We start from the raw sequence: 121,896 nt of genomic DNA, 5'->3' as shown, positions 1-121,896 counted from the left end.
CCCTACTGTCCCCCAGGACAGATTGATCTTGTCTCTCCCGTGCCCCCGGCCTGACCACAGCTCCCCGCTGCCCATGGGATCAAGTTTGAGACATTCAACTGGGCACCTGAGATCCTGACGCCTCTGGAGCTACCACTGTACTTTCTCATGTTGGCACCCCTGTCGGCAGCTGGGGCCGGAGCTGACCCTGATATGGGGGAAGGGACCACTGGGAGACAGAAGGCAGCTTTCCAGCGGAATCTTTATTCAAAAGGTTATTCTGTCCCCTCCCCAGCACCAAGGCAGGGAGGGGGTGTGTGTGTGTGTGTGAGTGTGCATGTGTGTGGGCTTGAGGCTGCATCCTGGCCTGGCCCTCCTTGCCTGAAAACAGGGGCATGAAAGACCCTCTCCACAGCCTCTCCAAAGATCCCCAATGTGCCCCAAGGACGTGCCTGCAGCAGCAAAACAGTGACGTCAACCCAGTCCATCCCCCAACCTTCGCCTGGTCCTTTTGTCTGCTCTAGCCAGGAGGCTGGGAGGGGGTGCGGGGCGGGGAGGTTTGGGGAGGAGGAGGGTGTATGCCGAGAGTCTGGACCTTGGAGTGGGGCTCAAGTCGGGTGGGCTGGCAGGAGAGTTTGTCTAGCACCTGAGCCGGAAATTCCCGAGCTGAGCTGGACCCGGCCAGAGGGCAGCCACTGCCCTGGGCCAGTTGGGAATGATGGGGTTGAAGACTGGCGGAAAGAGGCTCCAGCGTGGCCCCCCTTGTATTGGAGGCACAGAACCCTACTTGCCCAGAAAGCATGTTTGTCCCTGCTGGAGCACGGAGGCTGGTCCTCCACCGTGAACCCACCAGCCTGAGGGCGGCCCCACTGTCGGGGGGCTCTCTTCCGAGCGGGGCCCGGAAACCCGCTGACCAGCAGAGCCGCCCTCTGCCTGCGTCGTCCACAGGCACGGGTGGGGACGGTGCTGAGTCCCCAGCAACTGTCGCTGACCCGCCCGCCACCCGCCAGTGCACCCCTGGGAGGCTCTGTCCGCTTTCCCAGCTGGTTCTTGCCCTCTGAGAGGCGGTCATCATCTGCCCTCTCGATCTGTCCTTGGCTCTGGGCCCTCTGAAGCTTTCTGGGGGGACCCTGTGTGACCGGCTGCTCCTAACGCCATCCCAGGCAGCTCCTCAGCTGAGACCCCCCAGGCCCTGGGGGTCCACCCTCCCTGACAACAGATGTGAGCGCAGCTGCCCCCGGGGACATGGTGGAACACGAAATTTCAGGACAGGGAAGAGTTGATGTGACACTCCTTTATTAAAACCTAAGGACATCTTTATAAAAACTACTGTATATAAAGACAAAAGCAGTGCAACAGCGGTCCGTGTAAAACACATTATTGTTATTACATTATATTTTATTATTATTAGGAATATTATTGGTTTTTGGTTTTCCCGGTTATCAACTCTCAGAGAGACCCCATGCCTGTGCATGTGAAACGGGGGTTTACAGGAGAGAGACCAGTCTGTCTGTGCCCTTGTCTAGCTGGGGGGAAGGGGGTCCCGCCTGGTCAGGGGGACTGGGCCCCTCACCCTCGCAGTCCCCTCTTAGTTACTGCCCATCACCTAGACTCTTAACTGGTTAGCTGACCGTGACATAGCCCACTAGCTTTAACCCAGAAGATGGGGAAGAGACAGGAAGGAACTGAAGTGAGAACCTGAGGTGAGGTTCCAAGAAGAGATTCTCTCGGGGTCACCAGTTTGGGTCCAGTTGTGGCCACGCCGGATGCCCGCAGAGGCCACGGTATCTGCAACTTTTGGTCACATGCGTGGTGACCCTCCAGGGGGTTCTCTGGCTTCGATGGGATCCTGCACATTTCAGAAAGCAGTTTAGGGCAATTCACAGGGCAGCTCACTACACCAACCCAGGGGCGGCTGTTCACAGCGCCGTTTATAGAAATGGGGCCCCCTGGAGGCGGGCACTGCAGCAGCCCTGAATTTCCGTCTGTCAAGGGCACATGGGTCAGGCTTTGATGGGAAGATAGGAGTTTTAGGTACAGTGTAACTGAAAGTCAAAGCCGCTGACTCGCCAAGCATCTATCTAGCACCAACTATCTGGCGGCATCTTGGACTGGAGGCTTGGAGGCGGGGCAAAGGGGGGGAAACAATGTCACCTCCAAGGTCACTTATTCTCCCTGTGGATTTGAGCATTCCTAACCATCAGGCACAGCACGTCAGCCTCTCCCTCGGACACAGCGGGTTCCCCCGACTTCTCCATCTGCAGCAGGAAATGTTCCCAGAGGGGCGCTGGGTAAGTTTTTGTTGAACAGATGAATGAATGCATGTATGAGCAAAATGGATTTTCTAGAATCTTCTGTCTCACCTGACTGCTTAACTCAACTCTTGAGTTTTCAGGCCACGGGCCCCAAAGCTGCCTACGATCGCTTAAGTACCATCTGGTGTTGTGTTTATGCCCTCAGCAGGAGCTGGGCAGCTTAGAATCAGTCACACGGTGTGGTGTGGATTTTCCAGAGGGGACAGGACATCACCCCAGCCTGGTGGTGAGTTCTGGGGCTGCAGGTGGCAGTGACCAGGGTGTCATCCAGTCACTGGGTGGGTGGCTGCCCTGCTGACCTTTCAGAAGGCCACTGAGAACAGGCAGACACTACTCCCCCAAAGTTGCCGCAGAGAAGGGGGCCCACCCAGATGTCTCTGCAATGACACGGCTGCCCCTCAACATTGACAAGCAATGCCGCCAGCATCTCTGCTTGAGGCTGTAGGGTCAACTGGGGTCACTGCCGAATCTGCAAATTCACCTCTCAGGACCACCTAGGGCAAGACTCCTCCTACTGGTGGGGGCCAATCAGCCAAGCTGAAGAAATGAAAATAAACCAATAAACAATTTTTAAAAGCCTGAGACTCTGGGAAACTTGTCTTCTTTCATGGCATGACCTCCAGTAGACACACTAAATGGGGTGTCAGAGGAGCCAGGAGACAGGGCTTGAGCAGGGATTGTGGTCTGGAGAGATAGCCAAGGGCTGGGACCCCAGCCTGGTGTGGGCAGGGGTCTGGGCATCTGCTGGGTGCAGGGAGATGGTGCCAGTTCTGGCCACACCCATAATCTCGGTGGAATGGCCTCAAGGGAGCCAGGAAGCTTTTCTTAAGAAGACTGCCAACCCCACTCTTGGTCATGTTTTCCCTGATACCCCCAAGTCCTTTCCAGCCCGGGGGCTGAACTTGCCTGGAGGTTTTGGATGAAGAAGGGAAATGCCACCACCCCAGGAACACTAGCTGCCTACCTGCTGTTTCGCTATAAAGCATCAGAGAGACAGGCTCTACCTGCAGATTCATGTGTGTGTGTGTGTGTGTGTGTGCACGTGTGTGTGTGTGTGTGTGTGTGTTTTCAATTAAGGCCTGTTTCCTATAGGTCCCGGCCAGCATCAGATGTTGGGCTGGCATCTGGCAGTCCCGGGCCCTCCTGTATAGCAGGCTGCTCCTCGAGCTGCAGGGGGATCTCTGAGGTTCAGGCAAGGGCAGAGAGACCCACAGATGCTACCAGGTATTGGTTCTGCGTAGAGATTCCAAAACGCACTATTACACTGAACACAGACAAGAAGGAAAGCATAAAACTGCTCGTGATAACACACAGTTCCCAGTGGGAAAAAGTCCTTATGAATACAAGGGGTTAAGGACAGATTCCTCAGCGGATATATTGCCATTCTTCTTTCTCTTCTTTTTTGCTTTTCTTTCCATGGTATTATTATTATTGTTGTTGTTATTTTTGCAAAGTACGTGGTAATAGCCAGAAGCTCACAGTAAAAAGTAAAAGTAGGCAGCTTGAAAAAACAGGTTTGGGAGTCACTAAAAAACACTAAGTCTGTAAATCTCTACTTGAACCTGTCACTACCCTGAGCATCATCTCAGGGGTCTTCTACTTACTGGCACATCTATCTGCCATGGTAGGATGGGACAGGTTTTTGCCAGGCCCATCTCCTGGGGGCTTTGAGGACCTCTGGACACTGGGAGGGACTGAACTGCATGCCTGCCTTTCAGATGGGCATTCACACCACCCACATGGCCCTCACCCCTTGATCACTCCAGCCACGGCCCCCACCCCACACACTGGACAGGTGAACCTCAGAGAGGTGAAGTGACTTGCCCAAGACTGCCCAGTGGAGAAGGGGCAGGGCTGTGGGTCCCCACGCTCTGTCCTCTGCATCCCAGGCTGCCCCGTTGCTTCGCTAAGTCTGTGATGGCTGCTGAGCTGCATGGTGAGGGGCCACCTGCTTACAACAGAGTGTTCGGATCCCTCACCGGCTGCAACCGTAAACACCCAAGGGGTCATCAGTCCCTTCTGGAGAGACCTTTGTGGGGCCAGGAGCAGCGTCCTGCAAGTTCTCCGGCTGGGCGACACAATCAGGGGACCGTAGCCCTTGCTGGTCTCCGTGACCGTGGCCCTGGGCCCAGCGTTCGTGGCAGGCAGGCAGGGCCACCAGCTCCCTCTTGGCAGAGGAAGGGTCTCCGTGTGAACAGCTGCATGAGCTCCACCTGGAACCTCAGGAAGCTGGAGATGCAAGCCCCTTAAATACCTGGGCCAACCCCTTCCTTTTAGAGATGGGGCAACGGACAGTAGAGAAGGAACAGGACTTGCCCGAGGTCACCCTGATCTTCCTACAGAGCTGATGTCAGAGTCTGGGCCTGTGCCCAACCCCCTCCCCCAGGCTGGGGTTTCTCTGACTCCCAGGGCTCTGTCCATGGGATGCAGGTGTGGGCTGATCCAGCTGTGCCGAATGGCTGCTGAGCAACCCTCTGTGGCAACAGCTGCTCCGCTTGGACAAGTCTCTGGGGCAGGTCCAGGGATGACTCAGCATCCAGGGTGAAGGAAGCAGTGCCGATCCCTAAGCAAGACCCCAGACAGAGATTCTCCTGTCTGGTGTGTCCTACACCAAACGGTATCCCTGGGTTCTGGCAGCACTGTCTGAGGAGATCAGACTCAAGCCATAGGTCTGGGTCTTCCTCAGCTTGCCCTTGTGACCTTGAGCCAGCCACCTGACACATCTGAGTCTTAGTATCCTAATCCATGGAATGGGAGGAGTCCCTTCTCCACGGGGCTGATGAGCCAGGCTGGATGCGGAATGCTTGATGCCCTTAAAATGTCCTTCTGCTTTATCAGAGGGTGGGTGTTATGTCCGCCCAGCTTCAGGTGTCTCTCAGTGAACCACAGTGTCTGGGCTCTCACTTGCCTCTCTTCCCACCTTTCTTCTGCATCCCTGCCAACCTGACTTTCTTTTGGTTCCTTGAGATTGTCAAGCCAATTGCTGCCTCGGGGTCTTTGCACTAGCTGTTCCCTCTGCCTGGAAAGCTCTCCTATCCTCAATGTCCATGCTGGCTCTTGCTTATCACTCAGGTCTGGGCTGAATCTGCTCAGCAAGGCCTTCGCAGACTGGTCTAACTTAACAGGACCCTCATGAACGTGGTTTTGATTGAATTCTTGGCTTAGGGCTCACTGCTATTACTACCTTCCTATTCACTGGTCATTTCTTCCCTGTCCTCTCCCCCAGCTAGGACACCAGTACCACGAGGCTGCCTGCTCTCTGCCACATCTGATGGATAGAGGGTCCATTGGAGACACTGGGTCTAGCTGAGTAAAGGTACTTGAGCAAAGGAGCAGGGACCCACCCAGCTGGTTGCTGGGGGAGATTCTGGCATCGCTAATACCAGTGGAATGAGGGTGTCTACGCTGCCAGGGTGGCCTTCAGGGATTTATGTGATCATTTCCCAGATCATGCTCTTCTATGCGTGCGCCCAGGGGCAGTGGGGTGGATGGCAGTGGTGGTGAGCTCAGTGGACAGATATTATGAACATCCAGGTTTGCATGGAAGTCTTGCCTTAAATGGGAAGGGCTTCTAGAACTTTCCTTCCTCAGTTTCCAGAGTGCTCATCACTCTGTCCAGCAAAGATCTGTGTGTCTGTTTCTTCCCTCTGGGGGCAAGGAGGAGGCCTCTCTGACTCATCTCCTTTCCAGATTGCTGCCCAGCAAGGGGCCTGGTATACAGTAGGTGCTTAAACAGAATGTGCCGTAAGAGGGTCCTGGGGCAGCAGTGGTGGAAAGCTTGGGACAATGGCCCATCCACAGAGAAGTCACTGGGGAGATGTTCCAGGGACTGTACTGGGGGCCCTGGGCTGGGGAGCTTTGACTTTGGGTTCTTAGACCTCTGAGGTCAAGCCGAGCACTGGTCTCCTCCTGGCTGAGACCCAGGCCATTTCTGCAGGGCGTTCATCCTACTCACTTCCCAAGTGATGAGAGTGGGTGTGTGTGAAGATAGTCAATCTACTGCCTGCCCCATAGATGGCCTGAGATGTGTCTCTCATTATCGCTGTCATGATGGGGAAAAACTTCCATATGAACGCATCCCCACTGGCGTTTCTGCATCCCAACCACCCCAGGAGGATGTGCCGCACAGCACACCCAGTGGGGCTTCACCCCATGCTTGCCAACTCCATCTGGCTCACAGCTGCCGGCAGGAGCTGGCCGGGACTCCCACCACAAGGGGACCCAGGCCCACCAGAGAACTTGGGGGACCCCGATAAAACCAATCGAACAAAAAGACACCCCTAATCATACACACGCACACACACTCACGCACACTCACATTCAAAATTCTGACACGGATAGGCCCACAGGCCACGACTGGAGGGAGCAAGGGGAAGGGAACCACGGGTGGGATGCACAGGCCTGAATCCTTCTGCTTGACCTGGCCTGAGCAGCCATGTCGGTCATCCTGAGTCCGCAATGGTGCCACCTCTCAGAAGCCACCAGCCCAAAGTGGGACTATTGCTCGAAGACGGGTGGCTCAGAAGCCCCTTCTTGCACCCTGGCCTCCCACCGCTGTTTGCTCCTAGTCTTAGAAGTCCAAGGAAGGGGGTTCGGGCACAGGTAGCATTTTCTCCTCCACCACCGCCACGGCCGTCTTGGCTCTCCCTGGCGTCTTGAAGTTGTTCTTCTTGGAGGCTGAGCCAGGTGCTTTGGGTCTCACCTCCCCCATCCTGAGGCACGGCAAAACGGTTTTCTAGGAAAGCAGAAGGGAACAAAATATCACATGGTGTCTGCTCCATGGGGACATTTCTGTCTGACCTCAGTGACAGGAGAAGCCAGGTTTTTCTCTGCACACATGCCATCTTTGTCTCCTAGACACTGAGGATTGTTTGACTTTAAGGCTGGAAGCAAGGAAAGCAAGTCTGCCATCACTATGGTTCCATACAGCACTACTGCCTCTGAGTGAGGGAAGTTGCTCAGTCGTGTCTGACTCTTTGCGACCCCATGGACTGTAGCCTCCAGGCTCCTCTGTCCATAGAATTTTCCTGGCAAGGATACTGGAGTAGGTTGCCATTTCCTTCTCCAGGGCATCTTCCCCATCTAGCAATTGAACCCAGGTCTCCCACACTGCAGGCAGACTCTTTACCATCTGAGTCACCAGGGAAGCCTCTGACCTAAGCAATAAGATAAAAAAAAGCATAAAGAGTCGAGAATGAAACAGAAAAATCCTAATTACTATTATCAGCAAATCATATACATAAAAAACCCAAGAGAATCAACAAGCTAACTATTAGAACACAGGGTGCAGATATAAAGATACAACTTTCAGTCTGTAAGACATCAGATCAACTTACAAAAACCAACAGTGTTTTTCTGCCTCAGTGACCACCAGGGTTATTATAATGTCTTGGTTTATGACAGACCCAGTTAATACTCATAATTTTCAATACTGTTCCCCTTTCACCCTCAAAAGTACTCTACTTTGGATATTAAACCATATGGTCACCCTTGTTATAACAAATAGAAGATATTAAGAACAGATCCCGATAACACCCATAATAAAAATAAAAGAAAACACTATGAATCTTGGAGTCACACCACTGAATATGACCATATCATACAAAGCCATGGAGAGGAAACCAGAACGCTGCTGGCACATGGATGGGTCAACAGATCATGGGATAAGATCAGGAGTGTAAACATCAGCCCATGGGGGCACTTACAGCTTTGACTGGCAGAGTTGAATTGCCATTGTCCTTTCTCTCATGGAGATCACCTCCAAGTAAGGATAACGAGGAACAAAAACACAAACTCCGTCTGTGGTAGACACAGTAAACCCCCAGTCCTATATCCATGTATAGGAGCAATGACCCAGTCACAAATATTCACCTTCCCACACTCCCTTGCAGACAAAGGTGGTCACATGACCCACTCTGGCCAATGCCATGTAAGCTGTAGTCTATTGGGAAGGCAACATGGATTCAGAGAAGAGCATGAGAATGAAAGACCTTCACTAATGTGGGCGGAGTGGAAAGGGAAGCAGGGAGAAACCTGGTTCTGGTGACAGTCCCAGACGGTCTACCGTCACACCACTATAACTGGGTTTCTGCTACGTGCATCTGATTGGACAGCAAGGAGATCAAACCAGTCCATCCTAAAGGAAATCAACCCTGAATATTCACTGGAAGGACTGATACTGAAGCTGAAGCTCTATTACTTTGGCCACTTAATGTGAAGGACTGACTCATTGGGAAAGACCCTGACGCTGGGGAAGATTGACAGCAGGAGGAGAAGAGGGCGACAGAGGATGAGATGGTTAGATAGCATCATCAACTCAATAGACATGAGTTTGAGCAAAATCCAGGAGATACTGAAGGACAGGGAAGCCTGGCGAGCTGCAGTTCATGGGGTCACAAAGTGTCGGATATAACTTAGCAAGTGAACAACAGATAAACCATTTTCAATCAAGCTCTAGTGTGTGTTCCAGGGTCAAGGGTGTGGAGTTGATGGAAGGGCTCTGACTGAGCCAGTAAAGCCCATGTTTCCAGAGTGAGTGATGCTCGGAAGGGCAGAGCCAACACCCCAGTATGCGTTACTGGGCTCTGGGTGAGAAAGTCTGTGGAGTTGTCTCTTCTACTTCACAAAACTGAGCCAGGGCCCCCATCACCTGCTTTATCTTTCTCCCTAGACTTTATCTCAATCCAGCACACCAGATATTTTACTTACTGGTCTAGCTTATCATTTGTCTCTCCCAACTAGATAATAAGCTACATGAGGGTCATGGCAGTGCTGTTCTGTGTTCATTTTTGTATTGCCAGGATCTGGAACAGTAACTGGCACACTTTGCTGAATGAATGAATGAATGAAGAAAGAATTTAAGGCCCAGATGAACCAGATTTTAAATATAAAGTCAGCAGAAAAACGTTTAAAACACATTTTTTAAATTGTAGCTCGCATGAGCCCTTCTTGCATAAATTAATAGAGGATACTCATAGGATTTCACAGGCTAGCAAGGTAACGCTCAAAATCCTTCAAGCTAGGCTTCGATAGTATGTGAACCAAGAACTTCCAGATGTACAAGCTGGGTTTAGAAAAGGCAGAAGAACCAAAGATCAAATTGCCAACATCCGTTGGATCATAGAAAAAGCAAGGGAATTCCAGAAAAACATCTACTGCTTCATTGACTACGCCAAAGCCTTTGACTGTATGGATCACAACAATCTGTGGAAAATTCTTAAAAATATGGGACTACCAGACCACCTTACTTGCCTCCTGAGAAATCTGTATGCAGGTCAAGAAGCAACAGTTAGAACTGAACATGGAACAACAAACTGGTTCAAAATTGGAAAGGGCGTAGGTTAAGGCTGTATATTGTCACCCTGCTTAAATAACTTTGATGCAGAGTACATCAAGCAAAATGCCAGGCTGGATGAAGCTCAAACTGGAATCAAGACTGCCATGAGAAATATCATTAACTTCAAATATGCAGATAACACCACCCTAATGACAGAAAGGGAAGAGGAACTAAAGAGCCTCTTGATAAAGTTGAAAGAGGAGAGTGAAAAAGCTGGCTTAAAACTCAACACTCAAAAGATTAAGATCATGGCATCTTGTCCCATCACTTCATGGCAAATAGATGGGGAAACAATGGAAACAGTGACAGACTTTATTTTCTTGGGCTTCAAAATCATTGTGGATGGTGACTGCAGCCACGAAATTAAAAGATGCTTGCTCCTTGCAGGAAAAGCTATGACAAACATAGACAGCATGTTAAAAAAAGCAGAGACATCACTTTGCCGACAAAGGTCCATATAGTCAAAGCTATGGTTTTTCCAGTAGTCATGTACAGATGTGAGAAAGAAAGTGAAGTCGCTCAGTCATGTCCGACTCTTTTCGACCCCATGGACTGTAACCTACCAGGCTCCTCTGTCCATGGGATTCTCCAGGCAAGAATATTAGAGTGGGTTGCCATTTCCTTCTCCAGGGGATCTCCCTGACCCAGGGACTGAACCTGGGTCTCCCACATTGCAGGTAGATTCTTTACCATCTGAGCCATCAGGGAAGCCTGATGTGAGGGTGGACCATAAAGAAGGCTGAGCACTGAAGAATTGATGCTTTTGAACTGTGGTGTTGGAGAAGACTCTCAAGAGTCCCTTGGACTGCAAGGAGATCCAACCAGTCCATCCTAAAGGGAATCAACACTGAATATTCATTGGAAGGACTGATGCTGAAACTGAAGCTCCAATACTTTGGCCACCTGATGTGAAGAGCCCCTGATGCTGGGAAAGGTTGAGGGTAGGAGGAGAAGGGAGCGACAGAGGATGAGATGGTTGGATGGCATCACCGACTCAATGGACATGAGTTTGAGCAAGCTCCAGGAGATAATGAAGGACAGGGAAGCCTTGTGTAATGCAGTCCATGGGGTTGAAAAGAGCTGGACACGACTGAGCGACTGAACAACAATGCTTAGGATAACCAAGAGTAAGCAGAGTAACTCTGGCAAGAGGACTGGCAAGGACAATCTAATTAGCTGTAGGACCATGTCTGAAACTAATGTATTGTGACTGTTATAAAAAAAGAACAAAAGAGATAACAGAGAACTGATATAAACTATAGGAGGGAGGGTGGAGGGCAGGAGGAGGGAGGTAATACATGTAAATTGTCTTCTGTGTTTATAGCTAGAAGTCCAGAAAATCATTTAGAGATGGAAATAATATTAGAGGTACAAAGGCAAATGGAAAAACTAATATAATCAGCTAAAATCATTTGATGGAAGAGGGAGAAGGAGAGGGGAAAGTAGAAATATTCTAATTTGGGCATCACTCATAGTAGGGAGAAAATAAACATTGTCTAAAGAAATGGAGGATTAAGGGTATCATATGACAGCATAATTATGAAGATAACTATGGGATGAAAAACACAGTCTTCCAAATTGTCAGAAGACATATACACAAAAAATAAAACAAAGAAAACAGAGAGCATATGGTGAAAATTGACAACCCCCACAAAAGCTATAAAAGCAGAAAGCATATCATAACTATGATGACAGAACTAAGACTAAATGTAGCTGCCGTATTAGTAAATGTTAATGAGCCACACACACTTGCTAAGAAAAAAAGACTGAGGCTGGATCACAAACAAAATTCACTGCAGGTAGAATGATTCGGAAAGGTTTCCTATAATAGGATGGGTAGATGATGAAAAGGTTTGGGAGACGGATGGTTGTGATGGTTGTACAACAGTGTGAATGTACTCAATGCCTGTGAAAAGTACAGCGCTTAAAATGGTAAATTTTCTTGTGTGTTTTTCCATAATTATACAAAAATGAGTGGGCAGAAACAAAACAAACGCAAACCAAGAATGACCACTGGATTCCCAGAGCACCTTTGGCCCCTCTTGCTCTCTCACATCCACAACCAGTCTATCAGTAAAGCCTGCGTGTGCAGCCATCAACCTCGCCCTTCCTGCCTCCTCCGTCGCTCCTGCTGTGGCCTCCTCACGAGTCCAGCCCTTCTGTCTTCCCTCCATACAGCAGCCAGAGGGATCCTGTGAAAATCTACAGCATGTCGTGTCATGGCACTCCCTTGCTCAAAACCCTCACTGGCTCCCATCTCACTCAGAGTAGAAGCCAAAGACTTTCTCCTCTGTCCTCTCTGATCACACCACTTGACTTCCCTCTTCTGTTCGCTCTGCTGCAGCCCTGAAGGCTCATTCTACGTGTCAACCTGACTGTGCCATGGGGTTGTTGCTGTTGATCAGTCGCTCAGTTGGGTCTGACTCTTTGCGACCCCATGGACTGCAGCAAGTCAGGCTTCCCTGTCCTTCACTATCTCCCGGAGCTTGCTCAAATTCATGTCCATTGAGTGGGTGATGCCATCCAACCATCTCATCGTCTGTTGCCCCCTTCTCCTCCTGCCCTCAATCTTTGCCAGCATCAGGGTCTTTTCCAGTGAGTTGGCTCTTCCCATCAGGTGGTCAGAGTACTGGAGCTTCAGTTTCAGCATCAGTCCTTCCAGTGAATTTTCAGGGTTGATTTACTTTAGGATTGACTGGCTTGAACTCCTTGCTGTCCACGGGACTCTCAAGAGTCTTCTCCAGCACCACAGTTCGAAAGAATCAGTTCTTCAGTGCTCAGCCTTCTTTATGGTCCAACTCTCACATCCGTATATGACTACTGGAAAAACCATAGCTTTGACTGGGCTATCCCATCACTTCATGGCAAATAGATGGGGAAACAGTGGAAACAGTGGCCAACTTCATTTTGGGGGGGGGGTGCTCCAAAATCACTGCAGACGGTGATTGCAGCAATGAAATTAAAAGACGCTTACTCCTTGGAAGAAAAGTTATGACCAACCTAGACAGCATATTAAAAAGCAGAGACATTACTTTGTCAACAAAGGACCATCTTGTCAAGGCTATCATTTTTCCAGTAGTCATGTATGGATATGAGAGTTGGACTATAAAGAAAGCTGAGTGCTGAAGAATTGATGCTTTTGAACTGTGGTGTTGGAGAAGACTCTTGAGAGTCCCTTGGACTGCAAGGAGATCCAACCAGTCCATCCTAAAGGAGATCAGTCATGGGTGTTCATTGGAAAGACTGATGCTGAAGCTGAAACTCCAATCCCTTGGCCACCTGATGCAAAGAGCTGACTCATTGGAAAAGACCCTGATGCTGGGAGGGATTGGGGGCAGGAGGAGAAGGGGACGACAGAGGATGAGATGGTTGGATGGCATCACCAACTCGGTGGACATGGGTTTGGGTAAACTCTGGGATTCGGTGATGGACAGGGAGGCCTGGTGTGCTGTGGTTCATGGGGTCGCAAAGAGTCGGACACAACTGAGCGACTGAACTGAACTGACTGGATTATGGGGATGGTGCCCAGATATTTGATCAAACACAGTCCTGTGTGTGTCTGTGAAAGTGTTTCTGGATGAACGTCCCCTTTGAATCTGTAGACTGAGTCAAGTGTATCACCCTCCCCAAGGCAGGTAAGCCTCTTACAATCTCCTGAAGGTCAAAGAACAGCCAGGGGAAGGGAGGGTTCCCTTTCTGCCTGCCCGTTTTTGAGCCGGTCATCAGTCTTTTCCTGCCATCAGACTTGGGACTGGCATTTGCACCACTGGCTCTTGTGGTTCTCAGGCCTTGCAGACGTGGACCATACCGGGCCATCAGCTCTGCTGGCTCTCCAGCTTGCCACCTACAGATCTTGGAACTTTTGCATCTCCAAATCTGCAGAAGCCAATTCCTTAGAGTAAATCTCTTTATATATATATATATATATCTATGTAGATCTTATATATTTTATCTATATTATAGAGATATCTGTTTATATAGAGCTATCTATCTATATCTAGATTTATATATAGAAAACTACATCTGCATCTTCACTCTATCTATATCTATCCTGTTGGTTGCATTTCTCCAAGAACTTAGACAAATATAGCACCAATATAGCATCTCTTCTCCCAGATAAACACATGGCTATCGGTGCTTTTAAACTGTGGTGTTGGAAAAGACTCTTGAGAGTCCCTTGGACTGCAAGGAGATCAAACCAGTCAATCGTAAGGGAAATCAATCCTGAATATTCATTGGAAGGGCTGTCGCAGAAGCTGAAGCTCCAGTACTTTGGCTATCTGATGCAAAGAACTGACTCATTGGAAAAGACTCCGATGCTGGGAAAGATTGAGAGCAAAAGAAGAAGGGGGCAGCAGAGGGTGAGACGGCTGGACGGCATCACCGACTCCACGGACATGAGCTTGAGTAAACTCCAGGAGTTGGTGATGGACGGGGACGCCTGGTGTGCTGCAGTCCATGGGGTCACAAACAGTCAGATGCAACCTAGCAACCGAAAAATAATATTCCCTTATGTTCTTCAAGTCACCCATTACTGAGACCCTCTCTGACCACCCCATCAAAAGCTGGACTCCACAATCAACTCTCTCCCTGTTCCCATGGGGTTTTTCTCCCTAGCACTTATCACCATCTGACACTCCATGTATTTTATGGCTGCATTTTAAATCATCTTTAGGATTATATATATATATATATATATATATACATATATATGACTTTTCAGTGGCTCCGGCCCACTACCCTACCCCCGAGGACCAACAACACTTGGTACAGAGCAGGTATTCCATAAAGATAGAGGGGACAGACAAATAACAAAAGAAAGAGGGGGCCTACCCACTCAACTCTGTCCAACAAAGTCAGAAAACTCTGATGAGATGGGTGAATTTCCAAGAAAATAGAAATTACCCAAAGAATCTCAGAAGAGAGAATCTAAACAAACCAATTGCCAAGAAGAAAGAAACTGTCCAATCGCAAAACCAAAGTTTAAAATGAGAGACATGCAAATGAAAGCCATAATGGGAAAGCATTCCAGAGCATAGACCAAAGGAAACTTCCACATTCCTCCACTCAAGGAAGTCCCGCAAAGATCAAAAAGGTTGAGACAGCACCATGTGTTTGCTAGTTGGGGGGTGGGGGCGGGGAGCCCTTGCTTTCCGTGCTGGTGGGAAGGACACCATCAGTTCACTTCTGGAAAGCAGCTTGGCACATACCAAAGTCACAGATGCACATGCCCTCTGAACCAGTAATTCCACTTAACCATCATCCAACAAACACGCCCACAAGGGCAAAATTCTTACAAGCTCATTTACTGCGGCAGTGTGGGTAAAAGTCGAAGATTAGGATCAAAGACTTGTCCATCATTCGAGAACTGGTTCAAAAACAAGGGCTTCCCATGCAAGGGAGACCAAAGCAGGACGATGGCGTCCGGCAGCCCCTGCTGGTGGCCTCTTCTGCCAGGCCTGGGCTGGGTGCTGGGGTACAGACCTGCCGGGCATAGGCCCAGGCCTCCAGGACTCAGAGCTAGCGGGGAGCCACACTGGGACCCCCAGAACAAAAGCAACAGATCCATATCAAGTCCGTGGCGCAGAGTGCCTGGGGGCGTGGCCCGGGTGGGGGCGTGGCCCGGGTGGGGCGTGGCCTGGATGGGGGCGGGGACTCAGGGGAAAACTCACCGCGGGAAGCTGGGGAGGGCAGTCCAGGAAAGGGAGCTGCCTTAGCAGAAGCCAAGCAGAGGGTCGCAGCAGGTGACATGGCGGCGTGAGTCTGGGATCAGCTCATGCGTGACCCCAGGGCTCGGGGGCGCAGACAAGATCCTTCTTAATTCCAGGCAAAGCTAGCGTCAGGGCTGCCGTGTTGGGGGATTTCTCCTGGACTGGGCACTGTCCCAGCACTTTCCCCGCCTCATCTCACTTTGCTCTCCCAACAACCCTAGAAAGTGGGACTTTTACTTCCCCCATTTACAGATGAGGAAACCGAGACAGAGGTAGGTATCGCAATTTTCCCAGAGTCACCTATGGAGCTCTTTTTGGAGCCAGGAGTCCAGCTTGCGCTGCCAGCTGCTGGGCTGCATGGTCATCCCGCCTGGATGGGCTGGGTACGGGAGGCTGGGCTGGGCAGCAGGTCTGAAGAGAGAGGTGTGGGGCCTGGGACCTGGGTGGGGATGAGGAGGGTCTCCAGCTGGCAACTGCAAAGGTACTGAGGACATAAGACGGAGCACCTGGCAATTTGAATAAAAATGAACACTTCCAGAAGGCTGAGACTCCGGAATAATAACGGCTCCGGGTAAATCCGGGTAAAAGCAGAGGAGTCAGAAGTGCAACAGGACTAATTGCCAGGTGAGCTGCAGATAATGCACCCTCAGCACTGATAACAGCTCCCCCGGAGACCAGGAGCCAGGAGCCGGGGACTGAAGTTTTCAGCTCAATTTCTAGTGGCTTCTCACAGTACCTTGAGAGGTTACCATACTCACACTGTTACCACATCTCAAAGAAGAGAACAGCGCAGGACCACTGCAGGGGTAAGACGGCAGTCCCCCACCCCCGACCCCAGCGCAGCGCTCTTAGCAGCAAAAGGTGTGGTCATGGGGGGCTGCATGGAGGAGGTGTGCTCGTGGAATGATGATAGAAACTGAAACGCAAGCATGGAGAAAAAGCAATGTAAAACTACAGGGGATTGCCCTCCACGCCCCTGAAATAAAGGGCTAAGATAACAAAGATGTGAGGAGGTGGGGCAGGAGGAACTCTCACCCACGACCCGGGGAGGGCAAAGAGGTTCAGCTGCTTTGGGAAACTGAGAGACCACATGTGCTGAGTCTGAACACACCCCTCGTCCCATGAAGCTGCATATGCCCCTGTGTAGGCACAGCTCAAGCCCCCAAAGAGGTCCCTGTCCTAATCCCCAGAAGCTGGGAATGTGGGTGGCCGTGTGATGGGGAGACTGGTTACCCAAGTGGGCCCGGGGTCATCCCGAGGGTCTTTGAAGAGGGGGGTGCAGGAGGGTCAGAGTCAGAGGAGGTGTGAGGATGGAAGTAGAGGTCACAGTGATGCCACCAGAGGAAGGGTCTACGAGCTGTGGAACATAGGCTGCCCCCGGGAACAGATTCTGCCTGGAGCCTCCAAGGGACAAGCTCTACCAACACCTAGACATCAGGTATTCATAAGGCTCCTTGGAAACCTCTGCCCATCAGAACTATAGGAGGATACATTTGTGCTGTTCTAAGCCACTAAGTTTATGGTCACTGTTTACAGCAGCCATCAGACACTCCTAAGCACCTGGGAGAACTGTGTCTACCTGTTCACCAAAGCATGTGGCCATGGATGTTCAGAGCAGCCTTATGGATAATCACCCCAAAGTGGAAACAACCCAGATGTCCTCAACAAGAAAAGGGATAAACAGAAGCTGGTATGCCCATATAGTGGAGTACTATACAGCAGTGAAAAAGAACAGCCTCTTGATATGTGCAACATCATGGAGGAATTCATTTCATAGAAAAAAATGTGTGAGAGATGCTGACCCTAGGGTCCACACCATCCAGTTCCAGCCCAGGGAGAGCCTATAGTTGGGCAAAATGATTTAGGGGCTGAATGTCAGAGAAGTGGTATTCAGGGGTCAGGAGGAAGCCTTCTGCATGTTAGAATGTTCACCATCTCAGACTGAAGTTCACCAAACTGTACTGTTAAGATGGGCACTTCACGTACTTTAACTGGGAAAGAGTGAACAACCTCCGGAAATGAATTTCTGGTCTCAGCTTGCACAACCTAGTGACAGGGAGCTCACTACCCAGTGAGCAGAGAAGCTCTGCTGTGAAGGAAGGCTGCCTGGGAAGAGGTTCCTCCTTTCCCGACCCCACGACCTGCCTCTGACCTCCTCCTCTGCTGCCAGCTTGGCCTCGGGATCCCTCCCTCCAGTCCTGCAGACACAGCCAGGCTCCACGACCCCCAGAATGATCAGGCTTCTCTGGGTCAGTGCTTCCTTTCATCCTTCCCTGCTTCCGGCAAGAGCTGTCAGGAGCAAGGCAGGGCCCAGGCCCCGGGGGTCCCTGCAGACCCTTGGCGAGTGTCCGTGTTCACCCCCACCACCAGCCAGCAGTCCCCTGCCTCCAGGGGCTTCAGTTTACTGTTCTGCTAAGTGAGGACTTTGCCAAGGTCACAGGAGGCAGAGTGTAAAAAAGTGCCGCACACAGTGAGCACTCAGGGCATGGCTGTCTTAAGTGGGGAGAAAAGGTATTCCAAAAGGGGGTTTAGAGACCCTCTAGGCCATTTTTATTTTGCCTTTAGCAAGACATCTTGTTGGTCCTCTAGATGGTGAAGATGGGCAGCTCTGGGTCACTGGGTCTCCTGGAAAAACAAGAGACCATCAAACACGGGTCTTGTTTGTGGACAAATTAGAATGATTTGGGGTCTTACAAAGCACTGCTTCATTTTGAAGTATCTAACGTGAAACCTCACTTCCTTCCCCAAAGGGAGAAGCCTGCTGTCACCCTGGGATCATAAGAGGCCTGGCGGATGGGGGTGGTGATGGCGTGTTTGGAGGAGCCCGCTGACTGTATCTCTGCATCAGGCATGGGGCATCTTAGGAGCAACGAGCAGAGGGCGGGGCCTGGGTCCTGGCATTTGAGGCCGGGTCCCCACAGCCCTTCCACCAGACCCTGCTCCTACAGGATCACCCCCCTTCAGGCCCCGGGTCCCTTCTGCCTGGGGACTGCTCCTCCCACACTTCCTTGCTGGCATCCCTGGTTCCTTTCCCCACACTCCATCCTCACCCCAGGTGACCTCCCGCCCCTCCACGGCATGATTCTGTGATAGGCCCCTCGGCCAAATCCAAGCTGGGGTTCAGCCCATGTTCCCCACCCCTGCCCCCCACCCCAAGCTCCTCCCTGACTTGTCTGCCTCATCACCCCACTCCAGCATCACAGGCACCTCAGACTCCAGATGGCTGATCCCCGAAGCCAGGCCTGGGTCCCCATCTCAGGAAGTCCCACCAGCATCACCCCAGTGGCTCAGGTCAGAGTCTGGGGCACGGTCTTTGGAGCCTCTCGTTTCCCCACCACCCCCTCCCCAATCCACAGCCGATCCTGTGGGCTGTCTGACCCCACCTCCTCTGCTCCGGCCACAGCCCAGTCTGTGAGCTAGTGCCGGCCTCTGCTGGACTCCTTGCCAGGGCCCTGACCTCTCCTGGAGGGCTCCCCCCACCCCTGGATCAGGAAGCCTCCTTCTCACCATGGCCCTGCATCTCAGACCCCCCATGTCTCCCACCCCTCCCCTCCTGTGCTCCCCTTCTCTCTGCACACTCCCGCACCCTGATTTTGCTTCTGATGCATGAATAGACTGCATCTGTCTACCGCAGTGCCTTTGTACAGGCCACTCCCAGTGACTGGAACATCCCCCGATCCCACCTCCATCTCCTCCAAGCTCAGCAGCTCACTCCTTTCATCCTATGGGACTCAGCTGCCCAGAGAAGCAGGAGCCAGATCACAGAGGGCCATGGAGGCTGAGCCGAGGGCCTGTTCATATCCTGCAGGTCAAGGGAGCCTCAGAAAGGCTTATGGCCGAGGAGGGCTGCCTGCGTGCCTCTGCAGACGTGGGGCTGGAGACCGCTCTGGCAGGGGGCGTAGAGGAGGGATCCGTGGGAAACAGTGCCCGGTTCTGGGGGCATCATTGCTCAAGCCTCTCACCCATCATTTCACCCTCCTGCCTTGTGGCATTTCTCAGGAAGCTCGGGGTCTTTAAACCTCTGCATCCTAAAGGTGAATTTTTAATGCTGCTTTAGTAAATATTTGATGCCGTTGCTTTCCCGGGCGCTCTGCATTCTACATTAAATGCCACAAAGTGCTCCGGACGCGGTCCTTTTCATCCACGGCTCTGTCCACAGCGCCCCCTCCTCCCGCCCCACAAAAGGAAAGCCTCTCTCCCTGGGCTTCCTGCTATGAATTTTTCAAAGCTCTTTCCACATCTGTCCCTGTCCCCATCTGCGTCTCCGTTAGCCAGGTAGAAGGTCAGGGAGGTTTTAAGTTGAAAGGCACTGCGGAAGCATTCTGTCCCTTCCCTCGATTGACATGGTGGGGACAGTAAGGCTTGGGGAGGGACGGGGCTGCCCAAGGTTAACCAGCAGTCCGCGGTGTGCTGGGGGGACGAGCCGCTGTGACTCCCAGCCCAGGGCTCTGCTCTGGGCCCTGGGATCCCCAGCAGGACTCGGACTGTCCTTGCTCTTGCCTAGTCCACTGGGCACAGAGGGGACAAGAGACCACGGGGTCCTGCCTGTGATGGGAGCGGGAAACAGGGACAGAAGTCCTCCAGGGGCTGGAGGAGAGCAACCTGAGTAAGGTTTTGAGGGTTAAGTAGGAGCCCATGGGGAGCTGGGAAGGGAAGCCAGGGAGGCCAGGCTTGGGTGAGGGTCTCACGGGGTCTGAGACAGGGGTCTGATTCATTCTGTGCCCGTAGCCTGGCCCGGGGCTCAGGGTTTGGTCCACTCTTTTATAAATCCCTGGGAAATGAAGGGGCCTCCTCGGAGCATTTGCACCTTTCCCCAGGCTGTCCGTGGCTCCTGGCCCCTGGCCCTGGCACCACTCACACCTCTGTGCTCCCGCAGGCTGGGTGCTGACCTGCCTCGTTTCTGTCTTCCTTCACCCCTGGCTGCTCAGATGCCCTGGCCCCTCCTCCATGCCCCTTGCCCATGGCTCTTGGGTCAGGACCAAGGCAGCAGGAGGGGGCAGAGGGGGCAGAGATGAGTGTGCACACTACACACACATCTACACACACACACACACACACATGCACACACACAATACACACACACGCACACCACGCCCAAACCACACCCCTGCACTTCACACGCACACATACCCACACACGCTATACGCTATGCATGTACCCAGCACACACACCTGCCTGGCAGCAGGGCCCTGGGCATAGCGGCACCACAGGACTAAGCCCCGGCTCTGGGTCAGGCTCCTAAGAGGCACCCCCTCCTTCCTCTTGGTGCCCCGTTTTCACAGACAAGCAAACAGGCTTGGAGGAGTGAGTGATTTACCCACGGTCACAGGGCCCATGGATCTTGTTGGCCGGACCCAAAGCCCTCACTCGCACACCTCGCTGAGCTGCATCCTGGGCCCAGACAGACTGGGTCTAGTTTACTCTGGAAGTGCATTTTCAGGGATTTTTTCCCCCAAACCCTCCCTGAGGTATATTCGCCCCGAGGCTGAATACCTTGATCTTCCAGGAAGCACAAACGGAGGGGCAGGATCGATTTCCCGCCCAGAACCGGCCAGTGTTCCCTGCAGGCAGGACTAAACCCATTTCATCTTTCCACCCCCAGCACTCAGCAGCGACCATGACCTAGTGCCGACCTTGGATAAAGCGCTGCTTGAATAAATCAGGGAGTTCAGGGTGCCTGCTGCAGACTCTCTCAGAGAAGGAAGGGCAGATGGAACCGGAGGGTTTGCAAAGGGATGCCCGAGAGGTCTCCTCGGGGACTAACAGCCAGATGTGTGGCCAGAGGTCCGGCCAGGCTCTCTGTCTTCTCGCCCCACCCACTCCCTTATTCTCTGCACCTGGAAGGACCAGGATCCGGGAAGGGTGGATGAATCTCCCCCCAGAACCACCTTGTTTCTTATCCTGGCTACTGCTGCCGGGATGTCTCCGGGAATGCCAGGACCCTGCCTTCACCTAAGAAAACGTCTGCTTCTCCATAGTAAGGGGCACAGACCACTGGGGCAGGCAGACCCTCGGAGGTGCCAGCATCTGAGCCGTAATGTACAGCGGTGAGCTGGTAAACATTTAACAACCAGTCCTGCAGGGGAAAAGAAGCCCTGGTTTGTAGCATTTACTGCCCATTTCTATGGTGTAAACATAAACACTGCCAACATGATGTTGCTGAGTGCAGAGCCCTGGAGGGGTGGGCGGTGGTCACCATCCTGCCTGTTTCCACCACATAGATAAGCAGACCTCAAGAGCATAAGAAGGAGCAGATGCAGCAAAACAATCAGGAAGTGAAGAGTTCGAGTATCTATTACCTTTGCATTTAATAAGATCTACTGAATTGGAAGTTTCTATCGCTGAATCTTTATAGTGGCTGTGTTTAACAACAGGCTCCGGAAATGTCTCTAGATTTAACTGCCAGTTCTGTTGAGCTTCCCTTGTGGCTCAGCTGGTAAAGAACCCACCTGCAATGCGGGAGACCTGGGTTCGATCCCTGGGTTGGGAAGATCCCCTGGAGAAGGGAAAGGCTCCCCACTCCAGTATTCTGGCCTGGAGAATTCCATGGACCATATAGTCCATGGGGTCACAAAGAGTTGGACACGACTGAGTGACATTCACTTTCACTTTCTGTTGAGGTGGCCCCCCCCCCACAACTCTTGGATGTGTTTATGGGTTTGTTTTACATGTATCAGGAAAAATGTAACTTAAAAAAAAATTGAAGTATAGTTTTACTTATATAGTATAGATTTACTGTTGGTGATGTTGTATTGATTTACTGTTAGGTTGTGTTGGTTTCTGGTGTATAGCAAAGTGTTTCAGTTATATGTATATAAACATATATGATGTTTCTCATATTCTTTTCCATTGTGGCTTATTACAGGATATTGAATATAGCTCCCCGCGCTCTGTAGCAGGACATTATTGCTTGTTTTATACATACTAGTGTGTATCTGCTAATCTCAGCTTCTAATTTACCCCTCCCCACACCTTTTCCTTTTGGTGACTGTAAGTTTGTTTTCTGTGTCTGTGAGTCCGCTTCTGTTTTGTAAATAAGTTCATTGTATCACGTTTTAGATTCCACATATAAGTGATGAAAGTGAAAGTCGCTCAGTCATGTCCGAATCTTCTTGACTCCATGGGCTATACGGTCCATGGAGTTCTCCAGGCCAGACTACTGGAGTGGGGAGCCTTTGCCTTCTCCAGGGGATCTTCCCGATCCAGGGATCGAACCCAGGTCTCCCGCATTGCAGGTGGATTCTTTACCAGCTGAGCCATAAGGGAAGCCCAAGAATACTGGAGTGGGTAGCCTATCCCTTCTCCAGAGGATCTTTCTGACCCAGGAATCAAATTGGGGTCTGCTGCATTGCAGGTGAATTCTTTATTAACTGAACTACCAGGGAAGGGATATCATGTGCCATTTGTCTTTGTCTGATACTTCACTTAGTATGATAAGACCCATCTCTCGGTCCATCCATGTTGCTGCAAATGGCACTATTTCATTCTTTTTTATGTCTAAGTAGCATTCCATCGTATATATGTACCACGTTTTCTTTATCCATTCATTTGTTGATAGACACAGGTTGTTTCCATGTCTTGACTATTGTAAACAGTGCTGTTATGAACATTGGGGTGCATGTATCTTTTTAAATTAGAGTTTTAGTCTTTTCTGGATATATGCCCAGGAGCAGAATTGCTGGATTGTATGATAGTTCTAATTTTATGTTTTTAAGGAACCTCCATACTGTACTCCAGAGTGGCTGCACCAATTTACATTCCCTCCCATCGCATAGGAGAGTTTCCTGGGGAAAAAAGTAACCCTTAAACCAAAGATATGAGTGCTTAGAGCAAGTCTGGGTTTTCTTTAAAAAAAAAAGGCTTGATTTAAGATCAAATTAAAATGTAGTAAGTAAATAATAGTACAAGGGAGAGAGGTTCACAGGCAAGAGGAACACCCAGGAGCTGAAGTTTAGGAAACAAATGTTGTTGATGGAAATGGCTTCAATTATTTCCTATTTTGGGGTCACAGTAAAATATGTGGGCACCCCACAGGAGAGGAGGCTTCCCAGGTGGCCCTAGTGGTCAAGAATCCTCCACAATGCAGGAGACGTAAGAGACATGGGTTTGATGCCTGGGTCAGGAAGATCCCCTGGAGAAGGGCATGGCAACCCACTCCAGTATTCTTGCCTGGAGAATCCTATGGATAGCAGAGGCTGGCAGGCTACAGTCCACAGGGTCTCAAAGAGTCGGACATGACTGAAGTGACTTAGCACACACATACACCACAGGAGACGAAATACAATTAATTAACAGATGAAAGGCAAGGTGTTCGGCCCCATTAATAAAACAATTTTAAAAAAGGCAAACCTCAGGCTGGAGTGGGGGCTGCACCCTCGGAAGCTGCGGGTGGGTGACCGTCCGTTTGGGAATGAGGCTGATACTAATACAAAGAGCCATAAACCTGTCACACCCCTAGACTCAATAATCCGCTGGCCTGGAATCTACGCAGAGGACATACTTCAAAAAAGGGAAAACCATAGACACATAAAAGAGTTTGTTGCCATTCCTAACTTGCCAGAGTATATTCCTTCCCCTTGCAATGTTTTCGTCATAGTAAAAAAAAAATTGTTAAGTTGTGTAAATGCCTTGCTGTGGGGAAATGGCTGATTTAATGCCAGCATGTGGAATCTGAACTACTGGGGAGCTGCTACAATGATATTTAGAAAAATTAAGTCAAACCCGCAGGGTAACAGCTAATTTAATGTTAGGTGAAGAAAATTAGAATGCAGAGCTGTGAGTACAGTCATCCCCCCATAACCATGGAGGGGGGTACATCCCAAGACCCCTGTGGGTACTTGAAACCACAGAGAGAACCAAACCCTATGTAGACCATGTTTTCTTGCATACATATGTGCCTATGATAAAGTTTAATTTACAAACTAGGCACAATTTAAGGTTAACAATAACAACTAATATTAAAACAGAACAATTATAACAATACACTGTACTAAGTTATGTGAGTGGGGTCTCTCTCTCTCTCTCTCAAAGTGTCTCATCGTACAAATTTAATGCCTTTTCCATCTATAGTAAGCAGTTAGGAGCCCCTGTGGCCGTTACTTTTGCAGTTTGAGACATGACAGCAAAACTAGCAAAAATTTCTTTTTTCTTTTTCACAATTTCCCGGGTAGAAGATTCATTCTTATCATAGATCTTAGCAAGATCTTAGCTGTTTTTTCTTTCCTCATTGAGAACTTCTGTCCTTTCACTAAAAGGAACCACGTACGGCTTCCCTTTGGCACAGCCAACCCACCAGCATCACTGTTGTTGCTCCGAGAGCCCATTATTAAGTACGTGAGGGTCACTTGAACGCGAGCCCTGTGATAACCAAGAGGGCTAAGTGACGGATGGGCGGAGCACCCCGCACAAAGGGGTTTCACATGCAGGGCGGGATGGCGTGAGATTTGATCACACTACTCAGAATGGTGTGCAAATGAAAACTTATGAATTGTTCATTTCTGGAATTTTCCAGTTAATGTTTTTTAAACCAAGGTTAACCACAGGCAACTGAAACTGGGTAAAGTGAAATTTTGGATAAGGGGGCCTACTGTACATCATTCTTGGAAGCGTGTAAAAGCACGTGCATAAGAAAGCAGAAAATGCAAAACACCTGTGTACATGTGTGTGTGTGGCGAGGGGGGTGGGATTCTGTGGCTTTTCTTCTCTACTTTCATCCTAGCACTAATAACACACCAGTAATTACAATGAGACAGGCCAGGCCCTGTTCTAATCCTCACAGTCACCCAGCAGGGTCAGTCTCCTGAGGCTCAGAGAAGTGAGATAATTTGCCTGAGTTCCCCCACTGGCAAGTGGAGGCACAGTCTGAACCCAGCTCTGACTCCAAGACCACGCAGCTGGGCTCTCTGCAAGTTTGCTGGCAGTGGCCGTGAGATTCTTAAGGCAACATTTTCTATAAACCAGCCTGCGCTGCTTTGCTGCTGTGTAGCCAGGACCTCCTCGGATGAGGCAGGGTGCCTAGGGGAAGGAGGCAGGTGGTGAGCAGCCAGGTGGAGGCGTGGGGGCTCCTGGCTGCTTCAGCCCCTCTTTGGGTCTCCAGAAAGATTCTGGGGCTGAAAGAGACCCTCACAATGGTGCAAGGGCAAGCAGGAAGACCCCAAAACCAAACCAAGCCAAACCAACCATGCAATCCGACCACATGCACGCGGCAGCCTTGACGGAGCTGGTGCAGAACCCATATGGTTTCCAGTCGATACTGCGTCCAGGCCAGAGAGGGCTTGGTGGGCTGGTGCCTGGAGCCCCTGACCTCATACCCTTTGAGGGACACTCGAGGTCCTGCCCCAGGGGTGAGTAAGGCCTGACTTGCACAGGGAACCCATCATCGGGTTCAGCACGGGGCTGGGAACTTCGTGAGCACCATCTTAGGGTGCTGCTCCCACAGTGTGAGAGGTACCGGTGAGACCCCGCTTCCCAGTCCAGGGAAGCCCACTGCTCATGCACGAGCAGGGGACTTTGGAGTCAGCTAGACCTGGGCGTGAACGCCGGCTCAGGCACTGTGCAGCTCTGGGGAAACTGCTGACTCTCTCTGAGCCTCAGTTTCCTCCTCTGTGCATGGAGCCCAAGGTGCCCAGCTTCGCTCACCGGTTCCTCAATAGATGGGAGCTGCTGTGGTTAACAATAATGGCGCCATTCACTCATCCCATTTACCACGTGCCTACTGTGTGTGCCCGGCTCCGGGCAGACAAAGATGCAGTCACTCAGCACTTGGTTGTTGAGCACCTACTTCTGGGTGCTGGGGGCATGGCCGGGCACAGGGCAGACCAATCCCATCTCCCTCAGGATTCCTTACAGCAAAGGATACAGCAGACAAGAAATCAGCTCAACAGAGGTGGTGAGCTCCACGTAGAAACCCAAAGAGAAAAGAGGGGAAGTGAGGGGGGTGGTGGTGGGGGGCTGTTGCTATTTATAAACCTTGGCCAGGGAAGGCATCTTGGAGCAGGTGACATCCAAGCAGGTGTCTGGTGGAAGGAAGGGAGCGAGCCCCACAGGTGTCTGGGAGGAGAGCTCTTCAGGCAGAGGGAGCAGCAGGTGCAAAGGCCCTGGGGTGGGGGTAGGCTTGGCCAGCTCAGGAACCAGGAGGCCAGTGTGGCTGGGGCAACTGGGAGAGGAGGGCAGAGGGACTGGGGAGAGGGGGTCTCAGTCAAGTGTGTGGCCAGTGGGAGGCTGCTGGATTCACACCCTAGTGAGAGAGGTGTCGGTGGGTGTTGAGTCATGTTTGAAAAGGATCTCTCTGCTGCTGCTGGGTGTTCGGGGCGGGTGGGAGGCAGAGGAGAGAAGCAGAGAGGTTTAGGAGGTGAGAAGACGGACTGGAACGGCTGGTCTGGGGAGAAGGGCGTGGAGGGAGGGTTCTGGGCTCGAGCAGGTATACGGTTGACGACAGGACATGTGAAGTGGGACAGGAGGGCGCGCTCCGGCTGGCTCCGAGATTCTGTCCCAAGGAGACAGCAGGAGGGGGCAGGGGTCCTCGGGTGTGCTTGTCCGCCGTGTCTACTGAACATCCAGGTGAGTCTGGAGTCAGGGGAGATGGGAGACGGGGGTGGAGACGGAGCCAGGGGTCTGGTGCAGTTGGACAAGACCAGAAACATGGAGCTGGTGGATTTCCTGGGGTGATGAAGATGGGGAGAAGGGGGTCAAAGAAGAGCCCTCCGGCGTCTAAGGTTGGGGAGATGAGGACGGAGCAGTGAAGTGGACCGAGGTGCAGCCAGTGAGGGCCTGGGAGCCACGAGACACGGTGCCGAGGACCTGGGGCCCCCATGGGCTCCCTGCTTTCCCTCAGCATTCTCCCTCCTCCAGCACGCAGCCAAGCTGCTCTCTCTGCCCTTTCTCTACTTCCAGAAAACTCCTACTTATTCACTGAAACGCTTTCCCATGCTGATTGCTCTCTGGTACTCGGCCAAGAGGGCTGTGGACCCTCGGGACAGCTGACTGCTATCTTCAACATCCTAGAAAGCCTGCCACACCCTGATGAGATGCTGGGGAGAGATGGAAAACATGTGCACAGCCATTTCTATATGTCAGGCTCTTCCCATGTCTTGTTTAGGCAGATAGCACCCTAGCAAGGCTGATTTCAGCACCTGCTTTCCAGGTGAGGGCACTTTGGCTGAGTGACCTGCTGGAGGTCCTCCAGCCATCAAGAAATGGGGGAGCAAGATTTGAAACCAGGTCTGTTAAGCCTCCAGGTCTGCCCCTCACCACGCTGCTTCCTGCCTATGAAGAACCAGCAGGCGGCTGGCTTTGGAGCGGTGAGCACTCCATCACCAGGGGACCCGTGTCTGGGCAGGGATGAGGAGGGGTTTCTGGAAACCCTCTCATCCTGGAGGCTGAGGGAGGCGGGGCACGAGCAGAGCAATGCTCTGAGAGGGGAAGAGAAGCATCGCTGGGCGGGAGGTCAGAAGCCCCCAGGTGGCCCAAGAAACGGAAGCAGGTCAAGGAGCAATGGACCACCGCCTCTCGAGGCATGACAAACGCAGCCATTAAAGCAGCGCTTATGAAAACTTCTCAATAATGCAGGCAGCGCTCCGTGACATAAAGCTGAGCTAAAAACCCAAGACACACAGTCTTATGTGTGAAGGCAGCAACCATAAAAGTGAAACAAGTCACTGACGACCCGTGAGGGCCGGAGGGGGACGGGGCTGCGTTAGGTGGGGAGCCCCTTGGCCTGCTCCTCGCCTGCTCTCCATCGGGCAGGGGCGACTTTACGATGGAAAATTTGGCATGAAAAGAAAGGAAACTGTCACGGTGACTTGGTGGAGGGCTGAGGCAGAGGAAACAGCTTACACAGGGAAGTGATAACCAAGACCAGAAAGAAGGGGCCTGGCTCCCCGCAGCCCCGCCTCCCCAGGCATCTCATCAACCCCACTCCCCATGACCCTGAGCCTTGGGGCGGGGGCGGGGGCGGGGAGGGGGCCAGACATGCGGGAACTGCCCAGGTCACGGGATTCAAGAGGGCAGCCGTGGATTCGAAATCTGGGTTGCCCGTGGCTTTCCCTCCAAACCACTTCATCCACCTGCTTCCCTTTTGCCCCAGTATCACAGTTTACTCGCTGGTGTGAGTGGGGAAAATCCCCCAGCAGAGCCCCAGGTCTCTTTGGATGTGGCTTGCTCCTTTCTTCTGGACCCCAGGGGCTCGGGTGTCTTGAGAACCCAGCTATTTCTTTCGAGGGTTGGGTTGGGGCTCTCTGCTCCGGGAAAGAGCAGAAGGAGAAGGCTGTGAACCCCAGAAGACTCTCTGGGGGGCATTTCTGGCCTCTTGTGGAATATTGTCAGTGAAGGGGGTTTCACCAGAAAAAGAATCTGCTCATCTGATTATTCTAACAGAGAAAAGATCTCTGATACATGCTGTGTGCTGGGACAGCTGCTTCCTTTGCAGGCTCTGCGGGCCTGACCCCTCACTGCAGCCTGTGCACATTGTCTTTCCTACAAGAATACCCTCCCTGCTGTATTTTTATTTTTGCCTAACTCCTACTCGTCCTTAAAGGCCATTTCGGCCATCACCTCCTCCAGGAAGCTCTCCCTGATGCCCAGGATGGGCAGATGTCTCCTCTGGGCTCCCTCCAATCAGATCTGATCACTCATTGCCACTGTCTGCATCTGAGTCAGTTTCACTGTGTGTCCAGGTGCCTGACCCAGGACAGGAGTGCGGGCGATCAGCTCCCATCCCTGCCCCTCTCTGGGCCAGAACTGGATGCCACATACCCCCTCTTCCTCCCTGTCCCTTCCCCTGCCCTCCGTCCTGCCCTGGCTGGACTCTGCCGCAAGGAGCCGGTTCCTGCCCAAGGCTCCAGGGGGATGCGGAGGCCCTCAGGCTCTGTCTCCTGACTCCAACCTGCTCCTCCCATCCAGCTCCCTGGACAAAGGGACCAGGCTGGAGACCTGGCCCTGACAGCGTGGAGCAGATGGCCTGGGTTCAAACGCTGAGTCTGTGATGACAAGCTAGGTGACCTTGGACCAATTACCTAAACTCTCTGTGCCTTGGTTTTCTTGTCCTTAAGATGAGGATTTATTTGAGAGCTAGGAGTGAGGCACGGAATCAGGCAGACAAAACCCTTACTCACTCTTACGTTCTAGCAGGGTTGGGGCAGGAACACGGGGCGCCCGACATGCGCGCCGGAGCAGCGCCCTCTACACCTGCACTCCTTTTATTTTACATTCGCTCCCCAGCACCAGACCCGAGTGTTCCCTCTTAGCCCCCACCCCCACGCTGATTTTCTCCACGGAGAAGTCCGGTTCTCTGCCCTCCCCAGGGTAAGGAGGGACAGGCCAGCTGCTGAGGGGAGAGGGAGTGCTCCCTAGGAATGGCATCCGTGCTCCCTGCAGTCCTACTGTGTGCCGAGCTCTGGGTTGGGCCCTTCCGTGTGCCCGCCTTCACCTCTCATCATCACTGTTCAGAGCATGTACGGAGACTCAGAGAGGGCCAGCAACGCATCCGAGGACACACAGCAAGTGAGGCCTCCGGGCTGGGCTTTCCGTCACCACCACCCCCCTCCCTCAGGTATCCCCCCCTCCCAGTCGTCGAGCCATGCTGATGAGCAAACACTCTCCTGGACTTTCACCAACAGCCGTGTGAACAGATGAAAACCGGGAGAGCTGGCAGAGGGTGGTTTCCCGTGTCAACCAGGCTGGGTAGGGGGAAGGCAGGGCCCAGCCAGGAAGGACGGGATCAGAGCGGACAGGGCCGGAGTGTCCTGACCCAGCTGGAAGCCCCGAGCACTGAAACTCCAGCCCGACTCTGAATCCACTGCCTTCTGAATCCCAGTCACGGAGGCCTCCTTGGTGTCTGATGTGACGCCAAGGAAAGAGGATATCTCGTCCTCTCCCTTTGTCTCCTAATTTTCTGGAATTTCTCGCCATTGGCTGGTATCCCTGCAGAAACCACACACCAGAGACTCTGGTCGCAGAGCCGGGAAGAAAGCAATGGTTGCACTCTTCCCAGGGTGGGGGGCGGCTCCGGAGTCGGGCGAACTCCAGGGACCCCACAGGGGAGGCAAGGATGAGTTCTGCAATGGGCTGGGTGGGTTCTAGGTGAGGGAGGGGGGAGGCAGAAGGAGGCTGTGAGATCGACAGGGGTTGCGGCGGTTGGCTCATGACTGGACTTGTTCTGGGAGACTTTGGACTAGAGAGACCCTGGCTGAGGTCCGTGGACTTACTAGTGTGGCTGCAGGTCACTTAGCCTCTCTGGGCCTGTGTTTGCTCATCTGTAAAAGGGGATGAAAAAGCTACACAGCTCAGTTCTCAGGGCGGAAGTTATCAGGGAAATAATGATAGGCGTGGGTCTAAACAGCAGGTGTCACCAAGGTTTCCAGGGTTCAACTTGCTCCCCTGTGTCTTAGAGAGAAGAGGGCAGAGCCTTAGGCTTTAGAGAGAGTGAGGTAGGCTGGGGAGGGTCTTGGGGGCCAGAATAGGAGCTGAAGCCCCTTACCTGGCGGGGATGGGGAGGTGGGATGAACCAGAGGGAACCAGGCAGAGACTGTGGGGCGGGGCGGGGATCCTGGAGGGCAGTCAGAACATCATCGGGTCCCAAGACCTCACTGTGAGGTCAGGCTGCGATTGTCCCCATTTTACAGATGAGGAAAACGAGGCTCAGACAGGTCCAGAGGAGTCAAGCTGGGATTCAAAGCCAGGAGCGTCTGGCCGCGATCCCCAGTGACAACGACTCACAGGAATACGGCGATACAGCAGCAGGGGGATAACACTGAAGAAAAACAGCGTGCCACGTGCACAAGGGAGAGGTGTGAGTCACCTGCTCGTGCCTGACTCTTGGCGACCCCGTGGACTGCAGCCCACCAGGCCCCTCTGTTCATGGGATTCTCCAGGCGAGGACAGTGGAGTTCCTTCTCCAGGGGTACGTGATGAGCAAATATCGGGGGCACCGTGTCACCACTTTTCAGAAGGAAATGAGCCAGGGGAGACTGAGCCTGCAGGGGATCTCAGCAGGAGACGTTGCAGTCTGAGGTTGTTATCTTGTAAATGAAGGGAAAGCTGGCTTCTTCCTGAAATGAACCGAAGGCAGCTGCCCTTGATCCCCTCGGACTGTCCCCAGTCCCGATCCAGGCCAAAAGCTCCACAACTCAGGGGCCGTGGGGTCCCTGCTCTGGACAACGGTGATGAGAGGTGGCCTTGGCTGCCCCAAGGCCATCCTGAGAGGTGAAACAGGGGGTGAGGATACGGCATTTCCGGTGAAGGAGATGGAGGCAGTGTGCGTCCGCCGGGACCTCAGAGGCACGTGATGCTCTGAGATGTGCGGCCCCTGATGCTCAGCCTCTGAAACTGCTTTTTAAGGGGCGACCTGGGGCCACTTCAGCCCGCGCACGGCTGGAGGACTTTCTGATGAAGAGGCTCCTCCCCACTCCCGCGGAAGAGGCCACCCCTCTAGAGGCTCTGCGAGCCCCCAGCAGAGAGGCCACTGGCCCTGGGCTGGGGCCTGCTCAGTATCCCCTTTCCTGGCTGACCTGGGCAGGTCAACGAACTCCTTCTGGCCCCCCACCCCCCAGCTTCTGTATCTGAAAATGGGGCTCAACACCCCTACAAGACAAGTGGCGTGTGGCTGGCCCATTCGGGGTGAAGACTGCTTCTGCCCTCCCTGTCAATCCTGGCAGGGCAGGACCCATACCGTGTTTCTTTACCCAAACGTGAAATGACCTCGAGAATCACCAGCACTTGGGGATCAGGCACCAGGCTGAGTCCTGTACCAGGATCGGCCCGTTTACTTCTCAGGGTGATTACGACCCCTGCCTGGCATTTACGCGGGGACACCGAGGCACTGGCCAGTGGAGCGGCCTGCCTGAGGTCGCAGGGCCCACATGTGGCACAGGTGGGCCTTGAATCCAAGCCATCTGACTCCTGCCCCAAGAGATGAGCTGCTTCCAGCAACGCCAACAGAGATGATGACACTAACATAATCCACTTACGAAGGATGATGGCTTTATGATTGACAGGTGCCAACCCCACTGATGGAGCCGGTGACGGGTGTCTGGGACGCAGTCAGCACTCAGCAGTGGCTACTTCCTTCTCTCTCCTGTCTCTGATCTGGTTCCCGTCTGTGTTTCTGTGTCCTGATCACCTGACACGGAGTTGATGCCTGCTAGCCGTCTGCAGGAGGGTGGGGGGCAGTGCCCACGGCCTCCTCCGTGGGTTTCTGAGCATTCACGGAGCCCTGCCCCACACAGGACTCGGCTGGGGCACCGAGGGTCAACTCAGTCCACTGCTGGGCGTCCAGGCCCAGCCCTCCTCCCAGCCACCGGACCGGGCATCGGCAGCCCCCTTGGGCCTCCCCTCCGGGGTGCCTATGATAAGCCTCCTGCTTCAGTCTCCCCTGGAGTTGTCCAGAGCTGCATCTTGACTCCAGAGTCCTCCATCCCCAAATAAGGGCCAGATCAGGCATGTGAGGCCCCCAGAAGAGGGATGAACCTCATGATGGAGACTCTGGGAACCAAAGAAGACCCCCTTCCTCCCCGGCCCCTCTTGCAAGAGGAAAACCTCTGGTCCTGCTTCCCATGTGGGGAGAAGCTGGGCTGTGGGCCAGGAATGGAGGTGCCTCTAGGAGCTGGAGAAGCTGGGATCACCCATGTAGTACAGGACTGGGAAGGGGGAAGGGAGAGAGAGAGGCCATGAAGAGTTCTGGAGGTGAACGTTGAAAGAGAGAGAACGAGACAGACTGAGGGAGCAGCTGACGGGCTCCGTGCTTGAGGAGACGCGTCTCCGCGATGCCCCGGGGAAGCACTCACAACGGCTGGAACGTGGGTGTTTGGAAGACGCAGGTGACAATTCGGAGTAAAGCGGCACAGACTCAAGCTCTTGTTCCAGGAGAAACACTGATGACAGCACCCCGCCCCACTCTCCAGCCACCCCTGACCCCCGGGCTGACAGCAGCCGTTAGCACGCCACAGCCCTCCCCTGCCTGGCCCCCACCCACCGCTGCCCACAAGGAGAGGCTCGTTGACCTCGGCCAGCTCAGCCCCGCAGCGCGGCTGCGCCCTCCTCCCGGCTGTATCCTCCCTGCCGGGATGGCTGCTCTCAACTTGGCCTTCGTTTGCCCCGCTTGCGTCTGCGTCCCCAGCTCCCGCACGGAGTCAGGGAGGGAAGGGGCTGTTTGGGGAACTTTAGCCAAACCGAGACAGGTCCACACCGGGAGGGGGCAGGGATTCCTGGTGGCCCAGAGGGCGGGGAGCCGCCGGCCAGCAGCAGGAGGGCAGGGGCTGGAGCCAGACTGCTCACCTGCCTGCCGCCCCCATCACGCATTCACCCTGCTGACTGGGGACCTTGGGACGGGTGCCCGTGTCGTGGGCACTGAGCCCATGGGATCCTGGTGAGGATGAAAGGAGGCGAACAGTGCTCAGAACACAGCAAGGCCTCAGTAGACGTTGCTGGAGCCAAGGGCGCCCACTCCTTGAACCAAGGAGGCCCAGCAACATGAAGGTCTGCTCCGCTCTCCAAGTCCATCCCTTCTCCCCTCGGCTGGCAAACCACCAGCCCAAGCAGGAAGCCCCGGTCACACACAGAGTGTGGAGGGCAGAACGGGAGGCGGGCAGCACCCCGGGGACCCCCTGCCCCTCGTTAGGTCTTTGCAGGTTCCTGACGCTTGTTCTCGAAGGAAGGCTCAAGTAGTGATGGAAACTCCGTTCTGAGTCTGACTGTGTGACCCAGGAGGGCACACAGAGGCCCTGAGCTGCAAAATGAAACGTCTCCCCCTGCAGACAGCAGACCCTGTGGGCCGTGACCTCAGCCTCTCCTACAGTTGCCGTGAACTCAGACATCATGGACCACCCCCCAAAGCTTGCACGCTCTTTCCCCTCCACGGCCGGTTGCCTCGAACCTTATCTGGATTGCATGGAACAGCGCCTGGCACACAGGAGGCACGTGATGTGTACCATGTGGAAAGGGGGAGACCTTGGAGACAGGCAAGGGTTAACAGCCAGGGAGAGATTGAGCACTGTTAGGACCAGATGCAGCAACTCAGAAATGGACCAACACGGTCCCTTATGGTCCCTTATGCAGGGAAGCCATCCCAGGTCCTGCAGAGCGTGTGTGTGTGTGCTAAGTCACTTCAGTCGCGCCCGACTCTCTGTGACCCTGTGGACTGTAGCCTGTCAGGGTCCTCTGTCTGTGGGACTCTCCAGGCAAGGATACTGGAGTGGGTTGCCTGCAGGCAGGATGGCCTCTCCCCAGAAGGACGGGCTCACATCATGGTCTTGTCAAGTTTACGGGGAGGGATAGAGGGATGGGGCAGAAGTACCTTCATCTGCACAGCAGATTCTCAGCTCTCAGAACACTTGGCTCCTGGGAATGACATTTTCCAGTGGTTCTCAAACTGTCATGCCTACAGGCATCACCTCCAGAGATTTCTGATCAGGAGGCTCTGGCTGAGACCCAGGCATTTATTTTGACAAACACCCCATGTGGGTCTGCAGTGAGAGACCCACATTTCAGGAAACCCCACCTTTGGGGTTGAGCCAACAGCTGTTTCATGGTCTGTAGCTTTGGGTGGGCTTGTGCGTCCCCTCCCCGCCCCTCAAAGTGAAGAGCAGCCCCTTCTCCACCCATCACCTCCACATCACCATGAGCCTGGCTCGGGTACCCTGCCCAGAGGACCCACCCAGCCCACATTTGTCCAACTGAGCTGAGCAAGCCTGCCTCTTTGTCTCCTGTGTGACAGATGGGGCAATTACTCGATCAATAAGCACAAGCTGATTTAAGTGTATCTTATTAATTATTTAAGTCATCCATTATTGAAAAGGTCACAATCTGTTAGCTACTTAAGCGATCATGAACTAGCTGGGCTGCGTCTCCAACAAAGAAGCGGCAACAGGTCACTGAGCACCTACTATGCGCCAGGCATTTTGTTTGATCCTCAGGACAACCCTGGGGTGGCGGGAGGTGGAGATGGGCAGTGTACGTCCTTACACTCTGCTCCTTCACAAGGATGGGCAGGTTAAGAGGGTGAAGGGGCTTGCCTAAAGTTACAGAGCTGATAACTGGCAGACCTGGGGCTGGGTTGCCTGTCAAGCTCATGGACTTGGCAGGGATCACCGTGTTGTAGGTTTCTGCACCGGGATCTTCCAGGTTGACTCAGTCCTGTTATGTCCTGGGATGACATACCCCATGCCCTGTATGCCCATGGCTGCAGCTCTGCCCCCGCAGAGGACCTGAGCCCCACACCGGACCCTGAACTTGAGCATCTCTGCTCAGCCTGGCTCCTCCAGGGGCTGGTGCCTCTCGTTGGTGCTGGCCGGCCGCACAGTGGGGTCCTGCTCCAAAATGCACACACGTCCCCTCCCCTTCCCCTCCAGCCCTGCACTGCCCAGGGACCCCCAGGTTAGGTTATTCCCCATCCCCCACCAGACTGGAGACAAATAGATGTGAGAATTGCAGTGACCATGAACGTGCTCCCGGGGCAGGATAATGGGGGGTCTGCTGGGGTAGCCACCCTATAAAGCCAACCAAGGTCCCAAGTCCCTTGCTGACTTTCTTCCCTTCCCCTGAGCCATCACTGAGCAGCCTGATTGCATCACCCTCAGATGCCTTTCTGTGACTCAGCATACATGCACGATGGAACCCAGTAATATGCTTATTATCAAACTTGATGCTGGAAAAAAAGCTTCTCCCTCAGTCCCTAGCAGATCAATTTGTGTCCTCTGACCAGATTGTGAAAACTTGGAAAGCCATCCAATTTCCCCTTTTGCCTTGGCAGCCAGGAAACTCGCAACTCCATTTCACGCTCAGCGCCAACAGCTCTCGCACCAGAATCTGAGTAAAACAAACTTGCATGCTTTGTTCCTAAGCTCCATTTCAACCTTTCCAAATAGGCACGTTATCACCAGAAGCCACTTCAAACTTTTCTTGGCGAATAAACAAATAGTCCAGTAATCGACGAGCCAGACCCAGCAGCAATAACGATCTGGCATTTTCCAAGCTCGCCAAAGACAAGTGATGGTGGCCACTCACCAGGCGGACGAGCTCTGGAAGGTCATCAGCGGCGGGCTGTGGCTGTCTCTCCGCAGCGTGTGTGCGGCCTGGGGGGCTTGCGGCAGGGGGCCCGGGGGAGGCTGCGGCTGCCGGGCTGGCTGCCCTGGCCGGGGGGCCCGGGCAGGGCTCCCCCACCGCCGGGGGTCCTGTTTCATCCACCGTCCGTGGATGCCCCACCGCGCCAGGTAAACCTTGCAGATGTCGTAGTTCATCGCCGAGTAATACAAAAGATCCAGAACCAGCAGCATCAACACGAAGAAGCCGTAGATCCACACGCCCAGCAAGGCGGTGTAGTTGCTGCGGACGAACAGAGAGAGGCTGAGAGACGCCGGGACCACCGCCCCGCGGGGCGCTGCAGCTAAGCCGCGAGTCGATTAGAAGACGTGGTACGGAGGCTGCTTTGGGGGTCTCAGAGAGGGTGGTGGGTCCCCTCTGGGGGGACAAGGAATCTTGGCTCCCTCTTCTCATGCCCACCCCCCACCACTGCCTCTCCTCCACCTGCCCTGCTGGCTGCCTCCCAGATCCCACTGCCCTGGGCCCTGTCCCACCCAAGCACCCCCTCCAAGACCCCACATCCTTGGGTAGAAACCCCAGTGGGGGAGCCCCACACTGTTAGAGCCTCTGGAAGGAATTCTCAGCTGGACTTCTGGGGCTCTCATGGTGTGGGAGCCCCTACTTTCAGCCTCCTTCTCTCACCCAATTTGGGTGCTATGCCCAGACTGGCCAACTGTCTCCTGCAGGTGGCCCCCGCTTGCCCACCCTCCTAGCCCTTGCTGAAGCTGTTCCCACCACCTAGGAGGCTCTCAGCAGCCCCTCTCTCACCACCCCCTGCCTCTCCCTCCAGCTCTTCCCATCTTTCCGAGCCCAGGGCAAATGTAGGAAGTCCATTGTCTTAGGATGCACTGACCGAAGCTCCTGCCTCGAAGCATCCGCCTGGGGCCACTGAGCACCCTGTTCGAAGTTACGCGGAATCCAGCCAGGCATCCCCACCCCAGGGCCAGCTCCGCCCCAGCCTGCTCCATCGCACCCCCCCACCCCTCTCTCAGAAGCCCAGGAATCAGGGCGTGGGCTCAGCTGCCCTCCCCCTGCCCCATGCAGCAGACACCGGTCCATCTGCCCCACCAGCCACGTGCCTTTCCAGCCCACCCCGTGGCCGCACCCTGACTCAGTGCCCCCCATCAGGCACTTCAGACTGCACAGCCAGGAGTCTCAGGGCCCCTGACATCAGTTCTCTTATTCTTCACCCGGCACTTCCACGCTGAGGTCTAGTCTGTCCTCCAGAAGCAGAGATGATGGGGGTTCTGAGCCGTAGATGCCCCTCCGTGAAGGGGCGCTGGCTTCCTGCCACGGTGTCTCTACCCTCGAGGAGCTTGCGGGGACACTGGGCCTTCACAGGGGCTGTACCTTCTGCCCAGACAACCCTTTCAATGCCTCCAGCCCCTTTCTTCCTCCCCTGCTTGACTCCAACCATGGCCTCTTGGAGATTGCCTCCCCCAGGAAGCCTCTCAGATACACTGCTCCTTCTTCCCAGCTGGGTCAGGCCTTCCCTCTGGCCTGAGTGCCCTTCAGACCCTCGCCCACCACCCAGGGCCATGCTAGTCAGGTCCACGTGTTTCCTCCCGCCCAGGCCAGGGTCTGAGTCTCCCCCGGGTGCCCAGGTGGTGGGGGAGGCTGCTTCCTGGCCTCACCATGGCAGCTGGGGTGGCTGAGCTCCAAACAGTGCCCGCCCGGGACTGCGGCTGTTTAAAGGGACCGACTTATTAATCACTCAAATGCCTCCTCCATCTGCTGCCTGCTGCGGGCATCTGTGCAGGTGGGCGTACGCAGGCGGGTGGCGGAGAGGAGGCACTCCCAGGAGGCAGAGCCGGCGTCCAGCCCCGCTGCCCCACATTCCACGGGGAGAGACGCACCCCGGCTCCCAGCAGACAGGCTCCCTGGGTGTCCTGAGTCCCCCACAGCAGGGCCCCCTAGATGCTGTCTGAGGCTGGGGAGCACGCTCCTGGAGCCCAGAGGCCCAGTTCTGGCCTCTTCTCGCCCTGGCTTTGCTGTGAGGCCTGGGAGGACACGGGTGTGTCTCTGGTTCTGGAGGAGGCGGAGTGGAGCTCCTCCCAGTCTCGGCTTCCAGATTCTGGATCTTTCCCTCTTGGTTCACCCGTGCTCAGCCTCGGCCGCTGCAGTGAGACGGGGGCTGCTCCCCTCCGAGTCCTCCAGCCCCTCCCCGGGCTGGGCCCCGGTGCTGACTTTCACTCACACACACACACACACACACACACACACACACACACGCATGCGCGCCCTCTGCCTGGAACGCCTTCCCTCCCCACACGTGGGGCGGAGGGCTCCTCGAGGGGAGGCGCTGTGTGTCCTGAGCACCGCGCGGGCAGCAGGCACGGGCAGGTGCCTGGGGCTTCCGGGCTGCTTGAGGAATGAGTAACCCCACAACTCTGCATCAGAGCACCTTGGATCCTTCCGTGGTCCCACCTCCAGCCACCACCTCCCTGAGGCCTGCAGCTGTCCCAGGGGCTTGTTCTTTCTAAGGTGTGAATGGCTGAGCGGCAGTCTTCCCCACCACACCCCCCAGCTGCCTGATTTCAAGGGGAAGCCACCTCCGCCTGGAGACATGTGGATGTGCATTGCTGCCAGGAAGCAGGGGCTGGCAGTGTGGTCCGGCAAGCTGAGACAGGAGTCCGCGTGGACGTGGGGAGGACCTGGCTCCAGCCCCCGGCACCCACGCTTTCCCCAGCACCCCTCTGCACCGTCCCCTGGAGCCCCCACAGGGTTGCTCGAAGCGCCAGGCTCTTCCTGGGTGGTTCCCATGGCAGCAGCCGCGGGGGCTGGGGAGGGGGGTGGAAGGAAGAGGTAGGGCCAGCTGTGGGCAGATGCTGCCCCACAGACAGGGAGTCCACGACGCCCGCGGGGGCTGGGAGCGGGACCACGGCTAGGCCTAAACCACCAGGGCTAGGAAACAACAACAGCAATCAGAGCAGCAGCTGGTGGGCATCACTCTAAACACGTTACACATCCTAGTCCGTCCGACCCTCATGGCGTACAAGGGAGGAACCCCTGCTGCCGTCATCCTCAGCCCAGAGATGCAAACGGAGGCTCAGAGGAATTAAAAGAGTGTCTGAGATCTCACAGCCATGAAGCGGCAGAGCCAGGATTTAAGCCCAGCCGTCCAGCTCCAGAGCACACATCCCTAACCACTGTACCACACTGCCTAAGTAGGGCAGGTGGCAGCCACGTTCTCCGGGCAGACAAGCTCCCCTCAGGCTTGTATCCACGCTGCTTCTCTGCCTGGAACTTGCCCCCTACCTCCTGTGCATGCAGCCGGCCCCACCTCCCTGTCTTCTTCCTGCAGCTATCACCTCCTTCAGGAAGTCTTCCTTGATGTCCTGTGTTAAGTCCAATCCCTCTCCTTGGGCCCCCCAGACCACTGGGTTTCCCAGAACACACTCTGCTGTCTTTGCTGTCTTGTAGGACTATTTGCTTCCGGAGATCAGATCTCCTTGAGGCTAAGGTCAGGGTCTAACTTATCTTTGTGTGCCCAGCGCTCAGCCTGGGGCTGCTTCAGACATTCCTTACGCTAACACACATTGAGCCCTCATAGCAAGCTGTGACAATGGCAGCTTTGATATTCATGAACCTCTTCACTAGATTTCACCTTCTCTATACATATTCTCTAGTGCGTGCATGCGTGCTAAGTCGCTTCACGCCTGTCGGTCTCTGAGACTCTACGGACTGTAGCCTGCCAGACTCCTCTCTCCATGGGATTCTCCAGGTTGCCACGCTCTCCTCCAGGGGATCTTCCCAATCCGGGGCTCGAACCCTCGTCTCCAGCATCTCCTGCACTGGCTAAGGCAGGTTCTTTGCTGCTAGCGCCACCTGGGAAGCCCATATTCTCTAGTAGTTAATAGTAATACTAGCAATCACCACACCCTGTGTTTCTGAATCTTTGCAACAATACTGTGAGTTAGGAGTCGGTCTCCGCATTTTACAGATGAGGAAATGAGGCCGAGAGAGGCAAAGTCATCGCCAAAGCCTGCACAGCTGGGGAGGGGCCGTGCTGGGATTTAGACACAGGGCCATGTGACCTCAAAGTGTGCGGAATTGGGGGGAAATCCCAAGGTCGAGTCTAAGACAGAAGTCCAGGCAGGAATTCCCCGCATCCGCTTGGCCCACGAGTCCTGGCTCACCCTCCACCGGGAACTGAGGACAGGGTCCATCCTCCCCCTCAAGAGCATCCTGCATCTCATCGTGTCATCGCCATGGCAAGCGCAGGTGCTGCTGGGCTACAGGCCTCCGCAGCCAGCTCAGTCTAACCGGCCTGGGGCATTGGGGTGACAGCGTGGTCTCACGGCCCCCCTCCAGTTCAGAGAAAGGAGAGGGGCATGGGAAGGAGGTGCCACCCGTGTTGACTCCCTCTTACCTGCAAGGGAGGCCACCCTAGAGGTGGCAGCTGGCAGAGAAACCTGGGTCATGGACACTGTCCCCAGGCAGCTCCCTGGCCTCTCCATGGTTGGCTGGCTGTGAGCATTCTGTTTTTTTTAAATTTAATTTAAAAATGCAATCTGGAAATTAATTTCATCCAGATGCAGAGGCCTTTGTTGAGCATGTGTTGTGTGTGTGTGTGTGTGTGTGTTATAAAGGTCAGAAGATAAAACAGAGGCTGTTTTATGAAGCAAGATAAGAAGCCAGCCAAAACCATAGATACCAATTTTTCAGTATCTTTTAGGATATTTACTGATTCAAATTCTTTTGGTGCTTTTCAAGCAATAAACCAAGCCTTCTCTGATGGAGAAATCTCACTGAATACCTTCCCGGATAGGAGCAGATATGTCAGCCAGCTGAGGCCAGGTGGTGGTCCCATCACCACCCATGGGCAGCCCCAGGTGAGGATGGAGGAGGTATGTGCCTGAGGCCATCGTGTCTGCATGGCTGGAGCACCTCTGGGTTTGGGGAAAGGAAAGCTTTTGGAGGAAAGATGTTTCACTGCAGCCAAGGGAAAACTGACAACCCATCACTTCCCATGGTGAGGCCTTGAGGATTCTGCTGTCTTCTGAGAATTCCCGTCCCAGGCTCCCTCCTCTAGCAGCCCATCTGCCTCATGAAGGAATACCCATGCGCTGCACAAGGACTCCAGTCCATGACCGGCTGCCAGAGGGACGACCTCTGCCCTCAGAGAGCACTGATCACTGACTGCACATGCCCCGTCCCACCCCACGCCCTGAACAGATGCTGCTGTTGCTTGTCCAGGGCCCTGGGTGGTCACTGCTGCTAGCGCCCTGCCCAGAACCTGGCATGGGAGGGTGTGCACACACTCCTGAACACCGGGGCCGCTGCCCGAGTGGCTAGAAGTGGCATCTCCCTGAGGTGGTGGGCTTGGCGAGGTTGCTTGCCTCGCTCTGCCTGCTTTTCTGCCAGGCAGCCAGGACCAAAACAGACCGTTCTGTTCCTCCAAAAAAACACAAGTAAATAAGTCATCAGAAGCACTCTCCTTTTGCCTGCCACCAGCCCCACCTCCCGGCTGATTCACTGGGTGGGGCGGGCGAGTGTCATGTGGCCCTTGCATCTTCATAAAGCCCTAATGGGGGTCACAGCTGCACTGGTCCATCTGGATGGGTATTAACCTTCATCTGGCCTCTGGGCTGAGGTCTGGCACACTCCCCAGCATCAGACAAGCCCTGGTTTTCTAGAAGCACCCAAGGGCGGCAGAGCCCACTGGTGGAACAAGGGCCCTGGCATCCCTTGGCCTCAACTGTGGCTGCAACAGGTGACATGACCAGCCTGGGCCCAGCCCCTTTTTCCTTCCTCTTAGAGTAGCTGTGAGGACTAACGAGACAACACAGGTGTCCTGCCCAGAGGGATCAGAGCCCCAAAGGGCAGGACGGTCCTAAAAGCGGACTTTACCTGGCTCCCCTCACACACCTGGAACATTTGGGACCTCTCGGCCAGGCAGGCCTGTCCCACCCCGTTCACCACTGCCCTATCCTCCCACTCCCACTGGCCCACCTTCCAGTTGTCCCCTCTCTGACACAAGCTCTGGCTGGACACAAGGCCCTGGGCCAGCTCCCTGGGCTCAGGCCTTCTCCCCAAGGTCCCTCAGCTCAGATGGCTAAGCAGGAGTCCCGCCAAGGCCTCTTATCCGAGCTCTGATCGGCTATCTACTGGGTGACCCCGGCCCCTTCCCTCTGCGGGGCCCCCGTCTTGTCCAGGTCACCATCGAGGCTTCTGCAATGTCCTAGGTCCTTGTCCCCGCACCATCCATGAGTACAAACCCAACTTGAAGCCCTCAGGGCCCCGTGCTTCCCTCAAGAGGAAGCCCAAACACCATCCCCTCTGCCCCAGCCCAGGGCCCCCCCGCCCACCATGCCAGCCCCTGCTGCCTCTCTGCACTCTTCGCCTGGCATTTCATACTCAGGCTGCAGGGAACTCTGCCCAGAAATGCTCCTTCCTCTGGATTGTGTGACTCCTACCTCCTCCTACACTTCTGGATGCGGGAGACCAAGCACCACGCCTCCCTCGTGAGGCCCAGGAGAGCCGAACACCCTGGCTGAGGAGTGCAGCCCAGCTCTTCTGGGCTTCTCTCCACATCTGTGGGAAGGGAGGTGACAGGAAGCTCGGCGGAGTGACGAGGAGGCATTCCTCCAGAGCGGTGCCCTCAACCAGGAGAGTCCCGCCTCCTGTGCTCCGCGTTATCAGGAGACGCGGTTGGGGATCACAGCCCATCAGTGGGGAGGGGGTGCTCCCCGCCTCAGTGAGGGGTGGCTAGTGTCTCACAATGCACAGAGCGACCCCCAAAAGGAGGATGAGGCCCACGTGTCCACGGGGTCGTGGCGGGGGTCCCTGCTCTGGGGCTCGCCATCGACGGAAGTCTCGGATTTACTAAAGCAACTCTAGATCCAGGTCAGCTCTAGGCTCCACCCCCACTGGCTGCCTCAGTCAGGCAAGTTATCCAGCCTCTCCACGCCTCAGCTTCCTGCACATCAAGGGGAATAAGGGTGGACTTCCAGGTGACTTCAGAAGGTTGACAAAGAGCCGGCCCCATGCTGCCTGCTCCAAAAATGCTTGCTGAGGTTCCAGAATGAAAACCAAGCTAAATGTCCTCAATGTGGCCATGCTTCCCCAGGGAAGGGCTTTGTTTTGTGGTTCGACACTTTATTATCAGCAGCCGGGACCCACCGTGCTGAGACAGTGGAGAATTCCATGTGCATCCTGTGTGAACATGCAGACCACAGAAACCTGCGGGTTCAAAACGAGGATCCCAGACGCCAGTCGTCAGAGCCTTGGAGAAGTCTGGCCACCCTGCCAAGCCTCTATCTTCTGTCTGGCTTTCAGCCGGCAACTGCAACACTTAGGGGTCCTAACCTCAGTCCTGGCACCGCCCTCCTGGCTTAGGAAATTAGTTGTTGGTCTTATAAAAAGGCTTGGGTCAAGTTCCAGGCTTGATTCCAGCCCTCGTGATAGAAGAGGCTTGCTGAACTACTTCACACAGAATTATTCTAAGGTCTGAGCAGATGGCAAGATATTCAAGGGAAGCACCCATGCATCTGAGGAAGGCAGGCTAGGGAGCTGGCCTTGGTGGGAGGAGGAGAGATTTAGATGATAGTCAAGGAATTTGCATCTCCTGCCTGATCAGAGGGAAGAGGCAGCTTTCCCCAAGTGAGCATGGCATGGTGGCAAAACATCCAAGCCCCAGCATCAGAGACTGAGGCTCAGAACTTCCCCACCACCACCCCTCCCAGGGGTGATACTGATCCCACAGTAGTCACTCAACAAACCCACTCTTTCCAAGTAGATTTTTTTTCTTACCATGAAAAAAATATATCTATCCCAGGAGTCATCCTCAGCCTTACTGGGAAAATATCTGAAACATCCCCATTAAAGTCAGGAGGGAGATCAGACTGCCTGACAATGCTAAAGATGGTTTTAGAGGTACTAGCCAACATGATTGGACAAGAAAAAGGAGTGAGGCACAAAAATTGGAAAGAAGGAGATGAAATCATCACTATTTGCAAACAGCATAATTGGACATGTAAGAGGGTCAACTGAAAAAGTATTACAGTAAGGAGGCGGAGTAAAAAAATTTATATTTAGAAATCATTAGGTTTTAGCATTTAAACAAGAGTTGGTCAGAAGATTTAGTAGAAGAAAGTGAAAGTGACTCAGTTGTGTCCCACTCTTTGTGGCCCCATGGACTATCCAGTCCATAGAATTCTCCCGGCCAGAATACTGGAGTGGGTAGCTGTTCCCTCCTCCAGGGGGATTGAATTCAGTTCTCCTGCATTGCAGGTGGATTCTTTACCAGCTGAGCTACCAGTAGAAAAAAAGACCTCATTATAAAATAGCAGCATGAAAAGAAATAAATACAAATAAATGAAAAGATATGTACAATATCTATATGAAGAAAACTCTAAAACACTATGAAAGAAAAACTGAACAAATGGAAAGGCACCCTGTATTCTTGGAAAGGGATATTCAACATCATGAAAAGTCCATTCTCCTTGAATTAATCTATAAATCCAACACAATCTCCATAAAAAAATACTAACTAGATTTTTTTTTTTTGGCAGAGAGACTAGAAAAGCTAATTATAAAGTTTCTATGACAAAAAATCTGGGGGAATAGACTAAGAAGACATTAAAACATGTCAAAAGCAACAGTAGTTAACACAGTGAGGTACTAGCAAACATAAACAGACCAATGAAAGCCACCATAATCTATCCACTCACATTTAGTATATTATAGTATACAGTAAGTTGGCATTTCACATCAGTGAGGAGAAGACTGACAATTCAATAATTCCTGTTAGGATAACTGTCTACCCATTTAGGAAAAAAGTAAAGCTAGATTCCTAATAAACATCCACATGAACTACTTGCATGCAAATTAAAAAAAAGAAACCTTACATTCAAATAAATTCCTGACAGATCAAAGACCTGAAGAAAGAAAATAAAAGAAAATAAACATACAAGAAGTAAAAGAAAACATGGGGGGATTTTTTTTTTATGATCTCAGAGTAGGAAAAGCCTGTCTCAATATGATATAAACCCCACTAGACATAAAAGACAAAAATATGGGTACAATTTGACTGTATAACAATTAAAAACTAAGCATGAAGAAAAAAGCAGCACAAACTCAAAGACACACTGAGAAAATATTTGAAATGCATCCCATTTCCTTCATATATAAAGAGTTCCTACGATCAAACAGGAAAAAGGCTGAAAATTAAATAGGTAAAGGCAGAGGGCATAAACAGCTAGCTCACAATGGCTCTTTAAAACGTGAAACATGCTCATTCGTAATAAGATAAATAAGTAGGTACTGTCTGGATACCAGGTGCCTTTACTTAGCATATTCTCACTGCTTTTCTACCAGCAAACTCCTCCTCTCTCTCTACATTCAGATCCCGTCCATCAGGGCCCTGGTCTCACGTGCTCTAATCACCTTAGGGAAAGGGGCTGCATGGGAATAATTTCTGAGTCAGGAACGTCTACCAATGTTTGTTGAACAAATAATGAGTGAAAAAGGAACTTGGGTCTCAATGGGTTCCAGCTCCAAGCACCGAAAATCTTCCACATTCTTGACCTCATTTCACTTTCCCATCAGCCCTGAGTGGTAGGTATCATGTCGTGTGCCCATTTCTCAGATGAGAAAGCTAAAGTCCAGAGGGCAGAACAGCCCAGAAAACCTGTCACCTGAAGACTTGCATAAACTCCTTCCAGCCCACCCATCCTCACACTGATTACTCGACAGCTGGCTGGGAGGCTGGGTGTTCTGGCAGCACCCTGGCCTGACTGGGGCCCAAGGCAGCAGGACTGGGGCCCCAGCGTGGTACTTACTTGTGCATGTAGCCCTCGGAGCCGGCCGTGAGGTTCGCCTGCATCACCGCCTGGAACTCTGTCTCGTTGCAGCAGTATTTGAAAACCGTGTTGTTATGGTGACAGCAGAGGATGAAGGTTTTGTTGTCCGAGAGCCGGGGGCAGTGGAAGCCGAAGTGGTAGCGGCCTTTGTGGTCCGTGTACGGCTCACAGACCCGGAAATGCGCGGACAAGACTGGAAAACAGTCACCAGGCTTGGTGGGGGTCCCTCACCAGGCCCAGCTGGCCCAAGACACCCGTCAGTCCGTGAGGATCGTGGGCAGAGCCTGGTTGGCCTATTTTAGGGTCTTGCTGCCTCTTCCCGTGCCAGGAGGCCTCTGTGGCCCAGTGTGAGCCTCGCCTCTTCCAGGAAGCCTGCTCCTGTCATCCCCTGGGCTACCATCCTGCTTATACTGAGTCACTCAGACCAGGAGCTCCTTGCAGGCAGGGCTGATCTTAGCCTCAAGGGGATCCTCTCTAAGGCTTTTGCATACAGCAGGAACCCAGTTAAGAAACAACACAAACTGAGCACCTACTATGTGCTTCACCAGTTCTATCGGATTTAATCCACTTGGCCATCTTAAGAGGCAGGTCTGGGATCCCACTTTACAGAGTGGGTAACTGAGGCTCAGAGGCCAACAGTGACCTGTCTGAGCCGGCTAGAGGTGGTAGAGGGGGAATCCAATCCAGGCCTGCCTGGATCCAAGGTCCAGGACCCTCTCCACTCCTCCGCCACTGGGCGGACTTGGTGGTGGGCTCGCCACCAAGTCCAGGCTGGCCTGGGTGGTGAGTGACAGGTGTGCAAGAACCAGGTCCTGCTTGTGGAGAAAGCAGCATCCCCTTGTGTCTCAGTCTCAACTAAACTGACGGCCTAGAACTAGAAGCCCCCAGGGGGCTGCCTCAAGGGCCCCAGCTCTTATCATAAATAATTCAGCCCCCAGACCATTGAATTTAAACACAATTTCTACCTCTTCATCTTTCAACACATAAAAGACCATCAAGGACTCCATCAACAATCGGTGACAAAGCTTCCCTGCCCTCCGACCCTCATTCCCCTGACTCAAGGCCAGAGATCGGTGTTCAGCCACTGGTGACGCCGTCTAAGCCCAGGACAGTATTTACTAGTCGTGCCGATGGTGATTAACAGGAGTGAAAGCCTGAACAAATATAACAATGGAAAAAAACCTGGAGCCCGCTGTCTCCAGCTTAATTAGTATCTTCATAAAAGGGACTGCTGTATCTAATTTGTATCGCTCAAAAGGGGCTTCGTAGGCTGAATACATTTCTCCAACCACAAAGGCTCCGGTTCTGCAGAAGCGCCTCAGTTAGTTGAAAGCTCTGTCTCTGCTGAGAGGTTATTAGACTCCAGCCCACACAGCTCCTAGTGCCCGGGGCTGGCGTGGGGATCCCAGTGGGGCGGTGCTGGCGGTGGATGGGCGGGTCTCATGTACTGGGGCGCCAAGGCTGGTTTGGGTGGCTTCGTGAAATTCCGGGCCCCTTCCTCAAAGTACAGCACCCTCCTCTGTGGGGATGGGCAGGACCACTGCAAGAGAAGGGTCCCAGCCTTTCAGGAGTCAGGGGAGCTCTCCAGAACCCCTTCTGAGCCTTAGAAAAAAAGAAGACCGTCTTAAGGACACAGAGGTCACTAAGGAAGCCTTTGGTGAATTCACCATCTCACTTGATCTCGTACATTCCCGGGTACAGAGGAGAAAACTGAGGCTGAGCGCATCGGTCTCGAGGTGTGGTCCCTGACCTGCCACGTCCTCATCCCCCAGGGACTCGTTACAGACGCAGCGCCTCGAGCCCCGCATTCTGAGACAGAAAGCAGGGGGTGGAGAGGTGGGGGCAGTGACAGTCTGAGTCTTAGCAAGACCCGCAGGGGATGCAAAGAGACTTGGTTTGGGACCCACTGGCCTGGAGCGACAACCCACCAGAGGCTGGAGGCGAGGGGCGGAGACAGGAGGTGAATCCTAGCCACTGTTCTGGGCTGTGTTCTGGTCAATGAAAAAGCCCCATCTTCTGGGGGAGTCGGCTCACACTCAGCTTAGCTCACAGGGGCTGGGTGTGTCAGCAACTCCTGGTGGGGAGTCAGGAAGACCGGCTGGGGCCCTGAGGCTAGGCTGAGAGGCTACGGTTGCAGGACCCAGGGAGGGAAGGGGCACAGCTGGGAAGGGGCCTTTGAGCCGAGTTTTGGAGGAGCCGGAAGTGCCGCTGTGGAGGTGGGGAGGGGATACAGACAGGTCCCCAGAGGCTCACCCTGGCCACCCCTGGCGCCACCTGCTTTGACCATCTGACAGAGGCCAAAAGGCCACTGCTGCCCCCTGAGGAAGAATGAGGGAGCCCGAGGCGCCCTGGGCCCAGAGCTGGGACAGAGGTCTGACCCCTGGAATGCGCAGGACCACCTGAGCCATCAGGGCCTCTCTGCACCTCTTTGCCTCCGGTGATGGAAGACCAGCACCTCCCGGGGACTGGGGGCCCCAAGGAGCACCCATGAGCAGCACACAGGGCCCGCTTAGAGCAGGGAGGGGGTAAGCAGCAGAGTGGGCCGTAAAGGACTGTGCTTCTGGCCTCAGGCACGGGCGCAGCAGGGCCCTGGGGCCCGAGGGTGGAGGGATGGTGGTCAGGAGGCCTGCGCATCCTGAGTCACCAGGAAAACAGGCCCAAGCAGAGAGGGAACACCATGGGGACAGCCACTCTGTCGGGGACTGGGGTCTCAAGGCCCCCAAGAGGGGACCATGATTCCCCCTATTTGCAAAGTTCAGGGTATGCAGGGCCATCACTTAACAGCCAGGTGACTGCGTTCTCTGACTGTGTGGCCTGGGGCTGGTCTCTTTCCTGGCCTGAGCCTCAGTTTCCTCTGTAAATGGGTGAGGAGTCCCTCTCCTCCAGGGGACAAGAAGAACTAACCCTCAGGAAAGCCACCGCGGGGAAGGAGTTCTGTGCACGGTGGTCACCCCCAGACCCCGGGCCTTGGTCCAGCTTGGGCTCTGCCATCCCTGGGCCCTTCATGGCCTCCTTCTGAGCCACAATGGCCAGCAAAGGGGCAAGGGACCTGAGGCTGCAGGCTGGCATCCACAACCCTGTCAGAGCAAGAGGCGAGCAGGGGTTATGTGCACACGTGCCTGAGAAAGAGAGACAGAGACAAGGACGGAGGGGGAGGGACAGGATGGGGGAGAGGCGCACAGACAGAGGGAGAAACGCAGAGCCGGCGGGCGCCTTGCTGAGAGCAGGGCCAGCCCTGACGGCAGGAGGCGGGTGCCCCTTCTCCAGGTGGCCAGCGTCCCCTGCAGCAACTGAAGGGCACGGTTCACGTTCACCTTGGTGAAGGGGCGCGTGAGAGCCACCCTGCTGGGATCGGGGAGGGGCGGGCCTCCGGAGACTGGTCGGGTGCTGGGAGCCGGGGACCTGGCATGATGCTGTCTGGGTTGGAATCCAGCCCCTACACCAGCTGTGCTGTCTCAGGCTGGCCAGTCCCCTCTCCAAGCCTCAGTCTCCACCTCTGCTCAATGGGGTGACTACAACATTGCCTGACTTTGACTTGTCAGGCTTGGGGGAGAACTCACTGCACATAAGGGCTTCTCCTAGGGCTTGATGGCAGCCAGCGATACCCCCACAGTGTCCTCGAGAATCTTCCAGGGAGTGCCCCGAGACAGGCACACATGGGGCCTTGCGAACGTTAGCTCCTCACGAACGTTAGCTCCTCACAAGGGTGACTTCCGTCAGCACCCATAACTCTGGCTGGGCTAGCAGTGACCCTGGGAAGGACCGGCCTGTCCCTGCCCCCACCGCCCACCTCCCGCCGAGCATCCTGGGGGTCCTACCTGCGGAAATCAGCAACGAGAGGACGGCGAGCACGTTCAGGGGCTGCTGGCCACAACTGGTCATCGTTTGGCTTGCATCGATCCGTCGAGCGCTGCCTGTAGAAGGAGAGCCGGGAGAGGCCAGCTGCAGGCCGTCCCGCCTGCGGAGCGGACCACTGGCTCTGCTGCCCGCGGCGGGGCCAGCAGGCGTGGGCAGAGACGCGAGTGTGCCGGGAGCAGGGGCCAGGACACGGATGGTGGCAATGCCGCCATCCAATTTCCTTTCCGGGATGGATGAGTTCCCCAGCTAGTCAGCTGTTGCCTCCCTTTCTTTTCACGGCAAAACCAGACTTCATCAAAGGGGTGCGGATGGCTCAGGTGGTGGAAATAACTAGCAGGCTGAGGGTGGTGGGCACGGGAATGAGAATGGGGGTGAGCGAGGGGACTAGGGGTGATCTCATGCACCTGCAAGGGGCTGGCAGGACCCAGGTCTCCCTCCTGTGTCCTAATGGGGACCTCCCTTCACCGCCCCCGCTCTGACCCCCTCCCCGCCTCCACCCTCCCCACTGCAAGCATGCATCCAGCCAGCACCTTCCAGGCATTAGGGACCCAGCAAAGAGCCAAACACACTCGAGATGGAACGCCATAGAAGCTGCTCTTGTCCCAGCTTGCGTTCCAGCAAGCAGATCTGACAGGGCACAGACAAATGGATGAGGAGTCCAAAGGCTACGAGCCCCCTGGGGTCACACCCCAAACACCCAAAGCAGAGACTCAGACAGATATGTGTCCACCCACGTCCACAGCAGCACAGTTCAGAATAATGAAAGGAAGGGACAACCTGAGCGCCCATCGATGGGTGATGGGTAAATGCCACGTGGCATGTACTAACCATGGAATATTACCCAGCCTTCAAAAGGGAGGAAACGCTGCCCCAGGCGACAACACAGATGAGCCTTGAGGACATTCCACTCAGTGAAACAAACCAGACGCAAAAAGACAAACACTGCAAGTGCATCTGCAAGCGGCTGGCAGGACCCAGGTCTCCCTGCTGTGTCCTACTGGTGACTTCCCTTCACAGCCCCTGCCCTGACCCTGTCAAAAAAGACAAATACCGAGGTCCCTAAAGGAGTCAAGTTCATAGAGACAGGAAGTAGGATGGTGGGGTGGGGGTCTGGGGGAGGCAGAGAGAGTGTTCCTTGGGGACAGAGTTCCCATTTGGGACGATGACAGAGTTCTGGAGGTGGGTGGTGGGGGTGGAGGAAGTGTTGCAGACCGAGGGAGCAGCAGGTGCAAAGGCCCTGAGGTGGGAGCCCCAGGGAGCCAGGGGAGGACGCGGGAGGGGCGGGTACCTGCAAGCCCCCTAAGGCAGGCCTTGGCCTTCCGTGGCTACTTTACATCAGACTGTTGAGGCCTCAGGATAAACCTGAGGGACAGGTTCCCTGACTATCATCACCCTCGGCGCTCCCCAGGGGTCTGAGAGCTCAAGCTGGGGAGGAGGCCCAAGTGTCCCCTGTGTAGTCGGCGTGGACTCCTAGAGCCCCGCCGGGGTTGTAGCTGCATGTGGCTGGGGATGGGTTTGCTGAGCACCTACTATGTGCCAGCCTCTGGGCCAAGCGAGGTCCTGTGCGCCACCCTCTGCCCTCACCGCTCTCCTGATCAGGGAGCGCTCAGGGACCCAGCATGGGCCCAGGGCAGCTCTGAATCCTGAGTGGAGGCAGGAAGCTGCCGGGAGGGGGGGGTGGGGGGCAACCCAGAGGCTGGACGTGTCGGAGCAGGAGAGGGGGTCAGATTCCCCACCAAACACGGGGCACTCCCGGGCAGGTCCCTGCCCCTGCTCTGCGGCCCCTCCTCGGGCGTCTCATCTGCAGCAGGGGCGGGAGGAAGGCACCAGCAGGTCAGGGTGGCTCTGAAGTGTGGTGAGCTAGAATAGGAAGAGGGTGGCGGGGCCGTGGGCCGGAGCCGGAACGCCTGAACAGGGTGCTTACTCACGGTGACTCGGCGCCAGCCCCTGGGGAGGGCCCCCGCCCACCCAGGCCTCTCTGCTCCCCCCCACCATGAGCAGCCCGACCCCCACGGGCATCCAGCTTCTTAATTGCTCCGAGTCTGGGCCTCCTCCCCGCCTCCCTCAGGGCACTCCTGGGAGGATGAAGGAGATTAAAGCATTTGAAAGTGCTTAGGAAGAATTTCGTACTGGGGAGACCTAGGGATCAGCCCCGGAAAAGGTCCCGTGAGGGGGTGGGGAGTGACAAGTCCTGAGCCCCCATTCTGCAGATGGGAAAGCTGAGGGTCCCTGAGGGCCAAGACGGGCCTCCAGACTCTGGGCTCCTGTAGGGTGGGGCGGCCCACATTTTGAACCGGGGCTGCAATCTGAGAGCTGGTGGGTTCACTGAACAAATGCTAGGGTGGGGGTCTGCCTCCGCCACGGGCCCAGCCCTCCCTCCTGCTGCTCCTACTCCCTACAAAGCCCTGCGCCTATGGAGGGGGGCTGTCACTCACACCTGGGGTGCCCTCCTCTCTTTCCTGTGAGACCAAATCCTGCACTGCCTTAGAAGCTGGTCTAATGCCACCTCCTCCAGGAAGCCTGCCTCGATTCCATCAGCTGGAGGCAGCTTGTCCCTCCATTGAGGCTTATCATATTCCATCCATATTCCATTCCGTGTTCATTCAATGATTCATTCATGTATTCTCTCGACATCCACTCACTGACTCCCCAACTCTGGGCCAAGGCCTGGGCTGGGTTCTAGGGACTCAGGGTGTGCTGGATGAGGGCGCCCACCAGCTCTACCTTATGGGATTGGTCCTCACACCCTATTCTATCAGACTGTGAAAGTCCCGGGTCAGGGCTTGGCATAGCCTGGGTGACAGCCCCCCGCCTGGCTGACTCCGGCTCTTGGCTTCTTGGGGGCACTGAAGCAACAGTGGCCTCAGGGCCCGCCATGGGTGTGAGGGTCCCGCCCAGCACAGGTGTCCCCACCACGGGGGTGCGCTGTGCCTGCCGCATCCATCCCGCCGTCCAACGGAGGGAGCCCGCCTGTGATCTGCTCAGCCCCCTCCCCCCATTCATGTCTCCAATCCCCCCCACGTCCCCCCACGTGGCCGCCTAAGGATGAGTCAATGGGTGACGGACACCACGGCCCTGCTGGTAGGACAAGGGTTGGGGTGGGGGCTGCCCACCTCCCCAGGCCCACCTCCCCCTCCATCCTGGGCAGCTCAGGTGCCAGCACCAAAGGCTGAATTCGTGGTGGAAAGAAAACCCTGCAGAGAGTCACTGGGATCTTACATAAAAATTCCATTTGTCACAACCTGAGACAGCAAAGCTCGAAGCCAGCCAGTGTCTCTGTTCCCGGCCGGGCCGGAACAGAGCGGCTTTGGAAACTCCATGGATGTCAGCCCCGTGGGGTTCCCACGAGAGGGCCAGCCCAGAGGGCACGCCATCTGCTCACCCACATTTACCTCGGCCCCTCCCCGGAGCCTGCAGAGGGGGATCTGGGTGTGTCAGGCTGTCAGGTGCCAGCACCTGGGACCCCCCCCACTGGTGAGATTTGGGGGCAGCCCCCCAGAAGAGGCAGGAGTTGGGACTGACAGAGTGAGCAACCCCGCTCCCGCCCCGCAGGGCTGGCCCTGCTTCTGGGGCTGCGCCCTGGGGCTGGCTCAAACCAGCCGGCTACTCCATGAAAGTATGCTGGCCTTTTGCCATGTTTTCTCAGATGATCCCCGACAGCCCGATCAAGCAGCTATCAAACGCCCATCTGGTAAAGGACACCAAGGCTCAGAGAGGTGAAGCGACTTGCCTGTGGTCACACAGCCGCTCTGCGGCTCCTCCAGGAAGCAAGCCCAGTCTGCAAGCAGACGGTCCCTCCAGGCACTTAGGATTTCCAGGGCCTCCGGAGACCCACAACCCCCAGAAGGCACATCTACTACAGACACATTCAGTTTATCATGGTGGTTTAGTCGCTCAGTTGTGTCCGACTCTTGTGACCCCGTGAACTGTAGCCCGCCAGGCTCCTCTGTCCATGGGATTTCCCAGGCAAGAATACTGGAGTGGGCTACCATTTCCTTCTCCAGGGGATCTTCCAGACCCAGGGATTGAACCCGGGTCTCCTGCACTGCAGGCAGATTCTTTACCAACTGAGCTACGAGAGAAGCCCTAATTGATCGTCCCGGGTTCTATTCCTCTGAGAACCAGTAAACTGTCCACTGTGGGAGCTGGTGGCCGATGGTAAAAGCTCCCATCACGGGGAGAACGTTCTGGGTGAGCGGGACTCCCCGAGCGGATGGCCTCCGGAAGCACGCGTCAGGCGCGCATCCCCGCGTCTGCCCCTCGGGTCAGCCGGGGACTGCTGTTCCCAGATCCGAGGAGTATTTTTAAACACTGAATTTGGCAAGGCCTGAGAAGGAAGGAAGGAGGGCATGTGAAGAGAAGCAGAGCTGGCGAAGATGGATTAAACCCCACCAGCAACAACAACAGATCGGTTCTCGAGTCAGCCAGGCCAGGCAGGGCTGGGGACAGGCGCAGCGGTGGGGAGGAGCGCTGGGCCCTGGGCGCTGGGCGGGGGGCTGCTGCCCCAAACCCCCGCCCCCCAGGACCCCATATGCCTGGCAGCCACTGGCCCAACACCTAGAGTTTCCTCATCCTCTCTCAGCTTCTCCCAGACCCCTGCTCAGCCTACCACGAGCTCCCCTGGGTGTGGCCAAGGGCATCAGTTCTTGCCTGCACCGGGTCAAGGGCAGCAGGGCTCGGAGGGCGGGCCTTGCACTTGGGCCACACTGCCTGGCTCCACCTTTTGTAACCACACCCTGTGTGTCCTGGGACAAGTCTCCTTGGCCCTAAAGGGAGGATAAAAATAGTAGCTAATTCACAGAGTCCTTGGGATGATTGGACGAAGTGACGCATCCGAGGGCCTGGAAACAGGGCTTGGAGCTCAAAAGTGTCCGTGGGGAGGGCCGCTCCTCGCCGGCTGCCAGCTGCCTCTGCCCCAGCCTCGCCCACCAGGTTGGGTCCTGCGGGCCCAGGGCCAGCTTCCTGAAGTGCCCATTCGACCACCCGCCCACCTCCTCGGGTTCAAGTCCGTGCTCTGGGGCCTGGGTGGTCTGGCCCTTGCTGCCGCGTCTTACTCTCTGCTTCCCTGGGGTTCAGCCCTCCAGGATCTGCATCTCCTCTGGGCCTTTGCACACTCTGTTCCCCGTGCTGGGGGACACCCTTCCGCTCTCCTGCAGGTGGGCAGCCTGGAACCAGCTTTTGAAGTTCAGCAGGGGGTACCCATCTCTCAGTGAAGCTTCCCTCCCTCTAATTCTCTCACTCTCCCGGGTGGGCTCCAGAGGCTGGCACGGTTGAGAGCATGCTGCCTGCTTGGTTTGTCCTGACTTGAGAGCAAACTGATTGGAGAAAAACAAGTGGCAGGTGGTGGGTGGGGAACCCAGACCCCTCGCCGAGGGGGTGCCTGGCCTCTATAGACCCGGCTACCTGAGCCCTGTATTTATTTCACAGCATCGAGGACGAAGAAGGGCCTGTGACTAGTTACACACCTGTCACCCAAACATGTCCCACCTTGACCCATCCCTGCAGGGCTGCAGCTCTGCGGGTGAGGACAGGTCCCACGCCAGCCTCCTGGGTGCCAGGCACAGGTGACAGAGGTATAGGAGTGAGGCCCTCTGCTCAGGCTGGCCCTTCCCCCAGCTCACATGTCCACATCGGACCTACCACACGGTCAGGCTCAAATGCCACCTGGTCCAGGAAGCCGCCTCAGTGGCTCACCCTCTCAACCCCTACGGTCCAGGGAATGGGTCCTCTTTTGCACACCCAGTGCAACAGGCCTCTGCTGGGGCCAAACCCAGGGCTGGGTGGGGGTGGGGCTCAGCCACAGACAAGAAGGACCAGGTCTGGCTGCCGCAGGACGACACGGGGACTGTGGAGGACAGTCAGGAAGCAAGTGATCCCATGATGAGCTAGTAGCTAAGCCTGGGTGTTCTTCTTCTTATTAACAATAGTATGAGCTCTGTGAATTAGTAATGAAACAAGGGCAGAGCCCTCTGGGGGCTCACAAACAGTCCTGCAGGCAGAACAGGTGCCCACAAGACGGGTATCGGTATTTTAACCCTGGACACAGCGGCCGGGCGCCCGCCCTGGGCCGGGAGGCGAGGACTCTGACAAGCTCACTTACTTCTTGACGCCCTGAGGGCTGCTCCCCTGCCCTTCCTGGGGTGCGGATGGAGGGGCGGGCGGGGCAGAGCCAGGATTCAGAGCCCGCGCTCTGCTGTGCCCAGTCCACGTGGGCAGGTGGGTGTGTCACACACTCCAGGCAGCACACGTGTGCACACACGGGCACAGGCGTGCACCCCTCCCTGCCACCACCCCGACACCGGGGACCGGCACATGCAGTATCGGTGGTGAGTTTACCCCCCAGCAAGTCCTCAAGTGTCCAGGCCCTTCCGTAACCCTGAGTTTGTGAACCTTTGTGTTAAGGACAATGCCCACTTCGAGGTTATGAAATCTCAGTCCAAACGTGCAGTCCAGGAATAGATGCCAGTGTGAAGCGAGATCTGAGCATGTCCTCCTGACCCTGGGGGCCTGTGGAGGGTGGGCGGGAAGCCAGGAAGTGGGTCGGACATGGGCCAGACAGCGACATGCTCGCGGGCAGCCGGACTCCGGGCTGCACGGCCAGCAGTCACGGCCACGGCCTGTGGAGGGTCCCCATCCCCATCTTCTCAACCTCACGTGGGCCCTGAGGGCCACATTGTGCCCACCTCGATGGCCTGCACCCTCTCCGTGAATCAGTCAAGCACACGGGGCCTCCCAGCACCCCTGTTCCTAAAACCCACTCCCTTCAAAGTCAGAGAGTTGCCTTTCAAAATGCAAATCCCATTGCACTACCCCTGATTAAAACCTTCCAGGGAGGGCCTTCCCTGGGGGTCCAGCGGTTAAGACTTCACCTTCCCTGGTGGCTCAGCTGGTAAAGAATCCATCTGCAATGCAGGAGACCTGGGTTCAGTCCCTGGGTTGGGAAGATCCCTTGGAGAAGGGAAAGGCTACCCACTCCAGTGTTCTGGCCCAGAGAATTCCATGATCTGTATAGTCCACGGGGTCGCAAAGAGTCGGACACTACTGAGCAACTTTCACTCACTCCCAGTGCAAGGGCTGCGGTTTGATCCCTGGTCAGGGAACTAAATCCCACATGCTGCAACTAAGACCCAGCGCAGCTGAATAAAACACATACACACAGACACACACAAAACACAAAAAACCTTCCAAGCGCCTCCCACAGCACTGGAGTGAAGGCCAGATTCCTACCAGGGCCCTGAACCCTCCCTGGCCAGGAGGCCCACCTTCCAGCCACACCAGCCACCCTGCAGCCCCTTCACCACGGCTCCCACCCCATCCTGTGCCCACCCCTCACCTGGCAGATTCAGATGAATCCCCCGGAGCCTGTGTCCTCCAAGAGGTGTCCCCCCAACCCAGGCACAAGGTCGGGAACCCTGCTGTGTGTGCTCACAGCCTGTCTACCTCTCCGCATACAGTTGGTGGTTTATAGTTGCATGCTGGGTACAGTGGCTCTGACTGAGCCATGCCTGTCTGCTCCCCTAGACTGCAAACTGTAAACTGGATAAGGGCTAGGACCCAGGACTGGCGGCATCATTTGCAGGGCCCAATGTGAAATGAAAAATGCAGAGAACTGTCTTCATTCAAGAATCACCAAGCATTTCTAAGACGACCAAGGCAGAGCATTAAACCCAGCGTGGACCCTCTGAGCATGGGCTGCACGCTGTGAAGCTGGCCCGGCTGACACCGCTTGGTCTTGTCACGATGTAGCATAGAGCCTGGCACACGGCCGCGTCAGTTGCTTGGTTGTGTCTGACTCTTTGTGACCCCGTGGGCTGTAGCCCGCCAGGCTCCTCTGTCCATGGGATTCTCCAGGCAAGAATACTGGAATGGGTTGCCATCCCCTTTTCCAGAGAATCTTCCTGACCCAGGGTTCAAACCCAGGTCTCCTGTACTGCAGGCAGATGGAAAGGACCAGAATTGCTAGCAGGGCACCCAGCACATCTCGTAAATCAGCAAATGCTCCATTAATGGCACATAAGTAGGCCCTTTATAAACACTTGTTGGACTGGTTCAATGAATGCAGATATTATCATTTCTATTTTTCAAATAAATTGAGCTCAGAGAGCCTAAGTGGCTTGCGGAGAATTGGAGGGTGGCAGGGCTGGGATTCGAACTCAGGTTTGTCTGATCCCAAGCAGGGGCTCACAGTGAGTGTCAGGGGAGATGGCACAGGTTTTGGAGTTGAGTCTCCCCTGGCCTAGAATCTGAGTCCTGCCGTTAAGCAGCTGAGTCTTCTGGGCTTCCTCATCTGTAAGATGGGAACCGTGACCCTGCCCCTTGCTGGGGTACTGAGAAAGACGGACAGCACCAGAACTGCTAGCAGGGCACCCGGCACATCTAGTAAATTAGCAAATGCTCCGTAAACGGCTCTTATCTGGTGGTGCCTACTGTCGTTTCTAAAGCTGATGGTCTAGGTACTCGAGAGGTTGCTGTGTGCCCTTGAGCAAAGCAAAGTATGTCTGAACTCTTCCTTTCAAGACTAGTGCCCTTAGTTAGCACTGACTCCCTTCCAGCTTTCCAGGTGGCGCAGTGGTAAAGAATCCATCTGCCAACGCAGGAGACGCGGGTCCAATCCCTGAGTCGGGAAGATCCCCTGGAGGAGGAAACGGCAACCCACTCCAAGGTGCTTCCTGCCTGGAAAATCCTACAGACAGAGGAGCCTGGCAGGCTGCAGTCTATGCGGTCGCAAAGAGCCGGACACGACTGACTGATCGCGCGTGCATGACTTCCTTCCGCCTTGCCTGCTTGTTGATTGCTTCCCTGTGGGGCACAAGCTCCTGGGGTGGGGGGGTGTTCTATGCCTCTCCACCCCCCACAGAGGATGCTTTGCACACAGTAGGTGCTGAATACATGTTTGCTGCCCAAAGAGCGGGAACTCTGTCAACACTCATGGACCTGAATGCCAGGTTGGCTGTATTGCAAAGAGCGCATTCCCATGGGAACAGGTGAGATGCAGTCCGGGGCCTGAGCGTGACTCTCGCTGAGACAGGAGGGCAACTTTCACTGCCGACACCACCAGTGACCTCGGGGGGTCAGCCCTGGGTGGATGCCACGCAGCCAAGCCAAGAACCCAACTCCAGAGTCTCGGGGAGCCCAGGTGGGACAGCGCAGACTCCTGGATCTACATTCCCTGACCCCACCCACCGTCCCTGTATCAGGCAGGCTTGATAGTGCTTGCTCTACATGGCCAGGGTAGGGTCCACTCAGGAGGGGAGCGGTGAGCTCTGCGAGGCACCCTGTGGGGTGTCAGCGCAGGCGTGACCACAGGACGGCGTGCAGGTCACCCGCAACTTGGAAACCGCCTGCTCGCCAAGTCCCTCCCTCAAGAGAACATTCTCGTTGATCCCTGGAAAGGCATCCTCCCCACCCCCATCAACCCGGCTCTGGGTTCAAGTTCTAAACCTGGCTAGTTTCTGTCCACCCTCCTTGGGCTCTCACCAGGTCCTCCACGCAGGTCCCTCCCTTGAATGTGTGAGGCGGGCACTGCTGCGCTCCCATTCCACAGGTGGGGAAACCGAGGCCGAGGCAGGGGAGCGATCCACCCGAAGGCATGCAGCTGAGGCTGGGCTGGAAACCCGAGTCCCACGGGAGGCCTGGATGCTCTGCTCCCTGCTTGGGGCCGCGGCCAAAGGCACATTGCTCCCCGCCCCCACCCCGGTTAAGGGGAGGGCTTCACCGAGAGCTCGGGAAGCCCTCTGCCTCTATCTGTTCTCTCGAGGTATTTGGCTACACCATGGAGATAAAACAACCAACCCCTGGAAATCCCAGCGGTATTTTTTTCCCCCAGTGGAGAAACACAAAAATATCACATGAAGAATGAATCACTTAAAAGTGTCAGGCCAGGGAGAGGAAAGACAGACCCACAGACTGTCAGAGGGTGCCCCGATTTCTCTCCCCACCCTGGGGGCTCCTTTCCCGCTCCCTCTGTGGGAGGGGGCTCTGGCCCCAGGGACCCTTCTTCACTGAGGAGAACAGAAGTCAAAGCATAGCCTCAGTTTCTCGTCTTTAAGTGGGGATAACATGCCCCCCTTGAAGGGCTGTTGGGAGCGGCCAAGGGGGTGGTGGAGGCATCCATCCAGCAGCACTGGGCTAGGGGCCACAGACACGGCGGCGGGCGGAACAGACCCGTCCCGTCCCCCATGGAGCCAACCATATTCCCCTGTGCAGAGACTGGGGGCCCCTGAGCACAGAGGCGGGCCCTGACCTGGTCTGGGTCGAGGCTGTGCCCAAGGAACACAAGATCAGTGAGGTGAGCAGGCTCGTCAGGACCGAGGGAGGTGGGCCTGGCGAGGGAGCACACCAGCAGGGAGATGGGCGTGTGCAAAGGCCAAGGGGCGGGACCAGGCTCAGGCAGGGGCGGCTGCCGTGGGAGCAGGAGGCAGGGCCCCGTGAGCACTCCCAGCACACAGTAGGTGTGATGGGATTCTGCAGGGTCCCCCCACCAAGGGTCATAAACCAGGGGTTTGGCCCTTTCAGGGGAGGAAGGGGCGGGAAGCAGAGATGAAGCCTGAACCCAGTGGGTGAGTGGAGGCAGGGAGGTGCTGGCCCACGCTCACGGTGGGGCAGCAAACCATGGCCCTGGGGTCTGCCTACCCCGTCCTCTGCCTGGCCATGCCAGGCTGGCCAGCCGGGGGCATGCCCAGGAAGAGACCATCAGGGGAGCTGGGTGTGAAGGACAGATGAGAAAGGGCACGAGGGCACCAGGGCCGGGGCCCCAAAGGCATCCGGCTTTGGGGAGGAGCTTAAAGGGGGGGTGGGGGCTTGGGGGAAGGGGCTGGAGCTGCCTCCTGCTTCTTCCCCCACCCTGAATTCCCTGCCATCCCGGCTTCCTCGCTGGTCCACAAAGCACGAGCCTGTCTGGGCGTTTGACCCTCTATTCACCCGCCCGCTGGGCTAGGCTCTTGACACAAGACACCAAAGCACAGAGATGGTCTGCAACTTGCCTGAGGTCACACAGCCTGCAGGCAGAGGACCGGAGCTGGCGGTCTGGGACCAGCTTCTGTGCATCCCACGTGGGGCACCCAGCCTCTCTGCCCAGAGCCTGCCCTGCCCCGACCTGCCCCACACAGCCTTCTGGGACTGAGAGCCACTCCACGGCCTGGCCCGGTTCTTCCCCTAGGCGAGGCGCTTGTCCAGGGCAGGGACCCTGGCTCATGGCTGGGCTCAGGGGGGTTTGCTCCGAAGGAAGTCATATCTGTGCTCGGCCTGGGTCTGGGAACACCCAGGAACCCTGTCCCTCGCAGCCCCAGCCTTCCGTACTTCCAACCACGATCGAGCCTACACCCCAATAAATGAGAGCGACTTGGTTGGGCCTTGTTCAGGCCAAGGAGCATGGCTGCCAGCCTGTGTGGCCGGGAGCTCCCTTCTGGGGCGGGATGAGGCCGGGCAGCCGGAGAGAGCCTCGGCCCTGCCTCAGTGGTGGGGTCCAGCTCAGGCCGAGGTCCTGGGGCGCTGCCTGGGACTGTCCCCAGGGCCAGGCTCAGGTCTCCTTGCCTTTCTGTCTACACAACACCCCACAAAGAGTCCCATTTTACAGGTGAGCAAACTGAGGTTGGTCCTCATGAGGTCTCACGGCTCGGAAGCAGCTGAACTGGGGCTGCAGAGGTGCATCTGGGCTAACATACCACATGGTGAGAGAGACTGTCAAGGTCTTGGCCAGATGCTGGCCAGTGATGTCACTTCTGGAGGCTGTCCTCCGTGCCGGACACTGCCCCGGCAAGATACACTGGTGAATGCATTCAGCCTACTGCGCTCTGGGAAAGGAACCCCAGACATGCAGAGCCTGTGGAGGGGGGTATGTCCACCTGACTCCACTGCTAGGCTGGCTTCCCACCTACCCCCTTCCACAAACACCCCCACCCCACCCCAGCACATCCCCAGCTGGCAGCAGGAGCCCTGTCTGCCAGGGAGAGCTGCCTGCATCGGCTGCTGTTGGAAACACATCATGTGACCTGGACATAGTCAAAAGGCCCGCGGGCCTCTACAGCCGGGTCTGCCCTGCTCTGGGCACCGGCTCCACACCCAGGGCACTTTGGGTCTCGTCCCACCGCCCCGTCTGTAGCTGGCGTTTCTGTCGTGACCGGTGCCACAGTGGCCTTTAAAGCCAGGCCGCAACGGAGACCGATTCCCTCTCCCTCCCTCCCATCGCGGGACCCCGCCTGTCCTGAGTGCGGCAGGAGATAAACCTTCCTTGTGCCCTGAAGTCACAGGTGCCCTGCTTACAGCAGACAGAGCGCCGGGTCCAGACGGGCCTGGGTGCCCCTCATCTAGTCACCATCCAGGGGGACAGCAGCAGTCCAGGGTGACCAGTGCTGTGAGGATGAAGCCAGGAGACTGTGGGAGCCCAGGAGAAGTGCCCAAGCCAGCCCGACGGGATGGGGGGTGGGTGTTAATTTAATCGTCACAATCAGGAGGTGTTGAGTTTACCCTCAGTTTACAGATGAGGAAACCGAGGCACGGAGCGTTTAAGTGACTCGCCCTGGGTCACCCAGCTAGCTGAGGTGAAGCTGAGATTCAACTCACACCAGAGCATCTGGCAGTGGGGACGGGTAAGAGAGGAGGCGGAGAGACTCACACACATGGGAGAGAGGGTCCGTTCAGCGCAATAAACACAGGACTGGGTTGGGGATAGCAGTCACCCCGGGAACATGGCTTCCCCTGACTCTGGTCTGAGGTGCAGCACAGCAGCGGAGGACCAGACAGCAGGGATCCGACCTTGGGCTCTGCCGCAGCTCGGCTGCGTGACCCTGGGCCAGTGCCTTCACCTCTCTGAGCTGGGCTGCCTCAGCCAGATGCTGGGAGCCTGTCACACGTCATCGTATGAAAGTACGGTGGCATTGTGGCATTTACCCTGGGTGACGACCCCACACAGCAGGAGCTCCTTCACGCCTCTTTAAAAGAGGCTGTAATCACAGCACACGCCGGTCTGCCTGGTGGGCTGGCAGGGGTCCCTGGAGGGAGCAGGACCCCACAGCAAGCTCGGGGCAGCCTCCTGCACACGGCGGGTCCTCGGAGACCCTGTGATGAGCAGTACTAACGCCCCCACCCCGGGCTCAGCGAAGGCCCTGCTGGCCGCAAGCGTGAGGTGCGAGAACCTTCTCGGCCGCCCAGGGTATGGGATGGAAACCCTGGAGAGAGTCCAGCCGGAGGGACGGGAGAAGGATTGCAGGATGTCCAAACACCGAACAGCAGCCTGCAGCCGCTCAAACGAACGTCATGGGGCGTTCTAGCAACCCTGGGCCGAGGGAGGAACTTCCGTCCCCGTCACACCCTGCACGGTCCGAAAGGTCTATGAAAAATGTGCTGTTGAAGGATGCCGACAGCTGTGACAGGGCCCAGAGGGGAGTGGGGGTGATGGGGGTGGCCCCAGGGGGCGTGGGGCTCCTCTTCCGGCTGTCATGCTGGCTGGCGGGGTCAACGGTGTTTATCCCTGCTGCCGGGATGTTCTGATTCCCGTAAAGATGTGTCTCTGTGTGATTCCCCCCTCCTCCCGGGGGAGTCCCAGACACTCTGCCCCTTCAGGAATTTCCTGGTCATAAATCTGGGTAACTCGGCCTCCCCATCCGTAAACTGGGGACACTGGTCACGACTGATCCTCCTAAGTTCAGCAATGTGCCCCCAAAGCCAGTGTGCCCACGTGATGTAACCCAGGCTCAGAACCCCACCGCCACCTTCTCCGCCTCCTCGGACAACTAGCTCGGCCTCGGTAAGTGGGTGTCCTGTGCCTCCCCACCCCTCCCAGGTCACGGGAAGGTGACAGGTGAAGAGGGTGTTGGGTGTGAGGCACCCTCGATCATCCTCAGGGTGACGGCAGGTGACTGGGTGGGTGGCGGCAGGGTCTCCGCCCCGGCGGGCAGATGACACCCATCGGACGTTGGGAACCTAGCGCAGGCGTCGGGGGAGGGGGAGGCAGCCCAGCCCCCACGAGGCGCCCTTGGCGCCCTGATTTCCTGCGAGCAGGCTCCCCCACCCCAAGGAAGACTGACATGCTCACTTGGCGAGGACTTAGTGTTACTAAGGGCAGACCCCAGTGTAGAACCCAGACAGGGAACCAGCCAAGCCAGGTGAACCAGCTGGGGGCCTGGGGTACCCTGGGGTATGCTGCATCTGGGGAGAGGTGTCTGGGTCAAAAGCATAGCAGGTGGTGTGGAAGAGCCAGAGTTTGTCAGCTCAGGACTGTGCAGAAGCCAGGGACCCCTCGGACCCTTGGTCTCCTCTTCTATCTGTTGAGGACAGTGTTCAGAGTGGGATGAGGTGGATGGAAACTGCCCTGAGGGACCCTGGAGGTGGCTGGACCAACACGGCCTGGAGTGCAGGCCTGGGAGCTGGTTAGAAATGCTGGCTGCGGGCCCCCTGGGACCTGGTGGACTAGAACCAGGGTGGGGACAAAGAATTTGTATTTTACCAGCTTCCTGAGGGATTCTGACGCATGCTCAAGTGTGAGAACCTCTGGGCTGGGTCAGAGGAGGGGAAATTTTTCTGTGAAGGGCCAACTATAGATATTAAGGGCTCTGTGGGTCAGGAGGTCTCATCACAATGACTCAACACTGCCATCAGAGCAAGAAAGCCCTAGACAATATGGGCTGCACGGCGGAGGCTGTGTGCCAAGAAAACTTTATTAACAAAACCGGGCAGCCCAGCTTTCACACCCCCGCATTGGAGCCTCAGTACCCAAAGCACAGTCCACAGCCCAGCGTGGCAGCATCTCCCGGGAGCTGGCAGGGCCCCACGGCTGCATCCTGGGCTGTGTGCTAGCCTGTCCACACACAGGGAGCAGGAGGCCGTTCCCCAGGCAGCCACAGGCCCCGCGGGTTCCTTCTGGGCCTGATAAGGGGGGCTGGGAAGTGCGGGGCTGGCTGGGAGAGGGGCTGCTGGGAGAGTCTAACAAACCACGGCACCAACACGGCTAATTGGAAGCAGCTGCCGTTGCAACGAGAGACTTGTCAGCTGTGATTAAGCGAAGTTGCCTTCAGGCCAATCAACTTCAAAATTATGCAAATAGGGCCGCAGCAGAGACCACAGGGGTGGTGCGGAGCCGGCTCCCCCACCCAGCCCGGCTGGCCGGGAAGGGCCCCCCATCCACGCGTCTCCCCTGAAGTGGCTTCACTTCTGGGGGTTAACCAGCCTCCTGCCCACACTCTTTGTAAATTGGCACCAAAGCTGCTGAGCGGAGCCGGAGGTGAACCTGCAGCCAGCCACCCAGAGCCAGGCCAGGCCCAGAGCCCTCTCTCCAAAGCTCGGCTGTCCCCACTGGCCTGGGAGGTCACCAGCCTGGCTGGCCACGCTGGCCCTCAGTGAACCAGGCAGGGTCTGAGGCTGCAGGCCAGGAGGGCTCCCTGGTGGCCACAGTTGAGCGCAGAGATAAAAGAGGACGCTCCCAAAGGTGGCAGGAGGTGGCTTTAGGCTACCCACTTCATCGCTTGCTAACACTTGCTCACCCCTACCAGCTCTCCTGGGCCTTGACCTGAACTGACAGTGGCCTCCTGCTCATCTCCACTCCTGGGACCCCCAGGCACCCCACGTGTGTTGCACCCTGAACTCAACTCCTCAGCCATCCCACCCCCAGAAGAACAAGTGATCAGTCATCAGGCTGGGGGCGGGGGGCGGGGGGCGGGAGGGAGGGAAGACCCCACTCATGCACACCCCTTCAGATGCATTCCCTGAGTCCTCATTCTGGTCTCCGAGGGTGGCAGCGTCATGTCTCTTAGGAGATGGGAGGGGAGGCCAGCTCTTAGGCCTGAGGTCATTGTGTCCAGGTGCCAGCAGGTGTCTGGGTAGCGGCTGGCTTCTGGAATCAGACCAGGCCGGCTGAGCCATTCCATTGGCATTTATCTCTTCCTGTCTGCTCTCACACCTTCCCAGCCTAGAGGCGCCTCCCCAGCAAAGCCAGGATCAGCCAGCAGTCCTCTGTTTAAACCTGTCCTCCCCCGACTCGTGACCCATTCTGAGTTTGCACTCTGGAAATAAAAGAATTCATAATAAATGTGTCTGCAGGCATTCAGAGTGGCCGGAGCCCCCCTGACATCCCCTAGGTTGGCTCTGACCCTGGGGCCTTGACACCGAAGATGCTTAAGAAGGACCTGGAGAGCAAGGGGCGGAGCACAGACCCCGGCTGGATGAAGACCCCACCCTCAGGCTGACAGCAACCTGCACCCCCAGGGGAGGTCCCTGCTCCACTGGGCAGAGCCTGGGGCCAGGATGAGCCTTCCTCCCAGGGGCCCTCCAGGGGCTGAACACAACTCATGGACCCTTCGTGGCAGGCTCCCTCCTTTTCAAAACCAAGCACTGCTTACAGTGCAGAAAAAAAAAATTGCAAAATTTTATAGCATACGTTGACATCTAGGTAAACAGTGTTATGGAGGTCTCATTAGTGCGCTGCGGTGGGGAAAACGCTGGCTCCGAAATTTCTGGGGAATGGAGAGGTAACATCAAAAAGCATTGATGAGAGAGCCGTCGACAGGAAACCGGATCAGAACTGGGGCGTGAGGACGGGACTTCCTGGGGAGGCGGGTGCCGGGCCCACGCCTGGCAGAGGGCAGCCAGGGACAGGCTGGAGAGGAGGGGTGGAGGGGGACACGGTTACCCTGTGACCCTGGACACACCCCTCTGCCTCTCTGGGCCTCTCCCCATAAAGTGGGGTGCTAACCCCCAGCCTCACATGGGCAGGTGAGATTACACGAGACAGGACATGTGACACCCACCCGAGCTGGGCGCTCAGGACGTGGGTGCAGACAGAACCCAAACAAGAGTTAAACTGTGTCTCAGGGCTGGCCCTCCACACGTGGAAACGAGAGGAGAGACGATTCTCAAGGACTTACTATGTGCTGTCCGGCCCCCGTGACGGACAGTTGACAAAGACCCTCTCCTTTTAATGTTTATTTTTTTAAAGGGCACTACTGCTCACAGTCTGCAGATGAGGAAACTGAGACGCAGAGGGGCTGTGTCACCTGTCCAAAGATCACACAGCAGCGGAGCTACTGGGACTTGCGTCCAAGTTGGTCTTGTTTCCAGGTCAAGGTTCTTCCTTGACTTGGACTTTGGCTCTTGGTCTTGGTATTTGGGGAGGAAACAGTGGGTGGAGGAGGGAGTTGCCACACCCTCAAACAGAACCACTGGGTATTTCCCCCTGTCCCAGTGCCTGGGGGAAAAGAGAAGAGACCATGCTCTGGGGACTGGAGTCAGCTGGCCCCATTTCCTACTGGGCTGGAGCCCTCCCCAGCCCTCCACACTCAGGACTTCCCAGGGATCCAGCCCCTGGTTGAACTCCCCCAGAACTCAGCACGCCACCACCCCTGGGCACAGACTGGAAAGTGGGGAGGTGGGACCTGCCCTCCTGCCTCTGCACAGCACCCCTTGCCTGCTCTGGTCTGGTCCCACACCGACCTGTGGGCACTTGGCCTCAGTGGTGAAAGACCCCGTTCGGGAGCTGTGTCTGCAGGAAAGGAAAGCACCCGTGGTGGGGGAAACCCTGCGATGTCTCAGACCTGCTCCTGGCCCCAGGGATGGAGAGGGGACATCCGGGTCTTGGGGTCACAGTTCGGGTTCCAACCCCACTCCACCACCGACAAACACAGACCACGAGCAGGTCACTTCATTCAAAGCCTCTGTTCCTTCCTGTCTCCCTCCCTCCCCTCCATCCATCACTCAGGCAGGAAACCTGCCAGGTGTCAATCCCAGCTCTAGGCCCTGAGGATACAGGAGTGAGGAGACAGACACAGCCGGCCCTTGGCATGGAGATGACTTGTCTGCCTGTCCCGTGCATCCGTGTGAGTCCCCTGCAGGCTGCTGGCTCCCCGAGGCTGCGGCCAGGGAGGACGCCCCTCTGAGACCCCTGCTGCCCAGCCCAGCAGTGGGCACGGAGGAGGCGGCGGCAGTGGGGCGTGGGGGTAGGAGTGGGCCTCGGCCGTGACGGAACAGGCAGCGAGGGGGTGAGAGGCCCTGGCCACGGCCTCGGACAGTCCACAAATAAACTCTAGCTCGTCGCTCTTCCCCACTGAGAGAGAAAATAGCTTTCACACTATATTTTCTGATTTTTTTTTTTTTTTCACTTCACTGCTTCTAAATCGATCCAGAACAGATTGTCCAATTGTCTGAATTTCAGGAGAAAAGCCTCCTAATCTTCCCCAGACTTCTGCCAGGCCTCGACCCCCTCCCCCAGAGACCCCACTCCTTGGCCAGACCCCAGTGGGACATCTGAGGGCTGCCTGGGCTTGCCTGCTAGCCTGAGAACCTGCAGGAGATGGACGGGGGCCCCCCCAGGATAGGTGGGCATGCACCCCCAGAAGGGTGCTTGTGCCCGGACCCACTGGACAGAAAGACTTTGTTTTCGCAGGAAGGATGGAACTTACCCCACACGGTGGGACCACATGGGAGCCTAGGGGCCCGGGGTGGAACTGGAGGCTGCCACCTGCCTCCTCTACTCAGGAAAGGACTCTGGGTGCTGGGTGAGCCACACACCATAAGCAACTATGAAGAACTGTCATGATTCCCGTTAACAATGGCAGTGGGGCAAACAGGTGTCATCGAGTGTGCCTACAGGATCGACTGGTCAGGACTGTGGGGGCGGGGAGACTGGGCCAGAGCATATCCTGACTCCATGCTGTGATGGATTGATTAGTCATGTCTGCCCTGGGTGCAGCAGTGGCCGGTGTTGGTACTCAAGCCACATATCTGCCATCCCGAGTCTATACAGTAAAGTCTAAACTCCTTAACTAGCCAGTGTCCTTGGAGACCAAGCCACTGCCAACTTCTATGGCCTCGCCTCAACAACTTTCCAAAAATACCACGGGACAGCCACGCTGTCCAGACGTTTCCCAAACTTCTTCCTCTGAGCTCCGTATGCACTGTTGCCTCTTCCTCAAGATCCCACGACCCCTTGCTCAGCCGCCTGGCCAGCTCATCCTCCATTTCCTTGGGTGCCACCTCCTCTGGTGAGGCCTCCTTGATGTTTGGCCCTTTTCCCCCAGGCAGAGTCGCTACCCTGCCCTCTGGTCTCACTCCCATCAGGGCAGTCCCTTATGCGGGACTTGGACGCAGGCAGAACAGTCTTTCTGGGAACCCGGAGTCCCAGCAGGATGAGCCCCGAGTGCAGGTTTGGGAGTGAATAGTCACACGACACATCCAGGTAAATGCTTGCCCGCTCCTGGCTGACACCCGGCCCCTCCAGAGGAGGACCCAGGGGCAGCAGAAACCAGGCTCCAGGTGTTAAGGACCCACTGGCCTCGAGCTCCAGGCCCAGATGGTGCAGACCCTGACCGGCTCCTGCCAGGTCCCACCCGTCCCCAAGGCCTCGCTCCCCCATGTCTCTCTCTGCCAAAGAGAAGGAATGCAAGTAACAGTGACAAATGGGTGGGGCCTGTGGAGGCCTCCCTCCTGGAGCGCTTTGCCTCCGTGACCCTCTTTCAGACACACTGCAGGAGGGTCTGCTGTGGACCCTGCTCTGCAGAGGAGGAAACTGAGGCAGAGAGGATGGAGGTGGTGGGGCAAGGCCACCCAGATATAAGGGGGCACACAGGAGTGTGGTGACCCACACCTCCAGGCCAGCACCTCTCCTGACCACAGAGGGTACCCTGCCTTCTCTCCATCCCCCATGGGAAGATCTGAATCCTGGCTTCCCTACTTAGCAGCTGTGTGTCCCTGGGGAAGCCACAGCCCTTCTCTGAGCCTCAGGTGAGAATGGCGATCCATCCTTGTTTGGGTGTGTTACAAGAATTGAATCAGGTAGTATTTGCAAAGCACCCAGGACAGGGCTAGGCAAAGTTGGGGGACCTCCCAGCAGGTCAGGGCTCCAGGGCCCAGGGTCTTGGGCCCAGCACCCCATCCATGGGGCCATTCTGTGGCCTCAGCAGGTTGGCGGTGCCCTCCCCCCTCACTCTTTTCCAGAACCCATGTCTGGTGCCCTCTTTGGAAGGAATCAGATGGTCCACAGGCTGGTGGTCCACATTGCCTACACCATGCCTCCCCCAGCTTCAGAACCTTCCTGCAACCTTTTGTCCACTGTATGGAGTCCAAACACCTCCTCTGACTTGCCACGCACCTTCACAAACCACACACTATGCTTAACGTGTGATCTTCGTGCATCACCACGCCCCCAAAGGAAACAGCATTCCCCCATGTTATGGAGGAGGAGACAGAGGTTCCGGGAAGCAGCAGGACTTCCCTGCCATAAAGAGGAGGAAGCCACAGTCTGAACACAGCTCTGTCCAGCTCCCAAACCAAACTGTCAGGGACGCCAAGCAACCTGGGTCTTCAGATTTGGCCCCTCACCCCCGGTTCCTGGAAGGTGGACAAATGTTCATGCAGAGAAGAGAGATCATATCCGGCTATAAAACTCATTCTATCCCATCGCTCATAGCCCTCAAAGAGAAGACTCTGCCCCAGTCCTTGGGCCCCTTCCCAAGCTTCCCCGATCTTAGGCTTTCAGTGTTTCCTGACAGCCATCATTCACTCATTCATTCATTCATTTACCCACTCATCCATCCACCTGTCCATCCATCCACCCACTGATCCATCTATCCATCCATCCACCCATTCATTCATCCCTCCACCCATCCATGCATCTACCCATCGATCCATCTATCCACCCATCCATCTATCCATCCACCCATTCATTCATCCATCCACCTTTTCTGGTGGCTCAGATGGGAAAGAATCTGCCGGCAATGCTGGAGACTAGGGTTTGATCTCTGGGTTGGGAAGATCCCCTGGAGAAGGAAATGCCTACCCACTCCAGTATTCTTGCCTGGAGAATTCCATCAACAGAGGCTACAGTCCATAGGGCTGCAAAGAGTGTGACACAACTGAACGATTAACAAACACACCCATCCACAAGTACATCCCTTTGTTCAGAGACCCACCCAGAGCACGCCTGAGCTAGGAGCTGGCTAACAGCTACATCAGGAATAAGCTGGTCTCCACCCTTCACGGACAGAGAGAAAGTCCACTGCTTCTGTGCTCTCTGGGTGTTCCTGTTATTAAACGTAGTGGTGGTGACAATGATAACAGCATTATTTACTCAGTACTTATTATGTGCTCAGCTCTGTACCAGACATGTTCCTTGAATCAACTCTTTTCATTCTTTGCCAGAACTCTGCTAGGTGAGTGCTTCTCCGCTTTTAGAGGAAGAAACGGAAGCTCAGAGAGGTTTTACAACTTGCCTAAGGTCACATAGCTATTAGGGGTTGAAACTGGGATTCAAATCTTGACGGCCCCTTCCAGAACTTGGGGATAATAAATAATAGTTATCACTGTAATTGATCCAGGAGCCTGGAATGTCACAGTCCTCACCTTGAATCCTCAAAACCACCCTTGTAAGGTATTATTAGGACTATCCTCAACATTATCAAGCTTATTTTTAAAATGAGGACACTGAGGCTCAGAGAGGGGAATAAGCAGTCCGGCATTGGCTGCAGGTAGGGGATGTGAACCCAGGCAGCTGAGCCCCAGAGCTGGCTATCTCGTCGCCCTGCTCTGCGGTTGCCATGGCACCCGGCAGGCACCAGCGCAGTCTAAGGGGCCACTAGATTCACTTCTTCACTTAACAACCACAGTCTTGGAATGCCCTGCTCTGGGGGTTCCTGGATGATCAGGTTTGGGTCCCTCCCAGCTGCTTCATCGAAAGACTGGAGCAGTGCTCACAGAGTAACAGGTAATAAAGTGAGATTACAGAGAGCTGGCGTGTCTTTGAATACACACGATGCGCAAAGCTGCAAATCTATCTTATCTGATTCACGCAACAACCCATTTCACAGAGAGGAAACTGAGGCTCACAAGTTATATAACCTGCCCAGGGTCATAGAGTTAGGAACAAGCAGAGGGGAGACTGGTCCACGGTGGCGCCCCAAGTGCAGCCTCGGTGATCCAGACTGCTCCCCTGGGACTGGAGCCAGGAGCTTCCCTGCAGCTCTGCCTGTCACCCTGACGATGGGCCTCAGCTCAGAGGCCCTGCTTATCCCCCAAAGGCCTCAAGGTCTCAGGGATCAGATTCCGAGCAGTGACAGCCAGATGATGCCAAGTTCCCCATCTGTTCCCAGAAAAATCTAAACAACAGGGCCCTTTAGAGGCAAGACCATGGGAGGGTGTGTTGGGTTCCTCCTGAGCTGAAGGCTGAACTCCACTGACTGGGCCTCTTTGGCCAGGCCTCTGGGGCTCAGTGATGATCCCAGGCTTTCCACAAACGGGCAGGGAGAGGCTCCATCTTCTCATTTTCTGGATGTGCAGACTGAGGCTCAGAGCCCCTAGGTCTGGCATGGACATCCTAGGACTCCTGCCCTAAAGCCAAGCCTGGGCTGTAGCCGAGAAGGAGGAGCAGATGGATCTTGTAGACTTTGGTATTAGTAATTCTGTTATTCTTTGACTTACTGTTTATAATTTCCATTTAGCAGGTTACGATATGTTCTGCTGGCCCCATAGAGCCCATCTAACCCAGAACCTCAGGTTTCAGAGCTCGGACTGGGTTCCCGGCCATTGCTTCTCCTCTCTGGCCTCTGTTCTCCTTAGGGAAAAGGAACCTAGGAAGTTGGCCCTGGGGTTGTCTGAGGGTGCTGGAATATTATGGACAATAAAGGGCTGTGTAATAAAGGAATCTGCAAACATTAAAATCCAATGATCCAAAGATGTCTGATACCCATTCTAAGACTTTCTTCAGGCGCTCCTCTGCCTCCTGAATGCCCTCCGCCCCCTTGTGCTGGCACACTCCTATCCACCCTTTAAGACCCAAGACAAAAGTTACCACCACCAGGAAGCCCTCCCTGACCCCTCAGGTATAGTGGGGCCTCATAGGTGTCTGTTGTTTTTTTTTTTAATTTCTGCTCTTCTGCCTCCAACAGACACACCACAAAACCCATCAGGGCAGGGTCCTGTTTTAACCATCTCTTGTCCCCCGGGTCTGGGACTGTGTCTGGCACAGGGTAGGTGTCCTGGAAAGGTGGAATGAGCCAGAGCTTAAATGCATATTGTTAGTCTATAAACCCAGCTGTGCGCGGACGGTTCTCCTGACAAAGACGAGGAGCCTGAAGGGAAAGCAAATCACCATCATTTCAGGAACCCGCTCAGGGAGCCGTGGAAGAAATTCTTGAGCTGGATTATGGAAGGAATTTGCCTTTATTTTTAATTTGTGCCGATATCTAAGAAAGCGGCACTTTCTTTTCAACCCATCATGCGCCGGGGAGCTTCCAATCTGGCACAGGAGACAAACTTTCCCAATTTCCCAATGCAAATCTCGCAGCCTCGGCAAAGCGGCCGTCTCCGCCCTCCGCCGGGCATTTCTCAGATGCTTGCCAGCAAGGAATAATCAGATTATGTAGCTGGGTTTTAAAAGATCACGGTTTGTCTCATTTTCCAGGGAAGTGTGAACCAAAAAAAAAAAAAAAAAGATTCTTTTCTTCCTCCCAGGGCTCTGTTAAAAGCTTCCAGAACTTACTTAATTCAGTGTTAAATGGGTGTAATTTGGGAAACTCATGCATTATTTCTTAATTTCTTGAAGGCGAGTTTGCACTCATCTGCTGGGGTAGGTGTGCATGTGGACAGATGGGCAGTGATGGGAGTGTGTGCCCCAGACTGGTGAGGAAAGGGGGCAGCCGGCCCACAACATGCCAAGGGAACACTCCATTCATGGCTGGTGGCTGGAAACGTGGAATGGGAGGCGTTTGCATTTCATCTCACGGCTTCTGCTTCTCCGCCTGCATGGCCAGGGAGGGCGAGATTCTGAAGCCTTTCCCTGACGGGAGAGCCTCAGGGTTTGGGGGGCAAATTTCACGTCTGCACCCCCCTCTCCCACGCCAGGCAGAGGCCTCAGATGCCCCTGAATGATGCCAACAGGGCCGGCATCATATCGTGAACATCCTTGACCTTCCAGGATGCCCAATTCACTGTGACCTTGAGCACGCCACCAGTCCGCCCTGGGCCCCAACATGGGTCCACTTACATGGGTAAGTGGACAAGCTTCGAGCTCCCTATCAGGCCCTAAAGCAGCAGCTCCTTAGGCTTCCTGACATCACAGTACAACACACAGGCCTCGGAGATGCTGGGGTCCCTGACTTTGTCTGCCCGTCCCCCAGCTGTAGGATGCAGAGGGTAGGGACTCCCAGGCCCCAGCCTCTGCCCGTGACTTTCCCCACCGCAACCGCGTGAAACCCGTTAGGCAGGTGCTAGGTCACCGCACTGTTGAACAAGAAAACCCAGGCTCAGACCGCAAGAGCTGTGCCAGTGAGTGGTCACATCAGGACGCCCAGAGAAGACCCTCTGGAAAACGTTCAACCTGCTCGCAGCTAACGGGGAAAGGAAAGAGCGGCTCATCACATGTGGGCCAGGCTGGGGTACGGCGGGGTGCACCGGCAGGTCTGGGGCGCTGGCACAGCCATGCTCTCAGCTCAGAGAGGTATTTGTTCACACAGTCAGTGGTCAAACAGATCCTGCAGCCCGGGTCACATCTCGGGGCAGGTTTGAGGGGGCTTGGCTGCTTCTTTACCTTCCTAGGGAGTCAGACACTGCAGAAGGTGGTCAAGGAATGTGTGTGCTGGAGGGAAGAGGGAAGGGAGGGAGAAAAAAGGGGGAGAAGGAGGAAGGAGGGGGTGAGGCCTCTCCCCTGCCAGCAAGCCCTGTGCAGGGTGAGGCTGACACCAACAGAGTGGGTAGCACCTGGCATCCCCCCGGGGGACTGTGACCAGGTGGGCAGGGCCTCTGGTCACCCTCCCCACTTTCACTGGCTCCAGGTAGTCAGGACCCCACCTGCCAGGAGAGTGCTTAGGAACCAAGGACCCACAGTGCTCAGGAGTTGACTACTGCTTCAGCAACTTGTAGAAAGAGTGGCTGGGCTGGGGAAAAAACCACTCTGGGAGAGCTGGAGGTGGGCTCTGAGTTCATCCTAAGATTGATATGAATCTGTTGTGTGACTCAGCCAGAGAGAAGCTGAAGCAAGAGGTTGCATTAATAGAGGTAGAACATCCCCAAGGAGGGAGGTGATCGTTTTCCTCTGAGCCTAAGACGGGCCACACTCTGGATCAGTCCAGAAGAGAGTGAGCAGGACAGTGACTAGGAGGATATGAGACTCAGCAAAGTGTCTGAAGAAGCACCAGGGTCACCGTCCGGCACAGGCTGAGCTCCAGGTGGTAGAGGATAGTGGTCAGGAGCCTGAGAGTAGCTGGGTTACTTTTAACCTCCCTGATCCCGTTTTTCTCAGCAGTACAACCGAACTAACAATGGCTTGCTCACAGGGTTGGTGTGCAGAATTAAATGGGCTCAGTGCCTGCCCCGCACAGGGCCTAGTGCACAGTGGGCCTCTGAGCTTTCACGGTCAAGGGCAATCCCACTGCCGTTCAGGCAAATCCTTACACTCGTGACAATGAAGTTGTCTGTCACAGATGCGGGCAGTTGGAGCTGCCAGATCTGGTGGCCACTTGCTACTTTCCCCTCCCAGCAGCAGCCAAGGGCCAGGACAGGAAGCGGTCCTCTCCCACCACGCTGGCCAGAATAGGAGAGAGGCTGGCAAGGTGGGGGTGGATTGTCCTAGAGAGCTGGAAAGCAGACTCTCCTTGTTCTTCCAAACCTCCCTCTGCCCACCCCAATCACAGGCTCCACCCACAGGCCGTGGACCAGTCCATGAACCTGACCATCCCTCCCTCCTCCCTGCGCCAGTCCGGCTATCTAACCCACACCCAGGATGAGCGGCGGCGGTGGTGACCTGCTCTCCCGTCCTAGCCCTGCTCCGAGTGCACCATCTCCCCCTGTGCCCTAGTCCTGCAGCCCCCTCCCCACCCCCCACCCCCGAGCCCCGCCCGCCTGTCCACAGGATGCCTCTTTCCCTGCTGTGTGCCCACATCTGTGCCCCTGGAGGGGCTCTGCCAGGAAAACACCACTGCTCCTCTCTTCTGGCTGATTCATGCCTGCCTGCCTTCCGGACCAGGCTCCCCCAGCCCTGAAGCCACCGCAGGGTCTCTGGGCAGATTCTCCCCACTTGCATCCCCCCTACTCAGCCTCCCCTCCCCACTGGCTTGTCGGGGACTGGCTTCCCTAAGAGCTGCCAAGGGCAGAGCTGCTGCCCTCCAGCAGCAGACGTGGGGGCTCGCGGAGTTTGGCTGAAGAAGAGGAGAGAGGGAAGGAACGAATACACAGTCAGAGGAATGGCTGGATGACATCCTCAGCTTCTTTGGGACCTTGCTCTCTCTCTCACTCACAAAGGTCTGAGCAGCGCTGGCCCTGCCCCCACTCAGCCTGTCCAGTCCAGCTGCCCCCGATAAGCTCCAGGCTGGTGGCCTGGGAGAGGCGGGGTGGGACACACACATGCACACACACACACACCCCACATGGCTCAGAGCCAATCTCCCCTCTTCCAGCTTCCCCCACCAGTCCAACACCTCCCAGGGGCCTGAGACGGAGTGGAGAATTCAGTGTGATGGTGACAGAAAAGAAACGCAGGAACCCCTCCCTGGGGCTTTCAGCTAGAGCCTCGAGGGGTGGGGGTTGCCTGGCCACAGCGAACTTCCCAGCCACCTCCTGCCCCACACTCAGCCAGCCTGGGCAGGCACAGACCACAGCCTCTCTGGGGGAGACGGATTCGTGCTCAGGGATGTGTTCCGCCCTGAGCGGACACCGGTCTAGGGGGTGGTGGGGGACAGATCCCAATCCCGGGCAACACTGACCAGCACAGCTATGGTCCTGGCTGACCCCAAGGACCGGGGCTGGGCTGCCGGCCAGCTTCAGCCCACCTGGCAGGTGAGGGAACAGGGGGTGACGGAGGAGCTCCCTTTAGCCTGATCTGAACGCAACTTGCTGGCTCAACCGGATTTCCACAGCAGCCCAGAGTGAAATTCGCGGGACGCCGGTGACTATAAAGACACACTGGGGTCCAGGCCCTCATTTCACACTAGGAAATAGGCCCAGAGCAGGACAGGCACCTGCCCAGGGTCACACAGTCAGAACTCACAGAGCTTTCTCGGTGTGACCTCGCAGCAACCTTCAGAGGCGGGCATGGTGCCCGTGCTACTTTACAAGATGGGGAAACAGGGGCTCAGAGGGCTCAAGCGCCTCACTCAAGGTCACACAGCTGTGGGGAGAGAGGGCTGGAGGCCGCTGGGGCAAAGCACTTTTCGCTCTTCCCATCCCGGCCTGGGCTTGCCTGGGCAGGAGCAGCAGTCACTAAGACAAGGGATCCGAGAGGTCAGGAGAGGGTTAGACAGAAGGCACGCTGGCAGATTATATAAGTCGCCTTCCCAGCCCCACTGCCCCAGGGGTGCCGCCGGAAACCCGCTCAGGGCACCAGACCCGGGAGGTCGGGGCCTGGCCCACCAGCCAGCATTGGCTCTCTCTAAAGAGATGACAGTTGGAGGCGCCAGGACACACTGGCTTTTCTTCCTCCTTTCTGGTTTCCTCTGGCTGAGTAACAAATACTAACACTGATAATGATAATAATAATTAGAATAAATATAACCTGAAGACGCTCGGGGTCTCGTTGCCATGGCAACCGTTGGCGCTAAGGCGTTTCGGAGGCCGCCGCCAGGCCACCCGGCCCCAGGGCGCGGAATCAATATTGATTCGGCCCCAGGAGGCGGCAGCGGCTCCACTGGGACCACGCGGCGGGTGGCGAGCGAGGGACACGCACTTGGAGAGGCCTTCGTGACTGCCCACGCCGCCCAGCCGGGACCCTCGGAACCGGTCGGGTCCCCAGCCTGGCTCCGGAACCCTGCCCGGCGCGCACGGGGCTCCGGGTTCGCCCCGTTCCCGTACTGGTCCTCGGACGCCGGTCCCCGCCTCGGACGCGAAAGCCGGTCCCAGCGGCCGCGTCCCTGCACGGTGCGCCGGGACCGCTCCTCGGACCCGGCCCAGGTCCTCTCCAAGGTTCAGCGACCCCGACCTTGGAGAGCCCTGGCGCGGACCCCAATGCTGAGGCGCCGGCTCCCCGACGCGGCTCCCGCCCCCAGACTCTTCCCCGGGCGTCCCCGGCCCCTTTCCACAGCATCCCGGACCCCACGATGCTCCGAACTTGCCTCTCCCAGGGCGCCCACCTCTCCCCGCCCGCCTCGGGCGCCCGCATCCCCTTCTCGCCGAGCCAGGGAGCCGACGATCCGCGCCCCCCGCCCCAACTCGCCGGGACCCTCCTCCTCCAGGAGCTCCGCCCCAACCCCTCTCCCCAGCTGCGCTCGGACCCCCGGCCCGGCGCGCCCCTCCCCCGCGCGGCCCCAGCCCGGCCCGCCCCCGGGGCGCCGCTCACCTCCTGCCCGCCGCCCGCTCGCCGTTCGCTGCGCCGCGGGGAGTCGGCGCCCGCGGGGCTGAGCCGCCTGCCGGGGCGCGGGGCCGCCCACGCCCCCGCGGTGGCCCCGCCGCCGCCGCAACAGTTGTCCCGGCTCCGGGGGGCTCCGGGGCCAGCGCCCGGAAGGCGGCCGCTCTTACGCGCGCGGGGCGCGGGCGCGGGCTCGGGCTGGGGCTCGGCTCGCGGACCGGCCGCCGGCCGCATGCCCCGCCGGCCGCCCCGCCGCGCGCCCGCCCGCCCGCCGGCTACTGGGCGGCCCGCGCCGCCCGCCCGCCCGCCGGCCAGGAGCCCCGCGCCGCGCCCGCCGCCGCCGCCGCCGCGCTCATGCTCGCCGGCCCTGCGCTCGCCGCCGCCGCCGCCGTGCCCACTTCACTCTTTGCCGCTCGCCGCTCGCCCTCTGCTGCCCCCTCTCCCGGCTCGCGGCGCCCCGCGCTCCCTCCCTAGCGCCCGCGGCTCCCTTCTCTCTCTCTCTCCACCCCCCCCCCCTCCGCTCTGTTTTTCCTTTCGCAATCTCTCTTCCTCCCCTCGCTCGCCCTCTCCCCGTTCGCGTGTCTCTGCGTCTTCTCCCTTCGGCGACCTCCTCTTTCGTTTGTGCTTCCCCCTTTCTCACTGTTTCCTCCCCGCCTGCCCCCTTCCTTCCTTTCTGCTGTCCCCTTACCGCTCTCCTCCCTCTTTCTTCCCTTCTGTTCCTTTCCTTTCTTCCTTCCTCCTCTCGGCACCCCTTCTCCGTCTCCCCAGCCCCGCCACACTCACCTGCCTCCTTCCAAGTGGCCGCTCCCCAGCCCTCGGGCCGGCGCAGCTGTTGTAGGGGCGCGGGCGGGGGGCACGCCAGCCCCGCTCGGCCACCTGGCTGCAGGCCGGGCGGCCCCTCCAGCCTCCCCTGCTCTGGCTGCCGGCCGCTGGAGGGCCCCACCTGCCGCGCGCCTCCGGCTGCGGGTGCTGAGCCAGACATCCCTTCCAGGCGGCCCCTCCTCCGGAGGCGCTCAGGGCCGGGGTCAGGCTGAGGTGGCCCCTGGTAGGGTCAGACGGGCCGGAGACTCCTTCTCCGCAGACCAGATCTGGCCAGTTTCCAATGAGAAAACCCCGACTTCCTTGGGCCTCTGTGAGGACGGAGTGGGCTCCCCGCCCCTGTTCCAAACCCCCCTTCTCTCCACTTCTCCTCCCCAGCAGCCACCCCGTCCCCCGTTTCACCCCTCACCTGCAGAACCTCCCCAGGCCAGACCGAGCCAACCTCACTAAGCCTCAGTTTCCCCACCTGTCCCCAGCCCAGTGACCTCTGGGGGGTAAAGATGGTCGTGTAGGGGACATTGCAGCCTCTTCAAGGGCCCGGCAGAGGGAATGGCAGTGAGGATGGCTCCTGATCGGTGGATCTGGAAGGGAGAGTGGCTTTGAGTGCCCCGGGAGGCAGGTGGACCTCAGCCCTGCAAACCCCACGTCCGCGGTGTCACCGGCTCTGGGTGCATTTTTACAGACATTGATTGCACCTCTCCAGAAACCAGGCTGAGCCCGCCACACACCTTATTTGACTTATTCCTCACCAGAGTGCTGGGTCTTGGCTTCCTCATTTTACAAGTGAGGCAGTCGAGGCTCAGAGAGGTTAGGGCAACTGCCCTGAGCCACATAGCTGCAAAAGGACAGGACCAGAGTTCCAGCCTAGATTCCCCACCACCACCACCCACCCCTGACTTCCAAGCCCAGATTCCACACCTTTGACAGCTTCCTTTCCTAAGCAGGCCACAGCATCATCTCCTTCACGAAACGTTTTAAAGATTAGATGAGGTGGGATATTTGACGCACTTTGCCCAGCTTCTGTAAATCCTCCCAAGGAGGAGGACCATGATTACCCCATGGGATGATGGAGACCAAGGAGCAAAGAGGTTACAGAACAGGCTGAGGGCCCAGTGCTGGACTGGAGGTGGGGGGACTTAGGTTGAGAGGTGACTGTTCCCTGTGCTGGGCTGGGCTGCCCTCCGTGTGCGTCCAGGGCCCTGCACCTTCCTTTCCCTACAGTCAGGCTCCCTAACAAAACCACTTCACGTCCCTGAGCCTCAGTTTCCTCACCAACGAAATGGGAATCATTCTACCCCTGCAAAGAGTCATTATGGGGATTAAATGAGAGGCTGCATCAAATAGGAGACAGTCCTGTTGATTAGCCTAAATAAGTGAGTGCCGTGACCTACATCAGTGGCCCTTCTGTCCTTCCAGAAAATGGCAGAGGGGACAGGAAAATGCGTGGGGTTTGGAACTGGTCAGGCTTGGAGTTGACTCTCAGCTTGACCATTTACCAAGTGTGTGCCCACAGGCAAGGTCACTTCTCCCAACTCCTGGGCACTGGTTTCCTGAGGCTTTGATAGCTAATATCCATGAACCTGGTGGCTTAAAACAGCATATCTTTATATTGTCTTACAGTTCTGGAGGACGGAAATCCCCAAATCAGTGTCACTGGCTGAAGTGTGGGCTGCCCCGCCGGGAGGTTCTCGGGGAGAATCCTTCCACTTCCTGGTGGCTGCTGGCACCCTTGGCTTGTGGCCCTATCAAACCAAGCATCTTCCCGCCTGTCCCTGCCCCATCCCCATGTGGGTCTCCGTGTGGCTGCTCCTTTGTGTCAGAGCGCCCACCCCTGCTCCCCTGTGATTGCATTTAGGGCCCACAGATAATCCAGGATAAGCTCCCATCTCAAGATCCTGACCTTAATCGCATCTCTGAAGCCCCTTTCTTCCTGCCCTATATAAGGTAAGGTCCTCAGGTTCCGGAGATTCTTCGCAGGCTATCTTTGGGGGGTGGGGGGAGTATTTTCAGCCTCTCACACGCTGTGCATCCATGGAAGCCGGACAGGGCAGACTCCTGGGATCTCTGGAGGAATCGAGTGAGACCAGTAAGATTACTGGCCTATATGGACCCATTCAACAAATATTTGTGTATTTCCACTCTGGGTGGGGCTGGGGGAGACATGAAGGGGGCTGGGCTTTGCCGGCAATGACCCCCGACCCCGCTACCGGCATTTCTGAGCACCTACTGTGAGTGGAGTTGGGCGGGTGCTCCACTCCTCGCCTGCCTTTAATCCCGGCCCTATTTACTATTTCTCTGTCTTCGGGAGGCCTGCTCCCCCGCAAACGCTGCTCACCCGGGCGGGCGGCCTGGCGGATGACTCACGCTCCTCGCTCTCCACCGAGAGAGCAGCCTTTTCAAAGGGCTGGCTGGGGAGGGAGCTAAATTTAAAGCCAGGCTTCCCGAGAAGATCACCTGCCACGTCAAAATTGCTGCTGTTTAATTAGAAGTGGGGGGTGGGGGCGGCCGAGGTCCAGGCCCAGTGAGCCCCTCTGGGAAGGAGGGAGGGAGGCATGCGGAGTCTGAGCCCCTGGGGTGGGCGGGGGTGGGGGGAGGAGCCACGACCAGCCGGCAGAGACTGCCGTCATCCCGCATCTCCCTAGGGAACAGCCCCCTGCAGTCCCAAGGACCCTGGAGTCCTTCCGCCTCCCTCCTCCTCAGCCTCTGACTCAAGATCTTAGGCTTCTAAGCCTCCACTTCTCAAATTCCAGACGTAAGGAACTGGGGCTCCCCCGACCAAGTCATCCGGCCAAGCTGGGGTCCGAACTGCGGGCCTGGCTTGGGGGCCACTTGGTCCCTCAAGGAAGTGCATGGAGGTGGTGGGCAAGGCGCTCAGCTCTTTGAGCCTGTTTCCTTCTCAATCCAAGGAGGCTGCAGTCCCCAGGCTGTGGTCTGCCTAACGCTGGAGGGCATGAACTATAGCCCGTTTCCCTGCGAGGAAAGGAGGCCCCAGGAGGAGCCTGCCCTTGGCCCCGTCTCCTGCCGCCCCGCCCTGCTCCTTGGAGGCACCAGGGCTGTGTCCCTGCCGTCCTTATGCCCTTGCTGCTCGCACTCTCCCAGCTGGCTCTGGGAGTCACGGGTGGTGGCAAAGTCCCAGCCTCCTTGTGGCTGCAGGGCGGGGTCGGTGGACGGCTGGGCATCCCAGGGATGAGGAGCACCGGTTCTGGAGCGGGGTGCTGAGCTGGGAGCCTCCGGAGGCCTGGGTTTGCTCTTCTGTAAGATGTTGTGAGTTTTGATTTTTCCAGACCAGGCACACAGTAGGTGCTCAGGATGTCTAAGCCACTGCCATTGTTGTTTAGTCGCTAAGTCGTGTCTGACTCTTTGTGACCCCATGGACTGCAGCACGCCAGGCTTCCCTGTCCTTCACTATCTCCTGGAGTTTGCTCAAATTCATGACCATGGAGCTGGTGATGCCATTCAACCATCTCATCCTCTGTCGCCCAGTTCTCCTCCTGCCCTCATCTTTCCCAGTATCAGGGTCTTTTCCTAGACACCGCCATGACTGCCACGGCTGAATGTTCTTCTAGAGACTTATGAGAACAGTCAGTCATCTGGTTCAGAGGCCTTCCTAAGGCCAGACACGCTGTACTGATGCCAAGTTGTGCCAGGCGAGGGGCTGCAAACTTGCTGGGGCCTCCCCCCTGCCTCCCTCCCGGGCCACAGGGTGACACAGTTTCTCCTCTGGCCCCGGCAGGAGGTCTGGCAGAACCATTGACAGCCCTCCTAGCCAAGAGGAAACAGGGCTTCTGTTTGCTTTGAAAAGGTACTTGGCAGACCCAGTTCCAAGAGGGCCTCACCCTTCCCCAGGGTGTTACTCCGCTAAGGCCAAAGGGGATTTGCAGATGTAATTAATGTTATTAATCAGCTGATTAAGAAGATCAGGAGATAAGAAGATTGTCTGGTGCGCCTAAGCCAGTCACAGGAGCTCTTTAAAAGTAGGGCTCTTTAAAGAGTCGAGTTTTCTCTGCTGTCAGCCTAAGAGGACGTCAAAGAGGGGGAGACCGTGAGACACTGAGATGGAGGGGGTCTCGGCAGGGAGGTGAGAGCAGCCCCCAGCCAACACCCAGGATGAAACGGGGGCCTCAGTCCTGCAATCGCCAGGAACTGCATGCTGCCAGCACCCTGAGGAGCCTGGAGTCTCTCCAGACCCTCCCCAAAGAGCTCAGCTGGGCTGAGGCCTCGATTTCCAGCCCTTGAGACCCTAAGCAGAGAACGCCCTGAGTCTACCCTGACTCTGCTCCCACGGAACTGTGAAATAATACAGGGGTGCAGTTTTAAGCTGCTAAATTTTTTTACACAACCACAGAGAAGCCAATTGACCCAGCAACCACTTGTGCCAAAATTCCTTAATTTCTAGGGCATAAAGATCTTTACCTTTTTGATTAACAGGTCAAGAGGTAAAGACTCCCACCCAAACCCTCGGGGCCCTCACCCCCACCCCACCCTTGGAGGTATCAGCTTGTGTGAACGAGACAGAATCCATCCGCGTGTCTGTCCAGGGTTCAGTTCTGCTGCAGCTGGCGGCTCTCATGGCCTCGCTGTGTCTCACCAGCCTCTCAGACCCAATGTGCAAATGACGAGAATTAATGTCATGCAAATTGGTAAGTTGAGCCAAGCGCTGAACTGGAGGCCCAATTTCCACACAGCCCAGCACTCCCCATGGGCAGCCCCTGAATAATAATAACAATGATAATAAGATAATTGGCGTATGCAGGGTCTCTCAGTCCCGTGTCCTCCACACTCATTTATACCTCAAAAAACCACAGGAGTGGGACAGGGAGCACCCTCATCTCGGAAAGGTAGGGAGGGGGCCCAGGGAGGTCATGTAATAGACCTGAGGTCACACAGCTCGTGAGAGGCCGTCCTGGGACAGAAATCTGAGGTCTCCATCCCTTTCTACTGCCCTGCGGCCCCTTCTCAGAAGCCTCTGTCTAGGGGGTAGGGGTGGGGGCTTTGTTCTAAAGATTCAGTTCAGTTCAGTCACTCAGACGTGTCCGACTCTTTGCGACCCCATGGACTGCAGCACACCAGGCCTCTCTGTCCATCACCAACTCCCGGAGTTTACTCAAACTCATGTCCGTTGAGTCGGTGATGCCATCCAACCATCTCATCCTCTGTCGTCCCCTTCTCCTCCTGCCCTCAATCTTTCCCAGCATCAGGGTCTTTTCTAATGAGTCAGTTCTTCGCATCAAGTGGCCAAAGGATTGGAATTTCAGCTTCAACATCAGTCCTTCCAGTGAATATTCAGGACTGATTTCCTTCAGGATGGACTGGTTGGATCTCCTTGCAGTCCAAGGGACTCTCAAGAGTCTTCTCCAACATCACAGTTCAAAACCATCAATTCTTTGGCACTCAGCTTTCTTTATAGTCCAGCTCTCATATCCATACATGACTACTGGAAAAACCATAGCCTTGACTAGACAGACCTTTGTTGGCAAAGTAATGTCTCTGCTTTTTAATATGCTGGCTAGGTTGGTCATAACTTTTCTTCCAAGGAGCAAAGATTAGTCATTTTAAATCCCCCAGGGCGGGACAAGGCAGCTTAGACCAAGATAGATTTTGTAGCAGTAAAGCCCTGGGTGAGTCACCTAACCTCTCTGGAACGAGGATCTACCTTTTCTCCCACTTTCTGGGGGCTCTGTGGGCCCCGCTGTCGCTCGGGTGGTCTCCTTGGATCCTCATGACCACCCCAGGACTTGCTTCTAGTCATCGCTTTTGACAGATAGACCCAGGGAGGTTAAGAGGGTCACACTGCTAAGAAACAGCACAGCTGGGATCTGAGCCTGGGTCTTTCTCTGCCCTGTCCCTGCCGTGACCTTGATGCAAGGAGGAGCAGAGTAGAGGGCCCTGGGCTGGGAGCACGTCCTGGCTCTGCTTCCACAGGCCTCAGTTTCCCCACCTGCGCTGTTCTTGCTGCCGGCCAGGCTGCTCGGGCTCAGGGAGGGTGAGGGGGGTCAGCCCAGGGCTGGCTTCTTGCGCTTGGGCCCAGCTGTTGGGAGGCAGGTTGTCCAGGGTTTGACAGCTCAGGCACCGTGGCCAGGCTCGGAATTCCAAACTTCTTTGATTCTGCTGATCTGGCCCCACCTCACAGAGGGACCTTTGTTATTGCAAAATCTCCTGTTTCCACAGAGCCCAGGGAAAAGAAGGAGCCTTTGGTGCTGGGTTCCAGCCTCTGTCTGCACTCTGTTCTGGTGAGGCTCCCGGCCATGGGGATGCTGGCTCCAGCTTGGCCGCAGAGCGGAGCCCATGGCCCTGGCCAGGTAGCCCCCGCCTGTCTGGCCGCCTGCCAGCCGTGGCCTGTTCACTGGTCAACATCTGTGATGAATCAGAACCTCTGAACGGCTACTCGGGGGCTTTGGAGAGTATGAAGGTTGGGGGGCAGTGCCTTCAGCCACAGACTGGGGCAGCCCGCAGCCCCTGTCCAAGGGCTCCCCCAGCTGACCCTGGCTCTTTTGGAAGAGGGGAATGGAAAGGTGACTCCAGCTTTCAGAGCCTGGATTCATGCACCTTGTGCCAGGCCTGGGGCTTTGCAAACATTTTCTCATGTGTCCCACCAGCACGCCCACAAAGCAAGGCACTATTATTTTTGCCTCATTTCAACTGAGGGTAGGATGGATCAGAGAGGTTAAGTACCTTGCCCAGGGTCACACAGCAGGTGAGTGGCAGCTGCTGCCTGCCCTGTGTTAGATTTCCAAGTTCAGAACGCTTTATGCTATTTGCATTACTTTCTTGATCAGAGAAAATGTGGCCCCATTTTGGTGTCCAGGAGATAGATGCCTTTGTCTCAGCCCTCCCAGACCCAGAGCATGTGAGGGGCCAGGCCCTCTGCAGTCAGCCTTGCTCACATATTGCTCTAAGGCCTTCCCAGAGCACCATGTCTGGTTCTGGAGCCCAGCCAAAGAGGATATGGGCTGCTTTCCACCCCCAGAGCATCATGGGAATACCCTGGGGTGCTGCCTGCAAAGGTGGAGCCTCAGAGCAATGGCCTGCTGGAGCAAGCTTCCGAGGTCAGCAGCATGAGTCCAAATTGCAGATGAAGAAACTGAGGCTCAGAAAGACCCAGTGACTTGCCCAAGGTCCCCAGCACGTGAAGCCTTCTTGTTGCCTTAACGTCCTATTTTAATGTGAAAATTACAAAACAAGCCCCCAGCTATGGAGTCAGACTGTTGGGTCTGCCTTGCATCAGAAGTCACTTTCCCTCTCTGAGCCTCAGGATCCTCATCTTTGAAATGGGGACAACAATTCCGACTCCTCAGGGACTCAAATGGTCGGCTGAGGCCAAATTATTAGGTGTCTGGCACACCGTAGGGCCTCTATTTGGCTCTCCTTGCCTCTACCCCGCTAGTAGCTAGTACCTATAGTCTGGTATTTACTGATCGTTATAACAGACACGAGGCCTTCAGCACCTGTTGTGTGTGCCTCACTACACTGGGTGCTTTGGGTATTCAGCATTCTAAAAATAAGCACAACCAGTGGCTTTGAGCCCCGTGCTGGGTGCTGTTCTGTGCATCTGACAAGCCTCGTACGGCCTAAAGTGATGTGGACTGAAATCATGCCCATCTCACAGACCCATAAACTGAAATCGGAAGTAACTTACCCAAGGCTCCTGAAACCCAGGCTTGCCTGATCCCAGAGCCCAGCTCTCAAAGTCAGACCAGAACCTCTGGTCAGAGAAGCTGAGGTCTCCTCCACCCATAAAGGATGAGGGGATCCCCGAGAAGCCTAGGGGAGGAGAGAGGACACGGGGTCCTCATCAGATGCCGCGGGGTGCGGGGCTGGATGTAGGAGCGCGGCAGCTGCAGCTTGCAGGCTCCCGGTACCTCCCCAGAGGTGGAGTCCACAGGACTGATGCTCCACATACACCCTTGGCCAAGGCCCCACCCTGGGACCCAGAACTTGGCAGTTAGAGCAGGATGCGGTCAGTGCCGTGGACACAGGGACCCATCTGTGTGGGCACTCTGCCCTTGACCATGCAGGCTTACCCCTTTGCCAGTCACCAGGTGTCTTGGCTTCATCGGGCAGGGCCCGCAGAACTCTCCACTTCCAGCCCCTGAGCTGCTCCTCCTGGTATTCACTGGCGCTGCCAGCCCCAGCCTCTCTGTCTCCTGCCTGGACGTGTGCAATAGCCAGCAGTCGCCCTGGCTCGGTTCCCCCACATAGTGGACCATCCTCCAGTGGGAGCCAAAGAGATCCACGTGGAACTCAGACCTGACGGCAGCACCCTGCTGCTTAAAGCCCTTTGCTGGCTTCCTCCTTCCTTCCGGATGAAGTCTGCGGTCCACTTGCCAGCGAGCTGCATCTCCTGCCTCAAGGCCACCCTAGGCTTGCGCTACCCTCCTCTTTTCCTGAATCGACGGTGCTCTCAGGCCTCCAGATCCCGGCTCTCTCTGTTTCCTCTTCCTGGACTGTCCCTCTCGGCTTCTTTTCATCTTGAGGACCCAGGGCATCTGTCTGCTCTTCCTGGAAGCCTCCTCTGAGCCGGGTGGATCCCTGTGTCCATCACAGCTCTGGTCACACTGAGCTACTGTCTGTCACCACCGGGAGCTCCCTGCGGGCTGGCCTGTGTCTGACCTGCTCCAGGATACCCACACTGTCCACCCCCCGGCCCAGCCCGGAACAGGCCTTGGTATGAGAAGTTGCATAAGTGGTTCTCATAGGCCCAACCCAGGAGCCAGGAGCAGTTGACACCCCTCCCAGAGCCCGCCGGGACACCCGGTGCACAACCTGGCCTCTTCTGCAACTTGGCACCGATATTTTATTAATAAGCACATTTGGCACTTGCCTTGCACCTTTCATCCTTCACTCTCCGAGCGCCTCCCCAACTTTAATTAATTCTCCCCACACCCCAAATAAGCTGCTCTTCCCACGGCAGATAATGATGTGTGAAGTTCCTTTCCGTAAAGGTGCCGTGATTCATTTCAGAGTGTAATTAGAACCCTCTCTTCCCTGTCTCCTAGGCGCTTCCCAGTTCTGCTCCTCCCTCCCTGGGGCCGGCAGGTGGACTCAAAACCTTCAGGATGGAGTGCTTATTTATTATTGTTATGATAAAGCCATGCAAGAGCTTGCTGTCTCAACAGCTTAGATGTGTCATAAGAAAAAAAATGACAAGATAATTTTTGCAGAGGTGAGAGGCAACCAGAGGGGCGGTGGGTGGAGCAGAGCACATTGGAGCCTGATTTGTGCAAGCAGGCTGGTGAGCTGGTATTGGGGAGAGCCCTGAGAAATCAGTTCTAGGCCATTCTCCTTCCTCCAGGAAGACTCCCCTGGTGAGTCCACACAGATTGGCCTTTTCTGCATCACTCTGGCCTTTAGAGCAGAGACTCATGTTCTGATAGGTGATTGCTCTGTGTAGGTTTGCCCTTCCCAGTGACAGTGAGAGTCCTTGTGGAGGACTCATGGTTCCTTATCTTCGCATCCTGAGAATGAACAGAGGACTGGGCATTCAGTGACTAGTACTTGTGATTGTGTGGGGGAATGTGGGAATGGGTGAAAAGCTGGTGGGTGGATGGATGGATGAAGGAGAGATCAATAGATGGGTATATAACAGGTAGGTGGGTGGATGGGTGGATAGATGATTGATGGATGGATCAGTGGGTAGGTGGGTGGATGGACAGATAGATGATGGATGGATGGGTGGGTAGGTGGATGGATGACGGGTGAACAGGCTCATGGAAAGATGAATATGCAGGAAGATGTTTGGCTAGATGGTGAGCTTCATGGAGAAATGAATGAGGAAGGGGTTGATGGATAGATGGATGAGAGAATGATGGATGGATGAGGGATAGATGTGTGGCTAGATGGGTTAACATGTGATGATGGGTGGGCATGTCTTTGGATGGACAATAACAACAGTAATAATATTCTACCCAGAGCTCATTTTTGTTGAGGGTCCAGGCACTCTTCCAAGCATCTGTTCCAAGTATATTCATTAAGTAATTTAATGCTGGTAACCATCATTAGAGGAGACTGCACGCTGGATTGGGAGATGAGGGATGCCTGAGCGTGTGTGTTGGTGGGCACACAGATGGGCAGGTGCCTGGCTGGTGTGTGTTTGTGACGGACAGCTGGGCAGGTGCTTGGTTAAGTGGATGGGGTGCTGGCTGGGCGGGGAGATGAGGCGGAGGGAGTAGTGGACGAGAGAGAGGTCAAGGTTAAAGGGAAGAGCCTGGATATTTTGTTTCCACCCCATTCCCTCCACACCCGCCTTGGGAACCTGGCATCATCCTTGGCCGCTGTCTCACCCCTTACCCCACCAAATCTCGGAGCTCCAGCTGTCTACACCCCTGACAGCCCTGGCTGGATTTGGCCCTTCATCCCCTCAAGCTGTCCTGGGCCCTCCTGTGTCCCCTCCACGTGGCAGCCAAGAGGACCTCACTAAAACACAGCCCCAAGTCCTCCTCTGGCCCCCAGTGCCCGTGGACACCCAGCCTTTCACAGCCAGCGCCTGCAGACTCTCTGAAGGGCCCTGGTTTCGTCCCCACAGGTGCCTTCAGGCTTCTGGACCCACTGTTCATGCGGTGCCCCTTCTGGAAGGGTAGATCCCACTGCCCGCCTCGGGGCCCAGGGAAATCTCTTTTCTCCAGGGTCTCCCGTCCCTGCCTGCCCATCTTCAAGGCAGCACAGAGGTTTCCAGATGGGCTTAGAGGTCCCTGTGGGAGGTAACCCCCAGCTTCACCAGGGCCGGCCTCCTCGTGCGTAAGACCAGGATGCTCCCCTGTGGGGTTGTCACCAGGATTGATGAGGTGTGGCCGTGCTCACTATGCCAAGCTGACCGAACTGTGCTCACAAACAATCAGCTACAGTTATTATTAATAAAGTGTCTGCCTTCCCCCACCAGACAGTACATATTTCTCAAAAATAAGATTGGGGCTGGTGCACGGACTAATCAACTCATTCAGCAAATATTGCTGGAGCTTCTCCCGTGTGCCAGGCGCTGTCCTGATTCTAAGATGATACATCGGTGGCTACAGGCATCCCGGGCCTCGGGGCCTTGGCACCTGCTGGGGAGTGATGACCAGTGGCGGAATCGTGTGCCCACTAAACGAGAGCGAACAGGACCAGCGAAAGGGCCTTGTGACCAGGTTCCCACCTGGCCGCTCACCCTAGCCTGTTCTCAAGACCAGAAGCAGCCCTTGCCTTCCAGATCAGGGCAGGCCCTCTGTCTGCGTGTCTGAATCTGAGTCACTTCTCACTCGGGTACAACAGGGTGACCTTGCCTGTGGGCCCGGAGCAGCTAAGAATAGCCTGGAAACCCGAGCAGCCTGCTGCCCTCGCACTCCATGTGTGTGCAGGGTGGGGGGCCTGTCCTGTCCCCCCCATGGTGAGGCCAGCTGCTGCTGGGCTCCTTGGGGCACGGCCGAGCCTTGCCAGCTGCTGGGAGGAGAGGAGCAAGAGGGAGGGGGGAGTTTCCATCTCCTAAAGTGTCAAGCCAGCACATGGCTGCATTCCTGGGGGTCCACCTGGAGCCCGGGAAGGTGTTTGAATCCCGGCTTGGCCACTTACTCGTGGGTGACCTTCAGCACTTGTCCTCTGGTCTCTGTTTCCCAGCTGAGGATACTGTCGCGCCTTGCTTCAGGGTGTGGAGCTGCCTCAGGTCCCCACCTCGATCCTGCATCTGCACGTGGACTTGGAGGATGGAGGCCCTTGTCCCAGGCCCCACCTCCACTGTACAGCTTTGCTGAGAGCGCACTCCTGCCTTGGCTTCCCCTGAGTCCGTGTGAATAGGTAGGAGCCTCCAGCAGCTCAGAGCCTTGCTCTGGAGCCTGATAACCTGGGGCAAACCCCAGCCACTCACAAGCTGTGTGACCTCAGACCGCTCACCTGAGCTCTCCCAGCCCGTTTTCCCTACCATGAGATGGGGGTAATGGCCCATCTCACTTGCCCATCTGTCTCCCCCCAAAGCACACATTCAGACATCTCTCATCTCCCAATTCAGCATGCAGTCTCCTCTAACGATGGTTACAAGCATTAAGTTGTTGTGTGTGTGTGTGTGTGTGTGTGTGTGTGTGCGCGCGCACATGCATGCGCTAAGTCATTTCAGTCATGTCCGACTCTTTGTGATCCTATGGACTGTACGGTGGAGCTGGACATGATGGTGCCCCCATGGCTGTCCTGGTGAAGGTGCCTGTTTTGAGTCCTATGGACCAGCCATGGGGCCCAGAGCCCGCCTAGGAGAACAAGGGACTCCAACAGAGAGGCTTCTAGGCATGGACATCAGAGAGGCAGCAGCTGGAGTGGGGAGCCGCTGCAGCCCAGAGCCTGCGATTGCATTTGGGAAGCCTCCGTGGCGGAGGTGTCTCGCTGGCGTATGGAGGGCCGAGGAGGGCAGACGCGCGGCAGCTGGGGTGGCGTTGCATTAGGGGCTGAATGAGCCAGCGGTTCGGCTGACTCACTTCCTCGCTCCAGGAGAAACATCCAGAGCCCTGACTGTCTGGGGCTCCCCGCCCCTCTCTCCCTCTGCAGGCGGAGCGGCCCTGGTCCCCGACCCAGACCATGAAGCCACATAGCCAGGCTGGTGGGGCTCACTGCCCTGCCCATCGGGGTGGGGCCCCGGGCTTTCTCCTGCCTGGGCCTGAGTCTCAGGGGATCCGGAGGTGCCTGTGTTGACCCGCAGACATGTGAACTCACTGTGGAGATTTCTAGATGGTGGGCGGGGCTTGGGCAGGGTCCCTTTCCATCCCGGAGACTGGCCCCTGGTGTCTCAGGCAGGGGATCAAGTGAGGCAGAGCAGGAGGAGGATCTGAGCCTCTGGAAGCATCCCTTGCTTATAGCGAAATCCCTGTTGGTGGCGACCAGGTGGTCCCCCACCCCCAACGCCCTCTGCCTCCCAACAGGTGTGTAGCAGGTGTGTGCCCACCTGGCCCTATTGAGAACTCGGGAGAGCCAATCAGCGATAACCACAATCAGACTCACGCCCTCCACAGCCCCATGGCGCCCAGAGCAAAGCTGGCTCACGGCACCTTCCCCGCCGGGCACTGGTCCTGGGACCACATAGCAACGCTGCTCACCTCCATCAAATCCTTCCTGAGATGTCAGCTCTCCAGTAAGGCCTCAGGGGTCTCACTTCCCATCCCCCCATTAAGATGCCCTTTCTCAGTCTGGTTTCTGGTTTCTGCCCCCCACCATGGCCGAAGCGCCTCCTGATTGTCTGTGTGGTTTGTCCCTTTGCTTTGTTGTTACACGTGCCCCTTTCATCCGGTGGTCCCACCGCCCAGCAGCTGGGCTCAGGATCTGCTCACCTTCCACTGTTCCCCCCAGGGCCCAGCACACAGTAGGCCCTCAGCAAAAATCTGCCGAATGAACGAACCAACCAGGATTCTGCGGAGACATCCGGCAGAACACGGGCAGGTATCTGGGCCGGCTGCTCTCAACCACGCAACTGTTTTTTAAATATTTTTGTTTCATTTATCAGAAATCAAGGCGGTGTCAAGCGCAGTAATACATCTAAATTGGTTGATTAAAGCGCAAGGAAGAAAATGGTACTTTGTGGCAATTAAACAGAAGCCACGGGAAGATTTAGAAATATTGTGATCCCTGGTGCGGTTTTTGCAAATGGGGTTTCTATTCATAGCGAGGCCATCATCATCTTATTTCATTATTTCTGGGGGCTTTCTTCACTGCTCTTCCCCTGGGTTTCTTGATATTGTTATATAAAGTGATTTCAATCATGGAAATCACACACTGTTTGTTCTTGCCGGTTTGGGAGCCAGGCCTGTCGTGCAGAGAGAGCCGGCGGATGTTGCAGCTCCTCTTGCAACAGGTGGGAGTCAGAGGCTGAGTCCTGGGCCAGGGGCACACAAGGTAACCAGCTCGCCTCTGAGGCTCCCTTGCCCCACCCTTCCCCGACTCCAGCAAGCCCACTCCTGCCTCAGGGCCTTTGCACTGGCCTGGCCTGCTTCCTGGACATTTCTGCTGTCCCCAGATGTCCCCGAGGCTGGCTTCCTCCTTCCTGCCTGCCTTGGTGGAAATGGCAGTTTTGAGAGGAGGTCTCTCTAAAGCACCCCTCACCTCCCGAAGCTTCCCACTTGTCTTCTCAGCTTCTTTTTCCCCGGGACATTTATTGCTGTCTGCTATATGATATATGCACTCACTTAATTGTAAGTGGTAAACAGACTCAAGCGTTCCTTAGGTGGGTGGGGGCTCAGGTCTGTGGGCTGAGGGAGAGGGAGGGGCAGAGACCGCTCCAGGTTTCTGGGTTGAGGAGTGGGATGGGGGATAGATGGGGAACCGAGGCCACACTTCCCTGAGCAGTGGCTGGTGTCCCAGGCACACTGGTGCCTGCAGAGCCCCCATGTGGCCCCTCCTCTGGCTGGCCTGTCCCCAGGGCCCACCTGGCACTCAGCCTGGCCCCCCGAACCCTGTGGCTGGCCCCGATCACCCGTAGCAACCTTTGGGTGCCCTTGGATTGTTGTTATACTTTGAGCTGTTATTGTTGTTCTTCAGTCACTAGGTTGTGTTTGACTCTCTGCGGCCCCATGAACTGCAGCACCCCAGGCTTCCCTGTCCTTCACCATCTCCCTGAGTTTGCTCAGACTCATGCCTACTGAGTTCTTGATGCCATCCAACCATCTCATCCTCTGTCGCCCCTTCTCCTCCTGCCCACAGTCTTTCCCAGCGCCAGGGTCTTTTCCAGTACATTGAACTGAAATGAAAGTGAAAGTGAAAGTCACTCAGTCATGTCTGACTCTTTGTGACCCCATGGTCTATACAGTCCATAGAATTCTCCAGGCCAGAACACTGGAGTGGATAGCCTTTCCCTTCTCCAGGGGATCTTCCCAACCCATGGATCGAACCCAGCTCTCCCACATTACAGGTGGATTCTTTACCAGCTGAGCTACCTGGGATGCTCACCTTGAACTGTGTCCCTCCAAGATTTACATGTTGACATTCCAACCCTCAGTGCCTAGACTGTGGCACTTTTTTTGGAAATAGGATTGTTGCAGATGTGAGTAAGTTCAGATGAGTTTGTAATGGAGTCAGGTGAGCCCTGGTCCGGCGTGATCGATGCCCTTATAGAAAGGGGACATTTGGAGACAGACACGTGACGAGAAGGCCACGTGAAGATGAGGGCAGACATGGGAGGCTGTGGCTACAAGCCAGTGAACACCAAAGACGGCCAGAAACCCGCAGAAGCTGGGACAGGGGCTCGTCACAGATCACTCCTCAGAGCCTCGGAGGCAACCGGCCCTGCCCACACCTCGCGCTCTGATCCTGGCCTCCAGACTGTGAGCGCGTGAATGTCTGTTGCATTGAGTTCCCGATCTGTGGTGCTTCGCTACAGCTGCCCCAGGACGCCCATGGCACTGCCAAGCTCAAACTGCCCGGCCCCCGACCCTCCCTCAGCGGCCCCCTTGCAGCCCCACCCCGTCTGGAACTGTCTGTCTGGGAGCGACGCCCTCGCTCATCAAGCAAAGAGGCAGCTCTCGGGCCCTCGTTCTGCCTTTGGATAATTAGGATAATAATACCCACCTCCCACGGCTGTCACGAGCCTTCAGGAAAACACAGCGGCAACACACCTGGTTCGTAGTAAGGTTCAGTCCTTGGTGGCGGCTGTGCCTCGGTTATTTTTATTATTGTTGTTATTAATAGTATGATTGTCATTGGCTGTCAGCCGCAGGATCTGAGCTAGTGTGAGGGGGGATCAGAGAGCCGGGCAGTGGGGCCTCTGCCCACCACCCTGCAGAGGAGAGGAGGCCGCCTGTAGGGCACGGCCGATGTGCGTTCACGCATTCAGCCCTTGTTGCAGGCTTTGTGTCCAGACGCGTCTACACCTCCCGGGAGGGAGGTGCATCAGTGGTGGGTGAAATGCCACAGGACCTGGGCTCTGATGATGGGATCCAGATGGGCTGCGGGGGCCCAGGGGGCCCCTGATCCAGCCTGGACAGGGTGGTAGACGCAGGGAAGGCTTCACAGTGTAAGTGACTTTTTGAAAAGGGCATCAGAGGAAGGGACTCTGCGTATCCAGACTCCCAGCTCCCACGTCCGTGTGCTGTGTGACCTTGGGCTGGCCCCTCACCTCTGGGCTTCCATCTCCCTGCATAAAAAGCAAGCACCCACCCCCTAGAAGAGCTTGGAGTAATCACGCCTGCCAAGTCCCATGGTTGTTGGTGGTGTTTAGTTGCTCAGTCGTGTCCAACTCTTTTTTGATCTCATGGACTGTAGCCCACCCGACTCCTCTGTCCATGGGATTCGCCAGGCAAGAAGACTGGAGTGGATTGCCATTTCCTTCTCCAGGGGATCTTCCCGACCCAGGGATCGAACCCATGTCTCCTGCTTGGCAGGAGGCTTCTTTACCACTGAGCCACCTAGGGAAGCCCTGAGTCTCATGGAGCCCAGGCCCTGTTCTCCAAAGCCAACCCAGGTAAGGACCCATATCTCCCTGGAGGCGCCAGAGCCCGGCAGGCTCACGGCTGGCATTTCGGCCAGTTCTGAGAGCCGCGTGCCTGTGGATAAGAAAAGAAACCTCCGGACAAACATCTAAAGCCTTTCACGACCCCCTGCCCCGTTGTTCCAGTTGAGGAGAAAACAAATAGCCGAACCTATCTTGCTGAAGACCCGCACCCTGCCGGGCTGAGCCCGAACCATCCAATAAGTTCCCGGTTCTTTTATTCCATTTCAGCTCTGCGACTGGCCACCTGCCTGTCCTTTTGAGCACTGAAATAGAGCGATAAACGGGAATGCCAGAGCTGGGCAGATGTCACAGTTTCTGAGAGTCGCCCTCGCCTGCCACCTGGGATTTTGTTTTCCCTGATGGAAGATAGTACCCTTAGCGACACAGACTCTTTCTCTGCGGGCAGATTGAAGGCATCTTGTAAACAGGAGCCAGACACAGAGAAGGGAACTCTGGTTTGCTGAGCACCTGTTCCACTCAGAGAGCTGCCTTCTGCCGTATGCGTGTGGTTTCTCTTCTCCCCGTCCCTGTTTTACAGATGTGAACTTTGGGGCTGGGCGCTGAGAGATGAGAGAGCCCGCCCAGGAGGGGAGCCGGTAGGGAAAGTCAGGGACCCTGACTGTCGAGCTTGCTGGGGACCAAGACCCAGAGTAAGATTTCAGGGCTGAGCAACTTCAGGAGGATGGCCAGGCTCGGGGTGAGGGTGGAGGCAGTGGGGAGGAGGGGTCTAGGGACGTGTGATCAAGAGAAAAATTGCACTTGGTGCTGGCTAAAAATGGCAAGCAAGCCTTTATCCAAGGTTGCTGTGATAGGGGAGAGAGATTGAGCTCAATTTGTGGATCCAGCAAGGATTGCTGGGGCAGATTTAGAGCCAAGGAGTGAAGTGAGGGGGTCAGCGGTCTGAAAGTTACCAAGAAGAGCTTGGTTAGATCTCAAGGGTAGGGGAATTCTTGCCTAATTGTTCCAAAAGGGTTGTACCTAAAGGTCAAGGACTCAGATACCAAGGGATGGGAGAACGAGGCTATGTGGGGGTGAGTATGCTTCCAGAAGTGGCTTAGCAGGCTTCTTAGCTGAAACTGGGCTTGGCAGCTCAAGGTCAAGGAGAAGAGGGCTCAGGAAACCCGACAAAAGTTTGGTTCAGGAATGAGGCTGCCACGTGGAAGGGGGGAGACCCTCAGGAGAAGGAGGCCTCCCTGGGGACTTGGCAGGGCTTGGAGACGCCCCAGGATGTGTGAGGGGATGGCCAATGTCCGGGACCAGGAGGAAGGCGGCTGGGACTGTGCTTTGACCCTCTGACTCAGTCCTCCATCTACCAGGTGGGGCTCCTGGTGCGTCCTGAGAACACCCAGGGGCTGCAGCTGCACACGAAAGGGGCGTGACAACCGTGAGCCCTCCTCTGGATCCGGCGCCTCAGAGCCTGGGGTTTACACATTGAGCTGCCACCCAGAGGTCCACCGCCTCCAGTGCGGTTTGGGGAGAAGATTCCAACTGGGACTTGTTCTTGACACTTGTTCTTTGCTACCGCAGCTCCCAGGCCCGCAGGGCCGCCTTGTTAGGCTGTTTACAGCTGGCCGCTGGCTGGGACCATAAGCGGTGAGGAATTCGGGGCTGGGGCCAGCGGGGCTTGTCATTCTGCAAGGATGTGCGCTCTCTGGGTAGTTCTGGGGTCTGCAGTGATGGGCTGAGCCCCTGGCACCGATGGGGGCACAGGCAAAAGCATGTGGGGGCCAGATCACCCCCGAGGAGCCCTGCCAACCGCCCTTGTGACTCAGCCCTGGGACAGCTGACGGCTTCGGGATTAACTTGAGCTCTGCCAGCAGATGCAGCGAGGTCAGCTCCGTCGCTCAGAGCGATGGTGGGCCCCAAATGGGAGGGGAGAAGCGGCCGGCTCTTGGCTGCGTGTCCCCATGTGTGGTGACGTGCGCTGGCTCACTGCCCACTCCCAGAGCGAGTGCGTTCTTCCCGGGCAGTGACCGTGCCTGAGTCACCCTCGAATCGGTCCAACAATTCCCAAGCAGCTGCGGAGCCAGGCAGGGGTGGGGCACCGTGGTGCCAAGATAAATAGGTCCCGAGTTCTGTGTCCTCAAGCTCCTTCCAGGAGTGGGCCCCTGGCCGGCATGGGCGACCTGATATAAAGCAGTTGGCCATGTCACCATCCCTGAAGGCAGCTTGTGGAGAGTCTAGAACCTTCCCTGACCATTTTAAAGGCTATTGTAGCACGTGGAAAGCCGATGGGCTCTGGAAGGAGTCAGGCCCAAACCCACGTCCTGCTCAGCCTCCGGCTGGCTGTGTCATCATGGACAAGTCAGTCTCTCCCGCCTCGGTTTCCCCATTGAAGGCAGAAGTCTTGTTGTTGCTGAGGGGGTAGGCGTTGCTGTTTTTATAGGAGTCACTGGGGTCATGGTCCATAAATTCTGGAATGATGATGCTATGGAATGACCCATGCTATGGACTGAATGGTGTCCCCTCCCAAATGCGTATGTTTAAGTCCTAACCCCCAGTACTTCAGGGAGTGACTGTATTTGGAGAGAGGGCCTTTGAAGAGGGGATTAAGCTAACATGAGGTCATTAGGGTGGCCCCCTTCCCACAGGACTGGGGTCCTTATAAGAAGATGAGTAGACACATGGAGAGGGGTGATCATGTGAAGACACGGGGAGAGAGAAACTCAAAAGAAACCTACTCTGAAATGTCAATCTTGAACTTCAGGCCTCCAGGATTGAGGGGAAATAAAAGTCTGCTGTTTAGGCCACCAGCAGATGATTGCAACCAGCACTGATGTCAGAGGAGTTAAATGAGGATCAGAGCCTCTTGGGCTTGAATCCACCTGCATCCTGCCACTACCTGCGTGGGACATCGGTGGAGCCCCCGGGTCCCTTGGGGCTGACCTGAGTTGGTCCTTGCAGCTCTCAGAGCACCCCAGATGCTTTTCTCAAAGGCAACGCCTTCCACCATTCCCGACGGGGGCAAAGCCAGAGTTTGTCACAACCAGTCCCCGGCTTCCGCCTCCGGGGACCATCCGTGGGAAGCCCTGGTTACAAAGATGTTCGCTGGGGTTATCATGGTAGCAGATGGTTCAGAGAAGCAAAGTGAGCTGTGCGGGTCCACTCAGTAGAGTTTAAAGTCACTTGAGCTCAGCCTATCTGAAAATTACAGAGGGAAACGAAAAGAGGGAGCTGATGGGTTTCGAATGGCTATCTGATTATCTAGTTTATTTTTCTTATCATCCTAAGTAAGATAGATGTTTTTTAACCCCATTTTGTGAGGCTAAAAAGCATGCCCAGGGCCATGTGGCCATGTGGAGTGGAGGGCGGGTGTTCAAAGGAGCAGAGGAAGTGAGGCCAGCCCAGGATGGTGGCAGGAGGGGGCGTGCCCTGGGGGCACCCTGCTGGGTTGGGGACAGGGATCCGAGAGGAGGCCTTCTCTCTCACACTCGACTTCTACGCGCCTGTTCTATTCGCCACAGAAAGGATGGAAAAGTCTGATCGCAGGGTCCTGGTCCACGGCCCCTCCTGGGGGAGGCCCCCCCAGCCCCTGGCACCTGCTGGTGTCTGGCAGGCAGGCACTGTGCCTCTCTCTGTCCCTCCTGGCCCCTGGCACAGGCCCTGCACGGCAGGTGACGCTGATAGCAGACATGCTCCGCGCCCCCACCTTGTGTCCACTACCTGCGGCACACGCTGTGATCCAGCCCATTTCACAGGTAGAGAGACCGAGGCCCAGGGAAGCTGAGTGGCTTGCCCGAGATAAATACCTGGAGGTGGACACCACGACTCACCCATGGCACTTTGGCCCCCGTGGTGGGGTATGTGATCACTGGGCCACCTTGCCCCTCAGCACGCGTGTTGAGTGACCTGCTAGCAGAGGGGCCCGGGGGCCTGGGGCCCATCCCTTTGCCTGGCCCGGCTCCCTTCCTCCGTTGTAAAACAGGCTCCCTCCCCGCCATGAGGCTCCTAGGCAGCTGCAGGAGAGGCAGGGGAGGGCCAGCCTGAACTGGTCTGTCCTGGGCCCCATTTCTAGATGTGTGGACCTCCGGGAGCGCAGGGAGATCTCCACCCTGGAGCCTGACTCAGAGCCGGCATCCCGTGAGCAGATGATGAGTGACACACAGAACCGAATCCCAGGATCGGCCTCTCTCCCTGGGCCTCCTGGCCCTCCTTGGCCCCGGGCCGTTGCCTTCAGGAGCCTCTGCTCTGCATGTCAGCTAGCCCAGGGCTCCGAGAAGGAGCGGGCACAGGCCTGCATCCAGGATCTGAGGCCCCTCCGCCCAGCACAGCCCTCTGGAAGGGCTGGCCCGCAGGATCAGACGCAGCCCAGCTGTAACGAGGGTTCCCTGCGGAGTGGGTTGGCAGCATTGTCTGGACGCCACCCAGCATCCTCCCAGGGTGCCCTGGAATCCTGCTCGGCTCCCCGTCTGACGCTGATTGAGTCACTGCTCGCGCCCGCCGGCGGCTCTGGGCCGGCCCACAGATACAGGATCGGAGGAGGAACGGTCGAGTGTCCTGGGGGGACCCTGGCCCAGAAGCCTCCTTGGTTGGATGGGCCTGACTCACTGCTCCCTTTCACAGATGCGGAGACTGAGGCCCAGAGAAGGATGGTGGTGCTCCTGCAGGCCTGCCCCCGCCCTGACCACCCCTCCAGCAGCTGCCCCGCTCGTTCGAGATCACAGAGGTGGGGCCACCCGCACCCCACCTCCTGAGCGGGGACAGGCCTGGTGTAAGGAAAGAGGAATTGGGTGGGGCCCCTGGGTCTTGGGTGTGGGATCAGAGGGTCGTGGGACTCCTCCCCAGGCAGCGGGGCGGGGCAGGGGGAGCTTCCCGTGGGGAACCAGTCCCCCGAGGTGCAGCCGCTGCCCCCTGACCCCCTGAGGTTCTGGCTTCCTGGACTCCAGGATGGAGGGGCCCCATTTCATGGAGAGCTGGCTCCCCACCAGCCCACTCACTCAGCTGACGCTTGGGGAACACTTTCCTGTCCAGGAAGCAGTGTCTGCCTTCAAGATCTTGCTCGAGAGAGGTGGTCTCCAGGCTAGGTGGCCAATGCTGAGATGGGGGAGCGTGGGGTGTCAAGAGAGCCCGGGGTGGAGGCATTAGAGGGGATGCACACCCAAGCCAGTCTGGCCCTGGGCATAGGTCCCAAAGGCAGCCACCACTTTGTGACCAGGGTTGAACTCCAGGCATGTCAGGGGGTCTGCCTGGAGGAAGGGGTCTGGCTGTAATTTGCACAAAAGCACTGGTGTGTGCCAGTCGTTGCTGGAGGAACATGGGTGAAGGTCTGCCCAGTGTTCCCTGGGGTCCTCTGGGGATATAAGTTTGCGGACAAGAGGCAGCTGGAGGTGAGCCAGGAGCGGGCCTGTGCTAGGAGCTGTGGGATGAAGGGGCTCATTCTTGGGGCCAATTAGACCTTGAAGAAAGGTGCATCCTGGGAGCTGAGGCCGAGGACGGGCATTGCCCAAGGAACCACGAGCTCTGGGGCCCTTGGGGAGGGTCCCTGAAGATGGCTGCGCCCATCTGAAGACTCTCCCTGCCCTTCTTCTGGCCCTATTGTGAGCCCGGTCACTGAGGGGTAAGAACCACACCCAGCAATGGGGGAGGAGGGGGGACAGAGGAGAAAGTGACCACGTCCCAGCCCCTGAAACCACGATGAGCTGGGCTGGGCCAGGCGGAAGCTTTAAATTCATTGAGACTCTGAACTTTTAATGTTAGACTAGACTGGACTTTGTATTACCCCAAAGTGCCTGGAAAAACTAGAGGAAATACCCTTAGTGTTCATGCCAGGATGGAAAGAGTCTGCCAGGTAGGAGTGAGGGGCTGGAGGAAGAATGAAGCTTGTCCCACCCCCAGGTCCCCAACCCTTGCTGAGTCCGTCACAGGCGTGTCTATTGCTGAGGGGTAAAGAGCCATCAGCCAGTTGAGTGCGGTTTGGGGAGCAGACCCTTGGGAAGGGGACAGGTTCCCCTGGGAGGGGGTCAAGAGGGAATGGAGTCCTGTGCAGGGGGCACGTGGGCTCGTGGGCAGAGCCTGGAGAAAGGCTGCAGTCACCAAAGACCCAGCCCCCCGTCCATGCACTTGTTACCAAAGTGATGAATCTGTGGTCCGAGCTGGTCCATGTCAGGGCTGGGACTCCAGCCAGCCATCACCTCGGACTGCGTACCAAGTGAGTCTTTCCCAGCGTCACTCACACCAGAATTAATGCTCTTCCCCTCCCCGCACTGACAGGGAGACAGACCCGGCTCCACTGGACCCACGGGCCACAGCCAGCCCCCAGGGCGCCTCCTCTGCAGCTGAGAATAACCCGCAGCTGGGGTGGGCGGGCAGAGCCCCTCTGGGCCAGGGCAGTTGTCAATAAGAGCCCAGCCTCCCATTGTTCCTTGGGCTGGTAGTTGGAGATAATTGGATGTAGGCTGGGGTGCCTCCAGGATGGATGGCACAGTGTCGGGGCAGCTGGGGCCACATCTGCCCAGAGCAGGGAGATGGGGTGGTTTGTGCAACGGGCCCATGGGTATGTTTGTCAGTTGCTTCCAGCCTGATTAATTCCTCCTTGCCTTGAAGGGACCTGGAGGCCCAGGGAGCAGCTGGGGCCTTTTTCAATCTGTCTGGGTGGAGTATGCAAGATGGGCAGGCGTCAGAAAGGGGGATGCGCGTATGTGCACGTGTGTGTGTGTGCGCACAGGGGCATGGGAAATGCTGGGCGCGGGGACAGTCTCCTTCCTCCTCTTCAGGAGGAGCTTGGGGGACCGATCAGCTGAGATGAGAGTCTACCTCGGGCTGCCTTGCACAGATCTGGTTGCAAGTTACTCCCCAGGCAAAGTTCCAATGTCCACCTGTGCTGGGGCAGTAGCCAGCAGGGCATTCAGGCCTCTCGAGGGCTCAGCTAGCCCCGGGGTGCAGTTCATTGTGGAGTGTGCCCAGCAGCCTCTGCTGGCTTCATCCTCAGCGCCTTGTCCGAGATCATGTAAAATGTTAAAGGGCAGAGGGAGGCTGGAGTGCAGATTCAAGTCTGCCAAGGCCAGAGATCCCTCACATAGTCATTCAAGAAACATTCATGGAGCACCAAACACATGTCGGGTACAGGGCTAGTCAGCTCTTTGGGGGAGCTTGCAGTCTCTCGAGGGGACACAATAGTGTGTGACTGCAAACAGGAGTGGGGAGTCCCCTCGGAGTACAGGACATTCGAGCTGAGACCTCAAGGGCATGGAGGAATCAACTGGCCACATGGAAGGTGGGGAAGAGCCTTCTCAGCCTGGGAAACAGCTTGTGCAAAGGCCCTGAGGCAGGGCCTCAGGATGTAGCTGAGGCAATAAAGACTCTCAGGGTGGCCCAAGCCAAGAGAAGGGGTGCTGGCGGTCAAGGGTTGGGCCAGAACCTGCAGGACCTTATTGGCCCTGATAAGATGGTTGGTCTCTACCTGAGAACAAGCAGAGAGCTTGAACGTTTTATGTGCAGTGATGTCATTAGGCCTGAGGGCTCTCTGGCCACCAGCCCTGCTCTCCTGGCAACCCAGGCCCCGTCATCATGAAAGCGCTCTGGGCGTTTCTCCTGCAATATCCAAACCAGATGCTTCAGGCACAGGCTGTGTTTCTGACCCTCTGATGCCTCGGATGTTGGGGACCAACTTGCCATTGTTCGGTGGCCAGAAACCGACCGCAAAGCCCCTAGTGAGGGCAGCAGCATGCCCGTGGCCTTGCGGGATGGCCCTGGGGGAGTGGCCGGCTGATCCATGGGTGGATCTGCCTGTGTTCTCAGCCACCAGGCAGCTCTTGGTTCCTGGTCCCTTTCCTGGCTGGGCTCGGGCCTCTGATTCTGAGAAGCCCCAGGTATGCTTCCTAGAAAGTATCTCCCCTGCCTGCAAACAAGCCCTCGATGGTCACCCCTTGCTGAAAGCTCTGCCCCCTCACGGTGGGGACAGAGGACCTGACGTGACCTGTTGGGGAAGTGACCCATCAGGTAAGGGGAGTGGCTGAGCCTCAGAGAAGCAAGGAACTGGGAGCTGGGGGCACAGCGAGAGATGGATGAGGCAGACTGTCCTCACGGTGCCCACATCTGGGCAGTGGCCAGAGAGACTGATGCAGGGACTGCCCACCCAGCATGAAGTCAGATCAGGGAGGCATCCTAGAGAAAGAATGACTCCTTTTCTGGGAGGGGTGGGGAGGCTCAGGCAGGCTCCCCGGAGGAGGCAGCCTTACAGTTTTGAGGGGTATTAGGAGTCCATCGGGTGGCCAAGGCCTGGAGGAGGCAGTGGGCGGTGGTTGGGAGTTTACCCTGGGGCCAGAAACTGCTGGAGCTTCTGGAAAGAATGAAAATACAGCCCCTGAGACTCGAGCCCAATTCCCTCAGGCTGCATGACCTGGGGTACCCCTCCTCTGACTTCACCTCCCAACTCTGCCCGCACACCTGTCCACAGCGCCTCAGAAAGTCTCCATCTGAGACCCAGAGGAGTTTCCCGTAGCTGTGCCTGCCTGGCCAGCTCTTCCTGGCATCCTCTGTCCTATGGCCCCTGCCCTGGGGGGACCTCGGCTCCACTGCGCAGAGGGGGCCGGGACTGTCGGAGGTGAGTGGTAATTCGCTGCGCCAGCTCTTCCCTGTGTGATCAGGAGAGAGAAGGAGTGGGCGGTCGGTCGGGGAGGGCCTGGCAAGGTGGGAGTGTGAGGGTGGGGCTCATGCACCAGGTATCAGGTTGTTGGTCTAAATGTGACCCGGAAGGAGAGGCTCAGGGAAGCCAGGTCGTAACTGGTGGTGGTGTTTTTATCTCTTTTCTTCCTCCAGGCTACTGCAAGCATGCACTCCCCGGGTCCTCCCATCGCCAGGGAGAGGCCTGCCGCTGGTACACACTCCCTCTGACCTGATAAAGGGGTGGGGGTGCTGAGCATGTGGCCTGGACAGGAGTGGGTAAAGGCTGGGCACAGCTGGTAGCCCGGGGATTGCCTTGGGAATAGCCTTAGGACTCGTCCAGTGACCCAGTTAGAGCGGGGCCCAGGCACGCCAGCTGCCGGGGGAGCAGATGGACTGGGGCCTGGGGGACCTCGGAAGGCTCAGCTTCGCCACGCTGCACACCCACTGGGGCCAGCGCAGTCTGCTCCAGGTGCCTTTGGACCCAGGAGACACTCGTCTCACCACAGGTCATTGTTAGACAAATTCACATTTCTTTAACGAATTCATTCCCTCCGTGGCCTGCAATCATCTCAGTTCTGGACAACGCTGGGGACATAGAGCTCCAGCTGATGAAGGAAGTGGTGGTCGTTTAGTCGCTTCAGTCGTGTCCAACTCTTTGTGACCCGGTGGACGATAGCCCACCAGGCTCCTCTGTCCATGGGATTTTCCAGGCAAGAATACTGGAGTGGGTTGCCATTTCCTTCTCCAGGGAATCTTCCTGACCCAGGGCTCGAACCTGTGTCTCCTGCACTGCAGGCAATCTCTTTACCTCCATCAGGGAAACCTGAGGGAGGTAGACAAGGACATAAATGGTGTCCACAAGGGCACAAATGACGTCCATGGGGGTTCAGGACTATAACAGGGTGCATAGGGGAGAGATTTAGACATCCAGAGAGGAGCCTGTCGGAGCCTAGTGTTGGTGAGTGTGTGCCTGGCATCTCAGAGGAATAATCTGCATTCATTAGGAGCTCCTCCTCCCCCTCTGATAAATCACCATGACCTCCTCTCTCTCAATCCATCTTCTGCCATCTCCGCTGCCTCCAGCTGAGTTGAGGCCAACATCGCCTCTTGCCTACCCTCCTTCCTGATCTCCCAGCAAAGAGCAAAGTGAGATAAAATGCCCAGAGCGTCTGTTTAAAGGCATGAGAGAGCTACAGAGGCAACCAGAACCAAAGAGGCCAAATCCAGAGAGGAGGGAAACTCATTAACGCAAAGCCAAAGAGTTCACTCTGATTTTCCTCAGAGACATCTTCCAATTTGCAGGCAGCTGTTCTGAGGGGCCAAGGAGCCAAGCTTAAAAAAAAAAAAAGACAAAAAGTGGCAGCTAATCAGAGCTCTTAGAAATCTCTTGGGGTTGGGGAGATGAAACTTGGAGTTGAGGGCTGTCAGGGCACCCAGAACCTGACGATCTAAATTCCAGGAGAGGAGAAGCACAGAGAAATGAGTCCAGAACTCTCTCCATCTACTCTTCCAAAAAGGTTCTGTATCCTAAGCAGAATGAGCCTGGCAGAAAGCGGCTGCTAAGAGACTAAAAATCTAAGCAGAACTTTCAGCAGATTTATGATCATGAAAAGAAAAAAAAATTGGAGTTCGGCGCCCACCGAGGAGGCGCACAGTTGGAGGCAGCTGTGTCCTGGAGTGAGGGTGCATGCTCAGTTTAGTGGCTTCAGTCATGGCTGACTCTCTGCAACCCTACAGATTAGAGCCCACCAGGCTCCTCTGTCCCTGGAACTCTCCAGGCCCGCACACTGGAGTGGGTTGCCATGCCCTCTTCCCGGGGCTCTTCCTGACCCAGGGATCAAACGCTCGTCTCCCACACTGCAGGTGGAGTCTTCACTCTGAGCCACCAGGGAAGCCCAGGAATAAGGGTAAGTCAGAGATAAAGAGGGCCTGAGAAAGTCTAACATCCAGCAGAGAATCAGCTCTGCTTGGCTTAATGTTTCCTCCTTATAATCTAAACGCCTCCAGAAGCTAAAGTCAACTCTCTCAAGAGGATTATAACATTATACAGAGGCTCTACAAATTTATACACAGTGTTCAACATTCATTTAAAAGTTTCCGGGTTTACCAGTAGCAGGAACAAGAGAGGGGAAAAAACAGACAAAATACTGACCCACTGGTGATGCAAATCCTGGAGTTATCAGACACAGATATAAATATTATTGTAATTATTGTAAAAATTGGTGACAAGATGGACAATTTCAGCCAAAAAAACAGGATGTACCAAAAAAAAAAAGCAAATGGAAACTTTAGATCTGAAAAACATAATAACTGAAAACAAGAATTCAGTCAATGGTGTTGAAAGCACAGTGGACTAGGCAGAATAGAGAATTAACTAACTGGAAAATGAATGAATGAGAAAAATCTGTATTACCTACAGTGCAGAGTGACAAAAGAAGGCCCAATACAGAAAAGATGATAAAAGACACAGGAATCAGTTGAAAGAGCAGAAAAAGAAAAGTGTTAGTTACTTAGTCATGTCCAACTCTTTGTGACCTTATGGACTGTATCCCACCAGGCTTCTCTGTCTGTGGAATTCTACAGGCAAGAATACTGGGGCGGGTTGCCATTTCTTCCTCCAGGGCATCTTCCTGATCCAAGGAATGAACCCAGGTCTCCTGTATTGCAGACAGATTCTTTATCATTTGAGCCACCAGGGAAGCCCATAAAAGATCTGACATACATATAATTGGAATCCCAGAAGAGGGAAGAAGTGGATTAGAAACAATACTTGACAAGATAATTTCCAAGACTTTTCCAAATCTGATGAATAGCCTCAAGCCAAGATTCAAGATGCTTAAAGAGCCCCTAAGTCACCCCTAACACACTCTCACAGAACAAAAGACAAGGAGAGAGTCTCACAAGCAGTCAGAGAGAAAAGACACAAGACCTTCAATAGAACCACGATAAGATCGACATGACTTCTCAACCAAATGATGCGATCGAGGAGATGATGGAGCAGTATCTTTCATTAAAGTGCCGAAAGGCAGGAAATACCAAATGAGAATCACACACCTTATGAAAATACCTTTCAAAAAATAGAAGTGAAATAGGGATTCCCTGGTGTCCAGTGGCTTAAAATCCACCTTCCGATGCAGGGGACCCTGATGTGAATTCTGGTCAAGGATCTAGGCTCCCACATGCCTCGGGGAAGCTGGGCCTGCACAGCACAACTGCTGAGCCCAGAGGCCTCAACCAGAGAGCCCGCACGCCGCAACTGAGAGACGCCCGGGTGCCACGACTAAGGCCCGGCACAGCCAGGAATAAATGAATGACTGAATGAGCGACTGAATAGCTTTTAAAATGTATACAGTGGAAACGAATAATATCCCTTAAAAAATAAAAGTGAAATAAAGATCCTTTCAGCAAACTACAGCTCAGAGAATTCACTCCCAGTAGACTTTTGAGAAAAGAAATACTATAAAAGAAGTTTTTCAGGGAGAGGAAAATTGATCTCAGGCAGACACATAACGATATAGGCAGAAATGAGCTAATGAAGCGTAAATGTGGGTACAACAGAACAATAAGAAAAATATACAGAAGGAGCAAATAAAGTTAAAATGCTCCAAGGTCCTTGCCTTTTTGCATTTTCTAGGAAGCGGTAAATATAGTCACTAAAATTAGTTTATAAGAAGTCAAAGCTGCATGGTATAATCTCTAGCGTAATCAATAAAAGATCAAAGAAAGGGTAACTAACAAGTTAATGGAAAGGATAAAATTAAATAATAAAAAACTTTTGATTTTTCTAAGATAAAGTCAGTGAAGGGACATAGAACAGGTGGGATAAATAGAAATTAAAAACTTTTCATATACGATAAAGATCATCTCACTTAAATTGATTTAATTTTAATCCAACCATATGCTGCTTGGATGAGATATCTTGAATAAAAGGATTTGTATGATAGGCTGCAAAGAAATAGAAAAGAGATCATGCAAACTCTAGCCAGAAGTGAGTGGGTTTTGCTATAGTACATGCGTGCATGCTAAGTCGCTTCAGTCACTTCCAGCTCTTTGCAACTCTGTGGACTGGAGCCCGCCAGGCTGCTCTGTCCATGGGCTTCTCCAGGCAAGAGCACTGGGGTGGGTTGCCGTGCCCTCCTCCAGGGGGTCTTCCCGACCCGGGGGTGGAACCCGAGCCTCTTAGCTCTCCTGCACTGGCAGGCGGGTTCTTTACCACTAGTATCACCTGCCAAAGTAGACTCTAAGACAAAAATCATAAATAGAGATAAAGACGGACAATCAACCAGGAAGACAAACACTATTCTAAATGTGCATGCTCTTCATAATATAGTCTCAAAATAAATACAGCAAAAAATGGACAGAACCTAAAGAGGAGAAGCAGCAGTCACTTGGGAGAGCGATTCATTTCTCTCAGCAACTGACAGAATGAGCAGACAAAAGCTTACTCATGATATAGGAAATTTAGAGAACACAATCAATACTCCTGGTTGAGCTGACATAAAGAGAATTGTGTAAACATTTATGTTTATAGCACAATTCATATTTTTATCAAGTGCACCTGGTAGATTTACCATAATAGCTTATGTGTCAGACCATAAAGCAGGTTTCAGTAAATCTTGATTAATTAAAATCATATGTTCCTTGACTATAGTGGAATTTTACTGAAATCAAAAACAAAAAAACAACTAGAATATCCCCACCATTTATCATTAGTTAAATCTACTTCTAAATTCAGTGAGTTGGACAAGAAATCACAATGAAAATGAGAAAATAATTTGAAATGGACAATAATTAAAATTAATCATCAAAATAAGGGATGTCTCTGTAGCAGTGCTTACAGGAAAACTGAGAGTCCCAAAATGTGTATTTCAGGCGGAAAAAAGACTGAAAAGAAGTTGTTTAAATAAATATCTAAAGAGGCAGGAAAAACAACAGCAACAAAGTGAACTCAAAAAAAAAAAAAAAAATGAAAGGGAAAGAAATAAAAGAAAGAGAGAAATCTTAAATAATAAAATGGAAAATAAGCATAATAGTGAAAATTCACAAAGTATTACATTTGTTTTCCAAATACATAATAAAATTGCAAAATCCCTAATATGACTGATCAAAATCACAGAAAGAAGTATCAAGAATAAAAAGCTGATATCTCTACAGGGCTTACCAGCTCTAAAAAAAAAAAAAAAAGTATTGTGAACTGCTTGAACTCTTTCAAGCAGTAAATTTAAAATTTCAGTTGAGATGGATAAACTCCTAGAAGAAATAAAACCAACCAGGAAAAGTAAAAATTTTGAATAATCCTATATCTATTAAAGAATTTGCTCTATGATCTAAAGCTTTCCCACAAGGAAATCTCCAGGACCACATGGCTTCAGTGGTGAAAGCTTCCAAACAAGTAAGGAAGAAATAACATCAATCATGTAGACACTAGGCACAGAATAGAAAAAGTGGGAATGGTTCCCTACTTATTTTAGAGACAAAGCAGGGCTTTCATACTTAAATCTGAGAAGAACTTTACAAGGAAGAAGGAAGAATGTGTTTTTTAAAGGCAGACATACCAAGATGTTTGCCCTGTCTTCTTACAACGAGATTGACCCTCTTCTCACTCCCTCTGTACCTAGAAGGAGTCTGGTGACCTCCTTGACCAAAGGAGAGCTGCAGGAGTTACATTAGGTGAGGTCCCAGGCTTGGTCTACAAAGGATGAAACCGCCTCTCTGCTTCTCCCGCTTCCTCTCCCCCTCTCCCCTTCTTGGAGCATTTGTTCTTGGACTCAGGCCACCATGCTGTGAGGGAGCTCAATCCAGCACCTCATCAACAGTCAGCACGTAATTGACTGAAACTTTACATGGATTCCTGTCCCCAGCCTCCAAAGCTTCCAGCTGAGGCCCCAGACACTGAAGAGCAGAGACAAGCTCCCTGCTGTGCCCTCGACTGAATTCCTGACCCACAGAATCCAGGAGAGACAAGGTTAGTGTTTTAACCAGGATTTGGGGTGCAAGTTTTTATGCAACAATATGCAACTAACACGAAAGAAAAGACTCAATGTCCAAAAAAATGAAGGATGCAAAAATCTTAAATAGAACATTAGCAAAATAGAATCCGACTATTTTCGGATTTTTTTTCGGACTATTTTCAGAGACACAAAGAGCAATATGCTATGATCAAGTTGAGTTTACTGCAGGTTGAAAAAGTGACTTGATTTTGACAGTCAATCTGTAAAATTCATCACATTAGAAGAATAGAAGACATAACCCTACGTTTATTTCAATGAAGGTAGAGGACTTCCCTGGTGGTCCAGTGGTTAATTGCAACAACTATTCATGATTTTTAAAAATATTTAGCAATCTAGGAAGCGAAGGAAATTTCTATAATCTGATAGAAGATATCTAGAGATACCTTCAGCAAACAACAGTCTTAACGATGAGAGATTAAAAACATCCCCCACTGAGGTCAGGAATAAGTACAAGGCTACCCATTGTCACTATATGTATTTGACATTAGGCTAGTACAATAAAACAAGAAAAAGGATAAGAACTGGGGAAAAGCTGTCAGTATATACTGATGACATTATTGGTTATGACAGAGAACCCAAAAGAATGTATAGATAATCAATTAGAACTAAAAAATTTTGCAAGTTTGCTGTATATAAGGTCAATATGCCCAAATCAACAGTATTTCTCTATAACTTTCACAAATAACTAGAAAATGACATTTTAAGAAATCATTTATAACATCAAAAACACAAAGCACCCAAGAACAATCTAACAAAAGAAGAGTAAGACATTCGCATGGAAAAACCAGAACATTATTGAGCAAAATCAAATAAGACCTTTAGAAAGGTGGAGAGACAAGCTGTGTTCATGGATAAGAAGACTCAATATCGTAACAAGTTGAAATTGACCCAGATTTATTTGTACATTGAATGCTACCCCAATCTAAATCCCAACAGGCTTGTATGTGTGTTTGGGGGTAGAGATTGACAAGTTGATCCTAATATTTATACAGAAAATAAAAGGATCAATAATATTTGAAACAATCTCAAGAAAGAAGAACAAAATTGGAACTCACAGAACTGGATTTAAGACCTCTTATCAAGCTAGACACAAACATGCATGTGAGCGCAGTGTACAAAAGCAAGGAGGCATGCAGGGCATGAAAAGGGGTGTCTCCTGGGGTTAGGAGTGTCAGTATGACCACCTGAAGGAAACAGGCTGGGAAAGTGACAGGGGTGGGGGCAGATCTGGGTAGAATGGAAAGAGGACCCGCGGTTTGCAGGCATCTGACTGAACTCTGCAAAGGCTCTCTCTGAATTCTCATTGCAGCTCTGCAAAGCATGTGTTACTACCCCATTTTGCAGATAAATAAACTGAGGCTCAGAGAAATGAAACCAGTTGCCCCAAATCACTTAGGACTGTGATTCAAATATAGACCCAGCTCGATAACCTGTGATTCCAAACTGGCCTGGGCCGGAGAACAGAAACCTCTAGAGTGGGGAGGGATAGGGCACAGGCTGCTGCATGTCCTGGCAAAGCAGGACCCCCCAGCACGGCATCTCCAGGGTAGGGCCGTCCCTGTCTTCCTCTCCTGGTAGGTCTGCGGCTGGATCACGCACAGCCCAGATGTTCTCTGCTTCTAAACAACACTGCTTCTGGGGTGGCCTGGGAGGGGACAGGGGCAGGGGGTTAATGGCACAGCCCCATCTTAAGAGCTGACGAACGGATCGACTCTGCACTCTTTAAGCTGAAACTTGGCCGGTGCTCAAAGATGCAAAATAAAAATTATTCTCGGCAAATCGGGTGCATTCTTCACTCATCCAGTCAAATCCAATCATGCCAGGAGAAAGCGGACCCAAATGTCGGCTCCAAACAACTTTCTCTCCTTCTGTGCCCAGGGTCACACGGGGCCCTGCAAGGAAGGCCACCAGAGAGCCTTGGGAATAAAAAGAGCAGCTGCTGGTCTGGGAACGAGGGAAGGCTTAACTCCGGAACCCCAGCCTGCACTGGGAACTGGAGGCAGCAGCTGGATGGCTGGGTTGACCCCATCCTTCCTCTTCGGGCCTCACTTTTCCTCTTTTGTGAAATGGGACCATCGCGCACCTCACGGGACTATAGATCAGGAAGGTGGAAGAAGGTTCCAGGTGCCCAACACATAGCAGGCGTGCAGGAAATAGAGCCCCGGCCCTCAAAGCTGGTGGGACTGAAGGGGTCGTGGACCAGAAGCCGCTCGCTCGAGTCGCACGTGGGACCCTGAGTCCTCCTGTGCCCTCGGACCCATTCACTGCTGGGCTCAGGGGTACAAGCCGGGGACCTCTGAACTTTGTAACTGCTCGGGGATCCAAGGGGTCCCAGCATCGCACAGGCTCTGAGGAAAGCCTCTGGGCCCTTTAGTAAACATCTGGCCTGGTGGCAGCGTGGGATTGGGGGTGTTCTGCTCTGTGGAGAAAAGGAGCTGGCATCGGGAGTGGGAGCACAGTAATCTGTATGTCCCGGACCCCAGGAGTAGATCCAGCGCTGGGGGGAGGGCCACACTGCTCCCCAGAGTCAGAGGCCCCCTCAGGGACTGAAAGGGCCTCTGGCTTCCTGATCCCAAGCAAGCAAGAGCAAGCCTCCCTGGTCCCCACACCTGGGGAGCTGTGTGGCCTTGGGCGAGTATCTCAACCCGTCTGATCCTCAGGGTCGTCAGCAGTGAAATAGAATCAATGCCGTGTGTTCCGCATAGAATAGGGAGAGTGTTCCAGGAGGTGCTATGTGTGAACTGCTTCAAACAAGGCCTGGTGCCCGCAAATGTGTTCGCTGCTGTTATTATTGTGGTTGTCATTGTTGTCGTCATTGTGATTTCCCGGCCAAGAGTGTAGGGAGGAGGTGTAGGGGGAGCGCAAGGACTCAGAGGGGTGGGGCTTCCGGGCAGAGGGACCCAGCTGCCAGGTGGCCCCGTGTGTCACTTCCTCTCAAGCCTCTTTGACAGGGGAGCAGGGGCCCAGGATGATTTCAGGGCAGGAGAAACACAGGGTTGGCTGGGCTGCAGGGGACACGTGGCTCTTATCCATCCACTCAGTCCCCTGGGGGCCTCCTGGGCCAGGCAGGGAGGGACGCCGGAGTGGGCAGCACAGAGACAGAGACAAGGAGAGGTGACAGTCAGCTGTGACATCCTGCACCCACGGGGCGGGTAGTTAGAGCCGCTGGATCAGCTGAGAGACTGTGGGAAATGGTGGTGAGCTCCCCGTCACCAGAGGTGTGCAAGTCTCAGTGCTGGGACTCCCGGGTCAGGAATGCCCTGCTCCTGAGAGGCAAGGTTAGTGGTTGGTACCGAGGATGAGCCCACAGGCATCCTGAGAACAGCGGCCCCCTTCCTGCAGGGCTGCTGTGGGCACCGCGTTTGTTCTTGGTTGCAGAGCCCGGGCAGGGTGCTGGCATGGAAGGAACCAGGTAGGATTCCCGTCACACAGGTCTGAGGACCAGTGTGGACGGCTCATAGCTCACAGCCAGGGAGCTCTCTCTCCATCACGGGGGCTGGGAGTGGGGAGTGGCGGACGCTCTCTCAGCCGCATTAAGTCTTGTTCCCCGGATCTCAATTATCGTTTCTAGACCACAGGGTGGCTTTATGGAGTGGAAAAAATCCATTAAGGTTTTTTAAAGCAAAGCTCAAGACATAATCACCTCATTGTCAGGGGTCCTGGTGGTTAAGAGTCGCGCTCCTTCCCTCCCCGTCGGCCCGCCGTCTGGCTCAGGTGGGGGCTGTCAGGGGGGCGGGGGGCGCGGGGTGGTGGCCGGTGAGCCCTGGCCACACTCCACGCAGTGACTTCCCGGGCTGCCCCATTCCCCAGCTTTCAGCCACAGTCGGGCCTGGTTGCTCCTGGTTCATCCATCCCCCCTTACATTTAAAAAAAGTCCAAGCCTAACCTTATTCTTCTGCCTACAGCCCCCAGCGGCTCCCACCGCCCTCCCAATACTGTCTGGACCTTCCTTGATATGGATCAGATACCCGCGGGCCAGTGTCTGAGTGATTCCCACTATTGTAGCCACGCGTTCCGGGAAACACACTCACTCAGAAGGACGATGCGGACAGTGGAGTGCAGTTTATCACACCGGCGGGCCCGAGGCAGAGTCTCCTCTTAGCCAAGGACCCCGACCAGTTCTTGTGAAAACCTTATGTACCCCAAGTGTACATGCCCAAACCCACCTCCCCAAACTCCCTGAAACTAGTCTGAACAAAGGAAAAGAAAGATACAATCAAAGTTAACCCGTGATTCACATGCCTTAAGCATAGGTAGTTAACAATGGACAATTATCAGTAGGCCTGTGGTCATACCCCAGGAAACATAACAGAATTTATGATTCAATTCGGTTACACAGATAATTAGGGTATTCTTTTAGGCAACGGAGAGTCTAGGTACGAGCCCTGGGGCTCTTCCATCTGGGGGGCCAGGTTTTCCAGTTGGTATGTCATTTCCATAGATACTGAGCGTATAGCCCGGAGTCCACAGTCCGGCCCAAGACGGAGTCCTGCTTTCTGTTTCCCCTGTTTCTCAAGAGGGAGCCTGTTCTGTTTCCCCCTTCACCACAGCCCTCACTGGGGCAGATTTCCCAAACACTAGCCTTGGCCCAGCAGGCCACCTGACCTCCCCAAACTCCAGGCTTCTCTTCTGTGAACGGTATAAAGTAACAGCTGCCCAGAGCGGGTTGCTGAGAAAATCATCAAATCCCGCAGAGGGAGAGTCCGGCTCGGTTCCAGGTACAAGCCAGATACCGGCGATGGTTCACGTACCTCCTCCTGCCCCCATCCTCAACCCCCGATCCTCTTGCAACTCAGCCCAGCGGTGCCCTGGCCGTTGGGCCTCCTTCCTGGCCTGCATGGCTTACAAGGCTCCGGTCAGGGTGTGCCCTTTTCCAGGAAGCCCTCCCTGATTACCCAGAGTTAGCCCTGGGCTTCCCCATCACAGAGTGGACAGAGCTCGTGACAGTGAGCAGAGGAGGGGCCCCTCAAGGGCGAGGCCTAGACCTGGGCCCCAGCACTCGACACAGGCCTGCGCACAGAGGGGTGTCCCTGGAGGCTGGTTGATCTGGGGTGGCCTCTGGAAGCTTCTGACTCAGCTCGGAACACATCCGAACCCTCCGGGGGCTGGTCCCCTCTCTCCTGCCTCAGGTCATGGCTCAGGCTCCTCCCCTCTCCCTGCCCTTTTTCCTGCAGATATTCTCTCTAGGCTTCAGTTCAGTTCAGTTGCTCAGTCGTGTCCGACTCTTTGCAACCCCATAGACCACAGCATGCCAGGCCTCCCTGTCCATCACCAGTTCCCAGAGTCTACTCAAACTCATGTCCATTGAATCAGTGATGCCATTCAGCCATCTCATCCTCTGCCGTCCCCTTCTCCTCCTGCCCTCAATCTTTCCCAGCATCAGGGTCTTTTCTAATGAGTCAGCTCTTTGCATCAGGTGGCCAAAGTATTGGAGCTTCAGCATCAGTCCTTCCGATGAATATTCCTTTAGGATGGACTGGTTGGATCTCCTTGCTGTCCAAGGGACTCTCAAGAGTCTTCTCCAACACCACAGTTCAAAAGCATCAATTCTTTGGCCCTCAGCTTTCTTTATGGTCCAACTCTCACACCCATACATGACTCCTAGAAAAATCATAGCTTTGACTAGACGGACCTTTGTTGGCAAAGTAATGTCTCTGCTTTTTAATATGCTGTCTAGGTTTACTGATCAAAGCCACCTCCTCCCTGAAGCCGCCTGACTTCCCCTGTGTCCAGAGTCACCCTTCCTTCTCTTCGCCCCCCGGCTCAGTTCTGAGCAAAAGTGTCTGCACATGGAGGAGCTGGTGGGGGCATATTGTTCTGGAGGAAGGGAGCTGAAAGCCGGGACACCCCGCACAGCCCGTCTGAGGACCCTCGGCGTGTCGCTGGCAGACTCAGAGCCAAGGACTGGCTCAAGGTCACCCAGGGAGGCGCGGGGGAGCTGGGATGTGCCCTTGGCCCAGCCCAGACCCACCGGCTTCTCCCACTGCGTGTCCTCCCAGGCCACCGCCCTCTCCAGGATGGTGGGCTGGGCGCGGTGGGGGAGAGCAGCCCTGCGCCCGCCCGCGGGAGAGATAAAGAGCAGCTGCCTTGAATTAATGGGGAGGGAACCCGCGTCCCCGCTAATCGCCCTAATTCCAGTGTTTACAAACTGCCAGTGTCCCCGGGCTCCAGTCTGGCTCATGGGGAAGAGCATTAAACCCCTGGTTTCCAGGAGGTTCCCTCTGGGGTGGCTTCTCTGCGGGGTTGGTGTGAAGTGGGCAGAAGGGTGAGGACTGTCCACCGCGTGGACAGCCCAGGAGGAACCATCCAGGAGCTTCCAGAAGCCTGGAGCCGGCAGAGGGCTGGGCTTGAGGAAGAGCCAGGAGGTCAGAGTGGCTGGATCCCAGATGGGGTGGAGGTGGGGCTCTGGATTGCGGAGGGTTCCTGAGATGAGGAGAGGGTCCCAGGGGGACACGGCACAGACCGGGGTGGCCTCAGTGTTTATCCTGAATGCACTGGCGGACCTCAGAGCTGCTTAGAGAAGGGACGTGATGCCAACAGTATTTTACAGAGAGAATCTGAGCTTCCCTGCTGGATCAGACAGTAAAGAATTTGCCCGCAATGCAGGAGACCTGGGTTCAATTCCTGGGTCAGGAAGATCCCCTGGAGGAGGAAATGGCAATCCCCTCCAGTATTCTTGCCTGGAGAATCCCATGGACCAAGGAACCTAGTGGGCCCCTGTCCACGGGGTCACAAAGAGTTGGACACCACTGAGCAACCAATGCTTTGACTTCACTAAATGGGCCATGTGAGAAGCCCTGGAAAGGTGGGGGATCCACAGGGAGCTGACTAAGGAGGTGGGGGCCCAGGAAGCAGGTGAGAACTGAGTGGCCGCAGAGAGCAATTTGGCCAGAGCAGCGGGCCCCTAGGGATCCGCCTTGAAGTTCGGGCTGGAGGACCCTTCTTGATTCGGATGCTGGGGGTCGAGCTCCCAAGGAGATGAGGGAGGGGTGATTAGGGAACAGCTGACATTTGTTCATCGTGACACCTGCCAGGGGAGACCCCTCAGCTGAGCCTGCTGGGGGTGCCAAGGAGGTCAGACATCAGTTCTGGGGAAGGCCCGCTCACCTCCTGGATCTCAAAGGTCCCCCCGGGACCCCTCCCAGCCGCCCGGTCATGCGGCAGCTGACCAGGGGTCTCACCATAGCACTTCACACTTAACTGGTGCTCAGCCAACCGTCCTCAGAATCTTGCCCTGACCTTTGGGGGGCTCAACATCCTCCCCCACCCCATTTCTTAGATGAGGGCTCTGGGGACCAGCAGGAGATAGGACCTGCCCAAGTCCCAGACTTGTGAGTGTCAGTGACCCAGTCATGCCTCCCCTGTCCTGTTTTCTGATCTAAGGGGCTGGGGTGCTTGCCCCCACCCACCTTTGCCCCTAGCCCTGTGGCGGAGGTTAGCCAAAGCCCCCCAAAGGTCTGGACCCCGAGCCCTGCATCCTCCTCCCCGGTCTGTGTCCATGCGCCCCCCCTTGGCCAGCCCCCACCCTGGTTTTACCCCCACTGTACGCAGAGAGTGCCCACCAGCACAAGTCCGCTCCGAGGTCTCCCTGAGCTCCAGACCCACTCTCCCTGCTGCCCCGACAGCAGCCTTGATGGCCAATGTGTGCACCTTTGCATCCACAGAAACACTGGGGAAGCCTCTTCCCCATCCTCTGGGCCCCTGAGCCAGACATCCCCTCACGACATCCTCCCCAGAGAGAAGAGCTGCTTTCCTTATGGCTCACAGCCAGCAGATGGCAAAGCTAGGTCTCAAAGCGGCATCCTGACTGCCAGGCCAGAGCCTCTCAGGACACCCTGGAGCTCTGGCCGGGCGCCTGGGCTCCGAGTTCAACCCACTCCTGTGCCCCAGCAGCTAAAGCCTCTCCCTGCCCTGGTTTCCCCGTCTGCCAAGGGACACGTGGTCTTTGTCTCCGTGAACTCACACCTGCAGGTGTGAGGATCCAAGGGCCGTGTGCATACACAGGCATGGTCTGTTGCGGAGCAAACACTTGCAGGGGTTTCTCATGGCTCCTCCGTCCCGGGGCTCAGACTCTGAGAGCAGTGGGGACACAGCTGAACGGAGCTCCCTGCAGACACCCCAGGAGTGTCTGGGTGGGTCTGGCCTTGTGCACCTGTGTGTGTGTGTGTTTTCTTCTTGTGGTGCCTCCTGTCGTCAGGACCACGGGGTGATACCCTCATTTGTCTGGAGCCTGGGCCGGGCTGGTAGTGACGATGATGTAGCGGTTCCTGGGCGCTGTCACCCACCTTCCCTCCCCTGGGGACAGGACCTCGGCTGCCCTGGGAGGGGAGCAGGCTTGGAGGAGGCCAGGGCAGCACTTCCCCAGGCCGGAGCAGAGCCTCCTTCCAGCTCAGCTGAAGGCTATGTGACCTTGCTGTGACCTATGACCTGTCCTGTGACCCGTGCAGAGTCGCACCTGGCTCCGTGCAGATGCTGGGATCCTGGTGCCAGAGGGTGGACTCCTTGGCCTGGGCATCCCTGGGCTCCCCGGGTTCAGACGGCTCCCGGCACTCAAGTCCCCCAGGCGGGCAACCTGCCCTCAGCTTTGGGGAGCAGGGGCGAATAGGGACAGGACCCTGGTCTTGTGTACATGGCATTGAGTTTAATCCCAACTAAGCCTCAGTTGCTCAGTGAAGGTGATGTCTCCAGCCGGTGCCACTCAGCTGGTCCACACGGAGAGCCTCCCTGGGGAGAAAGGGGGAAGAAAAGCCGCAGGCCACCAAGGGGGTGCAGACCCCATGCTCGCCGGTAAGCAATGTGCCCTGAGGGCTCCAAGGGCAGGCGCGTGTGTGCACAGTGGATGTGTGTGGTGTGTGTGCATGGACACACAGGGGAATGTGGGTTTGGTGGGCCTGGGGGGGCAGGCAGTTGGGGCTTCCCTCCCATGCCAGCCGAGGTCCTGTCCCCGGGGGAGGGGAGAGGGCTAACAGCGCCCAGGAACTGCTACATCATCATTATTACCTGCCCGGCCCGGACTCCAGACAAATGAGGGTGTCACCCAGTGGCCCCAACAACAGCAGGTGTGTTCTCATCACAGGGAGGCTGAGGCAGGAGGGGCGTGTTGAAAGGTGTGTAGGAGTTGCCCGGAGGAACTAGGGAGGGAGCAGTGTAGACAAGCCTCGAGGGGGACTGCGGGAAGTCTGGGCGTGCAGAGGGGAGGGTTGAGGCCTGGAGCAGGATCGTCTTCGGGGAGGGGGGCTGCAGAGTCAGTGGGAGAGGGCGTAGGGGAAGCAGGTCAGACAGGCCCTCGCAGGAGGGTGGGCTTTAGCCCTGGGGGTGACAGGAGCCAGGGAAGTGTTTCCAGCAGGACGTGAAAGGACCTGCGCCGATCTGGGTCTTAGGAAGTTCCATCCAGCCTGGTCAGGAGGCCTGGACCCCAGCATGTGGCCGGTGTTTTCATCAGAGAGCTCGACCAGCCTTTCCAAGAAGGACAGAGAGAGATGGAGACAGGAGGGGGAGAGAGCCAGAGGATGTTCAGAAAGCGGCTGGGAAAAAACGCAGGCCGCTTGTCCTGGTCTTCTGCCCGCAACACCAGGAAGGGCCAGTGAGGCGACAAGAAAGCCGGCCTCTCCCCCACAGGGCGCATCAAAGTGTTCCTGATGGAGAGCAGGACTGAAAAAGGAGGAATTCAAACATACTCAATCCCTCCCTTTGCTGGGATCAGCTGCCAGGAGTGTAATGATTTTCATTAATACCATCAGCTTTCCTCAAACTTGATTATAATTACTCTCCAGCCCACGTTCCCCTCTGAGGAGTGATGCTGAGTGGAATGTACATTAATCAAATCAACTGATCACATCCGAATGCTGATGGCCTGAACTTTGAGCCCACGGCCAATGGGAGAGACCAGGAGGGGCTGGCCGGGCGCTCTCCCTCCCTGGGGCAGGACATCCATATGGATGGCAGAATTAGTGAATGCTAATGTGGCCGTGATGAGCTGCCTCCCTGCAGTCACGGGCCTCCCATTCTCAGGCTCTGTTCTCATTTATCACCTGTGGGGCCCAGCACAACAGCTCTTGGTAGCAGAAATAGCTTGAGTTTTCAGACAAGCAAGAGCTGTGGCTCAGAGAAGTCAAGTGACTTCCTGAAGGTCACACAGCATGTTGAAAGTCAGTTTTAAACCAGAGTCCAGTGATCCTTAGCCCCCCTTCTTTTTCCTCTGTAGCCTGATTGTTCCCTAGGGCTGGAGAGTAATTATAATCAAGTGTGAGGAAAGCTGGTGGTATTAATGAAAATCATTACAATCCTGGCACTAATGGTAAAGAACCCGTCTGCCAAAGCAGGAGACGAAAGAGATCTGGGTTCGATCCCTGGGTTGGAAAGATCCCCTGGAGGAGGGCTTGGCAACCCACTCCAGTATTCTTGCCTGGAGAATCCCAGAGGAGCCTGGCAGGTTGCAGTCCATGGGGTCACAGATAGCCAGACACGACTGAGCCCACACACCAGCCCACACCCCCCTGGCCCAGCTCCCCTGGAGCTGCCCGAGAGCGGGTGAACTATGAAAGCCTGAGAGAAGCCTGAGTGACAGAGGACTGGGTTCCCGATTAAACCAGGGAGAAAAGCAATGCCTTAATATTTACTTTAGAGGAAAGAAACAGAAACATCGTAAATTCACTCGGCAGGAAAAATAGCCAAGACGCCCTGTTAGGGCAGCACGCTGGGCCTCTGGGACCCTGCCCTCCCCGCCCAGGGCTGCTTGCTCCACGCAGAAAATGTGCAGGGCGGGGATTCCCTGGCTGGCCAGTGGTTGGGACTCCTCGCTTTCACTGCAAGGGGCTCGGGTTCGATCCCTGGTCAGGGAACTGGGATCCTGCATGCCAAAAAAAATTTTATTAAAAAAAAAAAAAGAAACTGTGCAGGGGTAAGGATGACCACCTCATGGGGGAAGGGACCCATCGTCGGCTCCCCTGCGGGCGGGACAGCATAGAATAGAGAGATGAGAGGAGAGCAAACCTCAGCCAGAGGGGAGAGGAAGTCTGGGTCTCCCTGGCGGGTCCCCGAGAAGCCCCAGTGCAGAGGCTTGAACTGGTCAGAGGGCGATAGACAGGGAGCCCACTGGGTCAAGGGGTGCCCTTCTGGTCTCGTCTCTCTTGTTAACCGGAGTTGCTGGTGACCGTGACCTCTGACACCAAGCCCCCAACCCAGGGGTAGAGTCCCAGGACCGGTTCTGTCTGGGTGCTGAGCGATGAGAGGGAAGAAAGGCAGGAGAGAGCCGTAGGTTTCTTCAGAGCCCTGGAGATTGCTTAACTGGAACAGCCTAGCAGCTGGGTTAAGGACCGCACTGGCTCCGCGGGAGATCAAGCTGGGATTCTGGAAGAACCTTCAGCAAAGTAACATCCAGACACAGAATAAAACGACAAAAGAGACCGAAGTGAGAAAGGGAGGTGGGCATCTGATCGAGAGCTTCATGAGCGTCTGAGAGCAGCTCCCAGGAGAGGGCGGGGACGAGGAATGGAAAGCAGAGTTTAAGAAATAATGATGGAAGGGGTGCCGCCTGCGAGCCGCAGCAAGACCCACATTTCCAGGTCAAATGTGCCAATGAGAGCGGAGCGGGTGGAGAAACACCCACACCTGGCAATTCAGAATGGCAACAAGAAGAGAAAAATCCCTGCCAGGAACCTCTGGGAGAAAGCAGCCCAGCCTGGGGGTGACAGCCAGCCCTGGG

The 121,896-nt window shown here is 55.5% G+C and overlaps 1 protein-coding gene across 2 annotated transcripts; it reads right to left on the bottom strand.

Annotated features, from left to right (window-relative positions):
- Positions 1 to 1,268: 1,268 nt before the first annotated feature.
- SHISAL1 (shisa like 1) lies at positions 1,269 to 79,227 on the bottom strand. Of its 2 annotated transcripts, none has more exons than XM_061124361.1 (5): positions 79,113 to 79,227; positions 50,038 to 50,133; positions 46,199 to 46,412; positions 36,339 to 36,656; positions 1,269 to 7,029 (listed from the first exon to the last, which is right to left on the bottom strand). In XM_061124361.1, coding segments are annotated over exons 2-5 (597 nt in total). In that variant the 5' UTR covers positions 50,102 to 50,133; positions 79,113 to 79,227; the 3' UTR covers positions 1,269 to 7,028. The 2 variants fall into 2 exon arrangements, with proteins under 2 accessions (XP_060980344.1, XP_060980343.1); XM_061124360.1 differs by lacking the exon at positions 79,113 to 79,227 and adding an exon at positions 78,321 to 78,357.
- Between the last annotated feature and the right edge of the window lie 42,669 nt (positions 79,228 to 121,896).

This window comes from Dama dama, chromosome 22, assembly GCF_033118175.1.
Source record: "Dama dama isolate Ldn47 chromosome 22, ASM3311817v1, whole genome shotgun sequence".
Lineage (NCBI taxonomy): Eukaryota > Metazoa > Chordata > Mammalia > Artiodactyla > Cervidae > Dama > Dama dama.
Note: the sequence above shows the minus strand (reverse complement) of the source record. Positions and strands in the feature narration are given on the sequence as shown.

What these genes read in the sequence shown, in the direction of transcription:
- SHISAL1 (XM_061124361.1), bottom strand. Translation starts at nt 50,101, where the DNA reads ATGACCAGTTGTGGCCAGCAGCCCCTGAACGTGCTCGCCGTCCTCTCG. An exon ending in CTCGTTGCTGATTTCCGCAG is followed by an intron (nt 46,413 to 50,037) that starts GTAGGACCCCCA and finishes ACTGTTTTCCAG; the next exon opens with TCTTGTCCGCGCATTTCCGG. An exon ending in TCCGAGGGCTACATGCACAA is followed by an intron (nt 36,657 to 46,198) that starts GTAAGTACCACG and finishes GTTCGTCCGCAG; the next exon opens with CAACTACACCGCCTTGCTGG.